Below are 143060 nucleotides of genomic sequence, written 5' to 3'. Positions count from 1 at the left end.
GTTTCCCTTTGGATGTTAGGGCCCTTTTCTCCCTAGCTGCTTTCAAAATTCTCTCTTTGTCCTTGTATTTGGCCAGTTTCACTATGATATGCCATGCAGAAGATCGATTCAAGTTATGTGTGAGGGGAGTCCTCTGAGCCTCTTGTATTTCAGCATTTACTTTTTCCCCAGGTTGGGGAAGTTCCCTGCTATAATTTGTTCCAGGACTCCTTCAGCACCTTTCCCTCTCTCTTCCTCTTCTGGGATTCCTATGATACGGATATTGTTGCGTTTGACCATATTGCTGAGCTCTCGAACTCTTCTTTCCTGTTCCTGGATCAGTTTGTCTCTTTTTTTGTCAGCTTCTTGTTTTTCTATAATGGTGTCTTCTAAATCACTTATTCTCCTTTCTGCCTCTTCGATCCGTGCATTGGAGGCCTCTAATTTATTATGTATCTCATTTATCGCATTTTTAAATTCTTCATGCCTATTTTTATTTTCCATTCTGTCTGTAGCCATAGTTTCTTTGATGTCCCCTATGTTTTTTTCAAGCCCAGCTATTAATTTTACCATTATTATTCTAAAATCTTGTTCAGTTATGCTGCTGATATCTGTTTTGAGCAGTTCATTACCTGTCATTTCTTCTTGGAGTTTCTTTGGAGGAGAGCTCTTTCGTTTCGTCATTTTAGTTAGCTTTCCAACTCTTGTTAGTTTTAAGGACATGTTATGCTCTCTGCACCTATGAGCGCTGCTGTATCCAAGAAGACTCTGACTGTCCAGAACCTATCCTTTCAGAGAGTGTTTTTTGAATGGTATCTCTTGGTCTCTCTTGTTGGGACCTTGGTTATTTTATTTTCCTATTCATAATGATATTTGGGACTCTCCACCTTGTGTACTCTGGCTTGTTTCTTGAGGTAGCCCTCTCCTGCAGGTAAAGATGTTTCTTCTCTGCTGTGTTTCCTCCTGTCTCTGAGAGATTGGGAGAAAAAGGGCGCAGAATCCACTCATAAAGCCGTCTAACATGAGTGCGAACTGGGAAAGATAAAATCGGGCCGGGATTGGAGACTCCAGGGTCGGAGGCATTCCCCCTCTGTGGGGAGTGAGAGGGGAAAAAGAGAGAGTCCAAAACAGAAAAACCCCTGCTTGGGGAAAAACCTCTGCTCCAGACATACAAAGACCCTGCGTGCCAAATATCTGCATGCCAGGTCCCCTCGCACCAACTGGTCCCGGAGGGGCTGAGCGCTGACTGCTCCTTTGTGCTTGCTCCTGGCGGGCTGGACTTCTAGAGTAGCAGCGCGCCTGCCGCCATTGTCCTCCCTGCGGGCTTGGGCCCTTGGAAGAGCCGCGCGCGGGCACCGGGCGTCCGCGCTCCTGGCTGGCTGGAACTCTAGAGGGAAGGCAAGGAGCTAAAAACTGGGAGATTTGCCCGCGAGTTCGTGTTTTGGGTGATGAGACATAAACCTGGTTTTTCTCACTCCAGCGGGCTTGGCGCACCTGGTAGGCAAGCCCCCGCCCATGCTCGCCAGCCCGACCCCTCTATCATCACATTCTAATGTGTACGGATTTTCTTTTCAGCTATATCTAAGATAATTTGTATTTTTTAAAGTTTATTTATTTTGAGAGGGAGGAAGGAGTTGAAAGAGAGGGGGAGAAAGAGAGAGAGAATCCCAAGCAAGATCTGCACTGTCAGGGCAGAGCCCCACGTGGGGCTTGATCTCAGGAACAATGAGATCATGACCTGAGTGGAAATCAAGAGTTGGTGGGTCGCTTAACTGAGTCACCCAGGCACCCAAAGATCATCTGTTTTATACAACATCTTTTTTGTCTTCAGTGAGAAGGTGAGTCCAAAGAACACAGATCACCATTACTGGAGATTGAAGGTCTTCTGTTAAATTTTTTTAGTATGATTCTTAGTTTATTATTTGGTTTATTCAGTCCAGGGACACAAGTTATATAAAGTACAAAATTCTTCCATCTTCCACATGTCCCTCATACATTTCTCTAGAATCCTTTCTACTTTATGTCATTTCCATTTAATTTTTTTTACTTTTCACTACTTTTATTTTCTTTTTAGATGCTTCCAGCTTAGACTTAATATTTTCTATTTTATCTATATTTTTGTATTTTTACTCCACCAGGTTATATTTATTTATTTATTTAAAAATAAATTTACTAAATTTAAATTTATTTATTTACTTTATTCATTTCTTAAATTTATTTAAATTCAATTTGAAACTAATTAACATACAGTGTAGAAGGTGCTGTGGCCAAGGTCAAAGAGGTTGCTGCTTGTCTTATCCTGTAAGATTTTTATGTTTTCCCGTCTCACATTTAGTTCTTTCATACATTTTGAATTATTTTGTGTATAGTATAAGAAAGTGGCCCAGATTCATTCTTCTGCATGTTGCTGTCCTGTTTTCCCAGCACCATTTGCTGAAAAGACTGTCTTTATTCCATTGTATACTGCTTTCTGCTTTGTAAAAGATTAGTTGACCATATATTTTTAGGTCCATTTCTGGGTTCTCTATTCTATTCCATTGATCTTTGTGTCTGTTTTTGTGCCAATACCATACTGTCTTGATGATCACAGCTCTGTAATTTAGTCCAGAGCCTGTCTTCTCCTGAAGCATTTCTGAGGATAGAGTTGGCCGGAATGTTGAGGACTCTCCTTTTTTTTTTTTTTTTTTTTTTTTTTTTTTTTTTTTTTTTTTTTTTTTTTTTTTTTTTTTTTTTTTTTTTTTTTGGTCTCTGAAACACTATATAAAATAGATTTTAATAAATTTCTGCTTTAACAACAACAAAAAAAACCCTCTGGAATTGTGATGCCTCCAGCTTTGGTTTTCTTTTTCTTTTCTTTTTACAATTTTTTAACATTTATTTATTTTTGAGAGAGAGAGAGAGAGAACAGGAGAGTGACAGTGAGAGGGAGACAGAGGATCCAAGGCAGGCTCCATGCTGTGAGGGCAGAGCCTGATGTGGGGCTCCAACTGAAGACCATGAGATCATGATCTGAGCCTAAATCAAGAGTTGTCTACTTAACCAACTGAGTTACGCAGGTGTCCCTGGCTTTTTTTTTTTTTTCAACATTACTTTGACTATTCAGGGTCTTATGGTTCTATACACATTTTAGGATTGTTCTAGCTTTGTGAGGAATGCTGGTGTTATTTTGATAAGGAGTTGCATTGAATGAGTAGATTGCTTTGGTAGTATCAACATCTTAATATTATTTGTTCTTATAATCCATGAACATGGAATGTTTGCCCATTTCTTTGTGTTTTCTTCAATTTCTTTCATAGACTTCCTATAGTTTTCAGCATACAAATCTTTCATCTCTTTGGTTAGGTTTATCCTAGGTATCTTATCGCTTTTGGTGCGATTGTAAACGGGATTAATTCCTTGATATCTCTTTCTGCCTCTTCATTATTGGTGTATAGAAATGCAACCAATTTCTGTACGTTGGTTTTATATCCTGCAACTTTACTGAATTAATGTACCAGTTCTAGCAGTTTTTTTGGTGAATTTTTTCGGGTTTTCCATGTAGAATATCATGTCATCTGCAAAGAGTGAAAGTTTTACTTCTTCCTTGCTGATTTGGATGCCTTTTTTTGTTGTTGTTTGGTTGCTGAGGCTAGAACTTCCAATACGATGTTGAACAACAGCGATGAGAGTGGACATCCCTGTTGTGTTTCTGACCTTAGGGGGAAAGCTCTCAGTTTCCCCCATTGAGTATGATACTAGCTGTGGGCCTCTCATATATGGCTTTTATGATGCTAAGCTATGTTTCTTCTATCCCTGCTTTCTTGAGGGCTTTTATCAAGAAAGGATACTGTATCTTGTCAAATGCTTTTTCTGCATCTATAGAAAGGCACCAGGTTAATATTTTAGCTTCTTATGTTTTCTTATTCTGTCTTCCTTGAGCACTTTTAGTTTTGCTTAATGCCTGAATTTATAGAGGTAATTGTTTCATTGAGATTCTTAACTTCACAACAATATTTTTGGGCCACAATTTTGACCTGTCCCATGGCAAGTGTTTTGATGTTTCTCCTTTGTAATTTCTTTCCTTGGTTTTTCCTCCTACTTTTTATGGTAATTAGAAAAACAGATTCTGTTCTTATTCCTTTTTCATAATTACTCTTTAATTAAGATCAGTTTTTATTGGTTCAAGAACTTAAGTGACGTTCCTATGAAATAGAGTACATGACTATATTTCAGGCTAACAATCTTAATGGCACATTGTTTTATTCAGGGATGAATTCTTTTCTTTACCTACCTCCTTTTCCCGTTCTTGGCTCTCCAAGGGAGGCAGTTGAAATTTTAAGACTGCTCTCAGATGCCTCATAAGCAGACTTCTTTCTACTAATAGTTTTTATCTGTGATTCTGTAATAATTGCTTTCTTTCAAGCTTCTGATACATTTTATTATGCAAAATTTACTCCTTTTGTCAGCTCATGTGCCCTATTTGTAATTCCAAATAAGACATTTTGGATATTTTACTTTTTATTTGGAAGAAATTTATGCTGGTCCCTTTCCTAAAATCACCAACAAAAAGCATCCTTTCTACATTTGTTTAATACCTGATAGAACTTCAGTACTTTGACACTTTTTCTTTTTCATTTATATTGTGACTTTTCAGATGTCTGTTAAATTCATGGAAGATGTTGTTTGTGTTTCTATTTCTCATTCTTCGTTTTGGTTTTGAGGATATCCAAGAGGAGAATATCAAATGCACCAATAGCACAGTACCACTTGAATACCAGAAATCAGTCTCCCCTCTGTAATACAAATGGTATTTATACAATAAAAGTTTCCAATGAAAAAATGATTAAACTACCAAAAAAGAAGAAAATGGAAGCCAGGGAATATGGAGTTAATTCAATAAACGGAATATAATATAAAAATACTTATTTTTTTAAATTTTTTTTTAATGTTTTATTTATTTCTAGGAGAGAGAGAGAGACAGCGTGAACAGGGGAGGGTCAGAGAGAGAGGGAGTTACAGACCAAAACAGGCTCCAGGCTCTGAGCTGGCAGTCAGCACAGAGCCCGACGCGGGGCTCGAACCCACGAACCGCGAGATCATGACCTGAGCGAAAGTCGGACGCTTAACCGACTAAGCCACCCGGGCGCCCCTAAAAATACTTATTAATATGCATAAATATATGGATAAGATTATTTATACATGAGACAAGAGTAAGATATTAAGAAAATGGGATACTCAGAGAACCAAAAGAACCCTTTGAAATAATTTTATTATTTATTGTGTTGACCACTTGAGGGGTATTTTCAACCTAGAGATACATATCTTTCAGTTAGGAAGTTTTCTTATGTTGGTTATTTGTAATTTCCTTTCCTCTGTATTCTTTGTCCTCTTTTCATAACGATTATTAGTACGGTGTTGGGCATCCTAAATTGATCTTATAAGATATTTAGGTTGTCTCATGTTTTATATCCTATTGACTTGTACTATTTCTAGGAAATTGCCTCAACTTTACCTCCAACTCATTTTTAACTTTTAATTTAAATATTAGATTTTATCTTTATTCAATTTTTCTGATTTTCTTTTTATATAGTCTCAGACTTGTTATTTGATTTTGTTTGTTTCTAGAGGAATAAGCCCATTATGGTCATGGAATTCTGGGTTGGCTGGTTTGACACATGGGGAAGTGAACATATGGTTAAAGATGCTGAAGGTAAGTGTTTTGCAGTGTTTGACCCCAAGTAGAGGTGGCCCTGAGTCATGAATCATTCACATATTTCTTTGCTAATTAATTAGCTCATTCAACCACAAGTATTCATTCAACACCTATTAGGTACAGGGACTTGGGTAGGCTTGAGGGTGCATTGATGAATAAAAATGACCTGGTTCCTACCCTCTGGGTACAGTTGAGAGATAATTAAGAGTTTAGTAGAGTTAACAGATAATTAAGAAATGATCAAAAGTTCCACATCTGACAAGTGCTTTGAAGCAAACAAACAGGTACAGTGATAGAAAAGATAGGGACAGGCCTGCAGAGGTAAGGCAAGGTGGTCATAGAAAGGGTCTTGGAAAGATGACATCTCTGAAGAAGGGGATGCATTTGCTAAAAGTCTTAATAATCTCTGGTAAGTTCACAGGCCATTGCTATGGTGTTGTCAACGACATGGTAGTCATTATCAGAAGACAACATGCAATGATAGTTGAAAGAATGGATCTTGGAACCAAAGAGATCAGGATTTTCCATCTCAACTCTGCTAGTCTGCATAACTAGCTGCATGGCCCAAGGCAGCTTTCCTTGTCTGCTAAATCTCAATGTCCTCACCTGAAACAGGAATTATCAAGTAACCTACCCATAGGGTTGTTGTGAGGATTAAATGAGATAAACCACTCAGAAAAGTGCCTGGCAGATGTTGTTGACTTAATAAAAGTATTTTGCTGCTAAGATATTTTGCTGTCGATATGAAAACAAGCTCACTCGTACCAGAAGTAAAGCAAACAAATACAAAATACCAGGTAACTGAGGAAAGCCCACTTGGGCTAAAACAAATCAAATCGAGCAGTTTCAAGCCGCTTCCCCACTGAGGATCTAGCCAAGCTGAGCCAAGCCAGAAGAGCAGCAGAGCGGTTTCAGGCCTTGCTGCTTCTCCTCCGGATGGAGCTGGAGAGCAGAGGAGCACTTTCTCCTGGTGCCGCCTGGGACCGGGGTGTCCAGCTCAAAGTCAGCTCCACAGCTGTAAATTGGATCACTCTGTGTCCTGAGCCGAGGTTTTTCTCTTCTCCTGGGACAGAGACAGTTTCTTGAGCAGTTTCAGCCGCTCTTTCTTTTCCACTCCACTCACTGCAGCTTTCCGCGAGGGGGGCTCCCTCCCCTCCCTCTGTGTCTCTGGTCCCAGCCCATTTTTATCTTCCCCAGTTCGTACTCATGCACCTGTAAGGTTGTTTTCTCAGTGGACTCTCTCCTTTTCCTCCCAAACTCCTGCAATTCTGTAAGGGTTCCTATGGCTTCAGCCTTCTCCATTTGAGATGGGGGTGGGTGAATTGTAGGAGCTCCCTACTCCTCTGCCATCTTGCCTCTCCTGAAACAAATCAAACATCTCCCCCGCCCCCCACCAACAAACACATTTTCTGATCACTTTTATGTCAGGCACTATGCCATGTTTCTTATGTATATTCTCTCATCAATACTATGAAGTAGTAGGAATTAGAACTTTCATTTAAAAGATAAAGAAGCAGAGGCTCTGAGAGATGAGTAGGCTGTCTAATTCATGCAAATAAGTAAAGAGCACAGCCAGGATTGAGTTCCACTTGTTCCCCCATCATGGCCAGTAGAAAGATGATCATACCTGTTAAATTATGGTGACAAAATAAGAGTTTCTGTGGCTACATTTTGGGAATGACCACTTGTGGACTATTGCAGTGGTTTTAAATGAGTGTTTCAAGAGACATTAACTCTGGAATTGAATAATGAGGTTATACTAACTTATTTGTACAATTTCAAAAAATTTAATGAACACTAGATACTTAAGTGACATAAAGGTTCTTAGGCCATTATTAAATAGATATAACATGGAACCAAATTATGTCCATACTCTGAGAAAAATAATTTTTAAAATGTCTCTTGGTATTGATAAGACTTGGTTTTCTGGAATAGTTGTGGGCAATTCCACCTTTTTCTGGTTAGAATCGTAGCAGAGGTTGGAGGATAAAACAATTAAGTTGATTGTGTGTGGGGGTTGAGAATGGTAAGATTTTATCAGAGACTTCTGACTTAATCTTTAATTTTCCCTGTGTTCTTGTCTTCTTCCTCTACAGATGTTGAGGATACTGTGTCTAAATTTATCACATCTGAAATATCCTTCAATGTATATATGTTCCATGGTGGAACCAACTTCGGTTTCATGAATGGGGCCACATATTTTGGGAAACACAGAGGTGTTGTCACTAGTTATGGCAAGTGCTCACTGGTATGGTCACCTTTTGGCATAATGGTGCTGGAGCTCTACAAAGTAGGTTCCAAAAGCATGCCCTGAGCATCAGTGAATTCTTGACCTATAATCTATGCTGAGCAGTCAGGATTTTCCTATCTATTTTCCTTTCTTCCGTGATGTTCATAATGCCCCCAACAGGCTGTCATTGCAGTAGATGGGGTACCTCAGACTGAGAGCCTTGCTTCACTCATCATATACTGGTCCCTTGACTTGGACATTCTAAATCTCATAGAATACATATGTGATTGTTGTGATTGCTGTGTGGGCGCACATCAAGGCAATCCAGATTGAGGGAAGAAGAGACTGTGCATTAGAAAGTAAAACAGAAGGAGGAGTCCAGTGTCTTGACAGCGTCAGATCTTCAGGAAGGGTTGTGTGGAATGTTCCCAAAGTGGCATTACTTGCCCCTTTCCACCCTGCCCCAGCCTGGAATGGACTGATTCAGGGGGTGGGGAAGATGTATCTTCTGTCTCCCTCTGGTAGCCCTGGCCTATCTCACAAGAGAAGTGCTGAAACAGGGTCTATTGTGAAGGATTGCCTGCCAAAGACAATCTCCTGGTGTCTTGCAGACTATGATGCTGTGCTGACAGAGGCTGGGGATTACACAGAAAAATATTTTAAGCTTCGAAAACTCTTTGGATCTCTTGTAGGTACTCAGCAACATTTTTAATTTGAGGGAGGTCCTCCTGATGAAGTGTAAATGTAAGGAAAGGGAAGGTTCCCCCATGGGCAGAAGTTTGGGTCTTAAAAGCTAGGGCAAACTTAAGTTCAAATATAGGTTTTCCCATTTAAAAGATAAGTGACTTTGCATGAGTGTTTTAAGCTGATAAGCCTCAGTTTCCTCATTGAAACATGAAGATAATGATATTTGTCCCCTATAGTGACTGTGAAAATTAAGTTACTATTTGTAGAGTTCTTAGTATGATGACATAGTACCCTCACATACAACAGCAAAAGCTATCTTACTTCATTTTACTTGTTTAAACAAAGTTAATCACCTATGTTCTAGAAAGTAAGTGAGCAGTGGCATTGCCAGAAGGCATAAAGCAGAGGTCTTGTTCCCTGAGAGCCCTTAGTCTATATGACCAACATTACCCTGTAGAGGTCTGTATCTATCAGCAACTTTACGTAGCAAATAGTTCCAACGTAATTATTTCCAGTTTCTCATCACTCTTGGAGAAGTATCACATGTGCTAGGATAGGATCCATTTCTCTTGTTGGCTCTGGGATATAAGAGTTCATGGGTAGGGCTGAGGAGGTCTGGAGAAGGCAATAGTTATTTCAGGCACTGCTTGCCCCATGGCTCACTTTCATTTCAGCAATGCATCTGCCCCCTTTACCCAAGCTCTCTCCCAAGGCTGAGTATCCTGCTGTGAAACCATCCCTTTACTTGCCACTGTGGGATGTTCTACAGTACTTAAATAAAGTGAGTACTGCCTGGCACTGGAATGGGGAGTTGGCCGTTGGGGACATGGGGACAAGGCCTTAGGCCAGAGTAGAAAATCCTTTAAGAACTTTTTATTGGGAAGCGTGAAGATAAATCCTTTGGATTTTGCCCATATTTAGAATTATGGAGCAAGAACCACAACCTTTTTTTTTTTTTTTTTTTTAATTTTTGTTTATTTCTAGGAGAGAGAGAGAGAGACAGCATGAGCAGGGGAGGGTCAGACACAGACTCTGAAACAGGCTCCAGGCTCTGAGCTGGCAGTCAGCACAGAGCCCGGCGTGGGGCTCGAACCCACGAACCACGAGATCATGACCTAAGCAGCAGTCGGACGCTTAACCGACTAAGCCACCCAGGCGCCCCAAACCACAACCTTTCTGGGTAGACTGTGAAGGGGTTTCAACCTGAAGAATGAATGGGGGTGGGGGAGAAGCAGGATATTAGAGGATCTTGTTTGCCAGTTCAGATGAACCCATCTGGTAGATGCTCTTGTGTGGGACTACATGATCCCTATGGGAAAGACAGAGCCAGGAACCCATGAAACTGAGTTTGGCTCTACCATCAAATAGGCCAAATCAGTGAACTTTTATGGGTTCATACACTCCCTTTAAAATTACACAACCTGGACTATTTTCAAGAAAAGGTGAACATTATTTGAAAATTTTTAACTCTTGAGTTCATATTAGTTTCACCTTGGCTATCACTGTTTTAGATAAAAAGTCATGATCGGCACATTGTAGATAGATGCTAACTAAATGTTTGCTTTAGTGCATAATTCTTTACTTGACTTTGTTTATGGTAAAATACAACTTATTCACTCCACTAATTTCATGATTGCAGCAATTATTCCCTCTACCATGTTCTCACCATTCCCAGAGTTTCCTGGTCAGTGGAGATGTGGAGATGATGCAAAAGAGCATCATCACATCACATTGGTTTTAGTATTTTCCATCCAAATAACTGTTGGGGACCATTAGGAGATACAACAAAAAATGACAAGAGCCTATGGGAGAAGGATCCCAACTTCTCATCACCCTGGTTTCGATTTCTGCCATGTCTCTCTCACAGCCTGTTATATCTCATACACCGGTCAACATGGAGAGCCTCCCTATAAACAATGGGAATGGCCAGTCCTATGGATTCGTGCTTTATGAGACTTCCATCTGCTCTGGAGGTTCTCTCCATGCTAATGTTCAAGATACAGCACAGGTAGGGGTCTGCAGTCTGTCTATGGAGGTAAGCAGAACTTTTAGCCTGACTTACAGGGAAGAATTGTCACTGGTCAACTTTACTGTTAGATAGTATTTTCAAGCACTTACCATGTGTGAGACATAGGGAATATAAAGTCAAACCAAAGAGATTTGCTTTCTGCTTTATCACAACTTAACGTTTATGAAGGCCTCCTGGTCAGCTTCTAGCCATCTGTGATCACCAAGGCTAGTCCCTACCTTCATAATGACCTGTTCCCTAAATCAGAGCCTCCCTTTTCCTTTCTTCATATACACCTATCAGTCTCATGCTGGTTCTTCTTTTGCAGGTGTTTTTGAATGAGAAAAATATAGGACTTCTGGGTGATGATATTAAGAAGTTGAACATTCCTGAAATCAAGGTATGTGATTCAAGAGTCTGGGTGCTTCTTTAGGTCTCTGACTCAACTGTAATCATAACCTGGTCCTAAGATAGACTACTTCCTTTCTATGCCACTGCCCTTTGGTATTATTCCTCATTTGGAGTTCCAGCAGCAAGTTCTTAGGGCTATAAGCATAAATGCATCTCCGAGGTCCAAGTGTAGCAGAGCTGCAGCATACATGCTTCAGTGTGAATGGAACTTCCCCATTAGGCCCCGAGTCAATCATCAGCCCCTGGTTGGGTGCCTGATCAAAGATACACAGTTGAGTCACTCTGTCTTTCCTAAGGCAAGTCAGGAGAGAAAAGGGAAGATTGAATTTGGAACAGGAACACAAAGGGTCCTCATGAGAGAGGAGGACTGTTGGGCTCTGGAGTCCCTTTTTCTCCCATTTGCTTGTCTTTCCATCTGGGACTCAGGGAAAAGAATGGGTTCTCGAGTAAAAACTCTACGTGTCCATGTAGTCTCTGTGAACTGTATCCCAAGCAGGAATACCAGCTACTTCTCTTCCTCCTTCTCTCCCTCCTCCTTTTCCTCCTCCTCCTTCTTCTCCTTCTCCTCCTTTTCTTTCCTTCTCCTCACCCTCACCTTCTCCCTCTCCTTTCTCTTAGGAATGTCAACTTCTAAGGATCCTGGTGGAGAATCAAGGACGAGTCAATTTTTCATGGAAAATTCAAGACCAGCGGAAAGGTGGGAAACAGGCTGTAATCTCTCTTCGTGATTAATTGGATCCTAAGACTGGAGCAATATTGTACTTGGGAGGAAAAAAAATAAGACCCTTGAGCAATGGGATACCTAGGTCCCAGAACCAAAGGCTCAACTTCCTTCACTCTCCCTGGTAGCCTTCTGGTAGGAAAGCAAAGCAGTTAGATTGGGTCTTGGCCTATTGTGGAGCAGGGCCCAGTCTCTCACTGGAAATTTCAGATAAAGTCCTGATACTAAGTGAGAAGCTTTATTGGCAATATAGAAACATACAAGAAACTTTTAGTTATAGCAGGTCAGACAAGTGTTTGCCCTCCTGGCTGAGCCATTATCACAGGCATATACAGACTGCATTTCTTTCCCCAGACACTGAAGAATGTCTAGTCCCCATCCATATTCTTTCCTACCCCCACCTGCAGGCTTAACTGGACCTGTCACCATTGATAACATTCCCTTGAATGGTTTCATTATCTACTCTCTGGAAATGACAATGAGCTTCTTTGAAAGGTATGTTCCTACTTATGCCCAAAATGCACTTGGATGGATCAGGGGCCTTACAGATGTCAAGCTCTTCACTTTGCAGATGATGAGCCAATATTCAGAAAAGTGAAGTGATTTACCCCTGATTATAGAGTGCTTTGGGGTCAGGACTAGACCTCCAGAACTGGTCTCTTGACTCCTGATTTAATGCTTCTAATATGTCTCCTGATATCAGAATTCTGGGCCCTGAATGGGGAAATGTTGGCACTAGAAAGGGGAAGGGAGTCTTTTCCAAGGTTCTGCTCTTTCTCTAGGCTCCGCTCTGCCAGCTGGAGGCCTGTCCCAAAGAGCTATTCGGGCCCTGCCTTCTATCTTGGTACCTTGAAGGCTGGCTCTTCACCCAAGGACACCTTCCTGAGACTGCTTGTAAGTGAGTTGCCCTCATCTCTTCTGTTACCCCAACCACCTATTCTTTTCAAAAGAGTTTTGAAGCAAAGCCATAGTGTTCCTGGCAGGAATACCTCCCTGTTCTCTTTGTTTTTCTCTTTCTCATTTGTAACAAGCCTTCCGACATTTCTCAATCTTCCTAATTTATCATTATTTAAAACAATAATAAATCAGAGCACAATGGAAAATTTGAAATAATGAGAAGATATAGAGTGCAAATGATGGAATTTCTTCTCCTAACCTATCCCTATTCTAATTCCTTTCTACTTCTCAAAACTAAGCATTACCCATGTCACTGGACCAAAATGGGCCACTCCTTGGTGAGTTATAGACAGAGACTATACCAGGTGGAGTTGCCTACAAGGAGATCACGGGGAATAATTTCCAAAGCCCTATCCACATAAAGATGGGAAAGCAGACTCCTTTTATTAGGGCTTGGGATGAATATTCATAAGGGGATTTTAGCATTATCATGAGGCTGAGGTCACTTCTGACACTTTTTAGTTTGTTTGCAGAGGCATGGTCCTCAAATGTTTCTTTTTCTATTCCAGCAGTCCCTTAGTTTCATTCCAAAAGGTAAGATTGCCAGCTAGGAGAAGCTTCTAGGAATTTAGTTCCTAAAAGGTAATATCTACAGGCAGAAACTTCTACAATTAATTTCCTGAGTTCAGGGGATCAGGCTGGTGACACCAACAGTTTGTGGCATTTTATATATAACTTTGCCAAAACGTATACCCAATTACTTATTACACTAATGGGATCATTCCCTAAATTCCCTAAAGAGTATAGCTTTTTATATGTAAACACACATAGTGACCTAAATGTATGAAATATTATGCACATAATAAATGCACAGTTCAATAAATTATCACAAAGTGAACACCATGTAATTTGTTTGAGATAAAAAAAATAAATAAAATATTGTCAGCACCCCTTCCAGTCACTGTCTCTCCTCTCTATTATCTTGACTTCTTACATTCCAGTTCAGTGGTTCTTCTTTTGACTTCATGTAAATTTAATTGCTTTGTGTGTGTGTGTGTGGCTTCTTTTGTTGCTGAGATTCAACCATTAAATGATGTTATGATTATTTATTCATTGTTGTATGGGATTCCATTTTATAAAATACCATACTGTATTTAATCATTCTACTGATTTCTATTATATTATTTATATTATTTAATTATATATATTATTTATATTATTTCTAGTGTTTGACTACTATAAATATCAAGACTACTTTTGTGTTTATATTTATGACTGAAATATCTTTGTCATACTTTGGTACCAAGTTTTAAGATCCCCTATAAATGATTTGGGAAGTAGAGTTTGTATAAGCCTGTTATTATTTCTTACATGTTTGGTAGATTTCATTAGTTGAACCATGTAGGGTCAACATTTTTTTTCCTGGGAAGGTTTGTAAGTGTGAATTAAAATCTTTCAAGATTAAAGTACTATTCAGATTTTGGTTCTTTAAAAGTTTGTTTTCGGGGCGCCTGGGTGGCTTAGTCGGTTAAGCGTCCGACTTTCACTTAGGTCATGATCTCGCGGTTCGTGGGTTCGAGCCCAGCGTCAGGCTCTGTGCTGACTGCCGGCTCAGAGCCTGGAGCCTGTTTCAATCTGTGACTTCCTCTCTCTCTGACCCTCCCCTGCTCACGCTGTCTCTCTCTCTCTCCTAGAAATAAAACATTAAAAAAAAAAAATTAAAAAAAAAAAAAGTTTGTTTTCAGGGTGCCTGGGTGGCTCAGTTGGTTAAGCGTCTGACTTTGGCTCAGGTCATGATCTCGCGGTTTGTGGGTTTGAGCCCCGCATCAGGTTCTGTGCTGACAGCTCAGAGCCTGGAGGAGCCTGTATCTCCCTCTCTCTCCACCCCTCCCCCACTCATGCTCTGTCTCAAAAATAAATAAACATTAAAAATAAAATAAAATAAAAGTTAGTTTTCATAAAATTTGTTTTACTGGGAATTTTTCCATTTCAGATTCCATTTCATCACCATTCCATTCCATTTCCAATTCAATACATTCGATGTATTGTGTTTAATTTCTCCTTTTTAAGGTTCACCAGAACATTACCAATTTATTAATCTTTCAAATAATCAATGGTTGGTTGTGACTTTTACTGTATTATATAGTTCTTTTCTGTTTCATTGCTGCCATTACCTTTATTATTATTATTGTGTTCTTTTGTGAAATCCTGTACTATCTTTGCAAATTTTTTATAGATCTGAAACTATTTTATTTTTTTAAACATTTATTTATTTTTGAGAGACACAGAGTGCGAGCAGGGGAGGGGTAGAGAGAGAGACACACACACAGAATCCAAAGCAGGCTCCAAGCTCTGAGCTGTCAGCACAGAGCCCAATGCAGGGCTCGAACTCATAGACAGCAAGATCATGACCTTAGCTGAAGTGTGATGCTCAAACGACTGAGCCACCCAGACACCCCCTGAAACTATTTTAAAATAAAAATATATTGGGACACCTAGATGGCTCAGTCAGTTGAACATCCGACTTTGGCTCAGGTCACTATCTCGCAGTTCATGGGTTCAAGCCCTGTGCCAGGATGTCTGCTGTCAACACAGAGCCCACTTTGGATCCTCTGTTCCCCTCTCTCTCTGTCCCTCCCCCACTCACATAATAAAGTTAACATTAAAAATAAAATTAAAAAATATGTTAAGCATTTAAAATATTTTTCTAACATATATTATTTTAATTGTCCAACTTCTAAATACCAATAATTTCCCCTATCACCTAGTTCTATTGTTTTGCTTTTTAAAGTTTTTTTATTCAAGTATAATTAATATCCAGTGTTATTAGTTTCACATGTACAATATAATGATGTCAGAGGGTTTACATCCACCTCTGGATTGATTAGGTCCACCAGTAATCACCATACTGCAATTATGAGGACTGAAATGATTTGAATCAAGGCTTCCATCCAGTGGCTGGACTATTTCTGGTTCACTCTTCTCCTTAGGTATAGCTCCTCAGGGTCACAATCCAGAGTGTAAATTACTTAGTAAGGTTCCATGTTATCCACCTTTGTTCCCCTAAACTTGTGAGGATATGAAAGGTTCTGTTCAGCTTTCAGCCACCTCTTCCTGAATAAGCAGATGTTTCTAGTGGAAAATTGTCTCAATATCTTCTTGTCTCTCAGTTTTCTTTTCCTAGATGTTGGTTCTGTCATTCATCACTGTACTGCAAGCATATTTTTAAAAATGTGTAGTTTTTATAACTGTTCTTAGCATTAGTGTTCATCTTTATGACCTAGTACTTATCTCTGAAACAGAACAACTGCTTTTTTAAAAACAGCAGCATTATATACCATGGGGTAGGAAAACAGTCACATTAAAGGGTTGGTTCGTGCTTTTCTCTGTCATCCCTAAACTAGCTATAGCTTGGTAGAACATTCTAAGCTCACTTCCACTTTCAGTACATAAAGCATTGAGGCTTGATCTCACTCCCAAAAGTGCCTTAGGTTATACCTTGCCAATGTGAATCTATTCCCATGTCTCAAGACTCCATCCTTTCCAGAACTGGAATTATGGATTTGTGTTCATCAATGGACGTAACCTTGGGCGATATTCAATTATTGGACCTCAGGAAACACTTTACCTCCCTGGTACTTGGCTTCATCCAAAAGACAATGAGGTGAGTCGCCCCCACCCGTGTTTTATATTTTATAAGCATTCAAATCTGCTTTCATCCGCAGAATGCAATTCAACGTTTTTCTCATCCTGTACTGAATAGGCTTACCCTTTCTTACTGTCAATGTTTCTTTTTTTCCTAGATCATCCTGTTTGAGAAAAGGAAGAGTGGCTCATATATCCAAACTATAGATGAACCCAAGCTGTAAGACTGTGTTATGACACATTTCATAGATTGTTGGAACTCACCTACAAGCAGTTTTTTAGTAGGAAGATACATGCTGTGAAAATCAGTGTTGCCTACAATAGCAGAAATGTAAACCTAAAAAAATCAACAGGGAAATTGTTATGATTTTATAGTATATCCATGGCATGCCTATTTTTAAGCTTTAACAAATCTTCAGAATCTTTAATAACTGATTTACCCAGTTAGATGCCTAATCCTTAGCATATTCTTATTCTGTAATCAAATGTGCCTTTAGGCATATATGAATAAAATAATACCAAATTTTATTTCTGTTTGTTCCTACTCAGGTGTGAGTACTCTCTCTGGCTTAAGAGAGAGTAAGGATTACAGTTCTCTCTGTCAGAGAAAGTACTATATATGCTGATGGGCAAATTCCTGGTGTGTGTGTGTGTGTGTGTGTGTGCGCGCGCGCATGCGTGCAGGATGGAGAATTACAAGGCACCAGGAACAATGTCTTCAGGCATTTCCCTATACCCTGTGTGTCTCCAAGATGATCTGCTGGATCACATCCAACCAGAGAAGGTACAGTAATTTGGTTGCTTGGTTCTGACCGCTAGGACAGCAAAGCCTGGCATACAGTATTTTGTGTCTTATTATTCCTCAGCTATATGTATATAGTCAAACCTTCAATATAGTTAAAAAATATTAGTTCAATGATTTCCTCAAATGATACCATTGGAAACTAATCACATTTTTTATAATCAACTTATAGCACATGATCTAAATTCAAACCATTGCACTATAATAAAATCTGATCACCTAGTTAGATATGATGCCTAGGGGCTTCAAAAATTCAGCAAATAATCTCATGTCAAAAGGAAGAAAGGAGCCTGCATATATGGGATGAGGACAAGGATTCAGATGATCTTTCTCACTAATCTGAATGGTTGGCTCACTGATGGATAATTCTATCATGCACCCGCATAATTTCTACATAAAACTTTATTCTCGGGGCTGTCAACTCAAACCCCTAAAATTTATGGATATACTGTAGACTAAGGGAGTAAAACAGAAATAACAATCATGAAGATCATAAGTACGTGTTACATTTCAGATGTAATATATACATTATTTCTAATCTTAGCAACCATGTAGCTTTTCCACTTTGTAGATGGAGAAACCAAGGTTCAAAGGAGTGTTTGAATACAGGTCTCTCCAGTTTACACCTGTTCTGTTATTATACCTAAGGCTCATACCTACATCAGACTTTTCCAAATATGAATGCAACAATACTGTCCAGAAGACGTAATGTTTTCAGTGTGCTTACAGAAAAGTGCTCACAGCATAGAACTCTTTACCCAACAAAACTGTGCTTTAAGAAAAACAAAACACAATTTAGACCTTTTAGACAAAACAAGTGCCAAAAGGTTTCATCATCAAAATATCCATTAGGGCGCCTGGGTGGCTCAGTCAGTTAAACGTCCGGCTTAGGTCATGATCTCAGGGTTTGTGAGTTTGAGCTCTGCATCAGGCTCTGTGCTGACAGCTCAGAGCTTGGAGCCTCTCTAGATTCTGTGTGTGTCTTTCTCTCTCTCTGCCCCTCTCCTGCTCTGTCTCTCTCTCTCACTCAAGAATAAATAAATAAACATTAAACATTTTTAAAAAGAGAAAGATCCATGTGCTAAAGGGAATTCTGAGACAGACTTTCTCAAATGGGGTTCCATGAGATAATACCATATAGAAAATGTCTTCAGTGGTTAGTTTCTTACTGTAACATTATAGATGCATATTAGGAAAGTTAGTTCTTTACAGACTGTTAATTCTTTCTACAGAAAGTTAATTCTTTAATGCCTTAGGGCATTACAGCTTACGTCTCTCAGGGAACCTCAGTTGAGAAAAGATATTCTCAAGAATGTACTGTCAGCAGAAAGAAAATGACCCCAGTGGAAAGGTCTGAGATTCAAGAAAAAATGTGAAGCAAAGGAAGAATGCTGACAAATATGCAAATACATGTAAACAAACATTAATTTAATAAAAAATATACTAATGTCTAATTTGAGGGCAAAATCTATATAAAATTCTAAGACCAGGGGAAAATATCTAAGGTGAGAGGGCTGTGATCGCACAAAGAGAGAGAAAGAGAGAGAGGGAGAGAGATCTAAGATTTCTCTAATGTTAAGATATTAACTTTAGACTTTGTTGAATATGCATGTTAATAAATTTAGCTTAACTGTTGAATGTACATAATGCTTGTAACTTTCAAAAAAAAGCTATGGGGTTCCTGGCTGACTTAGTCAGTAAAGCATGTGACTCTTGGTCTCAGAGTCATGAGTTCAAGGCCCATATTGGGCATGGACCCTACTTAAAAAAAAACAAACAAACCCTAAAGAGTATAAATAGAATGAGGGGGGGAAAAAACAACTAAAAATTTAACCAATAAAAGGTAAAAAAGAGTGAAAAATAAAGTCAAAACTGAGTACAAGTAGAGGGGCACCTGGGTGGCTCAGTCGGTTAAACATCCAACTTCAGCTCAGGTCATGATCTCATGGTTTGTAAGCCCCACACTAGGCTCTCTGCTGTCAGTGCAGAGCCTGCTTAGGATCTTCTGTCCCCTTCTCACTCTGCCCCTGCCCCACCTGTATGATCTCTCTCTCTCTCAAAAATAAACAAACATTAAGAAAATAGATACAAGCAGAAAGTACATTTTAAGATAGTAGAAATAAATACAAATATATTAGCAATGACAGCAAATTTTGTAAATGTACTAAATCCTCTAATTAAAAGGTAAAAGTTGTAAGACACAATAAAAATGAAATAAATAAGATTTATAAGAGATATATCTTTAACCTAGTACACAAAATGATAGAAAGTTAAGATAAAAATATACCATGCATGAATTAGCAGAAAGAAAAATTAAATGATCCCATTTACAATAACATCAAAAATAATAAAATATGAAGAATAAGTTTAACCATGGAAGCAAAAAACCTGTACTTTGAAAACTATAAGACATTGATGAAAGAAATTCAAGACAACCCAAATAAATGGAAGAATATACCATGCTCATAAATTGGAAGAATTAATATTAAATGTCCCTACTTCCCAAAGCAATCTACAAATTCAATGCAATCACTATCAAAATACCAGTAGCATTTTTCAGAGAACTAGAACAAAGAATTCTAAAATTTGTGTGGAACCACAATGACCCCAACTAGCCAAAGCAATCTTGAGAAAGAGCAAAGAGAAAGATATCACAATCCAAGATTTCAAACTATATTACAAAGCTATAGTAATCCGTAGGGAACTGGCACAAAAATAAGCACAGAGATCAATAGAATAAAATAGAAATCCAAGAAATAAACTCACACTTATATGGTCAATTAATTTATAACAAAGGTAACAAATATATACAATGGGGGAAAAGACGGTCCCTTCAATAAATGATATTGGAAAAGCTGGACAGCTTCCTGAAAAAGAATGAAACTGGACCACTGTCTTACTCCACATACAAAAGTAAAATGAATTAAAAGCAAAATGGATTAAAGACTTAAATGTAAGACCTGAAATCATAAAACTCCTAAAAGAAAACATAGGTTGTAAATTTTTGGAAATCAGCCTTAGCAATATTTTTCTTGATATGTCTACCCTGGTGACGGAAACAAAAGCAAACATAAACAACTGCAACTTTTCCAAACTAAAAACTTTTGCACAACACAGGAAAAAAACAAACAAACAAAAAACAGACAAAAAAACAGAAAGGCAACCTACTAAATGGGAGAAAGTATTTGCAAATGATATAGCTGATAAGGAGTTAATTTGCAAAATAGATAAAGAATTTACACAACTTAACACCAAGAAACCAAATGATCTGATTTAAAACTGGGCAGAGGACCATAAGTAGGTGTTTTGCCAAAGAAAGAAATACAGATGAGCAATAGATACATGAAAAGATGCTCAATATCACTAATCACAAGGGAAATGCAAATCAAAACCATGATTAGTCATCAATTTACACCAGTTGGAATGGCTAGTATCAAAACAAACAAACAAGCAAAAACAAGAAATACCAAGGGTCAGTAAGGATGTGGAGAAAAGGGAACCTTTATGCATTTTTGGTGGGAAGGTAAATTTCTTGCAGTCACTATGGAAAACAGTATGGAGGTTCCTTTAAAAAATTAAAATAGAAGTACCATATGTTCCAGTAATTCCACAACTTGGTATTTACCTGAAGAAAGCAAAAACACTTATTTGAAAAAATATGTGCACCTCTGTGTTTATTGCAGGATTATTTACAATAGCTAGGATATGGAAGCAACTCATGTCCATCAATAGATAAATGGATAAAGAAGAAGTGGTGTAAATATACAATGGAGTCCTACGCAGCCGTAAAAGGTTGAAATCTTGCCAGTCACGATGACATAGATAGACCTAGAAGGTGTTATGCTAAGTGAAATAAGACAAAGAAAGACAAATACCATACGATTTCTCTTACATATGGAATCTAAAAAACAAAACAACTGCACAACAGAAACAGACTCATAAATGCAGAGAACAAACTGGAAGTTGCTAGAGGGGAGGGGGCTGAAGGTATAGGGTAAAATAAGTGAAAGGAAGTAAGAGGTACAAACTTCTAGTCACAAAATAAATAAAACGTAGGGATGAAAAGCACAGCATAGGGAGTATAGTCAATGATATTATTAAAACTTTGTATGGTAATGGATGGTAACTATACTTATTGTGGTGAGCATTTTGTAATGTATAAAATTGTTGGATTGTAAATGAATTGTTGAATTTTGAGTGTTGTCCACTTGAAACTATTATAAAATATGTCAACTACACTTCAGTTAAAAATAAAAATATACACATACCATGCAAATTCTTATTAAAAAACTGGAGTAACCATGTTAATATCAGGCAAGCAGACTGAATGACAATAGGTGTTACTAGCTATAGAGGATTACTAATAGTAATAAAAGAGTCAATTTATGAGAAAGATATGTTTCTAGAGTTGTATGTTTCCAAAAATTTAGCCACAGAATATATAAAGCAAATATTTCTCGTTCTATACATTAAAAAAAGACAAATATAAGTACTTTACACTTGAGAAAATTTTTGAAATTAAGATATGGTTCATATACTAGAATATCCACCCTTTTAAAATTTACAGTTCCATCATCTGAATCCAGAACATTTTCATCACTCTGAAAATAATCCTGTACCCATTAACAGTCACCCCCTGCCCTCATCCCCAGCTCCTAGCATTACTAACCTACTTTCTATCTCTGTGTGTTCACCTATTCTGAACGTTTCATGTACATGGAATCATACAATATGTGGCTCCCTGTGACTGGCTTCTTCACTTGGCATAAGGTTTGTAAAATTCATTCCTGTTGTAGCATGTATCAGTACTTCATTCCTTTTTAGGAATTAATTAAAATTTTGTTATATGGATGCTACATTTTGTTTAACCATTCATCAGTGGGTGGATATTGAGTTATTTCCACTCATTTGGCTATTGTGAGTAATGCTATGAACATGCCCACACAAGTTTATGTGTGAACATATCTTTTCAGTGGGATTGCTGGGACGCATGGTAACTCTATGTTTAATTTTTAAAGGGAACACCAAACTGTTTTCCTAAGTGGCCACACCACTTTACATTCCCACCAACAATGTATGAGAGTTCTAAGTTGTCCACATCCCCATTTTTAGTCTCTTTTTTCTCATATTACTACAGCCATACTAGTAGGTGCATTGGGATCTCACTGAGGTTTTGATTTGCATTTTCTTAAAAATGCGTACTCTTAAATGCTGAATGTAAAAATGTAGCAATGGAGTAATGCAACCGTACTTTAGGATAACAAAACTAATCTGCAACTTCATGGGGATCTCAGCTTTTGTTTTCACAGGATACTAGTATTCTCAGCAAGTGTCATAGTAGTGTAACTCTCTCTTGGAAGGCAATCAACATGTTCTTTCTTCAGCAGGTTCAAACAAAAAAAAAATCATTCACTGTTTGTACGCCCTCCTATGTTGCTGTTATTTTCTGTAAAGTATAGTACTAAGGCTTTCTTTTGCTAAAGCTTAAAAAATATTTAAAAACATGCATTAGCTGCTATTCAAGCTTTCTGAACACCTTGCATAAAGTAAAGGGGCAAGGGTTTCAAAATATCTTGTATGTCATGGAATTTGGTTTTGGTTGAAAAAAATGCTCACTTTAGAACATCTGAGAGAGGAGTTAAGATAGCAGAGAAGTATGGAGACCCTGGGCTTGTCTTGTGCCTGAAATGCAGTTAGATCAGCACCAAACCATTTTGAACATGTAGGAAATTGATCTGAGGATTGACACAACAATCTGCATAACCCGAGCCATAGAACTTGGCAGGTACGTGGTGTGGAGAGGTGAACTGGGGGAGAGAAAAGCCAAGGAGGACACGGAACTGTTTTTGCGGAGAGACAACACAGAAAGAGAAACAGGGAGAGAGCAGCACATTGGGATCATGCAAGAAAAGCACTCCCCCAAAAGTAGCTGGAGGAAAAGAGAGAGAAGTGAAAACCATCACAGGAGACTGAACAACAAATCTGTTTCCCAAAACCACTGACAGGAAGAAAGGAGAGGTCTTCAATACTACCAAGATTCTATAAATAGTGGGGTGCAGAGTCTGAAGTTTCAGAGCTCAGTGCCTGGCAGTGCTCTAGTGAGGAAGCAGGGTGAATCCCCAGGAGCAGGCAGAGGGGTCTGAAGGGTCCATGTACCACATGGGGAGAAGCAGTTCCCCTGCTTGAACTGCATTTGGTAGAGGCCATACGGCCTCCCCACAGGCAAAAAGTCCCAGCGGACCTCAGAGAGCAGCCATGTTTGCTAGTATTCGGACAAAGATGTCTTAGTGTGGTGAAACCTGGCACTAGCTGTGTTTTGTGGTTTGTCATAATCTCTGAACCTCTGACGCTGTGGGATCACACAAACATTTTCTGTGGCAAGCTGGCATCTGGCCATTGTTCAGTGAGACCCTTTCCCCAGAGAGCTGGCATGGGTCCAAGCTCCAGGGGTCTCTGAAGCATGGGGTTTTGAAACACAGCCCTACCTGAGATAAAACTCTGGAGGGAGGTGCCACCTGGCAGGCAGTCAGGTTGGACACCAACAAGGTGGTGTAGAGAGTAGATGGAGGCCTGAGACAAAGGAGGGGTGCTTGATTGTGGGTCAGGGAGATTTCCTGTGCCAGAGACTAGGGAGCTGGGTGAAGTCAGTTCCATCTCTACTGCACATGTGCATGTGTGCACATGCACACCACACTGAACCACCACCCCAGTAAGCTAGGCAGTGCCACATAGTGGAGAACGGGGCCATTACGCCAAGCCCCGCCCAACCCTGCCCTCCAAGTACGCCCCCAGAAGATCAGCACAAATCATTCCAGCTGCTTAGTGTACATATTATTGAGGGCTTCATAATATCTAGGGGAAACCGGATGTAACTTCATTTTGGTTCCATTCTGTTAGCTGGTTCATTTATTTGTTTTCTTTGCTTCTGTTTTTGCTTAAATTATATTCTTCTTTCTTTCTTTTCTTCCTCTTTGGATACAGAAACAGAAAAGTATTTTTATTTCATATTTTTTACTTTATTTTTGATTTAAAAATGTTTATTCTATTTTTTATTTTATTCTATAAATTTTTATAATTTAAAATTTTTCTTAACTTTTTCTTTTCTTTCTCTTTTTTCCTGTATTCTAGCAAGCTTCTTTCTTTTTTAATTTTTTAATGTTTATTTATTTACTTATTTTTGAGAGAGTGCAAGCAGAGGAGGGGCTGACAGGAGGGAGAGAAAGAATTCCAAGCAAACTTTGTATTGTCAGTGCAGAGCCTGATGCAAAGCTTGAACTCATGAACTGTGAGATCATAACATGAGCTGAAATGAAGAGTCAGACACTTAACCGACTGAGCCATCCAGGCATCCCTTGCAAGCTTCTTTCAACAAGCAGACCAAAGCACACCTAAGGTATAACTTCCTTTATTTGATCTTTTGTTTTGGTTTTAAATTTTTTAGTTTTAATTTTTTATTTATTAATTTTTTCTTCCTTCAAAATGCCTAAACAAAGGAATTCACACGCCCCCCCCCCCCCTATAAAGAACAGGAAGAAATTACAGCCAGGGACTTAATCAACACAGATATAAGCAGGATGTTTGAACTAGAATTTATAACCACAATAATAAGAATATTAGCTGGGGTTGGAAAAAAAGCATAGAATCCTTTCAGTAGAGATAAAAGAAATAAAATCTAGTCAATATGAAATTAAAAATGCTATAACCAAGATGCAATATTGAATGGATGCCACTATAGCATAAATTGATGAAGCAAGAGTAGCGAATCAGTGATATAGAAGATAAAATTATGGAGACTAATGAAGCAGAGAAAAGGAGGGAAACAAAGGCAAAAGGACATGATAAAAGACTTAGAGAACTCCGTGACTTGTTAAAAAGGAATAAAAAGGAATAACAGGGACACCTGGGTGGCTTAGTCACTTAAGCGTCTGATTTCAGCTCAGGTCATGATCTCACGGTTTGTGAGTTTGAGCCCCACGTCAAGCTCTGTGCTGATAGCTCAGAGCCTGGAGTCTGCTTCAAATTCTGTGTCTCCCCCACTCTCTGTCCCTCCCCAGCTCATGCTTGCTCTCTCGCTCGCTCTTTCTCTGTTAAAAATAAAAAATAAAAACTTTTTAAAAAAACTTAAGAAAAAAAGGAATAACATCTGAATCATAGGAGTTCCAAAAGATGAAGGGAGAGAAAAAGGAGCAGAAGGTTTGTGTGAGTGAATTAGAGTGGAAAACTTTCCAAATCTGGGGAAGGACACAGACATCAAAATTCCAGAAGTGCAAAGAACTCCCATTAGATTCAACAAAAACCAACCGTAACCAAAATATATCACAGTCAATTTCATAATGTGCACAAACAAGGAAATAATTATGAAAGCAGCAAGGAGAAAAACGTCCTTAACCTATATGAGAAGACAGATCAGGTTCGCAGCAGACTTATCTACAGAAACTTGGCAGGCCAAAAAGGAGTGGCAGGATATATTAAATGTGCTACATCAGAAAAATATGCAGCCAAGAATTCTTTATCCATCAAGGCTGTCATTCAAAATAGAAGGAGAGATAAAGAGTTTCCCAGACAGGGGCACCAGGGTGGCTCAGTCAGTTAAGCATCTAAGCATTGGACTTTGGCTCAGGTCACGATCTCGTGGTTTGTGGGTTTTAGCCCCACATCAAGTTCTGTGCTCACAGCTCAGAGCCTGAAGCCTGCTTGAGATTCTGTGTCTCCCTCTCTCTCTGCCCCTCTCCTGCTCATACTCTATCTCTCTCTCTCAAAAATAAATAATAAACATTAAAAAAAAAAGAGTTTCTGATACAAACAAAAACTAAAGGAGTTTGTGACCACTAAACCAACCCTGCAAGAAATTTTAAGGGGGACTCTTTGAGTGAAGAAATGACAAAACAAAGCAAAAAAGACCAAAAGTCTAGAAAAGACCAGACAACATCACTCACCAGACACACCAACTCTACAGGCAACACAATGGCACTAAATTTGTATCTTTCAGTACTCACTGTAAATGTTAATGGACTAAATGCACCCAAAAGACATAGATTATCAGAATGGATAAGAAAACAAGATCCATCTATCTGCTGCTTACAAGAAATTCATTTTAGAATTAAGATTGAAAGTAAGGAGATGGAGAACCATCTATCATGCTAATGGTCATCAAAAGAAAACTGGACTAGCCTTACTTATAACAGACAATCTAGATTTTAAAATAAAGACGGTAGCAAGAGATGAAGAAAGGCATTATATCATAATTAAGGGGTCTATTCACCAAGAAGATCTAACAATTATAAATATTTATGCCCCATTGTGGAGCATGCAAATATATAAGTCAATTAATCACAAACAAAGAAACTCATTGATAGTAATACCACAATAGTAGGGGACTTCAACATCCCAGTTACAGCAATGGACAGATCATCTAAGCAGAAAATCAGCAAAGAAACAATGCTTTGAATGACACTGGACCAGTTGGACTTAACAGATATATTCAGAATATTTCATCATAAAGCATCAGAATACATATTTTTCTCGAGTGCACATGGAGCATTCTCCAGAATAGATCACCTACTGGGTCACAAGTCAGCCCTCAACAAGCACAAAAAGATCGAGATCATACCTCGCATATTTTCAGACTACAATGTTATGAAACTCAAAATCAACCACAAGAAAAAATTGGGAAAGACCATGAATACTTGGAGATTAAAGAGCATCCTACTAAAGAATGAATGGGTTAACCAAGAAATCAAAGAGGAAGTGAAAAAGTATATGGAAGCCAATGAAAGTGAAAATATGACATCCCCAAACCTCTGGGATGTAGCAAAGGTGGTCATAAGAGGGACATATATAGCAATCCAAGTCTTCCTAAAGAAGAAAGAAAGGTCTCAAATATACAACCTAACCTTACACTCAAAAGAGCTGTAAAAAGAACAGCAAATAAAGCCCCAAAACAGCAGAAGAAGGGAAATAATAAAGATTGGAGCAGAAATCAATAATATATATTATATATACATATATATAAATATTTATATAAAGCAATAGAACAGAACTACGAAACCAGAAGCTGGTTCTTTTAAAGAATTAACAAAATTGATAACCCCCTAGCCATATTGATCAAAAAGTAAAAGGAAAGGACACAAATAAATAAAGTCACGAATGAAAGAGGAGAGAACACAACCAACACCACAGAAATACAAACAATAATAAGAGGATATTATGAGCAATTATATGCCAATGAATGGACAATCTGGAAGACATGGACAAATTCCTAACAATATATAGACTAACAAAAGTGAAACAAGAAGAAACAGAAACTTTGAATAGGCCTTTAACCAGTGGAGAAATGGAATCAGTAATCAAAAATCTCCCAAAAAACAAGAGTCCAGGCCTGGATAGGTTTCCAGGGGAATTCTACCAAACATTTAAAGAAGAGTTAACATCTATTCTTTTGAAGCTGTTCCAAAAATAGAAATGGGCAGAAAACTTCCAAACTCATTCTACAAGGCCAGAATTACCTTGATTCCAAAACCAGACCAAGACCTCACTAAAAAGGAGAACTACAGACCAATTTCCCTGATGAACATGGATGCAAAAATTCTCAACAAGATACTAGCCAACCATATCCAGCAAAACATTAATAGAATTATTCACCATTTTCCAGTGAGATTTATTCCTGTGATGCAGGACTGGTTCAATGTCCACAAATCAATCAATTTCATACATTACATTAATAAAAGAACCATCTGATCCTTTCAATAGATGCAGAAAAAGCATTTGACAAAATATCATATCCTTTCTTGATAAAAACCATCAAGAACATAGGAATAGGGGGATCATACCTCAAGATCATAAAGGCCATATATGAAAGGCCGAATGCGAATATCATCCTCAATGGGGAAAAACTGAGAGCTTTCCCTCTAAGATCAGGAACACAGCAAGGTTGTCCACTCTCACCCCTGTTGTTCAACAGAGTGTTGGAAGTCCTAGCCTCAGCATTCAGACCACAAAAAGAAATAAAAGGTATCCAAATCAGCAATGAGAAAGCAAAACTTTCACTCTTCATAGATGATATGATACTCTATGTGGAAAACCCAAAACACTCCACCAAAAAACCCCACAAAACAAAAAAACCCAACATGCTAGAACTGATAAATGAATTCAGTAAAGTCACAGGACATAAAATCAATTGTATTTCTATATACCAATAATGAAGCAGCAGAAAGAGAAATCAAGGAATCGATCCCATTTACAATTGCACCAAAACCCATAAAATACTTAGGAATAAAGTATTTTCACTTCTTTCCAAAGAAGTGAAAAATCTATACACTAAAAACTCTAGGAAGCTTATGAAAGAAATTGAATAAGACACCAAAAAAAAAAAAAAAAAAAAAAAAAAGGAAAAACATTCCATGCTCGTGGATTGGAAGAACACATGTTAAAATGTCAATACTATCCAAAGCAATTTACATATTCAATGCAATCCTTATCAAAATAACGCCAGAATTCCTCACAGAGCTAGAACAAACAATCCTAAAATTTGTATGGAACTGGAAAAAGACCCCGAAAAACCAAAGCAATCCTGAAAAAGGAAACCAAAGCTAGAGGCACCACGTTTTGACTTCAATCTGTATTACAAAGCTATAATCATCAGGACAGTATGACACTGGCACAAAGGTCAATGAAACAGAATAGAGAACCCAGAAATTGACCCAAAAACATATGGCCAAGTAATCTTTGACAAAGCAGGAGAGAATATCTAATGGAAAAAAAGACAGTGTCTTCAGAAAATGGTGTTGGGAAAACTGGATAGCGACATGCAGAAGAATGAATCTGGACCACTTTCTTAAACCACACACAAAAACAAACTCAAAATTGATGAAAGACCTAAATGTGAGACAGAAAACCATCAAAATCCTGGAAGAGAAAACAGGCAACAACCTCTTTGACCTTGGCTGCAGCAACTTCTTACTTGACCTGTCTTACTTGAAAAAGGAAACAAAAGCAAATATGAACTATTGGGACCTCATCAAGACAAAAACCCTCTGCACAATGAAGGAAACAAACAGCAAAACTAAAAGGCAACTGACAGAATGGGAAAATACATTTACAAATGACATATTGAATAAATTGTTAGTATCCAAAATCTATAAAGAACTTCTCAAACTCAACACTCAGAAAACAAATAATTCAGTGAAGAAATGAGCAGAAGACATGGATGGACACTTTTCCAAAGAAGACATCCAGATGACTAACAGACACATGAAAAGGTGCTCAACATCACTTATCATCAGGGAAATACAAATCAAAACCACGATGAGATACCACCTCACACCTATCAGAATGACTAAAATGAACAACTCAGGAAACACCAGATGTTGGTGAGGATGTGGAGAAAGAAGAACCCTTTTGCACTGCTGGTAGGAATGCAAACTGGTGCAGTAAGTCTGAAAAACAGTATGGAGTTTCCTCAAAAACTTAAGAATAGGACTACCCTACAACCCAGCAATTGTACTACTAGGTATTTATCCAAAGAATACAGGAGTGCTGATTCAAAGAGGTACACGCACCCCAATGTTTATAGCAATATTATCGACAATAGCCAAAGTATGGAAAGAGCCCAAATGTCCATCAACTGATTAATGGATAACGAAGATATGGTGTGTGTGTGTGTGTGTGTGTGTGTATATGTAAAATATATAATGGAATATTACTTGACGATCAAAAAGAATGAAATCTTGCCATTTTCAACAACATGGATGGAATTAAAGTCAGTCAGAGAAAGACAAATATCATATGATTTAATTCATATGTGGAAGTTAAGAAACAAAACATATGAACATAAGGGAAGGGAAGGAAAAATAAGATAAAAACAAAGAGAGAAGCAAACCATAAGAGACTCTTAAGCACTGAGAACAAACTGAGGGTTGCTGGAGGGGTGTGTGTGGGGGGATGGGCTAAATTGGTGAGGGGCATTAAGGAGGACACTTGTCGGGATGAGCACTGGATGTTATATGTAACTGATGAGTCATTAAATTCTATTCCTGAAATCATTATTACAGTGTATGTTAACTAACTTGGACTTACATTTTTAAAAATAGTAGCTAAAAATAATATCTGAAAAAATGCTTACTTTATAATATGTCAAAATTGCTTTCTAAATATGGATCTGAAGGTCATGAATGAAACCATACATTTGTAATTCCTAAATCATTTATGGTCTTAGCCATGTTTGCCCTTTGCCAATGACAAATACATGACGCTTTTATTTCCTAGTTTTTCATTTTATAAATATTTCTTAGTTTGCGGCATTAGACTAAGAAATCATGGTAACAAAATAAAGGAGAAGCATAGCTAAATCCATCATTGGTTTATTATGCTGTCAAGTTTTAAGGAAATTACTATTTGTTTCTGTATGTCCAGATATCTGATATACAAAATATGGATATTTCATATCACTAACTGGTGCATAGCAAAATATAATTTGTGGAAACGATTTTCAGTAACATATTTTGTAGAAGAAAATTTGCACCTGAGAATCATAAGCTGGACAGATTTTTAAAAATCCTTTTGCAGCCTACCACCCTGCAATTGCACTACTGGTAATTTATCTAAAGGATACACAAATGCTGATTCGAGATGGCACATACATCCTAATGTTTAGAGCTGTGCTATCACTAATAGCCAAATTATGGAAAGAGCGCAAATGCCCATCAATTGATGAATGGATTAAGAATATGGTGATATATATATGCAATGGAATACCACTTGGTGATGAAAAGAATGAAATCTTGCCATTTGCAACAACGTGGACGGAAATGGAGGGTATTATGTTAAGCTGAATAAGTCAGTCAGAGAAAAACATACCACATTATTTCACTCATATGTGGAATTTGAGAATCTTAAAAGATGACCATAGGGGAAGGGGAGGAAAAATATGAAAAAAAAAAAAAAAAACCCCAGAGAGGGAGACAAACTCATAACAGACTCTTAAATACAGAGAACAAACTGAGGGTTGATGTAGATGGGGTCAGTGGATGAGCCTTAAGAAGGGCAATTGTTGGGATGAGCACTGGGCATTATATGTAAGTGATGAATCACTCTGGAAGCCAAGACTACACTGTATGTATGTTACTTGAGGAAAAAAAATTAGCGCGCGCGCGCACACACACACACACAATCCTTTGTCAGTTGAAAACAAACTGAAAGTAGCAAGATAGAGCAATTATTTTGAGGAACTTTTTAAAATCCTCATTGACTCAAATCTTTAAGAAGTTGTCTTTTTAAAAAATGTTTATTTTTGAGAGAGAGAGAGAGAGAGAGAAAGAGCGCACACGTGAGCAAGAGGGGGAGGGTCAGAGAGAGAGGGAGACACAGAATCCAATGCAGGCTCCAGGCTCTGAGCTGTGAGCACAGAGCCCAACGCGGGGCTCAAACCCATGAACCATGAGGTCATGACCTGAGCCGAAGTTGGATGCTTAACTAACTGAGCCACCCAAGTGCCCCCAAGAAATTGTCTTTCTAGCGTATTATTATAAGTGTGTCTTTTTGAAGTTTGGTAGTGAGAACAAAGTGTGCCTTGTTTTTATTTTATGCTTTCATCTTTTCTTCATGTGTTCTTCATTCTTCATTCTTTATTCCATCTGGATCGAACATGATTTATCATAGATGTAGTTGCACATCATGTTGTAGCGTTTCCTCCTTATGAAATTTTAAGGTGTCAAGAACTCCCAAAGACAACTTTTTTTCCAAGACTCATGGCTGCAATGAAATTGTTATACAATTAAATTCAGTTTATAAAAAGTATGTTGTTTAATGTTATGAATGGTAGACATCAAACAATTCTAAAATGATAAAAGTTGTGATATAACAATATTGATATTTCTTAATTATTTATATTTTTAAATTTATATACTGTATAAATATATTGTCTATCTTTTTTTATTTTTAAAGGTCATCTATTTACATACATTTGTTGGCTTCAAAAAGATATCATATCCTTCCTTAGAACTTATAAAGCTAATGTACTCTCTCAATATTCTTAGTGACTATCAATGTATTTCTCTATGTTCTTAAGGATTTGTAAATTCTGAATAATTACTTCTGTACATTATGGTAATAATTTTCACAGTAATCATTAATCATTGCTTTATTTTACTTTAACTGATCAATAAAATTTTAAGGTTTCACTTCATGTCACATCTCAAATGTATCCTTGTATCTGAAAATGAATATTCAACTATTAACAACAAATTCAAATGACAAGCCCAGTTCTCATTTCTGACAGTGTTGCACTGTCTGTATTTGAAATTAACCTAAGCGATCATTTTATTACAGAGAATGCAGTGATGCCTTAAACGATCCTATATGTTCACACCTAAATGATCCTACATTTAGGATCGCTAGTCCCCATCCATTTCAGCTACTCAAGGGTATTGCTCCAGAGATTTTGCACAGGCTCTCCTACTTCATGTTTTTCACTCTGTTTTGATCATGATCACTATCCACATACAAGCATGTGGTAGTTTCCATCTAAAATAGAAATGAAAATAGAACACAAGCTCTGATTCAGAGTCAAGAACCACCAGCTCCTGTCCCATTTAGTGATTTCCCTTTCAGTCTTAGAGTCCTCTTCACCCTTTCCAAACCTATCCAGTCAGCTCCCCCAACCCTACCCCCAACTCCACCTAAACTGCTCGTGTCCTAGTTGCCAAAACCCTCCATGTACTGAATCCATTGATTCCTTCTCAGTCTTTCCTTAGCTTGACCTGTCAGCAACACGTAACGCAGGTCATCACTGCTTCCTCCTTGGGAACTTCTCTCTGCTGGCGTTCAGGATGCCACCTATTCTGAGTTTTCTTTCTGCCTCGCTGACTGCTCCTTCTACTTCAACTTTGCTCCTCCTTCTCTTTTCTAAGGGCCAAGTGCCCTAGGGCTCATCCTTGGTCCCCTTTCTCTCCATTTACTTAATTGGTGCTCTCACCCAGGTTCATGCCTTTAAATACCAACTCTCTGCCAATGTCTACATTTATATCCCCATCCTAGACCTCTCTCCCAAACTTCAGCCTTGTGCATTCAATAACTTACATGGTTATTAGCATGTCTCATAGATATCTCAAACTCAACCAGCCCAAGCTGTGCTTCTGATATTCATACAGCCCTCTCCATCTTGGGCAGGGGCAACTCCAGTTCTTCCGGTTTCTTAGGCCCAACACGCTGAAGTCATTCTTGAATCCTCTTTATCTCTCTCACCCCACAAACGATCCTGGAATCACAATTCTCCTGTCTCTGCTTTCAAACTATTTCCAGAAATCCAACACTTCCCACCACCTCCATTCGAATCATCTTTGTGTGAGCCAGCATCATCTCTCCCTGGGATTGCTGCCTCCTGGCTGGTCTCCTTTCTTCTGCTCTTGCCCACTCCTGGTGAGTCTCAACACAGCAGCCAGAGTCTTTTAAAGCATAATTGATGTCATGTCCAAAGCCTGCGGTGGGTCCCATTTCATTCAGAATCAGAGCCCTGCTCTGAAAGGCCTTCTTTTGTTAGGCCCCTGTGCTTCTCTGACCTCATTACCTGCAGTTCTCCACACCATCCCCCGACCCCCTTCCCACCGCAAAACTTCACTTCCCACGAGGACTTGCAGTTCCCGGAACACACTGTCATGCTCCTGTCTGAGAGCCTTTGCACTGTGAGTTCTCTCTGCTTGCATAGCCCTTCCTCCAGATATCTGCATGCATGGCTAACTATCACCTCTTTCAGATCTTTGCTTCGTTAACATCATCTCAATAAGGCCTCTGCGCACACTCCTCCCCATCACGCACACAGTCTCCTTCTTTTATCTTGTTTCTTTCTGCTGTGAAATGTACTGCCTTTGGACACATTCTATGGTTTATTTATTTATTTGTTAATTTTTGGTGTCTTTATTCCTCAGCTAGAATATAAATTTCAAAGGGAAGAATCCTCATCTATATTGTCCACTGATATACGTTAAGCATCTAAAACAGTGTTCAGCAGATAGTAGTCATTAAACATGTTGTTTACTGCTTAGTGAATGAAATGTTGAATTAGGTCTTTGGCTTTCCTGCCAAAGGCTGAGGCTGAAAACTGATATTTTTAGACTACAAAGGCCAACGATAAAATTCAGTGCATCCTTTCCCAAATGTACACAAGTCTCTTCCAGTCCCACTGACCTATCTCCTGAGGTGAGAAGCCTTGGCCACTTATCTTAACTTGGATCTGTTTTCTTCTTTTTCCAAGGCCAAAATGGCCTTCCTGAGACTTTCTTTTCTTTTTCTTTTTTTTTCTTTTTGTCTATGGTTGAAATTGCCCTCCTCTATTCCCAGAGATTCCCCCATGTTCTTAATTTCTTTGCTCAAGGCTCTTTGTTAACTTGACAGCATAGCTGTTCTTGTCATGTAACCTGAAGCAAAAGACCTGGAGAGGATGGGTGGCAATGACTGGTAGACGGTGTTTGTTTAAAGGAGGAAAGTGAATTGAGGTTGTTATATCATATTCCATGGGCCCAAATAGCTGCACTATCACAGAAGCCACATTTTGCATCTTGTTCTCATGACCTTAAGAAAGATTTTGTCAAGTGTTTTTCTAAAATTCGGATACTCTATATTTAAGGCCTTAGAACAGTGCACTCAAAAATAAGATATGTGAATAAATGAATAATTGATCTATTCAGCTGTTTGTTATACCTATTACAAATATAAATAAACTGCCAGTGAGATTAGTTTGATATGATTATTTTTATTGAGAGCCTCCACTGTACTGATTCTGATTATAGCTTTTACTCCCACCATGCTTCTTTGTGTACATTTCTTTCCCACTGGCTGGGATAGGTGAATTCTCAAGGAAGGAACCATGCTCTCTGAGTCTGGTGGATCTCTTAACAGCTGAGCTGCGGGCTGAGGATATCAACAGGACTTCACTAAAAAATTTTTTTGTATATTTTTTAAAGCAAAACCCTTGACACCAGAAATGTGGCCTGTGACGATTATGATTCCTGAGCATCAGGGATTTGTTTCCACCCCATGCATCTTGCCCAGAACACTTTGTTTTCATCTCCACAAGGCCAGTTCATTTAACCGTAGCTTACATTCCCAGGGATTTGAGTATTTCATTGTCTGGCTTGGGTTAAACTCATTAAACATTTTAGAAAGAGTATTTTGAAGGAGTATATTGTTAATATTTTAAAACCCAAAATTCTTGGCTCCTCAGCAAAATATCTCTCAGATTAGTGCTATCTTTGTAACACTCTCTGTGGTATCATTAAACCCAGATAAAGTAAAATTGCTCTTAAAGTGTAAGTAGCTGTGTCTATGGTTCTGTCCTTCCCAGGGGGTTAAAGGGTAATGATTTTTTTTTTAAATTTAATTATGTATGTTTTTTTCCATAAGTAAAAACAAGGGAAATAGGGATGGGCTAAGAATTTCAGTTTTTACTGATACCTGAAAAAATATGGAGCTGCTGGTTTTGTTTAAGTAACTTCAGAATACTCTGATGTGTAATAGATTGTATTCTGCGCAGCAATATCACAAGGAGTGAGGAGTGAGTGTTGGGTATGTGCCAGGAATGGGCCTCCAAAGGTAAAAAGGGGGCTAACCTTTAACACTTTCTCTATGTTTCATGGGCCACCTTTTATCCCAATTATACCAAAATATTTTCATCATACTCCTAGTAAGTATCAAGCAATTACATGCCTTTAAAAATGGAGCAAAGGCATTGATTTTGTAAGTGTGCTAAGGGGTAGCTACTTCTCTCTAAATGACTCCAGGAATGCTTCTGGCCCAGCTACCCTCCGCTCTTATTTGTTTGTTTTTGCTTCTTCTTGGTTTAACTTTTGCTACCTAACTAAATATTTGCCTAATGCTTGAACAAGGACTCTTCACACCAAACTCTGCATGTCTTTGTGCTTAGAAGTAAAATCTCATTTTGTTCCTATCAGGTTTACAGTTTCAAAACTCTGTACAAGTGAAGGAAGTGGTTTTGAAACATGAAACGGGATATTTTCTAGAAGCGTGGATGCTTCTAGAAACATTAGCCTTCCTAGAAAATGTTTCAGATTTTCTTTCAGTAATATCTAAATTTTGTTCTTAGGATGAATTAGGTGTGTGATTGTTAGAAAGCATAAGTTTGCCCAAATCTTACACAATATTCTTTGTGAAACAATTCTGTACCAGAATAAGAATTTTATTTGTCCTTTCATGTGAAGGTTTTATCTGGATTTTTTTTTTTTAAGATTAAAAACTGAATGTGCTGGGAGTCAGGACCAGAGCAAGACTTGCGGAGACTAAGGGCAAAAAATATTTTGCTGCTCCTTTTTCTGTGCCCCACCATCCCCAAGCAATGCAAACATGAACCACACTAAGCCATAAAATTCTAAAGAAAGTCCTACAACATTCTGACTTTTCACATGATACAGCACCTCAAAATTTTCTTTTTTTTTTTTTTTTGAAGGATTAATAGTATTTACTGATTTTTGATTCAGGTAACTTTTATTTTCCTTTTTAATATTTTTAATATAATTTATTGTCAAATTGGTTTCCACGTAACACCCAAGTGCTCATCCCAAGTGTCCTCCTTAATGCCCATCACCCACTTTCCCCTCTCCACCACCCCCCCATCAAAATCTGAATTGTTTTAGGATACTGCGTTAGCTTTGCAGGTGCCTTTAATCTTTGCTTGCCAATGTAGCGTGGGCGTCGGGGGTGGAGTGGGCTCTACGAGTGTGCAAGGACTGGGCTACACGCGCCGGGTATTTCTGCACCCGTTTGCAGAACATGTGCAGGTAACTATCCGCCGAACAGTCAGTGCCTCTCAGAGACTTGGGAATGGAGTAGATGGGCGGGGCAGACCCGGAGAGCCACACCGAGCGCCTGCTGGTGCCGCTTCCAGACCCCGCCCCCGCCTACGCTAGGCCCGCGGCGCGAGGGGCGGGGCCGAGCGCTTCAGCGAATGAGCACCTGCGGGCCTGGCTGGCCGCGGGCCGGTCGCCCGGGCGACCGGAGTGCGGCCCCGCCCCCCCCCGCCTAGCCTCCCGCGCGCGGCTGAGTGCAGGCTAGAGTGCTACCTGCGGTCCCTGCGCGCCGCGCGATGAGCAAGTGGAGCGTCGGGCGAAAGCCCAGCCGCACACTCGGACTCCTGCTGCTGGTGATCTTGAGTTACTTGGTGCTCCGCAGGTGAGAGAGCCCCGCCCGGCACCTGCCTGACTCCAGACACCTCAGCCTTCCTCACCGGTAGTTCTCGCCTCTACTTTCACCTGATGCAGGCGGCCCCAGGAGTATGCCTCCCGCGAAACCCGAGTCCCCGCAGGGAAGGGCTCTCTAGCCTTTTCTTTGGGTCTGGCGTCCCTCTGCACCACTAGATAACTCTGCTTCTGCCTGGAGATCCAGGCCTCTGGGTCACAGTAGGCGCTACCCTCTCAGTCTCCAGGAGTCTGTGTCCTAGAGCTTCCCCATTCTTTGTCTGTGCTTGTGATGCCTGGGCTCTGCTTTTCTCGTGGATACTCCCAGCTCTCTGGGAAGGCTAACATAACCAGCTTTCAGGTCTTTTTCAGATGTCCCCCATCACTGCTCCGCCCCTAGTCCTCCGTGGGTAACCGGCTTCTGCTGTTCTCTGGGTCCCTACGTTTCCTACCAATCCTGCTGGGAGGCTTCACTCTTCAGCAGAGGCTAGACCTCCAGGACTCCCAACTATGATCGATCTTGCCTTCCCAGCGCAGTCAGGAGAATGCTGTCCCATAGGTCCTACAAGATCATCAGCCCTGGATTTATTTGCCCCACTCGAGGATTGATACAGCTTCTGTCTCCATTTTTCAGTCACCAGCCCTTCCCAATCCCCTTTTGCAAAGTGCTGTCTGTGGCAAATGGTTGTGTTAATGATAGAATAACTTACCCACAGCCTTCATGCGTGCCCTAGCCCAGAATTTTTGTTAACTTGTATCTGTATGTAGTATTCTATAACCCTGACCAGGTCTTTCAGGTCGATGGCTGGCACTTTCCATATTCAAAACCTCCAGTGTTGCTGGGAACACACACCAGCAGTATCAAATGCTTTGGCTGAAAGTTAATGTTGAAGCTGAGTGGGGGCATACATACACCCCTTAGCTTTTGTTTCTTCTCTATCCATTTGTTGGTTTCTCTGAGATTCCTCTGGGAGATAAGGAAGTTTTTGATGGAGGTGAATATCTGAATGTATTTTGCTGCCACAAGAACACCTTCAGAAACTCTTCCCATTTCCACCTTCTCAAGACTTAAATGTCTTGTTTTACCTCTTGTTGGCTTTTCTGTTGGGAAGGATGTCATAATATTGTTTGAGAGAAAGAAATGGCGCTCTTCTCACTCTGGGGCTCAGAAAACTAAAGAGGCATTTTGTTTCCCCAGTTGTTCTCAAGACTTTTTTTCCATCTTGTTAGTTATCTCTAACCCATTCCTCCTTGAAGATTGGTTCTGGCTCTTGTAGGATGCTCAGCCTTCCTCCTGATGCAAGGCTGATGCAAACCCCAGAAGGATTGCTCAAAGCAGAGGCAGCAGGAGCCTCTGGCATGCAGCAGGGTATCAGGAGCTCATATCCAGAACGAAAGGCCATAGGTGTGCAAGTAGCATGTTGTTTGTCTATTGTTGGAGGTCAAGGATATGGCAGTCCCATGCAGGGGACCCAGCCAGGTCATTATGAGGAGCAGCTCTGAGGGGCTTGAGTTGGGCCAGATAGTGCACCCTAATAGTGTGGGAAGGAGGCTGGGTGTTTGTTGGTGTCTGGCAGGAAAGAAAATGAGGTGTTAGGTAGCCGACTGGCTGTGAAGAAGCCTGCGCTTCTCACAGATGAGTTAACCTTGTCCCTACCTGGGTTACGGTGGCTGCAGCAGGAGTCAGTCAGGGGCTTATCGAGGTGCCTGGGAATGGCTGTGACTCAAGCCTGAGGAAATAGTTTGAAATGATTAGTAAAGTCATTGTTTTCCTTGTTATCCCTTCTTTCATACTAGGTGAGACAGAGAAGCTCGGACTCCAATTCAAAGCTGTCTCTTAGGGTCCTTCACAATATGTGTCTTTTGGGCCTCTTTTTGATTGTATCACCCTTATGGTATTAGGCTTTCTGACCAATTCCTCCTGTCTGGCATGAGTTGGACACCAAGAATTATCTCTGGAGGTCAGAGGAGAACACACTCTTTGTTGCTTCCTCTTCTTGCTTTGCTCTAGCTTTGATTGGATCATTAACTGAGTGGGAGGTGGGAACCTCTCCCAGCAGTAGCTGGGAATGTGGATGTGGCCAGTGGAATATAGGTCACATGGGAATTGGCTACTCAGCTGGCAGCTTTGTGGAGCTGAGCTGTCAGGATCAGCCCTTTTCTTATACCTCAGGAGGCAGGTATTTGGGTGGGGGAAGGGAAAGGGCTGCTGGGCTCCAGCTTTTGTTTTTTCCCATGAACTTTACCTTATGCTGGTTCATAGCCAATTATAACTGTTTGATTATATCACATCCAAGAAATAGGAGGACAAAGATGACTTTTGAGGATGACTTTGTTTTTTTTTTTTTTTTTTAGCTTTAACACTGATCTGAAGTTACCTTTATTATAGTATAATTGTCAAGCAATAAGCTGTGCATGTTTAGCTTGTACAGTCTGGAAATTTTTCATATATCTTTATCTATCTATATGTATGAAAATACCACCACAATTAAGACAGTGAAAATATCCATCAACTCCAGAGATTCCTTACACTCCTTTGCATCTCTCTCTCCTACCCCTCTCTGCTTCCTCAGCCCCAGTCACACTGATTTGTTGCTTTCTGCCACCATATATTTGTTTGCATTTTCTAGAGTTTTATAGAAATGTAATCCTAAAGTATGTACTCTGTTTTGATCTGGCTTCTTTCACTCAGCATATCATTTGGAGATCTTTGATGCGTATCAAGGTGAACCTTGTCTAAGCCAGCTGCCTTTCCTTCTCTTTCCTCCTCCCACTCCATGAATGCAAGAATGCCTGCTTGATATGATCGTTCCCACTTATGACTTTTTTCCTTACTATAAATGGGTCACTGAGCAATAATTCAATTAGCTCTGCATCTTGTATACCTGATATTTTAGTTGGCAAAAGTTAGGAGGGAGGAGAGTGGCCGGTAGGCAGCTTGCATCATGCTTCTGTAAAGGTAAGTTCATCTCTTTGCCCAGCTCTGCCTCACTCAGTGCTCCTTCACTGGCATTGCCTGGATTCCAGACCCAAAACTCTTCTTGAAGGAAAGAAGAGGAGAACCCTATCAGTCTTCGCCTAGAGAAGGTGGATAACTTGGCAACATGACCTGGTCACCTTCTTTCATCCAAATCACGGCCAGTGCTGTCTCCCAAGGGTGTGTGGGCAAATTGTGCCTCTCTTCCTGGACTTCTGTGAGGTCACTGATTTTATGAGCTTTGCTTGTTTTAGGTCTCTACCCTGCTTGAGGCCTGAGTCATATTCCCTGGAATGTTCAAACTCTTTGAACAGTGTTCCTTTCATCTTCTAGTAGTGAAGTTTTCAGCATCTGGGAAATGTCTCTTTCAGCAGGTAGTCATTTCTCTGACGTAAGTGGGGGAACATGGCTACCTGGGCCTTGGCTCAGGCAGAGAGAGGTAGGATGTCTGAGCTGCCCTGTGCCTGGAAGATAGAGTTGGCACTGGGATTCTTACAATGTTGTACTAGCCAACTGAAGGGGACCAGATTGTTTTAGAGCAAGAACATGGAGATTATTGGTGTATTTTTGATAAAGGGACTGAGATACCCAGGAGAATTCAGGGCAAAAGCTGCACAGCCTGGGAAGCAGAAGTATTGGAAGGTTGGCCAAAGAGTTCTCTATGCCTTAGGTCAAGGAAGTAGCAAGTGAAATAAAAGTGCTTAATCTTTGATGCAATGACTCAGAGTTCCATTATACTGCCTTGAATGCTCTTCTAATGAAGATTCAGAAGATGCTGGAGTTTAGAGTAGTCTTTTCAGAACATTTAGCACATGAGAAGGATTCAGGAACTCCTGGTTCCTCCCCTATCATCCAGCAGAATTCTTTTGGTATAGGGATATTTTCTGCTTCTTCTCCACTCAGGTTTATTTCTTGCTTAAATCAATTGCTCTAGGTATTAAAGGCCACACATGTTGTGTGAGACTTCTCCTGGGATACCAGGGAAGGGGTATTTTTAGAGGCTAATGGTAATGAAGCAAATAACTCTTGACTGGGGTCTACTGGGTAGACACTCTTAGGTGATGATCCTTACTGATTTTGTACACCGATACACAGCAAGACAGCTTGTGGCATTGTTCCCTTCAAGACCATGCTGCTTTTCCTGCAAAGTTTACTCTGTGAGTAGGTAATTTATGTGAAGGATAAAATATTCAAATAATATAAAGAGGAAAATAAAGCCTCCACTCCAGGCCCTAAGGCACCCCTCACCCCTCTATCAGAGGTGATTACTAATAATGGTTTCTCTCGGGGGAATTCTGTGCATATACGACAAAACAGCTCTATGTATTATTACCCCATTTGTCCATTAGGGACATAATTTATTCAAACAATCCCCTATTGATGGACATTGACTGTTGGCATTCTTTTAGCTACTGCAAACAAAGTTGCAATGTATGTTAACTATGCTGGGATTGAAGTAAAATAATATAAAGTAAAAACAAGAAAACTCCCAAAATTTCAATGAATATCTGTTGGGTATATTTCTGTCTCTAGAGTTGCTGGCCATATGAGATATTCATTTTAAATCCTGATAGACATTTAAAATAAGTAAATAAAAATAAGTTAAAATAAGTAAGTAAAATAGCACATTCTGTTTCTGTTTGATCAATATGAGGGAAATTCTGAGCTCTAAAGTCCGAGGGGGAAATTCTGTTCACTCTGTGTGTGCATGTGTTCTTTGTGTCTTTAAGAACTAGTCAGTCTCTTATATGTCTAAGTAGATAAATCTCCTGCAGTGGTGGTTGATTTAACAAAATTGTTGAGCATATTTATGTTGCTCCTGTTTTATTAAATCATTTTATTCTGATTCCACAAGCACTCTAAGAGGGGAGTCTTGTTATCAGTAGAGTCCTCTGGGTCAGTTAACAGAATTTTCACCCCTCTCTAGGTTGAGATATAACCTCTTGTCTATGTATGATGCTATCAATGGAATATTTTCCCAAAATGAAAAATTTCTGTTACATAACATCAGGACACTTTTTATTGTTAATATGTGGTTGATTACTACTGAGCAGTTTTGTTGCTTCACTGTTGGATCTCAACGTTTTGGTCTAGTAAATGTTTATTCACAAACAAACTTCCTACAGCATATAGAAAATGTTGCCCTCTGAACCAACAGCATGTTCCTGGATCATGTAGGCTGCCACTTGGCCTGGCTTGCTGGAGCCTGGGTCCTAGGCCCGTTCCTGGCTCACTAAGAAGACTTTTCAGAGGAAGGACAGAGGTGCTAAGATCACAGTAGTGCCATCGACCTGCAGTATGCTGCAAAATGACCTCGCATTTCTGCAAAATGAGTATACTAGCTTTTGGAATGGAAGGTTCAAGCCCTTTGGAAATATTTAATGCTGTTCTAGCAAAGCAGGAGCCTAAAGCTTTGGATGCAGGCCAAGGATCACATCCAGGAAGCTGGATCAGCTACAAGGATAGAGTTCCATTTCCCTGGGATTGAAGTTTATGGAGTTCCAGGATTGATCCAAGAGCCATTATTCTGGATTAGAGGCATTAAAGACACTGGTCTGTGTCAAAGAGTGGGCAGCTCCTTCTTTAGGCCCTCAAGATTCCCTGCTGAGGGAGGAGTCCACAGCCTTAAAGCTGGTAAGGCTGAAATATCCCCAAATGGGCAGTTGAGGAGAATGGCATGCCCAAGGAAATAGGGCCTCATGGGAGCCTGTAATCACATCAGAATCTTGAGAGTGTTGACTAGAAATTTGTATTTTAAATCCAGGTGAGATTTCTGTGCATGATGATGATGTGTTTTGGGCAGTTTAACATGGCTTCTAGCATGACCACTTGGATGAATGAAGATGTGAGTGGTCATCATCTTTAATGTAATGCTTTGGACCCAGATTGAACTTCTGCTTAGGGTGGCCCTGATGGGGTTACAGTGCACCTGGAAATTGGATTTGTAAGTTGTCATCTCTCAAGTATACATTACGTATAGTGCCCAAATAACCTGTCCTTAGGAGTAGTGAGGATTTATGTTCTATGAATTGGAGGACTATTTCTGCAGATTCCTACTTCATGTCCTGAGCTTGTCCATACCCTTGGAGAGCCTAAAATTGCACAGGAATTGCCTGGTCTCTGCTGGAGGCCAACGTGCTCCAGAAGTTGATAATGCTGCCTCTGCCACATCTGGTTGGGTGGATACTGGCTTGTCTGAATCTGGTCAGATCGTGTGGTATGACAGAAGGCTGCAGGAGATGGTGTGACTCCAAGCGAAGCTTCCCAGTCATTGCCCCAGTTACTGATCCATATATTTGCAGGATTTACAGGTGCCGTAGGGATGCCTTCTGGCATGGAGAGAGCCATTTCAGACCTGCCTTGATGAGCACACTTCATTCAAGGAGATCATTCAAGTAGGTGACCAGATCTGGCTCTTCTCCTGCCCCACCCTGGAGGACTCTGTCTGAGATCTGAGAATCAGTTCATGGACCCATTTCACATGAAAGAGATTGTAAGCTTGCCACTTGCTCATCTGCCCTTTCTAATTCAAGCACATTAACCCAGCACTTTTGACCATGTCTGGTGACGTCTGGCCTGTGTGGAGCCTGCACTGTGTCCCTTGTCCTCATGATCCACTACTATGATAAAGTATAAGAAGGATTCATCCCTCTACCCCTCTACACTCCCAGGTTCTGCCTGATGCAACTCCTCACTGTGGGGAACTCAGGCCCCAAGTCCTCTGCCTAATGTTTCTGCTATAACCTGTTATTGCGTCTATGGCTCGCACAACATAATATCACCTGCCAAAAGGGATGGTAGTGACCAGAATGTAGAGGTCTTATTACATTGTGTGAGTCTCCACCAGAAATCCTGACATGTGTGGTACCTTCCAGGAACCTCACCGTAGACGTGAACAGAGTATGACTCTGAGCAGAGGAAACCTGAGAACACGTCAGGACAGTGGCCAAGGCCTGCTCTTCAGTTTATTCTAGGGCTAAAAATTTATTTATCCTACAATGAAGCTGTGATACAAGGCAACAAAAATTCCAGGAGAAAGTAAAATACACTTCAGCTAGAAAGAAGGCAGATGCCCTGGTATCAATAAATAAATAAATAAATAAATAAATAAATAAATAAATAAATAAAAAGTTTCAACACTGACACATGGCTTGGCTCAGTCGGTAGAGCATGGAACGCCTGATCTTGGGGTTTTGAGTTTGAGCCCTGTGTTGGGTGCAGAGATTACTTAAAAAAAAATAAAAATAAAAAGAAGCTTTCCACAGTCTGAAACAAAAAGTTTCAACACAAATGACTTGCTCACTGGGAAAAGCAACAGAAACAAGAGAAACAAGGGTTTCCTAAGGGTTTGGTTAACTCTGTGGGAGCAGGTTAGAAGGAAAGTCTCTCCAACCTGATGTAACTATAGTTTCCATTTTCTTTATTTTGTTATTACTGAGCTAATTACTCAGGAAGCATAGCGGTTATTATTAACTTTTAATAACTAGTACTAATGATCATTATCAGTATTAATAACCATTTGCATGGTGCTTTCTCATTTATGACATTCTAATATTATATTATCTCATTCTTCACTGTGGATCCCTTGGAGAAATCCCACATTTTTTAAAAAAATATTTTTATTTATTTCTAGGAGAGAGAGAGAGAGAGAGAGAGAGACAGCGTGAGCAGGGAAGGGTCAGAGAGAGAGGGAGATACAGACTCTGAAATAGGCTCCAGGCTCTGAGCTGGCAGTCAGCACAGAGCCCGACGCCGGGCTCGAACCCACGAACCGCGAGATCATGACCTAAGCGAAAGTTGGACGCTTAATCGACTAAGCCACTCAGGTGCCCCGAAATCCCACATTAAAAAAAAAAACATTTTATTTTTTGAGAGAGAGAGAGAGAGAGAGAGACAGAACATGAACAGGGAAGGGGCAGAGAAAGAGGGAGGCGCAGAATCTGAAGGAGGCTCCAGGCTCTGAGCTGTCAACACAGAGCCTGACGCTGGGCTCGAACCCACAACAGTGAGATCATGACCTGATCCGAAGTCGGACGCTCAACCGACTGAGCCACCCAGGCACCCCGAGAAATCCCACATTTATCATCCTCGTTTTCTCAGTGAATTCATCCCTTTCATTAATGCATTAAAAATTCACCTAGTAACCTACCAGAAAATTTTCAGAGAGGAAACAGTTGACTTCTCCAGAATTTGGAGTTTGTTATTATCTAGTTTTTGTTATTTGCAGTTTTGTTTCATGCCTCTTAATAAGCATTGAGAGGAAATCATTTTTTAAAAAATCTAGAAAATGATAGCACATAAAGACATTAGCAAATAGAAGCTCTATCCAGGAAGAGATTTTATATACATATATCAAAGGGCAAAATATAGATTAGTGCTTCTCAAACTTTACTGTGGGGTCTGGTCAAAATGCAGGTTCTGATTCAGGTCTCAGGTAAGGCCTGAATTTCTGCATTTGTATCAGACTCCAGATAAAATTACCATGCAGGTGCAGTGCACACCTGGAGATGTAAATCCAGAAGGAGGGGACAGGCTAGGGAGAGTGCGTAACTAGCAGGAAGTCTTTTGGAATGAAGGGCATAGAGAGTGCTTCCAATCCCATCAACACCTCTGCACTGAGAGGGTGGAAAGAAGGAAGCTCTCACAGCATTTGGGAGTCACAGTCATAAATAAAAGTTGGGGTCATTGATGTGAACTTGGTGAGCTGGAGATTGTTCTTTTGACGTTCTGGCCAGTGGATAAGGATTGCTGCCTGGTGGCATGATTGCTGAATTGTATTTTCACGGTCTTTAAAAATAATGAGATTTTGTGTGTGTGTGTGTGTGTGTATTTTCACTACTGGACTGTCAGTATACCTATGTGTTTAAGAAGAGAATCTGTCCATCAGTTCTTCTTCACTCTAGGCTGGGGCAAGCCTGAAGGGTGAGGGACCTACGGGGATGTCTGGAGGGATCAGGTGGAGAGAGTACAGAAAGCCTAGAGAGTAGATGAGGCATGAAGGCAGAGTGTGTTCTTTGGAGCAGATATGAGGAAAACTAAGAGAGACCAATCTCTCCTGTGTGTGTGGTATGAGAAACTTCAGACGCAGTCAGAATACTCAGGAGCTGTGGTCAAAGGGAAGAGCTGAGGGAAAGAGCCAAAGCAAGGAGGTCGGTAGGAGGCTCAGACAGTGGCTGTGGAGGGCCTGAAGCCTCCTTTCAGTCTCCATGGCCTCATTCTCCAGGGAAGGGTCGACAGAGTTTCCTGTAAAGGGCCAGGTAGCAAATGTGTTCAGCTTTGCAGACTACACAATGTCTTTTGCAGCAACGTTACTGTGTCCCAAAGCAGCCACAGACAGCATGTCAATGAATGGACATGTGGGGTGCCAGTAAAACTATTTATGGACATTGAAATGTGAAGTGATATAACTTTTTTGTGTCCCCATGTCTTGTTCTTTTTTTTCCCCCAACCACTTATAAATGTGGAAGATATTTGTAGCTTGCTGGCTGTACAAAGACAGGAGGCATAGTGGCTTTGGCCCACACCTGGGGATTGCTGACTGCTAGTCAAGGGGCTGGGTTGGTTTGACAGGATCCCACTGGACAGACTTTTGTTGTAAAATTTTAGAAACTGTAATAAGATGGCTTGGTACAACATCTTGCACATAAAATATGGTTAGATAGTAAATTAAATGCTTAAGAATGGAAAGATTGGGATTATTCCCTATAAGGTCATAAAAAAAAAAAACCCCACTGAGGCTCTTCTAATATGCAAAGCATGCAAAAATAAACTTATTTCAAATAGCCACAAAACTCTTTTATAGCACATTACAGAGTATTTCATTTATATCTGAACTTCACAGGGCCTTTGTGAACAGTTAGGCATTCACCCATATACAGAAGAAGAAACTCATGTCCACAGAGCTAGTATCAGTGACCCAAGGGGACGGTGTTATAAGTGTAGGGCCAGGACTCATGTCCATATCCTCCTTCTGCAGATATTCTTGTTTTTCTACCCCATACAGGTGGTCCTCTGGAAGAACTATATTCTGAAATATCATTTACAAGTCACTTGGAACATGGAACTTTTCTATTTAGAGAAAGAAAAAAGTGATTAGGTCCCCAGGTTATCCACAAATGACTGTTTCAACTATATTATAGCATAACTGCAGTCCTTCAGCAGCATCATGAGTTCTGGGTCCTGGGGGCTGTGACAAGTAGGAAGGACGAGGTCGAAATAATTTTCTTTGCCCATGAGTGGCCATCAACAAAACTGCCAAGTGATCAGTGATGTCTGTGTCACCTCTGTCTTCTTGGCCTCCTGTTCTCTTGTCTCTGGCCATCAGGGTCCCTGATTTGCCCCAGACCCTCCTGTAAAACTCACCCTAGACCAGTGGCTGCGCCTTGCTCCAATCTGTGGAGGAGCTTTTAAAAACTACCAATACCTGTGTCCTGCCTCCAGGGTCATTAAGTGGTCAGGGGCGGGGCCTGGGCATTCATTGTTTTAAGTTTTCCAGGTGATTCAGATATGGGCCCAGCTTTAAGAGCCACTGTGGCTAAATCCAAATCTCTTTTTGTGGTGTAGCCAACTTTAGCGAAGTGCTAGGAGGCTGCTGCTGAAGTGTTTTCACACTGTTTTGGTCTCATACGTCCTGCATCCGTTTGGTTACTAATCCTGGTAAACTGAACCGGTCAATATATTTGTCCTCCCAGCTCTGATCACAACTGCCCAAAGCCAGACTGTTGTTTCTGGTCTAGAGCAATACTTCTCAATCTGTCTCTGATGAAGAATCCATTTTCTTCTTTAAAAAAAAAATTCAAATTTGTTCCTTGATAAAATACATCCAAAACATATTATTAGAAAAAGGAAATGAACAGAAAAGATATACAAAGTACCTGCCCCAGGTCTGTGATGAGCTTCAACAGACATAAAATTACCCTCATTGCTATAAAGGTACCTCAGTTTCTGTACCAATCCCAGACTGTAGCAGACAGTTGTGAGCAGTGAGTGCCAGCTCCAGGCCCACACTGCTGAGGGGCTCCAGGGTGGCATACATGCTCATATAATCTCCTTGCCAGTCTACTTGCTATTCTTGGAGTAGATACGCATTCACTTTTTAAAATACTTTTGCCCTTAGTTTCCTTTGTTTTCTTATATTCTCTGCCTTCAAGATCCGTGAAAAAGTTATCGTCTACACAAAGCCTTCTGACTCCACCTGGATGCTTTAGATAATTTCTTCATTCAGCAATTACCTATATATATATATTTCAGCTACTGTCCTCTGCCACCGCTAGGCCAGGCTACCTAAGTTGTGGGGCCCAGTGCATAATGAAAATGTGGGGCCTTTGTTTAGAAAACATTAAGAATTTCAGAATGAAGATAGTATGTCTGAAACCATGTGTACAGTGTGTGCTTTGCTATATTTATATATTGTCATATGATTACCACTGTAGCAATATTTATCACATGACATAACTATAGTACACTATTATCTATATTCATTGTACTGTGGATTAGATCTCTATGGCTTATTTAACTACTTGTTGCAAGGGAGCCTTCTGAGCTTGGGGCCCGGTGTGGACTGCATGACTTAACATGCCCTGGGGGGCCAGCCTTGGCCTTATCTTTGTGTTTGGCTTACAGCAGCACTCATGACACCGATTTGTAATGATCTGAGTGTGCAGTGACGTGGAGAAGACTATACATGTCAGAAGCATCTGGTTTGGGGGAACTTTGGTAGTAGGACGGGAGATACCTTCCTGAGGAGCGTGTGCAATTGAATTTTTCCCATTAATAGTAAGGCTCCAACTGCTTTACAACGTAGGGTATGCAAGTTTATGTTCAGAGCTGAAGCACTTGGCATTGTAGATGGAGGAGAAGCTGGCTGGCATGTAGGAAAAGGACCCAGAAGGAGGACAGGGCTGTGGCAGAGATGAAGAGAGAGCAGAACGGATGGCTCATCCAATGAGCACATTGGGAGAGTCAGCGATGGGGTGTGTGACATGCACGTGCCCTCTGCCCCCATGTCCTCCACCGTTGGTCCCCGTGGCTGGCCAGAGCTCTGTGAAGGAGCTGTCCCTTTGAAGGGCACAGAGAATGGCTGAATCCAGAATCAAGATGGAAGCTGTCAGCCCATTTTTGTTCGTGCATCTCTGTTTCTTCTAACCAATGACAGTCCCCAGTCAGTGTGTATCAATATCTATTGAATGAAGTAATTTGGGCCTGAAGCAGTGGCACAGTTTTAGCCAGTGTTACAAAGGGAATGGAAAGACGAGCAGCATTTTAGGGAGCTCTTTTATGCAGAAGAGCCCTGCAGGGCAATACACCCTCTAATGTCAGGAACTGTAATGAAAAGTAGGCACGAAAGAGGCACCAATGGAAATATGCTTTTGCCCCAGCCTCACTCACTCTGTTGTTTTCTGTCCCCAACTCTCTTAAATGTCCTGGTTCCCTCAGCGTTTCTTGCTGGGTTTGTCTCGTGGCCTTTGAAGACTGTGGAGAAAAGAGAGAGAGGGAAATCTAGTCATGGGGATCAATTTGAAGGGGCTCCCTTAGGCAAGAGGTACTTTTCCAGGGACTAACACTTCCCAACAGCCCTCCCAGGTGGGGCTCTCTGTTGTGCTAGATTATCACTTGAACTTGATCTTTAGATAAGAATTGAGACTTGGAATTTGGTCAATGAATAAATGCTGTTGCTAACCCCAGATACTCCTTCCAGGTACTTGCACCTTGAGCCGGGCAGCTGTGACCACAAGGTGGCTCAGAGGTACTATTTGAAGTAGCCGCTCCTTTGATGTTTAGTCAAGTGGCCTAGAAGAGCTGGCCATTGTAGGAACCTGTGTGACACACCTTCTCTGGGCACCCTGCAACCCCTGGGCATATCCTTTCCCTGTCGTGTGCCCCCACCTCATCCTTTCTCCCTGTAGTACAGTCTTCATGTTGACCGTTGTGTTTGTCTCATTCCTAACTACAGCCTCAGCTTGTTCTTCCCTTGCAGTGGGGTGCGGAGGAGTGTGCTGAAGAAAGACCCCGCCCAAGGCTTGGCTAGGTCAGAGGGTGGGGAGTCTTTTCTGAAGGCCTCAGAGCAGGCCTGTGGAGGAGAAGAAGCCTGTCTCCTAAGACTGTGCCCCTGCTCACTGCTGAAGATAAGCCAACCTCGCCAGCTGCCTTTTCTCTTTGCAGGTTGGACTGGTATAATCTGGTCCCTGCATGGCTAAGACACCGAAAGTCAGGGCTGCAGGCCAACGGCCAACACTTCATGCTGGAGGACTCCACCTTCTGGATCTTTGGGGGGTCTGTGCACTATTTCCGGGTGCCCAAGGAATACTGGAGGGACCGCTTGCTGAAGATGAAAGCCTGTGGCTTGAATACCCTCACCACGTGAGTGCTACCCCACCCCACCACCAGGCTTTGTCATCTGTGGCATCTGTGTCCTGGGCTTCTTCCAGGCAGCCCAGCCTGCAGGTCTCCATCGTGTCAGGATGGGGGAGCCCTGCCATATCTTGCCCTTGAGCAGCCCCGGAAGAGAATCTTTGGGCTGAGCTTTGTGAGGAAAAATATAGGAGGAGCAATTTGCCCACAGCCCTGCTTAGGTCTGCCAGCTATGACAACCTCCTTTTTCTCACCTGCACAGCCCTCCCCCTTAGTGCAGATGAGGAGACAGGATGGATGTTAAGGTTTAGAGGCACAGAAAGAGCAATGGTATATATAGAAAGGAATATAGTGAAGGAGGGGAGTAGGGGTGGGGATGATTAAATTATCAAATAGTTATTATTTTTTTTAACAAGCACTCCATCCCCCAATTTATTTAGCAGATGAGTGCGGTGTTTTTCACAATAGGTTCCTAAGGAAGTTCTCATCACTTTTTAGCATTCCTGTTTAGAATTATCTTCAGAGCACTGTGGCTTCCATTCTAGCACTGACCACAGTGACAGGCACATGATAGGCACTCAGTAAAATGTTGAGTATGTGAATCAGTTAAAAAATGTGCTCAGTTGTGAAGGATCTTATTTTTCTGTGGATTTATTTTTCAAAATTGCCAACAGATAGTTGGATCCAGGTCTATGAAATAAAGTGGGTTATCAGGCTAAGCTATTCTGTTTTCAGGCAACAATATGATTACAAATCAAGGATGTGGATTTTCTTGGGTGGTTTGTGAAGCAGCTTTGAAGATAATTTCTAGAAAGAATTATAGGAATATTCTGGGCTATAATAGCACAGTTGAAACACATGTATATAGTTTTCCAGAAGGATTACTTAAAAGGATCCACTTATATGCATATATAAGTTCTGATCCTGAAGGTACATTTGCAAATCTGAAGCTGGTGGGAACATTGTAGGCTAAGCATCTTGCCTTATAAAAGCTGAGTGATCTGTATTTCCTTAAACATGGAACTCCTGCATCTGAATTGGAAGCAAGCAGACCTTTTCCTTTACCTGTGCACCTTCCTTGCAGCTGGAAAGGGCTCCACTAGAAGCCAGGGATGGGTGGGAGTCCAGGAGAAGAGCAGCTCTGTTACTATTTTCATACATCCTCCAAACCTCTGCCTCTTGAGTTGGGCCCCTTAAAGAACTTACTTTATTTCCTTATCTTCTAAAGAGAAGATAAGGAAAGAATTATTTGAAATTCTGGTTGCTTCAGTAAAAATAGGACGATCAGAGGCTTCTTCTTACCTTACTTTTAACTTACACTCTTAGAAAGTTACTTTTTTTTCTCTGATAAAGAGAGAGCAGGAGAGATGGGGAGGGAGGGAGGAAGGTGGGGGAGTGCATGCTCAAGCTGACCTGTGGTCACATCTCATGCTTCACTCAATTCTTATTGGCCTTCTCTCCCTTCTCCTAAGGAGATGAGTTGTTAGCACCCCAGGGACTGGCCCTGGATACTCTAAGGTCCTTAGATCTCCTTAATTAGTTCTTGTTTCCAGTCCTGATACCATTAAAACAATGTACCTAAGAAATACATCTTCAACCATCATGATGGGTTTTAGGGATAAAGAAGGTAATCTGGAAGATGAAGTGGAATAAATGAAAAGCTCATTCCTATAATTATCTTCTATTTCAGCTATGTTCCATGGAACCTCCATGAGCCAGAAAGAGGCAAATTTGACTTCTCTGGGAACCTGGACCTGGAGTAAGTGCTGTCATTGCTTCTGTGGCTTGGCCTGGGGCGGGGAGGCAGAGAGGTGGTCTCGGGTTGGTCAGGGATCAAAGGGCCATCTCCATTCTTCATTGAGAACCAGAGACAGGCTGGGTTCTGGACCCTTGTTCTCAGGACCCAGATGCTCTCCATATAGCAACCTGTTACTCTCAGGGGTCTGGGTTTGCCTCCTCTGAGCTCAGACCTTTTCACTGCAGCTCAGAGGTGCTTAATCCCCAGTGTCTGCCCTATTCTGCAGTATGGTCCAGCCACCTAGGCTGAGACAGGGTTTACCCATCTAGGGTAGCAAGACTGTTGGGGTCAGATTCACTCTTAGGACCCTCCACCCCACCCTGTATCTTGTCTGATGCCCTTGGTCCATCATGCCCCCAGGGGGGCTGTGCAGAAGGTCCTGGGCTGGGAGCAGGAGAGAACCCAGCTCCCAGGGTCTCTGAAGGGAGGGAGGGGAGGAGCCAGGCAGATCCAACACCTTGCGATGTGTGCCAGGCTCATCCCCACCCTACCCCCTGATGTTCTGAGAGCTGCTGACACTGACCTCCCTAGGGCCTTTGTGCTGATGGCTGCGGAGATCGGGTTGTGGGTGATTCTGCGTCCAGGCCCCTACATCTGCAGTGAGATCGACCTTGGGGGCTTGCCCAGGTGAGCGGGGCTGTGAGGGGTTCCAGCTGTGGCTTGAGCTGCCCTGTGAGCTTGTGCAAAACACTAATCAAAAAGGTAGGTTTAATTTTGCTATTAAGTATATGTTTTATTCTCTACTGAAATACCTTCCCAGAAAAAGTGGGACCTAAAGGGGGCCATTTTAAATGATATCACTTTATCTTAATAAAGTATTAGAGAAACAAATTATTGTTTTTTTTGTTTTGTTTTTTGGGTTTTTTTTGGTCTTCAAATTGCAGGCTTTAATTAGTTATGTTGGGATGTGTAGTCTCCACTGAGGTCAGTAGAGTGCTCTGTGGCTGGAGTAGAAATCTGGGCAGTAATCACCTGGTACCACATTCATTCCTTGTCCTCATCATTGCCATTAATTTTCAGCAAAAAGACTTTCTTGTTAATAGGGGGAAGCAGTGTTCCAGATGGTTAGATCCACTCTCTCCCTACCTCAAGAGGGAAGAAGGCTGGTTCTGTTTGCCTCATGGTCTCCTTTGGGAATGGCCTTTCTCTGCAACACAGCCACCAGCCTGGGCTTTGTTTTCTCTTGTCTCCAGCTCCACCCAGCCCTTCCCTAGGGATGCCAGGCAGGCTGTCTCCATCTCCTTTGTTCTCCAGGATCACTTTTCTGTCTCTGTGCTGTTCAGCTTGGCAAGAGTGCCCTTGACAAGGCTGTGCACACAGCCAGAGCGCCCTCCCCCCACACCTGGGGATTAGAAATCTGTGTGTCAGCGATGTCCTCAGGCTCAGCTGAGGAGCTGTCCAGGAGGAGGACAGGATTTAAGTGTTAGCTAAGAAACAGCAGGGGCTCCATCCAGCACTCAGCCCTCCTCCTGGACAGCACCGTTCACTCAGGTCCTGGCATTGAGGATGGGCATGTGGACACACCCCAGGGAGGCCCAAACAGGCAGTGACCCGGTGGCAATGAGAAACTAGACCATCTTAGGTGAGATGGAGGGTGGAGGTATCAGTCTAAAGGAAGCTGCTCTCTCCTCCTCCATTTTTACCTAACATAAGTTGATCATTTTCTGACTCTGTTCAGGACTTCCAAATTAGGATGTGAAGCATCAGACCCTTAGTGAGAAAATGTAAATATTTTACTCAGAATTTCCACTGAGAAGGAAGAGTTCCTGGCTCCAGCTCTGGAATGGATGATCTGTGTTCACCTGGGAAATGTGATCACAAGGGACAGGTTGTGGGAAGAATTCACCTTGCTCTGCAGCTCCTCCTCTGAGCTGAGCTCTGAAAAGCTGCAGAGGCTGATGCTAATGAGTTGCAGCGTCAGTCTGGAGAGCAGCGGATGGACGGATGGACAGGAATGAGGAGAAGTGGATTAGCCTCTCATGACCTCCATGTCAGGCTTAGTTTTCTGGGAGACTCTAGAGGGTTGCATCTGGTCCCAGGGATTCCTTAACCCCTTTGGTTTCACCCCTTTGTAATGAGATTTTAGACTAAATGCTTCCACACTGAGCCTTGAGTTCAGTGAGCTTTCCTCACTGGCAGCCAGACCTATAGCCACAAAGCCGGAAATAAAATCCCTAGCATTGCTGGTGTCTTTAATAGGGAAACAGTGAAGAGTGCAGGGCTTGAGCTTGGCAGTGTTTGCCCCTGAATCTGTTCGCACAGTCTCTTGCCTTCCTGGCTGAGTGGAGGTGGTGGTGGGGGAATGGTCTCGCTCACCCCCAGCACTCTGAAGCCACTGCTTTTCTCCCCACCATCTCTTGCCCAGAGAAACCCACAAACAGTGCAACTAATTCCACCCCCCCCCCTTTTATTCAAGCTGGTTACTCCAAGACTCTGGCATGAGGCTGAGAACAACTTACAAGGGCTTCACCGAAGCAGTGGACCTTTATTTTGATCACCTGATGTCCAGGGTGGTGCCACTCCAGGTAAAAGCGAGGAGACTCTTCTTGGAACGTCACCTATTTTCCTACTGGGAGTAAACAGACTAGGTTAGCTCTCAGACAAGGGGCTCCTCGTTCCTTTCAACACAGAACACATTCTTTCCCACCGCCCGAGATCTATAATTGGGGGAGGGGGTTGCAATAGTTGTCTTTTAAGAGATATATTTCAGTGTTGTCTTAGGGGTTCCGTGCTGAAGGGATAGACAGGCACAAGGGTGTAGGTTGCTCCACACAGTGTCAGCTGTGATGTCTTATTAACTGAAAAACCCACTGACTGGCATCCCAATAGTGTACTGGCTCAGTTCTATGTGGAAAAGAGCATAAATGGATAGGCCCTGACCTGTAATACACAGGGCTTTTTGTAGTTATAAAATTACAATTAACAATTTTTCAAGGTGCATCTTTCTACTATCAAAAAGGTGTGGTGGATATTTCATTCAAAACATAGGTGATAAAAATGAATTTTGGGGAGAAATTATCTTACCATTGCATGTAATATTTGGAAACAATAAAAAAACAGAAATGGGAATAGTCCAATAGCTTATGTAAAAATAAGAGTCATGTTGAGGAATTAGTACATTAATAAAAAATTAGCACATCAATAAAAATTGCTCTTGAGTCAATTCTTTGTAATATTCACAGCACACATAGATCAAAGGAACTACTTGATCATCTGTAAGAGAGGCAAATAAAACACAGGGTACTAAGTTAAATTTGAATTTCAGATAAACAAGGATATTTTTTAAGTATAAATATAATCTTCAATATTACATGGGACATACATTAAAAATATTCATAATTTATATAAAAGTTTATTCATTGTAAATTCAAGTATAACTGGCTATCTTGTATTTTTATTTATTAAATCCGGAAGCCCTAATCATGAAAGAATCAAGAAGCCACGAAGTTATTAGCCTAGATTTTTGTAAGGAAGATGGAATTACTGAGATGATTCAGCAGGTTATAGTAGATTGGTGGAGATAGAGGTGGTGGTTTTAGGGAAGATCAAGCCATGAGTATGGCTTAGAAGCATTCTTAAGTATGGAAATGGTGTACTAGACCTTTTTTTAAAAAAGCATTTTCTGAGTATAACATAATTATTTATTTTTTATTATGATAAAATATACATAACATAGAAATTACCATTCTAACCATTTTTAAGTGCTTTTAAGTTCACTGGTATTAAGTACATTCACATTGTTGTGCAAACATGACCACCATCACCATTCACCATTTCCTGAACTTTTTTCAGCTTCCCAAACTGAAACTTTGTATCTATTAAACATTACCTTTCTATATCTCCCTCATAACCACTGCCAACCACCATTCTACTTTCTCTTGTTATGAAATTGACCATTCTAGGTACCTCATATAAGTAGAATCCTGTAGTACTCGTTCTGTTATGTCTGGCTTTCTAAATTTAGCATAATGTCTTCAAGGTTCATCTTTGTTGTAGCAGGTATCAGAATTTCCTTCCTTTTTAAGACTGAATAATAATAATATGTTGTATCTTTATACCACATTTTGTTCATCCATTCATTCATCAGTGGACACCTTGGTTGCTTTTGCCTATTGTGAATAATGCAGTTTTGTTAGTTAATCTCACTAAAACTGTGTCAATTTCGTTAATCTTTTCAAAGCACTAACTCTTGGTTTTCATAATTTTTCTCCATTTTTAAATCTCTTTTTATCTCTATTCTAATCTTTATTATTTTCTTCCTTCTGCTACCTTTGAGTTTAGCTTGTTTCTCTTTTCTAGTTCCTTAAGGTGAAAAGTTAGGTGTTGACTTAAGACTTTTCTTCCTTTTTTGACTTGTTTATACCTATAAATTTCCCTCTTAGCACTGCTTTTGCTGCATCCCATAAGTTTTTGTTGAATTTTTATTTTCATTTATCTCAAGATATATCCTGATTTTCCTATTATTTCTTCTTTGGGTCACTGGTTGTTTTTTAAGAGTGTGTTGTTTAATTTCCACATATCTGTGGAATTTGAAATTTGAATTTTCAGTGTTCTTTTTGCTGTTGGTTTCTAGTTTCATTCTACTATGACTGGAAAAATACTTTGTATGGTTTCAATCTTTTAAAATTATTAAATAAATCTTTGAAAATAATTAAAATTATTAAAGCTTCTGTTGTGGCCTAAAATATGATGTGTCCTGGAGAATGTTCCATGTGTACTTCAGAAAAATGTGTATTGTGTCATTGGATGGAGTGTGATATATATGTATGTATACACACATATATATACATACATATACACACACACACACACACACACACACACACACACACACACACACACATATATATGAGCTGTCAGCACAGAGCCTGACATGGGGCTCGAACCCACGAACCGTGAGATCATGAGCTGAGACGAAGTTGGACTTTCAACTGACTGAGCCACCCAGGCGCCCTGTGATTTTTATATTATTTTATATTTTATATTGATGTCAATGAAACTTTAGTCGCACACACAGTCACAACAAGTACTCCTTTACAGTTCCACCTCGCTGTATGTTATTGATGTTACAAGTCACATCTTTATATGTTGTGTACTCATTAATATAGATTAATAATTATTTTTATACATTTGTCTTTTAAGTTCCAGTTAAAAAAAAGAAGTAGATTTGTAAAGTAAAATTAGAATAATACTGGTTTTTACATTTTTTAATACATATACCTCTACAGGAGGACTTTATATTTTCCTGGGGCTTCAAATCACTGTCTAATATCTTTTCATTACAACTTGAGGGACTCTATGTAGCATTTCTCATAAGTCAAGTCTAGTGGTATCAAATTCCCTCAACTTGTATTTGTTTTAGAATGTCTTAATTTCTCCCTCATTACTGAAGGACAGTTTTGCTGGATATAGAATTCTCAGTTGATAGTTTTTTTCCTTCAACACTTTGAATATATTATCCTTCTGTCACTACCCTGCATGATTTCTGGTGAGATATCCACTGATAGTCTTATTGGGGATCCTTTGTATGTGTTAAGTTGCTTTCCTCTTGCTTGCTTCAAGAATCTCTTTTTGTCTTTGGCCTTGACAGTTTGATTATAATGTCCCTTGGTGAGGTCTCTTGCTTAATGCTCCTTGGAGTTCACTGAAGCTTCTTGGATTTGTATATCCATGTTTTCTCAAATTTGAGAGGTTTTAAGCCATTAATTTTTTCAAATAACCTCTCTACTCCTTTTCTTTCTTCTTTTTTGGGATTTCCACAATGAGTATTTTTGTCTGCCTACTGATGTTGCATAAGTCCCTCAGGTTTTGTTCTCTTTTCTTCATTCTCTCTCTTTTTTGCTCTACAGACTGAATAATTTCAAATGACTTGTCTTCAAGTTAGCCCATTTTTTCCTCTTCCTGTTTTAATTACTATTGAATTTCTGTGGTGAATTTTTTCAAGTCAGATTTCTTTTTCAGCTCCAGAAATCTTGTTTAGTATATTTTATCATTTCTTTCTCTGTATTGATAGTCTCACTTTGCTGATATAGCATCTTCCTGATTTCTTTGTCCATGTTTTTCCTTAGCTCATTGAGCATATTTATGGCAGTTGTTTTAAAATCGTTGCCCATTAAGTCCAGTGTGTGTGTTTCTTTAGAGTGTGTGTATTTCTAGAGATTTACCTCATTCCTTTTAATGAGCTGTATTATCTTGTTTCTTTTCCTTGTGTTTTTGTTGTTGTTGATAATTGGACATTTAAACAACTCTCACCTCTCATAGTCTTTGCATACTGGTGGGGAACATCTTCACTATTTTGTGGGCTCTTACACATTAAGATCAGCATGGGGTGATGGCTTTAGATCTTTGCATATATTTCCTGGGAATGTGTCTAGTCTGGCTTGTGTGTGTGTCTCCCCACCAATTTTCCCTGGCTGCTTTTACATGTCTTAATTTCCCAAAGAGTTTCACCCATCTTCATTTGTGGCCTTAGATGTTCTATCATATTCCTCTTTCTATAATCCCTTGCACAGGCATACAGGAGTCTGTAGACTCATAAATTTTCACATATTGTGACCTTCACTGCTTTGTGTTGCTTTCAACCTGAGGTCCAAACTATGCCAACATTTCCTGTCTGATCTCCAAATCAGATGAGACAGAAACTAGTCTACTGGGCAGCCCACAGATAGCCTAGAATGTTACACACAAGTTCCATTTTGCTCCGTCTGTCCTGAAGGAAGGAACCGGGAACTGGGTTGCTTTTTTTGGACTATGCCATGCTATGCCAGGGAGGGAGTGGAGCAAGGATGAGTTGAAACACCATGAAATTTCCTATCATTGTAAACACATGTTTTTCTTGATTTGCTTAAACATTTAACTGGTTTCCAGGCTAGTTAGTAAAATAAGGTTGTTTTACTTAGTTTGTAATTGCTTGATGTTTCTATAGGAAACAAAGGCCTGGAACTCCCTACCTACTCTGTATCTTATTGACATCACTCTCAATTATATACTCAAATCCTTTGAGACTTTTGCTTTCAAATGGAATATTTTGCTAGTAATTGGTTACAAGTGTGATGAAATTAGATAGTACAGTTTCCACTAAAAACTTAGTTTCTGATTGTTTATTTCTTTCCCCAGTACAAGCATGGAGGCCCCATCATTGCTGTACAGGTGGAGAATGAATATGGTTCCTATAACAGAGACCCTGCCTATATGCCTTACATCAAGAAGGTAAGAATCAACTCTCTTTCTTCATGTTTCTTCCTCTGGATATAGTATGGACTGTGGTGTGACATGTTGGTCTAGTACTTTTCACATATTAATACCACATCTCCTAGCACTATTTATTATTAGTGAATCCTTTCACCATACTTTTATTGCAGTGAAGTCATCACTTATTTAGTTTTTATTGATTGAATCTAATTGGGGGATGCAGTACACACACAGTATTGCAGTGGATGAGAATAAAGAGATGGACGTAATTGAGTGTGAGGATTAGTGAAGTCTCCCTGTAAAGGCTGCCTTCATTCCAGCATCTAAAGCAAGAGTTCCCGGCTTCATCTGTACATTCACTTCAAAAATCCATATGCCCAAGCCATATACTATACCAATGAAATAACAATATCTGGGGTGGTCCTCATCTGATTCCGATGTGTGTGAGAGTTTGAGAACCACTGATTTAATGTATGGCAGATCAGTGAAGGGCTGAGATAGATGACACTTTAAAGAATAGGCCTATACTCAGATCTGGTTTCTATCACTTTGTAGCTGACACCTTGAGGAAAGGCCTTCATTTTTATAAATCTCCATTATCTCTTCTTTGAAGTGGGGCTAATGAGAGAATTTGCCTCCATGAATTGTGTGTGTGTGTGTGTGTGTGTGTGTGTGTGTGTGTGTGTGTGTGATCACTTGGCTCAGGACTGTTCTAGGACTGTTCTCAGTAAGTCAGTAATTTATTGGCTCAGTCAATAAATAAGACTTTGATAGATCATTGGCAGTGGTTTTAAAGTACTTAGAAGGACTGGCCATGGTGTGGATTGAGGAAATGTTAAGTGGCCTCAGGGAATCCACCTAATTAAAGCTGCTTTAGCTTTGGCCCATGATGTCAGCATCTCTTCTGCTGTCATAGGCAGATTCATTTTCTATCTGGAAACTACTTCAGTCCCTGCATGTAGGCGGACCGAGCTCAAGCACTCCTGGTTGTAGAATTTCATCTACTTTTGCCCCCTTCTTGTCACTTGCAGAAAGCCCTGTGTAGGGAGCAAGGCTGTCTCCAGAAAGAAACATTCCCAAAACCAGGAAGGGGAGAGGTCCATCCTGATAGTCAAACCCAACTGCAGACTTGATTAGACCATACCTCCAGCTTCCTCTGCCTTTGAATTAGCTAGAAAGATCCCAGCCAGGGCACAGGACAGGAGATCTTCTCCCATTATAACTCTTCCCCTTGGAATGTCTCTTGAATGCCGGAGCTTCTCCAGCAGGTGTTTACTGAGTCCTGAGCAACAGAGAAGAGCTCTGCTAATGGTCTGGAGAGGAGAATGCAGTTGTTAAGGGGCTTCTCCTGCTCAGTCAACACCTCCCTGGTGTCTGGGGGAAGGTATCCATGTGTAAGGCAAATGGACAAAAAGAAGCTGCAGCACCCACCGCTGTCATCCCAAGCTCTTGGGGGGATCCCCTCCTGAGCTGCCATGCAGCTTCTCCTGGGTGTTACGGACATGTGGACACCATCAGCATAGGATGTTCTTAGGTAAGTCACCTCACCTTTCTGAGCCTTAGCTTCATCACATGTTCAATGGAGACAAGAATACTTTCTCTAAGGCTGTTCTGGGAATGAAGTGAGATTATAGATACAAGACCCCTAATTCTTCTTGGTAGATCACTGGTGCTCAGGAAACAGTAATAATAATTACCCCTTACAGTGTGCAGTCAATGGATTAATGGCCATGAAAAGTCAAGTGCAAAGAGTACATCTGTAAAAGATGGTTACACCCCCTCAACCCACATGATGCTACATGCATAAGCTAAGAACCAAGGCAAAGCTTGTTAGATAATAGCAAATGACTGGCTAGAGAGTTGCAGGGTGCTATGTCCAGGTCTTTTAATAAACATCTTACCTTAGCTAATGGATTGGACTTCTTTCTCTTCTCCTACTGGGTTTGGGGTGCTCCTGTTGCTCTCCCTCTAGTTCCTTTAGGTGCGCTGTTAGATTTTGCACTTGTGCTTTTTCTAATTTCTTGAAATAGGCCTGGAGTGCAATGTACTTTCCTCTTAGGACTGCCTTTGCTGCATCCCATAGAGTTTGGATTGTTGTATTTTCATTTTCATTTGTTTCCATATAGTTTTTAATTTCCTCTCTAATTGCCTGATTGGCCCATTCATTCTTTAGTAGGGTGTTCCTTAACCTCCATGTTTTTGGAGGTTTTCCAGACTTCTTCCTGTGATTGATTTCAAGTTTCATAGCACTGGGATCTGAAAGTGTGCATGGTATGATCTCAATTCTTTTATATTTATTGAGGGCTGCTTTATGTCCCAGTATGTGATCTATCTTGGAGAATGTGCCATGGGCTCTTGAGAAGGAAGTGAATTCCATGGCCTCAGGATGTAGAGTTCTAAATATATCTGTCAGATCCATCTGGTCCAATGTGTCATTCATGTCCATTGTTTCTTTAGTGACTTTCTCTCTAGTTAATCTATACATTGCTGTAAGTGGAGTATTAAAGTCCCCTGCTATTAGCACATTCTTATCCATAAGATTGTTTCTGTTTGTGATTAATTGTTTTATATATTTAGGTGCTCCCATATTTGGTGCGTAGACATTTATAATTGTTAGCTCTTCCTGATGGTTAGACCCTGTAATTATTATATAATGCCTTTCTTCATCCCTTGTTACTGTCTTTACTTTAAAGTCCAGTTTGTCTGATATAAGTATAGCAACTCTAGCTTTCTTTTGACTTCCAGTTGCATGATAGATATTTCTCCATCCCCTTACTTTCAATCTGAAGGTGTCCTCCAGTCTAAAATGAGTTTCTTGTAGACAGCAAATAGATGAATTTTGTTTTTTAATCCACTCTGCTACCCTGTGTCTTTTGATTGAGGCATTTAGTCCATTTACGTTCAGTGTTATTATTGAAAAATATGGGTTTAGAGTCATCGTGTCCTTTGTGGGATTCATGCTTGTGGTGGTGTCTCTGGTACCTTGCGTTCCTTGCAACATTTCCCTCAGAGAGTCCCCTTCAGGATTTCTTGTAGGGCTCGTTTAGTAGTGATGAATTTTTTCAATTTTTGTTTATTTGGAAAGACTTTTACCTCCCCTAATGGATTGAACTTCTGTGTCTTCTGTTATCCGTCAGAATTAGGGCCCCCTCTGCTCTTTTTTAATTGGCATTAGGTTTAGATATGAACATTATGCATCCCCTGGATCATCTCTTTGCATCACCTGTTTCCCAAAGAATTTGGTTGAAATAAGCAGTCTCGTAAAAATATCTGCAGGTAAAATCATAGGAAAGTCCCCTTTCTGGGGTTTCTAATCCAAAAGAGTCCATAGCCCCAAAGCAGAGCCTTTCAACGTGGGCAGACTCTGGATTGAAGTCCATATTGGCTCATTTGCTCTGTATCCCTTAACACTTTATCCAACCTCTCTGAGACTCTTTATCCATACAGTTATTAAATGTGAGGACTGAATAGGCCAGTTTATATAAAGTATTTAGCAGAAGGCCTGGCGTGACTGTAAGTGGTCCATAAATGGTAGCAGTTATTTGGAGTGGTAAAATGGTTATTGCCTCTCAACACAGTGTGTGTTCCTTCTGGTTTCTCATTTGATTTACAACCTGCAAGGAGTGCTTCCTGTTCGACTGGGTGTATGCAGCATGTCATGGGCATGTGGCTGTGGCATGGCAGTTGAACAGAGCCCACCCTGGCCCAGTGTGGGGAAGCGATGGGCTGCCTGCTTCTGGTATCGGGAAGTCCTGACCCACTCACGGAGCCCTATGGTCAGCTGCCAGGTGACAGCACAGCAGCTGGCCCTTCTGAGCTGGCCTCTGAGTAGGCCCATCTAGGAACAGGGCACCAACCACACCTGCACCTTGCCAGATCTGGGGCAGTCAAGGGTTACCAGAGTCTGACGGCCCTGCCCCTGCCTCGGCTGGACTTCAGCTGATAGGAGTTTTTTTGAACATGGCGGGCACAGACAGGAGGGTTTCTGTCCATTTTCTGTGGAGAAGTAAATGCTTTATTTTGAACCTTTCCCCCTTTCTCTTCTGGCAGCCACCTTCCCAGCTGTGTGACATGGCAGGAGCTCTGAGGAGTGACAGATTGACTTGTCTTCTTTCCCCCCACAGGCCTTGGAAGACCGAGGTATTGTGGAATTGCTTTTGACTTCAGACAACAAGGATGGCCTGCAAAAGGGAGTCATGGATGGAGGTGCCTGCCTGGAGGCTGTGCGGGGGTAGGGTGGGGTGGGGAGTCAGCACCCTGGGCTCACTGTGCACACCCCTCCCCCCTAAACGGCCTGAACCACAAGTGGAGTTTCCCTCCTATCTGTGCTTCTCCTGTTTGCACGGCACTGGGCCTGAAGCTCTGGGCCTCCGAGGGTTGGAGGATCCTTGTCAGATGGATCTCTCTGGTCTCCCACTTCTGCTGAGCACGCACTCACAGTGCTCTGCAGACTACAAGCTGGGAATGGTGAATTGGTCATACTGGAAGGTCTCTGCATGTCTGCAGAGAGGGCCAAGCAGATGAAGCATTGGGTGTCCTGTGAGGATGGCTTACTTAACCCCTGCCAAAGTCATGGAGATGGCTGACCACTGCCCAGGGGATATGTAGCCCTTGCTGTGATGGCAGCTGGCTGAGCAGTGAGTGTAGATGACTGTGGCAGCACTCCATCCAGCAGCATCCATTTCCCTGCCTCTAACCTCTCTTCTTGTTAACTGTAGATATACTGGCCCAGCTCCACCCTCATGCAGTGAGCCCTTTCTCCCTCAGCCACTCAAGGGTATTGCTCCAGCAGCTCCAGGCTTCTGCCCTGGGTCATCAGATTTTCTCTTTCTACTGGATCATTACCACCTGCATATAAACATGGTGTTCTTTTTCTCTTCTTTATTTTTTAAAATTTGTTTATTTATTTATTTATTTTTTGTTGAGAGAGAGAGTGAGCATCTGTGTCCATGGGAGGGGCAGAGAGAGAAGAGAGTGGGCTCCATGCTCACAGCAGGGAGCTCAATGAGGGGCTCAAACTCATGAACCCCAGATCATCACCTGAGCCCAAACCAAGAGTCAGATGTTTAACCAACAGAGTCACCCATGCACCCCTATTTCTCTCTTTTAAAACAAATCTCTTGACTCATTTCTCTATCCAAAGGCTGTTGTGATTCTCTGCTCCCCTTGCAAGAGATCTCCCCATGTTCATGCTCACTGGGTCCCCCAAGCCCTTTCCCCTCCATCTCTCTTAAGCCATGGGGACAACATTACCACCCTTACCATTCCACTGCCGCTGCTCTTTTTGAGGTCACCAGTGACCTCCGTATCATAAATTTAAGGGTTCATCCTTGTTGCCTCTGATCTCTCTGACTTTATTTATCAGCAACCATCAATCTCTTTCCCTTGAAATGTTTTCCTCCCTTGGTGTCTGAGACCCAATTTCCTACTTTGTTCCTATGAACTCCCAGGCTGCTCCTTCTTGGTATCTCCTGCCGGTCACGTCTCTGTCCCCAAATTCTGATGTTTAAATTCTTTACTTCTCACTCTTTGGAATGAATTCTCCCCTCTGCACACTCAGTGCCCTGGTGACGTCATCCAGGTGACTTTAAATCTGATGTGTGTGTTGATAACTGTGAGATGCTAGGCTCTTTGAGTGACCTTCCCTGAACTCCTGCCTCATGTGTATCTGCGTGCTGGGCAGAGCACCCAGGAAGGCTGTGGGTCTCAGTGGAACTGGCAGGGCACTGAACTTGTCTGTTTTCTTCTCAGAGCCTGCCACACTTTTAGTCTTCTTTATCTTGGTAAATGGCACCTCCATTCCCCCTAGTTGCCCTGGCCCTAAACTTGGTAGGCACTCTCAGACCTCTCCCTCTGTGTGCCTGACACGCAACCATCAGCAAATCCTTTTTGTCTTTAGCTTTATCTTCAAATTTATCCAGATCCAAGCAAGTTTTAGCACCTGAACTATTACCACCGTTCTCATGTGTGTTATTGCCGCAGCACTGGACTGATCTTCCTTTTTACTCTTGACTCCTGCACAAATTTCCTGAACGTAGCAGTATTTGAAAATGTCATTTGGATCACCTCATGTCTCACCTGAACTTCAGGTACATTCTGCTTTGCTCAGAGTGAAGCATGAGCTATGAGGAAAACCTCCAAGGGCATCCTTTGACCTGTGACCTCTGTGACCTGGCCAGGTGTCTCCTGCTCCACCCTTTTCTGGCCTCCTACCTGTTCCTGGAACATACTGGACACCCTCAGCCTTCCTGCAGATGGCTGTTCCATCTCCTCCCGCTTTTGTCTGAGGTCACCTCCAAGTGAGGCTTCCTCCAAACACCCAAGCTCCTCCTGGAGCTCACCTGGCCCTTCGAGCCTGCGTTATTTTGGCCTTCTAACATTCTGAGTGGCTGTTTTATTTACCTGTTTCACTGCAGCGGTAAGTACCACCAGGGCCTGAGCTCCCTCTGGTTAGGCTGTGCTCCTGTGCCTGGACACAGTTCAGTTCGTGCTCTGCATAGATGATGGTGGTTGAAGGGCCTCCTATGAGCTGCTAGGTGCATCCTGTGGGCTCCCACAACCTGCTTTCGCCTGCTGCAGCGCATGCAGGTTTCCGTACTTTCTGCGTCGTCCACCCCTCCCTCCACTAGACTGAACAGATAGGGCCTTTCATCTTTGCAGCCCTAGCCAGCGCCGGCCAGCAGGGGGCGCTCAGGGCGCGACTGCTGGATGAATGGACAGAAGGCCCTTTCCCCAGACCATTGAGTTCCTCAAGGACCAGCAGTGATTCCCGCCATTTCCACGCGGTGGCACTGTCTCCTGTGACTGCTTCCAAGGCTTCCAGGGCCCGTGCCGTTCTGTGGGGCCCAGGAGGGGCCTAGGAGGGGCTATGGCCGCTGCTGGGCAGGCAAGGCCCTTTGAAGGCTGGTGCACATTTTTAGCGTGTCGGCACTGTGTTGAACAAGGCCTCCGGTGCACTAGGGAGTCTCCGAGGCCGGCCGCTGGACACCCTGCCCTCTCCACGGCGCGCTCCACCCCTCGCCACCCCGCCCCGCCGCGGTGCCCCCTCCTACCCCCGCCCCCGCCCCCGCCCCCACCCCCACCCCCGCTCCGCCCCTGCCACGCCCCCCCTGCCCCATCCCCGCTCCGCAGCTGCCAACCCCTTCCTGGTTCTCCCTAACTCGCTCGAACTCCAGAGCCCGGCTTGCTGCCCAGGAGGACTTTTTTCAATTACTTAAAAATGTAATAAAAGTAAGGCATTCACCAGGTGTAAAAGTAAAACCACAGAGACGCGGCCTACTCTTCTTCGCGCTCCGCGTAAGTGACCCGGGCCCGCGGCGTTCCCGGCGGTGTGGCTAAGTCAGTTCCGACGGGTGTCTTGGTGCCTGCGGTACCCACGTGGAAATGCCCTTCCTGCCCGTAGCGGTGCGGGCGATGCGCTGGGCAGTACTTGTGACCGGCTCGCTTTCCGTGTGATCGGTTTTCACTCCCGTTCATTTCTCTTTTCCTTTCAATCCTTTTTTCCTTCTCCTTTCTCCCATTTTTCTCTTTTTTTTTTTTTGTTAGTTTTTAAAATTTAAGTCGACACACACATAGTTGATACACAATAGTACATTAGTTTTAGGTGTACCCCCCCCCCCTTTCTCTTTTAAACATACCTTTACCAAAGGTCTTCCAAATTCCTGTCACGCTGTGTTTCAGATGCCTCTGTATATCACATTCTGTGTCAGGTCCAATGGGTCTGAGACCCCACTGCCCCTGACCTGATTGGGCTCCACCTGAGGCCGACCTCTGGGTTTCCTGCCCCATCTCTTTTCTGGAACTGTGAAGGCACCGTTCTCTGGTTTTCTAGCACCTGCTGTCCCTGCTGAGATACAGGGACATTATGGCTCCTGATCCTTTTATATATTCTGTGTGTGTGTGTGTGTGTGTTATTTCTGGAAAATTACAGGATTTTCCTTTATTCTTGGTATTCTGGTATTTCACAGTGATGTTTGGTGTGAGATTTTTTCCTTTTGTGGCACTTTTGTGAGTATTTTGAATCGAAACAGTTGTGGTCATTGTCAATGGGACTTCCAGTCAGTACTTTTTTTTTTTTTTTTTTAATGTTTCCCTTCTTTTTTTCTGATCTTTTGGTCACTCCTGTTATTTGTAGATTGGACTCTTACAACAATTCTTTAAGTTGCTTATCTTTTTTATTTATCTCTACCCTTTAGTTCCACTTTCTGGGTGACGTCCTCAATTTCTGTCTTGTAATCTGTCTCTTTTTTCCTGGATCTTATTTTCTTGAATATATTTCTTTTCTCAAGGCATGCTTTTTAAATGGACGCTATCTTTCTTACCTCGCTTTGAGGATGTGTGACTTTTTTAAAAAAAAATATTTACCAGTTCTGCTCAATCTTCCATATGAGGGGACTTTTCTAAATTGTCTGGCTCTTGTCTGAGCAGTTTAAGGAGGAGGCACTTACCAGCCACCTGGCAATGAGTGCCAGGAGAAGCTGGGGCAGGTGTTGGCACGGGTGTGCTATTTAAAGGATGGAAGCCCAAATGTCAGTGTTTGGGGAGATAGTGTTTCCAGAGAAGAATCCTTTGATCTGTTGCTAGAGGCAGGCAGGAGGAATGGGCAAGAATCCCCTGGCTGAGATGGCCCTTACTGCCCCGCTGCAAATTTCTCCATACTCTGTTGTGCAGATCCCTCCAAGCCTGGAGATGCTTGGGCTCAGCTTTCCCAGAGTGTGTGTGGCCCCAGGGGTGGGGCACCAGTGGGGAAGAGGCTGGGGAAGAGCCTTGAGGAGTGTGTGAGGCAGGGGACGGAGGTGTCCTCCCACTGCATGGGTGCCTGGGAGGTAAGGCAAGGCCTTAGGCTGGAAGTGGTGTGTAGTCAAAACTTCTTCAACTCTCCTAGGCTGGTTACTGACCGTTGCCCTTTGCAGTCTCCTGAGATTTTCTTGAAACTTGCTCTCTGCTTTGTCTTCTCTTTAGGTCTTGTTCTTTACAACCTTCCACTTTTACATTCCTATATTTTTATTTTAGTGGTGTGTGAGGAACTAGGAATAGTTGCTGTGTCAATGATAGTTGCTCTGTTAGCCATGCTAATCCTGTTCGTGTCTGAGATTTTTGCCTGCTCAGTTTCAAATAGGCCTCTTGTCTTCAAGGTTTCTCCTTAAAGTGAGGAGGGGTCTCGATGTAGAGTCTTATCCAGTAGATTGCTAGAGGATGGTGACATCCAAGGACAATGGGTCCATGTCAGATGGGCCTAGGGTTGTAGACCTACTCTGCTGCTCTGCAATTGTGTGACCTTGAAACAAGTTTTTTTTAACCTCCTAGAGCTTCAGCTATTGTTTATTTTTAATCATTGGTATATCAGTGGCGTATGTCCAACAGGAGAGTATCAGGGTGGCCAGCTTGGTAGGCTGGCCCGGTCTCTGTCATGTATTCCCAGACCCACTGGAGCTAAGACCAAGCCGAGTGCCTCTGAGTCCCACTGTCCAGGCAGACAACAGGCAGGCAAGGAGCCTCAGAGCCAAGTTCTGCAGCTGAGGTAGGCCAAGGGATCCATGGCCACAGGCCAAATATAGCATATATTTCTCTGGCATACCTTTCACTGGTGCCATTTATTATTATTTTTAAATGTTTATTTGTTTGTAGAGAGAGAATCCCAAGCAGGCTCTGCACTCTCAGTGCAGAGCCCGATCCAGGGCTCAAATCCATGAACCATGAGATTATGATCTGAGCCAAAAATCAAGAGTTGGACACTTAACCAACTAAACCACCCACACACCCCTCACTGGTATCATTTAAAAAATAATTTTAAATTATAAAATGGACACATTATGGAATGGAATCCAAAATTAGTCCTCATCTAAGGAATAAAAGGAGAGTTTTCATTTAGATTGTTACCTTGCACTAGATACTTGAGGTGCAAAATAAACATTTTGTAGGACTCTGGGCTCCTACAAAAGAATAACTAACAGAAATGCACACTCTCATTGTAAAAATTATGTTAATTAAGAACAGATGCCTAGTGAGTGACTGCCCTGTAAGCTCTATGCTGAATGGTAGAGTGTCCAAGACGAATAAGATAAATTTCCTGACATCAGAGGAACTTAACTCTGATTGGAGGTGGGAAGCAAGGTCAAGATTGGTTAATTTATTTTGCTGATGAATTGGGAAAGGTCTTGGTTAATTCAGAAGGTCTCCCTGGCTTTAAGACCATGGTTTCTCTTTTTTGCTTTCTGTTCACAGTGCTGGCCACCATCAACTTGCAATCACAGCATGAGCTGGAGTTATTAACCAACTTTCTCTTAAGTGTCCAGGTAAGTCTGGCCCAGGGACAGCTGCCTGTTCTCCTTGGTGTGAGTGTAGGAAGTTCTAGAGTCAAGTGGAATCTCTGTCAGAAAGTGGGTGGTGTTTTGGGGTACCTGCAGCTATGCCCAAGGCTCTGGATCAGGAAGAGAAGGACTCAGGACTTGCTCAGTCTTTCATCTCATAGCCATCCTTTTGCACTGTGGCTCCCAACCCCTGTGGTCTCCATGTTGCTGTTCCCCCAATCAGAAGAGCAGCATAGAAGCAGAGAAATTTCTCTTGAGTTGTTGCTATATAGACTGATGCATGGATGTGGTTTCCTGCCTCTTGAGAAAGGGGCCCTTTTTGGAATTCTAGGCTCAGTATGCTCATAGAGGCATTGGACTAGAATTTTGTGGACTCCACAAAAATGCTTTTCTGTCCTGTCCTGTGTGTCTGACCTTAACCTGTAAGACCCCTGTAGGACTAGAACGATTATTGTCAAGAGTAAAATGGGAAACCTGAGCCATTTCAGGTCAGAGGAGAGAGGAGTTTCTGAGTATAAGTCCACATATCTCAAGTTGATGGGAGTTTACAGTTAAATCCTATTCTGATTGATTTCTCTTCTCTAGAGTTCATGTGCCTGTCTTTCCTAAGGAGGCAGATGGAATCTGGCCACAGCCCATTCACAGATCTGAGGGCCCATCTTTCACCATGTCTTACTGAAGGGTGTGCTCCAAACTGTTACCACCTATTAGATGTAGGGATTGATCCCTGTTGGATCAATGAGCTGTTGGAGTGATCATATCACTCATGAATAGATGCCCACAGATATGCTGGGACTGTTCTATATCCCACCTTTTCCTTTTGTAGAGCAGAAGTAGCGTCTGAAGGCACATCCATCTGAAGTCACCGTGGCAGTGTGAAGCCATGGAGGATGAGGGCAGCCAATGTGTATGATGTGGCTACTTCTTGAGTTTAGAGGGATAAGCGGAATGAGAAGAGATAGGGCAGGATAGGAACTGACCCCAGGCAGATTTTGTTAGGCTGATCAGGGGGAGAAATAGTAGCTCTGGGTGGGCCCAGGTCTTCTTTCCTTCCTTTCTCCAGTGAAGGCACTGCGTGTGGAGTGTGGCCTGCAGTGACAAAGGCAGTAGGGTCTGTGTCCTCATGGGATGTGTGACCTACCTGTGGAGAGACGTGTCAAATAAACAGTTGCCCAACAACTGAGTAGGATTATGCTTGAGTGGGGTCCAAGGCAGGTATAGGATTTTGTGAGCTGCCCCTCTACCCACTCTATAGTGTGACTTCTCTGTGCTTCTCTTTCCTGTGAAGTGTGAATGATGACAGTACCTACTCATGGGGTTGAGGATCAAATGAGATAATATTTGGAAAGTACCTGGGACAGCAAGGCTTCATGATGGCTCCTTTATAATCATCCTTAGAGAGGGGCCCCATGCCTGTGCACGCAGTCCAGGTCATCCTGCTGACAGACTGATACTGCCAATGGCCTTTCTGTCCACAGTTCAGTGATGTCTGTTTTCCTCAAGGAATTGGACTTAGATCAAAGCTGCTTTGAATGCTCAAATAGAATAGGTCCAGCTCTGTTTAACTCTGGGATGTCCAAACCTCACTGGGTCCTTCATGTCCATGTCCAGTGATAGTTTCTTGAGCAATTCCCAAGTGGTAGGCACCATGTGCTAAAGGCTTTACATGTATTATTTCATTTAATTCTCCCAGCAACCAGGTGAGCTGTCTACTCATTGTACAGTTAAGGACACAGATTTGTAGAACAAATAGAGCACCCAGTAAGTGGCTGGTGAGGGAGTACATCACAGTCTGATTGAGGCAGAGCTCTGGCTCTTCACCACATTCTGTGGGGCAGTGACCTGGGCCACTGGTAGACACCCTCATACCTTGGCCCTGGCATCCTCAAGTCAGGGAGCTCCCTCCTGGCACTGGAGACTAATTGACATGTGACATTTAGAATCTACTTCTCCCTTAGTGACTTAAACATGGTACAGTGTATCCCCTTCTTGGGAGGGAGATGGGTGTAAAGACAACCAAGCTACCAGTCTTGCTAAAAAAATTGTTGTGACTACTTTGGCCTTTATTCTGGTGAAGATGGTATCTTCTACTCGATGGATAATAAATCTACCCCATCACTCTGGACCAGATTTTATTGCTCTGTATGTGTTACCCTCTAAATGTAAGGCCATTGCTAACAGAGAAAGTACTTGATAAATGAGGAAGGCTCTCTGGTGCGGAAACTGAAATATCAGCAAATTACTCCTTACACCTCCCCCAGATGCTCTGGTTCTTCTGCAAACATGGCAGAATAGAGCATGGCTGTGGGAATGATTTCTGCATCCCAGGGGCAATCCCATGCCAAAGTCAGTATTCTGAGGTAATAGTAAAGACTTAATTGTTATTGAACATCCTAGCCAAGGTGTGAAACCACATATTGTGGCTGCAGCGCCTGAAGTGTGAATAGATGTGCTATATGATGCCCTGATTTTCTTATCCAGTTTTGAAGACTTTTGTATAGCTAGACCTCAAGAAAGGGCCCACTCTATAGCCCTCTGACTTTTATAGCACCTGAGGGGTCTGCATACTTGGCGTGCCCTTCAGAAATGGAATTATCCTGATAGAACACTCTCCTTCCCTTTCTTGGCTTGACCCAGAAAGCAAACCAATGTAGGAAAAGATTCTCAGAGCACATGCTGAATTCTAATGCAGACTTACTTTGAACACACATCCCTGTATTTTCTCACTATCACCGTATGCAACATTAAAACCACATTATGGCAGCAGGGATTCCTTTATCAGCTGTGGTAGTTTGTTCCACTTTTCACCTGTAGCATGGATGTCACATGTGGAGATTAAGCTGGTACCGGTGCATTTGGCTCTTACCTGTGCTTTGCTTTTGATAAGCCCTTAAGTCAAGGAGTGGGTGGCTAGGGAAGAGTTGGGAGGGTAGAGGGGCTGGGATTTCCCTGAAGAAAGAGCTCCTTTCTGCATCTTTTGGCCAGCTAACTTCTCATTTTGTGGTACCCAGAGGGTTCAGCCCAAGATGGTGATGGAGTACTGGACAGGGTGGTTTGACTCATGGGGAGGCCCACACAACATCCTGGATTCTTCTGGTGAGTGCTTTGCTGTACCTACATCCACCATGTGTATTGACCTACATGTTAAAAATCAGTTCCAAATAACCTGCTAATTGATGTAAATGAGTTGTAGGGTGCAAGGCTCTTGGGATTATCTTCATGTTATATTCAGCTCTTGATATTCTAGAGTCATTTGTCTTGACATTTGAAGTGAATGGTAAGATTTTTAGCAGTGCTTTATTATGTTTATGTATTAGATAAGTAATGCATGCCTATTGCAAACTCCTAGCAAATACAGAAAATATAGAAAGAAGAAATAAAAATCCCAGAGCCCAGAGAAAACACATACGGTTGGCTGTTGAACAATGTGGAGGTTAGGGGTGCTGACCCCTTGCACAGTTGAATTCTGTGCATAACTTTTGACTCACCCCAAATGGAACTAACAGCCTGCTCTTGACCCAAAGCTTACCGAAAACATGAACAATTGATTAACACATATTTTGTACATTGTATGTATCATATACTGTATTACTACAATAAAGCGAGCTAGAGAGAAGACAATGCTATTAGGAAAATCATATGGAAGAGAAAATACTTCACAGCACTGCACTGTAAAAAAGCATATATAAGTGGAGCTGCACAGCTCAAACCATGTTGTTCAAGGGTCAGCTGTAGAGTGTGCTGGTAGTTTACTATCTATGTCTGCAGCCATGTACGCATACACAGATAAAGACATGGACACATGCAGTTGCATCAGCTCTGTGTTACCTACTTGTGCTAGTGACTGACACAAATGGAGAGCCTTTCCATACTATTAGAGATTCCATCACTGATTTAAAGAATGCAAAGAACCCTGTGGTATTGGTGATTAAAACACAATTTATTTAGCCATTCTCTTATTGATGAATACTTAGGCTGTTTCCAGTGATTTTCATTTTGTTTTTAGTTTATTTTTAGTTAATGTATTTTTTTTAGAGAGTGCAAGCATGAGTGGGGGAGGGGCAGAAGGAGGGAGGGAGGGAGAGAGAGAGAGAGAGAGAGAATCTTAAGCAGGTTCCAGTGCTCAGTGTGGGGGCCCCCGATGCAGGAAGGACTTGATCTCATGACCCCAGGATCATGACCTGAGCCAAATTCAAGGGTTGGATGCTCAACTCCTGAGCTCAATGCCTGACCCCCCCCAGGTGCCCCCCAGTGGTTTTTGTTAATTGAACACCATTGCAGTGGACATTCTTGAACATCCAGTTTTGCATACATGGCATATTATTTCCCTAGGGTAAGTTCCTAGCAGTAGAATTGCTACATGAATGAAATTTTGATATACATGTACTAAACTGCCCTCTGGCAAGATGTTAGCAATTCTTACTATTATTAAATGAGAATACTTATTTCCCACAGATTCATTAATACTGAGTATTAAACATTTTTAATATTTTCCAGTCTGATTGCCAATACGTGTGTGTGTGTGTGTGTGTGTGTGTGTGTGTGTGTGTGTGTGTATAAAAGTAGTTGATATTTCTGGAAGGCTGCAGCTTGGTGGCTGTGGTGCTGGCCCATTTCTCTTTGTACCCCTCATGTTCTGTGATTGCAGTTCTAGTGGAAGCTGAAGGGCAGAGCTCTGGAGTTGAATTTGATAGGGTTGGGGGATCAGGAAAACTGAGATGCTTGTTCCAATCTCTGACTCACTCTGCACATCCCCTCTCTCCCCTCCTGCTGCAGAGGTTTTAAAAACAGTGTCTGCCATCCTCGATGCCGGGTCCTCTATCAACCTCTACATGTTCCATGGAGGCACCAACTTTGGCTTCATAAATGGAGCCATGCATTTTCATGAATATAAGTCTGATGTTACCAGCTATGGTAAGTAGTCCCTGACACCAACCCTCCCTGGAACACCCCACATTTGAATGTCTGGGGCTTTTTATGGAGAATCCTTTGGGGCAGCATCTGGTGCCTTTAATGCATTTGGCTCTAGAGTGCATGGGGAAGGGATGGTTTTGCCCGGATTGTCACTTTTAAATTTATCGACCAGTATGAGACTGAAGCCCATGGTCATCCCTGTGAGTCTCTGGAAGTGAGGGGCATAGCCAGAGTGAGGGCAGGTCCTTTGATGAGTGCAGCCTCTTTGGGCCTTTGAGATGTGTGACTTCTGACCCCCCTTAGTCTGAGAGTCTGCAGAAGGTAGGCAAAATGCAGGAAATTGAGGGCCATGCTATGGCCATGGCACTTTTGGTGGCACTTTACAGCATTTAGTATTTATTGTACTAAAATCAGACTGATGGCTCACACCAAAAGTGTTTTGCCTCCAATTGCTGAGATGAGTACCCTGCCTCTATACGCCAGCTTCTCCTTTCTCTCTCTTTTTTTTTTTCTGCTGTGGACACTGTCCTGTGACACAGGTGACAAGTGACAGAGTCCTGGTGTCTTGCAGACTACGACGCCGTGCTGACAGAAGCGGGGGATTACACAGCTAAGTACTTCAAGCTCCGAAGTTTCTTTGGCTCCATCTCAGGTACCTGGCAGTCAGCAGACTTGAGCACTGATTTGGGCCCTTACTTTTGCTCTGAGACCCCTAAAGAGTTACTTCTTCACTATCCCACCTCAACCTCAGTTGACCTGTGTGCAAGAACATTCCTAGACAAGGACAGGCAAGTTTGAGAGACTGTTTTCATCATAGTTTGTGTGTTTGCAGCTTCATCTTTCTCTGGGTGGTAAGACTCCTGAGGGTATGAGAAAGTCCCCTGCATCCCAACCCCATGTTGCCTTCCCAGTGGGGATCAGGCAGTCTAAGACTGTTTACATCTTGGCTCCAGAAAAAAGGGTCACACTGGGATGTGGACAGGCGTGAGTCGGGGGCTAGGGAGGCTGGAGGAGGCGATGACTTTTTGGGTCCTTTGGGATGGCCCTCTCGTCTGTGTTGCAGGTGTTCCTCTCCCTCCCCAGCCTGACCTTCTTCCCAAGATTTCATATGAGCCCTTGAGACCGAATTTGTACCTGTCACTGTGGGATGCCCTGCAGTACATGGAGGAGGTGAGTGTGGCAGCGTGGGGAAGCCAGGGCAGTTGCTAGGCAGCCAAGCAGGGCTGTGGAGAGGGAAAAACAATGCTTGATAGCTTTGAGGTCTACTTTCTGACTTTAGAGCTCAGAGTTAAGAGAAAAGACTTGTGCTAGAGTATGAAGTGGGAAGGAGCAAAAAGAACTTGAAGAAAAACTGGGTAACACAGTAGGAAGTCCTTTTCTCCAGCCTGGGTGCACAGAGAGGAGGCTGAGGAGGCCCGTGAGTGGGCTTTATCCCCATCTGAGAAGAGGGTGTACCCTGGAGCTGACTCAGAGGGTGTGCTTTGATACAGAAGTGGTGGTGGATTGAAAGGCCACAGTTCTGGTACATTGCTGGGCTTCATTCCATTGCCTTCACACACCCCTGAGTCCCTGGATAGCCATGGGTTAATGTGATGAGAAGTCAAAATCAGAACTTTGGAGCTTGGAGAGCCAGTTGGCAGGATTAGCTCCCCATGTTTGTGTAATGAGAAGTCAAACTAGTAGAAAAGGTTAGAAGGCTCCCCGCCCTGCCCCCAGCCCCAGGTGGGGATTTGTCTGCTACTCCACACTCCCTGAGAAGGCTCAAGATGAAGTTGCTGCCTCTTTCTCCTCTGCCTAGCCTCCATCTCTCTCGACTTTTCTCTCTACAGCCAGTCAATTCTGAAAAGCCGGTCAATATGGAGAACCTGCCAATAAACAATGGAAATGGACAGTCCTTTGGGTACACTCTGTATGAGACTACCATTGCTTCATCCGGTGTCCTTAGTGGTCTTGTGCGTGACCGGGGACAGGTCGGAACATCTTCTTTTAATTCCTGTGACCTTGTAGTCATCCAGTCCTACCATATACATCTGACTCTCTCTCCTGAGTGCTCACATATCTGCCTGGTACCATTGTGTAGAAGTGGCCCATTGTTGTCAACCCTGCTGTCTTTTTCAGCTACAATCATGGGCATTCATTTTTCTCTATGCCTGACTAACCTCCATATTAACCACACACACATAATGTTACCCCTTCCTTTGCTTATCAGAGATTCCTCTTGTTCTCTCCTGTGGACCCATGAATGCTTTCTGTCCATCCATTTGGCAGGTATTTGTGAACACAGTGTCTATAGGATTCTTGGACTATGAAAAGAAGAAGATTGTTATTCCTTTGATCCAGGTTTGTTATTCTGGGGAGCTGGGTGATGGCTAGCACCAGCTGCTTTGTGAGCAGATTTGGTGGGAGTCAGAGAGGAAGACCTGGAATACAGGAGCCTTATTAACCACAGAGATGCTGATGGAAAGAGGGGCAGAGCATTAGTGTCTGATCAGTGGGTACTCTTTCACCCTCATCCTCAGAGTTCAGGGAAGAACTGGGGTTCCACAAAGAAACTCTGAGGTACAGCTTATGGCTGGGTAATCAGGCAGTCATCGTCGACCACTATGTTCCTGGCAGGGTTACACCAGGCTGAGGATCTTGGTGGAGAATCGTGGGCGAGTCAACTACGGGGATAATATTGATGACCAGCGCAAAGGTGGGTCATAGCATGTGCTGAGAGAAGATCTTCTAGTGCTTAGCAGTGCCTGGCTATTTTTTCTTCATACCAGCATCCCTGCAGGTCATGGAGGCTGACTCTAGTGAGGTGGAGTCATTATAGCCCATTGGAGGGAATTGGGTTATGGAAACCCATCGAACGGAGATGGGTCATGGAGGCCCATTGGAAGGAAGTGGTTTGTAGAGGCCTATTGGAGACAAATGAGTTGCAGAGAGCCATTGGGGGGAGCTGAACCATGGAAGTGCATTAGAGGGAGGTGGAAGTGGGCCTGAAAGTCCCACCTGGGTTCTGACCTCTTTCCTGTGCGTGTTGCCCACATGTCCACGGTGAACACATAGGAAACACTGAGTCAACCTTTCCAGATCTCTCTGGGCTGCAGTCTGCTTTAGCAGGGGACTATCTGCTTGGGTTGGGGTGGGGGTGGTGAGACTTAAGGAAGGGGATTCACAGAAATCCAAAAATGGCATAGGAGCCTTGCCTTCTTGGATCTCTACCCTCAATTTATTTTCCTGATCCACCTTGGAAATTCATTGATAGTCTCATTTGTGGTGGGGAGGAGGAGGTAGTACATACAGTAAACAAATGGTCTTGATGGTATGCTCCCCTAGGAATATTTTACCAACTCATTTTATTTTTTCCTGGGTTTTGTTTGTTTGTTGAGAGAGACAGATTGAGAGAGAGAGAGAGAGAGACAGAGAGAGACAGAGAGACAGAGAGAGACAGAGAGAGGTGGGGGAGGGGCAGAGAAGAGAGAATCCCAAGCAGGCTCCATGCCCGGTGTGGAACCTGACATGGGGCTCGATCTCATAACTGTGCGATCATGACCTGAGCCAAAATCAAGAATTGGATGCTCAACAAACTGAACCACCCAAGTGCCCCTATTTTTCCTGGTCTTCAAAATCTTCTCTGCTTAAATTTGCGTCTTCCTTTTCATCAGTCAAAATATGGGTGGTTTCATGTAAGTTTTGACATAAGAATTTAGACAAATAAATCCTACCAATGTAAGGGACACTGGTGACCTCCCAACTCTCATGGGTGTTTGCCTTTGTAATGAGGAAGTCTGTGGATCCCTTCCCTGCCTGCTAGGGAAACACTGTGGCCCAGTCATTGGGGGCTTCTTGGGTCCTGGGGATTGGCTCTCTCCAGTTGGGCCTCACAGTTGCTTTTAGCACTGTCCAGGCTTATCTTCCTTTTCCCCTAAGCAACCCCCCAGTGTTCCTCTCTAGATTTCGTCTTCTTCCTCCAAAGAGCTCCATCTCTAGGCCTCTCTTCACTTCCTTTGCTCTCCTGGGGGCAGGAAGGGACTACCAGCCTGACCCTGTTCCCAGTCTTTGCTTCTCAGATCCCTGATTAAGATGTGACCTGGACTCTCACTGTGGAGTACTTACCCCTGTAACAGTTCAGTGTTTATAAGTCATAGACCTCCCACCATACACACCTGTTCCTGCCATTTAAGAGTCCACAGGCTCTATGAAACCTGTTTGCGGTCTCCACCCTATTTGCAATCCCTCTTCAGCAACTTAGCAGCTCCATGATTGTGAGGACCATGGGAGCTGCTCCAGGATGAACATCGATGGCCCCTCCCCCGAGGCACTAATCACTATGCAAGTGTGCATGAGTTCTGAGAGTCAGATGCCCAAATCATATTGCCATCTGTTCACAATTCAAATACTTAAACAATGTATCCTTATTCTTAGGCCATGTAGAAGATTTCTGGCTGAGTTATTAGGTCTGTTTAGTTTGGGACCCCACTGAATCTGACCTTGAAGCTAAGTTAGAACTGCTGTGACCTCTTGATCGTTTGTCCATTGGGCCTTATTTGATTGTGTTGGAATTCTCATCCCTAAAAGGGAGTTTCCTCTTCAGAGAGAGGCCAGAGACTGTTCTCACCCAATGACATTCTCAGCCTTGTCATTGCCCTTAGATGTATTCTTCCATGCAAATCTTAGGGAAGGCCTGGCAGATATTGCCATTACTCACTCTTCTCTCCTTTGGGATTACTAGAGAAGGTTTTATACCATGTGAAGATCTCTGTAGGCAGTATATACTTCTGGAGGAATTTTCACTTGAACTTTCCAGAAACTCTCCATGTATGTGCCAGGCTGTCACTGGGTCAGCTGTGCCCCTGCCTTTAGCCTTACTCATGTTTCCTTGGCTTCTTCCCACAGGTTTAATTGGAAATATCTATCTGAATGATTCTCCCCTGAAAAAATTCAGAATCTACAGCCTGGATATGAAAAAGAGCTTCTTTCAGAGGTGGGTCCCCACCCCATGAAATGTGTGTACCCGTGGATAACATGCAGTAAGAGCCAGGAAGGCCCTGCTCTGGCCTAGCTCCTCCCACTCAAGTGTAAACAGACTCAGAGCCCAGAGCAGCTTGCCCAAGTAGGAGCAGTACCACTGCTAGAGACTAGGGAATTTCCGTGATACCGTGGTTAACACGTGGGGGGAATTTGGGATACCTTTGCGACTGAGTGTGGGACAGGGTCCTGATATGAGAAAGTCCCCTCCTTCTTTCTTGTCTTCTGTTCTGTTCACAGGTTCAGCATCGACAAATGGAGCCCCATTCCTGCAGTACCTACGTTCCCTGCTTTCTTTTTGGGTGCCTTGTCAATTTCCCTTTCCCCTTTTGACACCTTCATGAAGCTGGAGGTTTGTAGTCCCCTCCCTGCCTGGGTTCTCCAGTCTTCCCTCTGAGGGCTCTGAGACCAAGCCCCTGTACTTGCCCTTGCTGGAGCCTTCTCTATCACCTGCACCCTGAGAGTCTCTGTCTTGGTGTTGCCCTCTCTGAAGGGTCCCTGGGGCCTCCCTGGGGTAAGGGAGTGGACTCAAAGCAGAATAACCACCTGGTGATACTTCTCAGGGTCCAGGGGTGAGCTTGGGTGCCTTGCTAGGGAGACTCAGAGCTAGTGGAAACAGGAGATAGAATACCCCATGTGTTAACCTCATGGCTGTCAAAATATCCATTCACACTGATATCTTGGAAGCTGAGGGAAGAACACAAGGCATGTGTCTGTCTGTCTTTCCATGTGACTTTATATTCAGTGCCTTTCATAGTCAACTAACCCCTTTCCCACTCTGCTTAAAGGGCTGGGAGAAAGGGGTTGTATTCATCAATGGCCAAAACCTTGGACGCTACTGGAACATTGGACCCCAGGAGACCCTCTACCTCCCAGGTGCCTGGTTGGATCAAGGTATCAACCAGGTGGGAATACTTGCAAGTCTTTCCCTCGTCCCAGCCCTCCCCTGTATCACAGTGTTTCCCTGGGGGCCCTGGGTCACAGTCTATTAAGGCTGGTTAGGGCAGGAGAGGGGGCAGAAGGTTTAGCCAGCCCCTTCTGTGTTCCTCCTTGGCACTGATGAGTCCCCGTTCCTTCCAGCCTGGTTCTCAATCCCTTCCCCTGAGGTACCCTCATCTGGCTCCAAGACACATCTCGGCTGCTGTCATACACCAGCCCTTTTCTCCCCCAGGTCATTGTTTTCGAGGAGAAGATGGCAAGCCCTGTGATACAGTTCACTGAAACACCCCATCTAGGCAGGAACCAGTACCTTGATTGAACAGCACCGCTCCGCACCCCCTGGTGGTGGGAAGCAGGAGAGCACCACTGTCCTCCGGGCTGAGGAAGGCCTGGTGCTCTGCTCCCTGACACCCTCCCATGCGGGAGAGTTTCCTTAAGTAGCATTCTCAGGCAGACAGGGAGCTACAGCTCTGCCCCCTACTTGAATTCAAGACCCTAAACTTGGAAGAACTGAAGAAGTGGGATAGGAGGAAGGGACCCCCTTCTTACCTAAATGGCTTCTTGACTGGGCTTTGTTGATGGCATTTTTCCTTCTTGCCTGCTTTTCTGGGAGAGGACAGAGGGATGTCTCTCTGGGGGTGGGAATGTCTCATGAGATCTGCACGTGATGAGGTTTGCTCCCGTGATGTTCTTGCCTGCACTCAGCCATGGCCCTCATGGCCCCTTTTCATTTCTGAAATAGAAGCTTTGTCACCATTTGTTGAGGATGGGGAAGGGGGTGGATGTCTCACCTCTCTCTGGGATTCTGGAAGAAGCTCCATTTGAGAGACACATACATCGTCTCCTTTTCCTTTCCACTTTAACTGCATCTGATAGGATGACAAGCCAAGCTTAGGAGAAACAGAAATACTCAGTCTAGATTAGAGAGTATTTCCAGTTTTGCTTGATGAGAAGGAACATCAGCTGAGGAGGGAATGTAGGTCCTAGTAGGAACCACACCCTGATCTGAGGCTCCAGCTCCAGTGTTTTGGGCAGGGAGCCTCCCCGCTCTGTTGGTGTAGCCACAGGGCCTACAGGCCTAGCCCAGACCTTGCTTCCAGCTTGTTCTCTCTCTCCTTCAGTCCTTGTAACTAAGCAGGAGGGAGGAGAGGCAGCCTTCCTTTGCAATTATCTGTCCAAATTTGAGGTGGTTGTTCTAGGGATCAAGTTCACTTGATTCACTTGATCAAGTTCAGGGGCTCAGGTTCACTGTCCTGAATTGCAATAAAGCAAGAATTGAATCAAACCCTTTTAAGTGATATTTCTGATCTCATCTGTGCCCCTGTTTACCACAGGCAAAGGCATTGTGGGGTCAGGCACCCATTTAGTCCATCTGGCACTGAGAATCTAGACACTGGCTTTACCCAGTTAGGGGATGATCTAGCTTCTGGCTCTTTACCACCTTCCTCCTGACCTTCATTCTGCCTGAAATGTCATTGTGGATCAGAAGTCCTTGGACTTGGAGAGGAGGAGAAGTCAAGTATAGATTCACTCTGGTGCTGGTGGATAGTTCTAAGAATCTGCTAGATAGCCAAGAGCTCGACATGTGACTTAGCTACAGAGGGTGACTTTTCCTTACAAATAACATCTGGATTGTACTTCCACAAGATAATTATTGCCAGTAATAATCAAACTTAAGTAGCCAACACCTCTCCAGGACCGTGCCTATGCCACAAGTCCATGAAGACGTGGGGAATAGCAGGCTCCCAGCCACCCCATGGCTTACATCTTGGGCTTGGCTAAGGAAAGGACTCTGCAGTAGGGCATTTGTGGTAGGTAGCCACTGGGCCCATGAGCTGAGCCTGGGTCAAGGACAGACAGTTACAAGCGCTGGGCCCAAAGGTCCTGCTATTTGGGGATGACCAGCACTGGGAGCAGTACCACTGCACCTTACTTTATACCTGACCATGTTTTTACAAAGGTGTATGTACAAGTTGGCTTTGTTGGAAGATGTGATAGGGAACTGGTATTTAAATGAATATTACAGTGAATCCTTTTATAAAGTGCAGCATTCCCCTTGAATTGCTTTTATCCAAATCTGTGCAAGGATTCATTGGTCCTCATGTACCAACTTACTGTTCTTGACCTTCTTATCTGCCATCTAACCTTGAAGCTTCTCTTTGTCAAAGCCCCTTGGCAGAGCTCATCTTCCAGAGTTTATTCATGTTTGTCCAGACCTTCCCTACTGGACGGCCTCATCAAAGAATCTTTAGAAGACTCCTCATGACCCCCACATCTCCAGGCTCGCTCCTTGGGCCTCTTCTTCCCTCTGCCCACACTCACTGTGGGTGGCATCACTAACCAGGGTTTGTAAACAGCCTCGACATTCATGCTCTCCAATGTTTATCTCCATCTGAGCTCCAGACCTACCGGCTCTGCACTCAACTTTGCTCCTACATGTGATGACAAAGTCCAGTTACACCCCATGATTCCTCCTGCAGGAAATGGCCGTTTTATTCTGTGTCTCAGATTGGTTTTAGCTTCTTCTCCATTTCGTATTGCACAACCACTCCACCACTCCACTCTCCTGGCCGTACCTCAGACACATCCAGAACCTGACCACTTCTCTCTGCCCCAAGCCTTGCTCTTCTTATTCACCATCATCTCTTGCCTGGATCATGGCAGGAGCCACCTCCACTAGCCTGGCCTGCCCTCTGTTTATGGTCAGCACAGAAAGGGGAGTGATTCCTTTACAGGTCAGTTTGGTTCTTTGCTCCAGACCCTCCAATGGCTCCAGTTCCATTTTCACTTGCAGGAGAAGCCAAAGGCTTTGCCCTGGTTCTCAGGGCCAATGTATTCTGTGCACCCCACCGACTGTATCCATCTTACCTCCCACCCTAACCCCTCCCATCTTGCCAGTCAGTTGTAGGCACACTGGCCTTTTTGCTGATCTTTAAACATGCTAAGTAAGTACTCTCCACATAGGAGTGAGTTCCCTTTTCTGGAGTGGTCTGATCCAGGTAACTGTGTGTGTGTACTCTGCTGCTCTGCTGGGTCCCCTTGTCAGGGAGGCCTTTCTGACCACCCTAGAGAAGGGATCAGCTCCCCTCAGCTACACTCTGACACCCCCCTCTGGCCTCATACTTCTCGTTAGACCAGATCAAATCTGAACTACTGTAGATATGCCTGGTGCCCATCTGTCTCCTCCCCCAAGGAGGGAAGCTCCATGAAGACAAGTGCTCTGTGCTAGCTCCTAGAATAATGCCTGCTTAAAGTAGGCACCTGCCAAGTAAATACTTGCTGGATAACTAAAGCAGTAAATGAGAATGAAGTAAGGCAGGGCTGCAGAGGATTAGGGCTGTTAAAAACCATGTTTGACTTTTAATTTTGGAAACAAATTTAATACAGTTAAAACAGACCAGATGGTGTAGCTGCACAGGCTCCACCCTCACCCCAGGCTCTGTTCTGGTGGCTCCTAGACCCCAGCCTCACTCCTTTGTGGTGGGGAGCAGGAACACACTGGGTTTGGGAAACAAATCGTAGTCATGGACCCAACTCTGATTGGTCACAAACTCATTCCCAACAAAGATGAAAGCTGCAGTCCACCAGGGTTATAATTATAAATAAATACACATGCAGCTAAGAGAGGCTATTAGGTGAAAACAACGGAAATAGCATCCGCCAAAAAAACAAAAGTAAAAACAGAGAGAGAATATCCCATTTTGTTGTTCATTATCAATTTCCTGAAAAATGAGCCCTGGGTTTTTGGCTAAGAAGGTGGCCTAAGACCAGCCAGGCTGACCTGAGCATTCAGGGCTGGTTTCTGTGAGTGAGGCAGTGCCATGCCTGGGCATGAATTCACTCATTTGGTGGGTGCCCTGTGCACACCTCCTCCCTCGCCTCCCATGCCAACCCACTTGATTCCGAGTGGTTGATTCTAGAGCCACCATTGAAAGTGTAAGAGGCTGGGAATGTCCTGCAAGGTGGCTCAGGGTTCTCAGGGATATGATCCCATTGGATACTTTCACGAATGCTGTGGGAAGTTAAATCCATTTCAAAATAGGCAGCCAATGCTATTTTTTCAGTGTTAGGTTGCTGGACTGAATCCTACCCACTCACCCAAGAGTGGGTTCTCAACGGTCCTCAGACTGGTCCTGTGAGTTTAAATGGAGTGGGGGCTGTTAGCGTTAAAAAATAAACACCTCTTCAGTAGGCTCAGGCCTTTCCTTTTCCTCCAGTCGGGAGGAAAATTGTGCTTCCAACTTTCAGGAGCGTGAGTGATGGCCAGCAGAGGGCTGTCCCTGTCATTAGCCTCCAGGTGCAGGGAAGTAGCACATGCACACTGTTCGTCCTCAGGAGTGGGGGTGGGGGTGGGGAGAAGGAACAAGCAGGAGGCTTGTTCTCATGCTCCCAGCTCAGGGAGAAGGGGAAGTTTTGTTCCCACTATGCGTTTACAATAGAATGATTTCCAGACTAGAGTGTGCTCAGGTCTCCTTTCCCCTTGGGTCCAAATGATCTCTGCCTCTTTTCCACAAGTCCCTCTGCTAACCCAAAGCCCCTGCCTCCCCCAAACAGGGCAGGAAGGAGTATGGAATGGCCCCTGCCTCCCTCCCTTTTCTGCCTTGCCCACTCCTGGCTCACTTCAGCCCCTGAGGTCTATGATTCTCAAGAGCTCCTGCCCTCCCCAGTCCCAGCCCAGGCAAGGGACCCTTGAGCCCAGAGGGCAGTGGGGAGGCAGTGTCTAGGCAGAGGCCCACATGATCTTAGTCCGGGTCAGTCCATGACCTGTACTGGCTCGAGGGCCCACCTCCTTCCCTCTGCTGGAAGGAGCAGGCTTGAGGGATGTGGGGCCAGAGTAAGGGACTCCACTCCCACCACAGCCTGAGGTATGGGGGAACCTGATGGCAGGCCCAGGCTCCCCTCATGCAAGGTGTTGCCTGTTGGGTTCAAAGACAGCCTTATGCTCTGGAAATAGGAACCAGAGGAAAGCCAGAGAGGTATGTCTATTGAGAGTAGCTCTCCAAGGAGGGTGGTGGTGGTGGTGGTGGTGTTCCTGATGCCTGGGCAGGGGGTTGCTCTTCTGTCTTTAGAATTCCCTGGCCAGGTGGCCTGTGCAGTCGTGCTGTGCCCCAGGAGCAGGAAGCCAAGCAAGACCACACTACACTTGACAGCCGGGGTCTTTTCACCTCTCTCCCAGCCTGGCATCACCCCAGGGCTTAGGTGCCCACCTCACCTGCTCCCTCGGGCCCTGCCAGTGCAGGAAGCTCTGGGGAGGTGTGCCAGGGCCCTGGCTCGCTGGTTGGCATGACTTGGCTAGCAGCTGGGCCCCTGGTCATGTTGGATGGAAGAGAACAACAGGTCTGGGATTTCTGTGCTTTAAATTCTCCGTCCTTTGTTCTGGCATCAGGCTGGGCTCTCTCTGAAGCCCCCAGAATAGAAAGGAGAGTGATGGTGATTCCTTAGGAGTTTGCCTTGGAGGGACCATCAGCCATGGGGAGAGGATGGAAGGCCAGGAACAGGGTTTGAGGAGGAGGCTCCTGTGAAGGGGAGAAGAGGAATATGGGTGAGGCGTTTAAGCAGGGAGGCAGGTGAGGGGCAGCCAGTCTGGCCAAACTGCTCAATCATGAGCCCCCATCGGGGTTCACCCAGGAGCTCCACAGAACCCAACCCCTAGGGTCCTCTGTAAATCCGTTATTGAGAGGTGGGTGGAGAGTGACCAGTGACAAGGTGAGGAGGCAGGGAATGGGGCTCTGTACGGATGCATTTTCAGTGGCACTGTTCAAGTTGATATTTTGGTTCAAGGCACAAAACGGGCGAGACTGACACTCCATGGTCTCCTGTGGGCAGGGCAGCTGCAAACATGATACAGAAGTTAAGCTTAACTCTGGGGCCAGAAGACAGATGTGTATCCCACCGTCTGTGCTCCCACCTCTGGGATGAGATTATAGAAAAGTCCATAAATTCCTGACTTGGACAAACAGGTGGCACAATTTACTTCATTTAGCTTCTCTGAACACCATTTCTTTACCTCTAAAATGTAGATAGATCCTGTGGCCTACTTCAATAGAAATTTTTAAAGAATCAAATAAAAGTACAACACTTATATACGACTCTTTATGTACCAAAGCTTGTTCTTGGCTCCCCTAACAACCCATTTTACAGATCAAGAAACTGGGGCCTAGGGGCGCCTGGGTGGCTCAGTCAGTTAAGCATCTGACTTCGGTTCAGGTCATGATCTCACGGTTCATGGGTTCGAGTCCCGTGCCTCTTCCACTATTGCTGCATTTGCCCTGTCCTCCCACAATTAAAAACCAAGAGGAAAAGCCTTGGCAGATTTATTCCACTCCACACTTGGGGTGCCCCTGCCCAGTGTGTTGTCTGTCTACCCTTGTCACTGCCATACCTGTATCCTGGGGCTCAGATCTCCACAGTGGGGTCAGTGAAGCCTTTTTTCCCCTCGTTCACCAGCACCGGCTTCTCTGTCCGTGTGTGCCAGACCAGGATCTGTGTGTCCAGAGACACGGAACAACATGGGGCAGGCCCCCCTAACCTCACCCTGCCCCCTCCCGGGTCCCTCCCACACTCCACAGGTACTTCTGCTGCCCCTCCATCCTGTCCTTGTTCTTTATTTCTACCTGCCCCCTCAATCTTGCTGTTTGTACATATGGTGCATTCAAATTCTCTGTTGGAAATATGAAGTGTGCAGCTACAGAAAATAGACAAATAAGTCCCAAGATTTCCTCTTCTCATCTTCCCCTGTGTTTCTTGATGGGTCTCTCTACAAAGGGAGACATTTCTTCAGGAGGCTTCAGCTCAGCCAAGTGATAGTCCTGGCCCTAGCTGGAGCAGTCCAAATTAGAAGCTGTGTGTATGTGTACATGTGCATGCAAGCATGTGTGTGCCCGTGTGCATGCACCCAGGTATGCACACATTCATGCATATGTGGGCACATGTGTCTAGAGCCTAGCTGTTTTGAGGTTTGGGAGGGGATGTTACCCTTGGTCTTCCTCACTGCCTGCCACCCTCTCCATTTCCGTGCTTTAGCATGATGGCCTGACTAGGGATAAGCTACCTTCCTGGGAGGGTGTTCTAGGAGGCATGGTTCTAGGCTGGTCCTTTGCAAGGCAGTTTTGAGGTCTTTATTTCCTTCCCTCTGATCTGTAGGGAGCGTTTGGATGGGCTGGGAAAAGCTTGCATTGTACCTGTCAGTTCTGCTGAGGATTTACCTTGGTGCAATTGGCTGCCTTGGGCTCCAGGTCATTGAGGGTAACAAGTTCTCGGAGGAGGCTGCTTTCCTGGTAGCCTCCCTTCACGCCACGCAGCTTGAAGTAGGCCTGGCTACGCTGTAGAATGAGCCTCAGGTTGACTGCAAATCCAGCCATGTCTATTGCAAATGGTCTATGCGGGTCGAACACTGTCTTCCAGCCGACCACCTTCCCAGCTCCGTTGACCCGTGGGGCCTCGTACCGAAGGCCACCAACGAAAGCAACGGGCCACACAGACACCCTCCTGGTGCTGCGCATCTACAAGAGGGGATCCAGAGTCAGGACACATGGGACTGATGATAGGGTGTGGTGCCTGTCCCCAGAGAAGGGGAAATCAATTAACTCTATGCCCAGCCCTGTTTCCAGATGCATTCTCTATAGTGGGCATCTGCAGAGGAACCTGCCTTGCCATAAGCAAGGCCTGACCTGTCACCCCTGCTGAAATGCTTTTTCATAAGACTTGCAGTCTAGCTTTTTCTCTTGCCGCAAAACCTCTGTCTACCCAATGTAGAGTCTGAAATGACTCATTCCCCTGGCCCAGACTCCCACCACTCCCAAGCTCCAAGGACAAACTGTTGCACATAGAATGACACCACTTGAGGCCATGCTTCTAAGGCTTTGTTCTAAGCCCTCCATCCCCTACTTTCTTCCCTGGAAGCAGGGATGGCTGCAGAAGTTTGCAGCGAGTTTTTCCATCCCTTCTTGGGTTGCCTGCAGTCTACACTGACCCCAGGAGCACTGCTAGCTCCACCCCATGGTTTCCCTCCTTGCCCATTCCAAAGGGCCCCCACACCAGTGGCCCCCCACCGGCCTCCTCCCACCCCCTCCCAGCCTTCTGCCCCACCCCACACCTCCTCAAAGAGCTCCAGGCTGTAGGTATTGTCGTCGTCAGCGAAGTACACCACACCCGGTTGGCTGGAGTTGCGCGGGAAGGTCTCACGCAGCCAGCGCAGGGCCAGGTTGCGCTGCATGGTGCCCCGCGGGATGCGCGGGTCACGGGCGTCGCCACGCAACTTGTAGTTGCGGGGCGTCTCCACGTGCAGATGCGTGTAGTTGAGGCCCGTGTCGCGTAGCAGGCGCGCGGTCAGTGGCGTCCGGCGCGGTGCGTCCTCCACCACCAGCCAGTGCAGGTTGGGCACGTGCAGCAGCGTGTTGGCCATGCGCGTCAGCTCGGCCTTCTGAACCGGGCGGCTGTAGGTGGGCGTCACCACGTGGATGGTGGGCAGCGTGTCGGACCATGGCGGGGGCCGCGTGTACACATACTCGGTGCGCACCACCTCCACGATGTCGCGGTCAGACATGCAGTACTCCCTGGGGTCGGCGCCAGGCGGTGCGTCGCGCCGGGGGTCACTACCATCATCTGTGGGGTTGGGAGACACACGGTGTGGGGACGGGCCGCGCAGGCCCGGCTCTGACCTCAGATCCTGGGCAGGATGCCACGCACCCTGCTAAGACACACCTCCCCTCTGCTCCTCCTGCAGGAATATCATCGGAAACCTGCCTGGGCTCTAGCTTTTACAGGTAACGGAGAAAGCTGCATCCCTGGAATTCTCTTGGGCATTTTCCCAGTTCTGACTCCTGAAATGACACAGAAATAACCTCTTCTTCCTTCTCACATTTGACAGCTCTGTAGCCATTTGAATGTGGCTGGCCAAATTCCAAGACTGCTTTCTCACTTCTTAAATGTGTTGGGTTTTATATGACAAAGTGTCCTGACTCTTCCCACCCTAGTGCCCTCCCCACAAGGCCAGAGCTGATTGCACTTGCCTCCTCTGTTCCCCCCCCCCCCATTCAGGTTGCACAGCATGGTGACACTGCCACCCACAGTGGTGAGAATGCCACAATGCCCCAGTGTTAGTGCCTTCCAAGCCACAGCGCACTGTGGATCTCACAGAGTGATGTTAGCTCCGCCCAATTTTCCAAAAACCCTCTTCTCAAGTGGGGCCTCTCCCTTTCTGGTCTTACGAATCTTGGTACAGAATTTCATCCTTAACTACCATATTTTCTTCCAGGGTTATGCCTATAGTTGCCAAGATAATTTTGAATCCTGAGCCCATTGTTTGTGCTTTTAGATGTTCTTAAATTTTGACCTATACAGAAAAACCAGAATGGACACTTGTTTTAGCTCTTCTGCTGCTTGATGTCAACTTCCTGATCTGCACTTTCTAGACACTCAATCAAACATCTGGGAGACTAACCATACCACTGACCCTAACTATGCTAGCATCCAGTTAGTGTTTATACATATCTCCCCAAGAACACCATGAGGGTCAGTGTGTGAAACCTTGTGGAGGCCTGGCCTCTGGTAAAACACTCACAGGCATGGGGAAGCCATTCCTTCCTGAAGGCAACCTGTTTTGGTTGGGGCAGCTCTAATTACCAAGCTTTTTCTTACATCCTGGACATTTTCCTGATTAGTGATGCTAGCAGTCCTGCCAAGAGGACAAATCAGGGTCATTGGTATTGATTTTAATGAGCCCCTCCTCCCCTCCTCTCCAAGTTACGTCTTTCTGTGTGAACAACTGTGTGGCCCTCACTGCTCTACATGATCTCAGCAGGAAGTGGCAATGGTCAGAGGATGACATTTGGATACCTAGGAATCCAAATGCTGGGCTCAGACCCTGTCCAGTTTTTGCACTATTGCCCTTGAGCAGGTTACTTAACTCCTGGTGCCTCAATTTTAGCAACTACAATATGGAGCTAATAATAACATCTATTTTATTGAGTTACTATGTGGATTAATAAGTCGATATATGTAAAGGACTCCAAATACTGCTAGGCAGTTGTTATCATTTCCTCGTGTTTAAAAGGAGGGCAGTTGCCAGCCCTACTTCTGCATGGCTTCCTGCACCTAGAGAAAGGATGAAATAAGCATTCTCGTGATCGGGTTGAAGTATGGTTCCAGGGAGGATCCTGGAAATCAGCCATTCTGTCACCTCCCCTCCTTCCCATCACTGTCACATAGAGTGTGTGCAGTTCATGTATTAGGTCTGATGCTGGACCCTGAGAGGAGGTACAGATGCACCCAGAAGAAGACCAGCTCCAGGCTATTAGGGAGTTCACATAGGCCAAGGGCACAAGACATACAGTGGGGAACACCACACCCCCTGGTGTGTGAATGCAGGGGTAGGAAGACTAGCTCAGCCTCTGTTGATCAAAGGTGATTTTCTGGAGGAGTTTCAGATCAAACTGGGAAAACAGACCAAGGTTGAGGAGAGATGGGTGATGAGGATTATGACCAAGATTGATATAAGGGTTAATTTATCCTATAGTCAGTGAAGTTTTGGAAACTGACTTACTGGAAAGGAAGATTTAGAGCCATCTCCCCCACCCTTTTTCCATTCAAATCATCCTAAACAGGCGGGTTTGGGCCCTGGGAAATTTCTCCATGCATTCTGACCTGGCCACAGTGCTGGCTTCATGGCTGCTGTAATCTGAGTCACAAAGGCCTCCCAGCACCCTTGACATTATTTCATTGCAGCTTTCAGTCATCCCTTCTTGGCATACTCTGAGGACACAGAATGCCAGCTCCCCATTCTCAGGCAGCAGCATTGGTGCTTAGCAAAACATCCTGACACCTCTGACCCCAGAAGCTCTGCCAAGAATGGAATCCACATGATAGTATGTCACTTGGTGTATGGTAACTTTAAACCTTCTGGAATGACGCAGTTGTAGGATAACAATTCCAAATGATGAGCATCAAAGAGAGATGTTGGAGGGTAAATGTCAGGAGAGGCTCTAAGTGCCCAGCATGGGGCAGTGAGAATTATGCAGTCTTCAGCCTGTAAAGCCTTCCTTATGGAAGCTTCAGGAACTGCTGGGGCTGAGCAGCCACACTGTGTAATTGTAGGGCAGCCTGGCTTCAGACTATGATTCTTGGCTACTGCCTGCATCCAAATCATTCAAGGTTATGAGCTACACATGGATTTACAGGCCCTAACCCAGAGCCATCCTCTCTTTCTCTGGGATGGGCCTGAGTCCTTGTGTATGTTATCATGTCTACCATGTAATATAATGCGCATTTCAATAGAATTGCTGCCCTACAGTATTGAGTCTGTACATGCATGCAGTGGGTGGGAAAGAAGAGCGTTGAGATGAAAGACTGAGGAATGAGGGGGCAGGCCAGAAGTGGGGTACATGGAAGGGGGGAGGGTCAAGGGAGCCCAGTGTGAGAAGGAAAGGCAACCTGGTTGGAGGGAAAGCTCTGGACTCAGAGCCAGGAGAATCTGGTTCCAGTCTGTTCATCCATGAGTGCTTTGTGGGACTTTTTCTCTTTCCAGGTCTATTTTCACTAGGTGGGACTAGATCAGGGTTGTCCAAGCAGGAAAAGAAGAGCAAACAATATGCTCCTCCTGAATAGTTTTAAAACACGGGCCAGAAACTCTGTCCATCCATCCCTCCGTATTCATAGCTGAGAGCAACCAGTCCTTACACGTCCTGAGACTAGATGCAGAGTTGTGCATGTGTGCCTTTGTGCATGTGTCTCTTTGTATGTGTGTCTCTGTGCATGCATGTGTGTGCTGGCACTCATCAGATTCCTAAAGGGACCAAGACCCCCCAAAAGGTAAGGTCATTGGCCTGGATCATCCTATGACTCTTCCCAGCTTCCTAGTAAATGTAAATATGAACTACATCTCTGTCAGCTGTGGTCATTCTTATTACAGAAGCCTGGCTGGGGCCAAGGCAAGAGGTTGGGGGGCTCACCCTTGTGTGCGGTGAGCAGAGGCGCGATGGTGCTCTGGTGCCACACGGTGACAAGCAGTGTCCAGGGCAGTACAATGAGGACAATCGCAAGGATGTCCCGTCTTTTCGGCATCTCCAAGGCTGGCTGGGCCCACAGCTCCTCGTTACCTGGGCAGCGGCAAGGTCAGGAGAAGGGTGGCCCCAGTGGCGACGGCAGCAGACAGTGGCAAGCACAGGGGAGAAAAGAACAGGAATGGGCCGCGCAGGCCAGGCACAGGGAGAGCAGAGAAGCCGAATGTTGGCTAGCAGGTCTTACCAGCGCTCACAACCCACCCATTGCGGAAGCAGGTTTGCAGAGTCCAGCCAGACTGGATACTGCGAAGGGGTGGCTGTCCAGGGGCACGATCAGGAACCCTGTGAAGTGGACACCTGCAAGAGAGAGCAGAACAGGATGGCCAGAGACCTGGCGGTGGGGGGGAGAGATGCCCAGAAGGGCAGGGCCTGGCTGCAGGGCTCACAGCATTGGGGTTTTCATAGTGGAGCCTGCACTGCCTTCTCCCTGAGGACTGCTTTGCCTTGCCTGCCTGGATGAGGCCAGCCTCTGTCACCCACAAGCATGGGGACATGGTGCTGCCCAGTTACATGATTCAGCAGGCCACAGAGGTTAAGGGCATGGCTTTCAGACACACTAGTCTTGGTTTCAACCCCAACTCTGACACCGACAAGCCATATGCCCTTTATCAAGTTATGGCAACCATTTCTGCCTCTGTTTTCTCATCTATGAAATGGGGTACTATCATTACCTATGTCACAAGTCTCAGAATTAAATGAGTTAGTCCCACAAAAGCCACAGAATAGTGCCTGCTGTATTTATATCTAGTGCGTGCTAAAGATGCGTTGGCTACTCTGGTGTCCACCTGTGTACCCAGATGGTTTCTTCATAGCCTAGATAAAGGGGTAGGCGTTGGGGTGATGGCCAACAAGAGATGTTTTGGGGACAGGCCCTGGGAGGACATGCGGCAAGTGCCTTCTCTTTGTTGATGTTGATAGGAAATTCTTGTGGATTCTGCATAGCTTGAGTATCAGCAAGGTGAAGAGATGGGCCCTGTGGGGGCTGCCATATCCTCGGGAGACAACACTCAAAATGGCAGCAAGAGGAGCCCTGGGAGAAACACCCTTTCTGTGAGTAGGGTGACCCTGCCTGACTCTCTTCTCAGTTCTGCAGAGGGTCTGCCAGCAGCGTCCTTCTCTGGGCCTCTGCTCTGTGACAAAGAGCAGGCACAGAGCCCCACAACCACCATGGAAACTGTCACATCCTATTCTCTGCCTTCCTCGTCCCTTCTCTGCTGAGCCCTGTGTAAGATGCAGGTGGGATCTGCAAAGGGGGAGGGGAGATGTCAGCCATGGGCAGCCCCTGGCTTGTCCTTGCATGTCGCCCCCTCTAGTGTCCAGCACTGTGCAGTGATATGCTTCAGAGGGGCCAACTGCTCAATCCAGCCCCAGGCAGCACATGCTTTCCATCTCTGGCAGCATCAGGAGCCATGGCCAAGGAGAATTTTGCCTCCCAACCCTCCCCAACCCCAGATTTGGAAACAGTGTGTCTTCTTCTCCTTGTCTGGTCCTCTCTCCAAATAGTTTTGTAACCTTGTGGAAGAACCAGGTATGTCATCTAGTAAAGAGCACTATGGTTTCTCGGGTCAATCAGCATGTTCCAACCAGCCACGTACCACCAGGAGCCTGCTCTGCCTCCGCTGTCTCCATGGGCAGGAGATAAGCAGGCTACACCAACTTCCTCAGGGAAATGGAAGATCCACTGAGGTTAAATGTTACTGGCAGGGACAAACAATGTGGACACAGAGCTGGGAGAATAATTCTGGGGTATGTGCTGTGTCTCCTACAAACTCCTCTTTCATGGCCCCTCTAGGTGGCAGAGCCTTGTGTCCATCCCAGGAGGCCTGTCTGGATCCCATGTGCTAAGTATGATGAAGTGGAGTAACCTCATGCCATCCCCAACCCCAGCCCGATCCCCCCACTCCAAGGTCACTGACAAGGCTGCAAAGGGCTGAGTCGGGGCCTTGGTTTGGCTGGGCAATCTTAGGCCACATTCGATGGAAGACAGGGGAGCTTCTAATAGGCCTGGCTGGAAGATTTCCTTTGGGTTCTTAGTGACTCCAAATGTTCTTCATCTTGGGGAGAGTTCTAATTCCAGGATGGAGAAAGGAGAAAGCAATGGAGAGGCAAGCTCCATGCCAATTTGTTGCATGTACATCCAGCCTGCTCATAGTGCAGGTGCCTGCTTTTACACCTTTTTTCACTGGGCAGCCTCTTTATCCCAAGTCTCTTTCCTCTGGCACCTGCTTCACCTCCTGCTTGTCTGTTTGGGCCGTCATTAGTAATAACAAGCTGTTATGTAGCACTTGGTGGTGTCCAGAAATGACACTCAATATTTTACGTTCAATCCTCATGGACCACTTGCCATAGGTGCTGTTGTAACCTTATTTCACAAGGAAATCATTGAGGCCCAGTGAGGATCAGTGACTTGTCTGAAGTTGCAATCAATAAGGTCATAGTGGACCCCAACATAAGTCCAGGCCCTTTGCTTCTATGCTGTTGGCAGGAGTGTGGGAAAAGAGGTTCCAGGCCCCAGATCCTTGAACCCAGCTCAGGTGCAAGGTCAGCACAGGTCCACACACAGGCCCTGGCTGAGAACTGCTTCAGAGCCACCCTCCTTCATGACAGTTGTCTCCACTGTGGGGTCCCAGAAGCTCCCTAGCGGTGGGAGCAGGAAGCAGGTTCAGGGTGAGGAAGGATGCAGGCAAGTGTACAAGAGGGCTCTGGAGAGACAGTTCTGATCCCATCCAGTCTTTTTGGTCAAAACATCTATGAAAGGAAAGGGAGGAGTGGATGAGGGAGAAAAGCTCTAAAAATAAACTTAGCAATAAACCCAGTTGTGCATTAATTACTCTGGAAGCCATTACGGCTTGAAAACCCCATAACTTTAATGGAGGCTATTATAAGCATAGTAGCAAAATCGTGGAGCTAATTACCAGGCAGTTATTAAGCAGCACAGAGAGAGCCCCCACCCTTGGAGAAAGCCAGCTAGCCAGCAGGGGGCAGGTTTGTGGGAGATGGGGCTTGGGGCAGGGGAGGTGGCTGGGGCTGCACTTACCCCTACTCCAGATCTGTGAGATGGGACTGCAAGGGTGGCCTCCTCACCACAGCCTGCTGCTTCTGCATGGTGGAAGGGCAGTAGCTAGCCTGTAGTCACAGGCTCCGACCCCAGAATTGCTCTGGGCCCTTAGAAGAATCAGCACAAAGATGGAGGAGGGGCTTGGCCACATTTAGAGGCCAGCAGAGAGGATGTGGCAAGGGCGGGAGAATGGGATGTTGAGGGAGGGTTGGGTGGAGGCTTCGAGGGGTGACTGACAGGAAACTGCAGAGACCTGCTGGGGCTATGAATCCCCGTCTGATACTTGTCACTAGTGTCTGTGACCAGCCACAATTGTCATTTGTCCTGCAGTAAGTGCAGATATGAGGAGGCCCTTCCACCCTCCTGGTGCCCTCAGAAGCCTTCACTGGACACAAAGGCTGTGCTGTGGGTGGAGGATATAGGACTGAGTGGGGGATGGTCATTTGGTGACAAGAGCAGAACGCCTGGAGGCAGGGGTAGGGAGATGGGGCAGCAGTGGCCTGGGCAGTGTTCTGGGTAGTGGACAGTGTCCCCCTTTATTGGACAATGGGGGTCCCATTGCTTGCTCTCCTTGGCCTCCACCTTCGTTTTAAAATACAGAGGCTAGATTGGGAGAGTTCTAATAAAATTTTTAGTTTTGTCATTTTGGCACTGTGAGGTTAAAACAGGCCTCTGTGAGGATAAAGAAATGTTCTATGTGAGAACAGTGGGGGTCAGGTGGGCATTCAAGGCTGGAAGTCAACCTAACAACTTTCCACGGAACTTAGTCATGATTTAAGGACTAATTAGCTATGATGATTGGCCATGTCTGGGAAGACATAGGAATTTGTCTATGGGTTTTAGGGTGTCATAGGCTGTGTGTGAGAACTAGGGGGATATAGGAACCCAGGTGGAAGTGCCTAAGACTGGGGCACAGCCAGTCAGGCTGGACAGGAGATGCTGAGCCTGGGGTGGCATAGCTAGATTCACGATGGTTCCAAGGCTGGATGATTCCAAATGCATGGAAAGGTTTCCTTCTGAGCCTACAGGTGTTCAAATGAAAACCTCATCAATGCCCCTAGTCGCTGAAGAGGAGGCTTATTTAATTAGATTCAACAAATATTAACTCAGCATCTGTAGTAGGCAGGCACTGTGTTAGGTTCTATGGGAAATGCAAAAGCATGAAGGAGGGAAGTGAGGGTTTCCTTCCAGCATCTCATAGCCCAGAGGGAAGGAGGGACTTTACACAGGTGTCTGTGAAGCTCCCACAACATCATTCAGGGTGATTTGTGATGAGTTCTAATGCTGCAGAGAGCGTGTGCGTGTGCGTGTGATGGAGACCAGTCACAAAGAAGCTCAGAAACCATCCAAGCCACTTGTCTCTGGAGGATGATAAAGCTACGTTACCCAATAAGATTGACAATAGTAGTCAGCTGGTCAAAAGAATCCATTAAAGCAGAGTCCTTCAAAATGCACACATAGGATACACATTTCAACTTAAGACAAGTAACTTTTAAACAGCCAGGAGCTCAATAAGTTATGTTTTCCCACTACTGCACAATAATGTGCTCATTTTCCACAAATCCAAACCACTCAGCACTGGCTAGCTTGCAGTACTTCTACTTTTTTACACAGAGTCGAGGCTGTCTCTTGGGCCAAGGGACAGCTGAGGTGAGTCCCATGTTGCTTTTCTGACGTCATCCACACCATAGTGTACTGCCTGTGACCTACGGTGTGGGTTTCTTTGAATTGGTCTGAGACCTTAAGGACACTTGGTGAACAATTCAAGTGTAGTATCCCTTGAGTTTTTATGACTTTTCCCACCAATCTTCACCTAATTTCGAGAATTTCAACTTAAGTTTTCATAGAAACAGCACATTTATTTCTTTCCAGTTCATGTTTCATGGTTCGTATAATATCCCATGATGGTGACAGCAAGCATGCCCATTGTAAACTGTTTGGGAACAAATACTATAGACTCTCAGCAAGTATGAAGCTCAGCTAGTGTAAGCACAGGCTGCGGGGGACGCCAGAGGGGAGGTCCAGCATTATGCTTGCACATGCATCTGTTATTGTGCTTTAGAGATGGAATGGAGAGCATCGGTAGTATGCTGAGCCAATTGAGGAAAAGCTTGGTTAAGAGAGCTTCTGCTGTATGTGTGAAGCTGTCCTCTGTTAGCCTGAGTCCCACTGGGGCTGACGAGGCAGATGCTGAAGCCTCCTCATGCAGAAGCATAACCAGATCCACTGGTTGGGGCCCAGAAGGAGGTTGGGGTAGTCAGAGGGGGATGGGGAAGCTAGGATGGCTGGGGAAGGCACCAGACCTTTGAGCATACGAGCAGGGATGTGGCAACAGGAGGCAGAAAGAGGGGAAGTTTTAAAAGAAGATAGTGGGAAGGATGCTGGTCAAGGCTCCAGCTTTACCTTCTAGCCCCAGACAGTGCCTCTCTCAGAGAGGCACCGACTTTGTCCCAGAGACCCGCAGGAGCCCCTAATGGGATCAAGGGATTAGTATTGATTCTGCTGCCACTGCTCAGGAAAAGCCCAATGCCAGAGCTAATCAGCGCCTGGACCAGTCAATCCATACTTCATTAACCCAGCCCCAGTCTTCTGCCACCCCTGACCACCGCCATGCTCCATCCCCCAACCTGGCCCTGGCTTCCAGCCACCAGCTCCAGTTGGGGAACAGGACACAGGCAATGTGTCCTCTCTCCACCCACCATCCCCCAGAACACTCATGGTGGGGTGTCCAAGTAGTGGCTCTGCCCAGGTCTCCTGCTCCTCTTCCTCCTCCCTTGCCCCCATGACTCGGAGGGAGGGGGGCGTTCCACCAGTCATTCCACTCAGAAGAAGTGAAGGTACTGTGGGACACCTGGTTGGAAATGCAAGCCTTCCCAGTAACTGCCCTATGCTGGGCCAACCAGATTTATTTTCCTTTGATCTTCACAAAAGCTCTATGAGGCAGGCAGGAAAACTGTATCCCCACTTTACATGTGAGGGAATTGAGACTTAGATGGGCTGTGTGATTGGCCGAAGGTCCCAGCTAGAGTCAGCCTCTGGCAGAGCTCACACTCAGGCCTTTGGACTCCGAATCAGCGTGCCCCCATGCCCATGCTGCCTTCCTTCCCGCAGGCCTGGTTCTCACCTTCTGGCTTACTTATCTGGCACTTCTGTCCCAGGGACAGAGCTTCCTGAGCCCAGTCCTGGCCTGTCCCCTTGGTGGTCAGGCCCAGTGCTCGAGGAAGGACCTCTCTCACCCTGCTTTCATGGTGTGGCACTGAGGAGAGGAAGACGCAGGCTCTGGGGAGGTCTGCGTCCTGCCTCGGGGCCTGGTCACTGCTGGCTCTCACTCCTAGACACTTCTGATAGGAAGAGTGGCATACATTCCAGATCTTGCACCATTTTGCTCCTTTCTAGCTAGGAAAACTGAGCCAAGGGCTTGGGCAGGAGGAAGTATTAGTTCAGTTCAGGCTTGGCATAAAGCATACTTTTATGCTTTGGTTTTCTTCCAGCCCAACAGTGTCAGAAAATGCAACTCATGGTTTGTTTGTTTTAGGTAGCTCCTTTGTTTCTCTTTTTGGTTTTTCCAAAACAGCCTTTGGACTCAATTTGGATTATGAATCAGTAAAAAATGAAAATTGGGGTTTGGTTTTGCATGGTATTCTGCAAGGCAAAGTCCATTCTGGTTCACTGCAGGAATTTAAACAGAACAAGAGATCGGCCCCAGCTGGTTTCATTGAAGTTCCCTGAATCATGTAGCTTGCAGGCTTCAGGCGGAGAGGCATCCACTTATCCCAGAGCCTCTAGGCAGGAGGCCCTTAGAGGAAAAAAAAAAATCGAATGGTTCATTTTGTGGGGGACATCAGTTGCTACTCTCAGTGGGGCCTGCCTAGGCTGGGGCCCAAGCACACAGATGACCCCAGCTTGGTCCTTCAAGAGTGGGGACAACAGAGGGGGTGCAGTGGCCAGGGAGACAGCTATTTGGAGGACACGGGTCTGATGGAGGGTGGTGGAGAGTTGGGCAGTGGCTGGCCAGGCCCATGGGCATCCCGCCAAAAAGAGCTAGCCTGCAGTACGTTGTGAGGGCTGATGTGGAGGGCTGAGTGGGCAAGGCATTCAGCAGACTTGTGCTGATCACTGGCAGGACAATGGAGAGTCGCAGTCAGGAAAACTGCAGCACATGGCCACAGAACCCTTACCTGCATGCTGGGGAAAGCAGTGAGAGTCACACCTAGCGTTGGAGTTTGTGGGACTGGGGAGCAGTCCAAAGAGCCCTGCAGCCCAGCTTCCACCATAGTATTCTGCATTTGGATGGGACTATTGGGCCCATAGAGGGCTCTGGGTCTTCAAAGTGCCACCGCCCTCACTTCCTTTGCCCTCCCTTCCTTGCCATCTTTCCAACCTTGCCCCAGGCCTGTTCTGGCAACCATACCAGCTTTTTGAAGGCAAGGTCTACTGCTGCCTAACAAGTCATCGCACACTTAGCCGCTTAAAATGACACATGTCTACTCTCTTCAGTTTCTGCAGCTTAGGAGCACAGGCATGGCTCAGGGGCTCATAGGGTTGCCATGTACTGGCTGAGCTGTGCTCTCCTTGGGGGGCTTTCCTTGGAGGGCTTACTGGGAAGGAACCTGCTTCCAGGCTCAGGCTATTGGCAGAGTCCTTTGCCTTTCGGGCATAGGACTGAGGGCCACTCTTCCCGCTGGCTGTTGTCTGGGGCTGCCCTCAGTGCCTAGAGGCTGCTCAAAGTTCTTGCCACATAGATTTCTCCAAAAAAGCTACTTACTCCACCAGGCCAGTAAGGGGGAATCTAGATCAAGTCTGCCAACGAGACAGAGTCCTACATAACAAAATCATGGGAGTGACAGCCCATCACTTCTGCCATGTCCTACTGGTTAGAGGCCTGCCATAGGTGCCATCCAGACCAAAGGGAAGGAAGTTACACAAAGGATAAACAGCAGCAGTCAGGAGACGTGGTGGGGAAGGACCCCAAAACAGGAAGGCTTGGTCTCCACCCTGGACCATCAGCTTCTGTTTGGCCCCCATAGCTCCTGAGAGTAACAGCAGGTTCTAACCATAGTCAGAGCCTTCTGTTGCCTCCTTCCCATCTTTCTTTGCTCTCCTCTGCCCAGAAGAGTGGCACACGGACAGATAGTCAAGTAGTGGAGCGCCTGTGCCTTGGAGCCCAACAGCCCTGGGCGCAATACTAGAGGCTTTCGTCCTTTGCTATGTGGCTTGGGCAAGGTAACCTCTCTGGGCCTTGGTTTTCCATCTGTAAAAGGGGAATAAATATAGTGCTTCCCTCACTAGGGTTGTTAGCATACTTAGGCAAAATAAGTTTAAACTGTCTGACACATGATTGGTGTCAATAAAAGCGGCTATTTGCAACTGCCAAACTTGCAGCCCAGGAGGGGGCCTGAGATGGGTCTACTTGGCCTTGCTTCTCTCTTCTCGGCCTTGCTTCTCTGCTGAACTTCTGGCTGCTGGAAGGCAGGGTGGGAGCCACAGATCCTGAAAGCCCCATATCACCCCTGAAGGAGTAGGCAGTGAGGAAGGGTGGCCGGGATAGTCAGAAGGGACACCTCCCTTCCTCAAGGACTAACACTGGCCTTACGCAGTGTGAGGACACTGACAACTACCTTTGATTTCTCTTAGCCTCAGTCTCCCCATCTCCCGTGTGGAGCTGTTATGCCTCTTTTATTGTCCAACATACTCCACTGTGACTTTAAATACAACATGACTACGATTCAAGTATCAGCTTTCTTCCTAGAGCAGCTCCCCATATCCCTTTCCTTCTTTTTGTCATCCATCTTCAGCCAATATGAAAATCCCAGGAATGCCCTGGATACCTCCCCCTCTTCACATAAGCTGGGCTTCAGCTCCTTTGGCCTGGCCTGCCCCTAGACCTTGGGATGTATTCCTCCAATACAAGTCCAGGTCATATTTTTGCTCCCACAGTCACCCATTGTGATCTTTCTTCAGATTCCAGCCCACTGCCTGACCTCCACCCCCTTACTGCCTTGCTCACACTCAAAACCTTTTGTATCTCCTGCTGACTGCAACTTACTTAGCTTGGCATTCAAGGCTCTTTGTCATGTGGCCCTTCCCACTGCTCTAGCTGCACCCTCTTCTGTTTCCTATCCACCTTCTGTTTCCTATCCACAGCAGTCTCTGACCTCTGTCATTCAGAGCCTTCTCCTCTCCCTGCACTGCTTGGGGAAGTTCTGGTAGCTAGAAGACCCGCTTGGTTCATTCAGATGGTAACTGCCCATTCCCACCTGGGGCCAGTGTCTGAGCCAGCCCCAAGAGAAGAGGTCTCAATTTAGGGTCAAGATGCCCAAAGGGCAAGCAAGGCCTGGCTCTCACAAGCTAGCCTGCCCCTTATTCCCTTCCACCTGCAACTTTGTTTCTTCACTTTGGCCTCTATCCCATATTGTTCCTCCTTGCCAGACCTCTACCATCACCCAGCATGGTGCATGTGTACCTGAGCCTGCTGAGGGCCACAGCTCCTTACCCTGTGACAGTCTGAGTATCAGTTTGGTGTTTGTGACCTCTCACCTCTTACCACCCTCTGTAAGATGACTGGGGAAGATGTCAGCCTGATAAATGTGACTGAGGCACCCTGCTCCCCACCCTCCTGTATTTGTAATTTCACTCAGGAGAATGGCTGGACTGAGTCTTCTATTCTGACAATTCATCAAGGCTGTGCCAGATAACTACAGAGCACCCCTTCAGAGTGATTTAACGGGGCAGCAGCTTACTTCACACACACGTGAATGCAGATCTGTGCTCATGGCCAGCACATCATCTGAATGTGCATGTGTTCATGGGCACATGAATGCACACCCTTGGCTGGGTTTGGTTATTGCTTCTGAATCCTGCTGGAGAATCCCATGATTGGGTCTCTGTTCAAATGAAGGATTACCTCATGTGCCCTTGGCATCCAATGGCCTCAGATCCTAGAACACAGATGTGGACAGGCCAATTTACCTTCTCTGTGGTGCTGTGGGTAGGGGGCAGCCTCCCCTAAAAACTAATGATAACACGACTCATACTCAATAGTGAGTTGTAACATCTCAAATGATTTCACACTGGTCATCTCATTTAATCAATAAACCCTTGTAATTCCAAAGTTTTACTGATGGTTTACAGATGAAGAAACTGAGGCACAGGGCGTTGAGTGTCTAGGCATCCTGGGGCCAGTCAGACAGCGACTCAGCCTCACGTCTGTCTGAGACTTGCTCCCTGGGTGGCAGTGACCCTCGCAGGGGCCCTGGCAGTGCAGTCGTCACACCTCTCCTGGTCCAAGCTCACTGCTGGCTGCCTCCCAGGGGAGGCTTGGTGGAAGCCCCTCCTGGTCCAGGCTCTTGGCTTGGTGGGAATTAGGGCTCCTCCTCCTGGTCTGTATGCCCATACTGACATCTGTGCTTAAGTCACCTCCCTTGGCCCTGTCCATCAGAATGGGAGTGACCATGTATCCAAAACAGGGCCCTCCAGACTGTGCTGATAAAACAAGAGGAGTCAATGCATCAGCAACAGACATGGTCAGGGACTGTTCTGGGCACCGCGGGCAGTGGTCCCCTTAACCAGAGCCCACTGCCACTCAGTATACGGTGCCCAGCTATGCGAATGGGTGCCAGGTGTGCACCCAGTACTTCTCCCTCCTGCCAACTCCCAGAATCGGATCTTTGCTCCTGCATGAAGGCTGCATAAAGCACAAATCAACATACTTGGTTTGTGCTGTAAGCAAATCCAGAACAGCTCCTCTGTCCTCCACATCATGAACTCTGGGAGCACTGGAGTTCTCACTCACTGTTGCTAAGACAGCTCCCTATATCCTCTGCCTTGGAGACAGGGGTGCAGAATCGGCAATGCGTATCACGCTGGCACAGGTTGAGTCTGCACTAGGATACCGTCCTGATTTGGATCGCATGTATGGTTACGGAAACATGCTCGTGAGCCTTTCCTGCCCAGCTTGCTGCAATACTTAGTGTTCTGTGAGGGGTGTGGAGAAGCTCAGGACACGTGGTGGGGCCCGGTGGGGCCTGAGTGGGGGTGAAGGGAATAGGAGTGGAGGGCTCAGCAGATTCCAATACAAGACGAACAGTAGGGGCTAGTGGGACAAGACAAGCAAATCATCAGTTGCTAGTGGAACAGCGGAGCCAAGAGCCATGCAGGTACGACACTCCATTTTTTCCAGCCGAGCAGCAGCAGTGGGGGTGGCTTGCTCCCTGCAGAGGCTGAGGTTAGAGAACAGTCCAGAACCCAGAAAGACCATGGTACCCTAGCATCCTGGGCTATGGGAGGTGGGAGGGCACAGCCCTCATCTCATTGGCCCTCAATTACAGAGGAGGCCCAGGGAGGAGATATTAGCCTAATGCTGGCCTCAGTGAGTGCCAAGCACTGGTTGCAATGAGGGTCCATATTATGGAGCAGGGTGCAGGTAATGGTGACTTATCTGACACCGATTAGACCCCTGAAGACCAGCAGGCAGGGCATGTGACCAGGGCCTGGGGACTGGAACCCAGCAGCCCAGGTAACCTGGGGGTTGATGGTGAGGGCAGACTGGGATAGCCATGTGGAGATTGTGGGTGATGCTGGCATTAAGACACCTTCCAGGGAGGGTGTAAGCAGCCAATGCTAGTCTATCCCCATAGTACCATCTTTCCCACCCTCATGTTGTCCAGGCTGCTCTCTGCCTCAGTTTCCCTTGGAGCTGATGTCTCTGCAGTTCTGGGTGAGCGTGTTGACTAGGTGAGGCCATACTGAGCTCTATTCCCTCAGCCTGGGCTTTCTTCTTCAAAGCCTTCCGCACCCATGCTCTTCCCCAGGCCTAAGCACTCAGTGTCCATGCAGTGAAGGTCCAGCCCTGTAACCTTCTATGCGTTGGTTTTCATGTTTTTCTCCAGCTCCTAGGCCATGGGTTCCCCTGGGGGCACCAGGTCTTACTTAAGTACCTCTGGATCCCACCACGGGGTCCAAGCCCTGGCACAAAGCAGAAGCTGCACCAATACCCCTGTGACTCAGTTTGCTTATCTGTAATTCTTACTGGGCTAGTTTTGGGATCAAACGAGGGAATCCATGGAAAACATCTAGCACAGGGCTTGCATACAATTAGCACTAAAAATGCTAGATAATGTAAAGTAAAATAGTAATTATAACCATCACCACCACCACCTTGTTTTAAGATTCAGCTGAATCCAAGAGACTGAAAAAGAAGGGGAAGAGAGAGGTCAGCACTGACCAGCCTCTGGGGCAACTTTTCTAGCAGATTCCTCCCTCCAAGGATGAGGCTGTGCTGAGACTGGACTCCACAATAAACAGGCTCATTGCAATGCAGCAGTGTGATCAACAGAGGTGCATGTGTGCAGTAGCCTGGAGAAGGCAGACTTGCCACACATGGGTAGGCCATGCCCCAGAAACCTGGCGCTCTGGCCTGGGGTCCTCTAGCTCTGCACTGACATCCAAACACTTCATAGTTTACAGATCTCTTTCACATACAGTTGCCCATGGCTGCCTCTCTACACAGCTCCCTTGGGAAGGCACTGCTTTCCTTGCTTGCCTTTTACTGATTTGGAAGCTGAGCCCAGAACTGAAAGGCTATGCTCTGGGTAGATGGCTGGGGCCTGCCCTGATGTAGGGACACCTCCTGGTGCTGCCCCTCAACATCAGTGCCATGTTTCTGCCCAATCACCTAAGACACAAACTCAGGGAAAGACTGGGGATGTTGGAAGGTCAGGTGTCCCCTCTGCTCTTCTCCTGCCTCTGGAACTCTCAGAGCATGGAGACTCTTGCAGCCTTGGGGCTGACAGTTGGCCATCAGCAGGTGTTGAGGGCTATGGACCCCTGGTCCCCCTCATTCCCTGGAAGCAGTCCAGGTGCCTGGAATGCTTCATCTTCCACCTTGGAGGCTGCCCAACTTCCTCAGTTACTTCTGCCTTATCCCTTAGATCCTAACTCAGAGCTAACCCTATTGCCTGGATGAGGAATAGTTAAAGGAAAGTGATGAAGGTAGGTGGGTATGGGGAGCCCAGCTTCAGAAGGCCTGGGAGTCCAGAGTGGGCCATGTGCGCTCCCCCCCGTAAGCAGGCAGGTGTGAATGTGATGAATGGAAGATCCCTAAATCTCAGTTCCCCAGACGGTAGATTATGCTGACACTATCTATATGTTTTACAGGCTATGTATTATACAGCTAGCAGCAGGGTGGCTGTGGATCATAAAGATGGAGCCTTAACAGTGCAAAGGCATGTGCTAAGGTAGGCTTACCACATGCATAGGAGCTCTCTGGGGTCACCAAGGGCTCCGGCTCCCAGGGAAGAGCTCTAGGAGTACAGGGCAGATATCTCTCTCAGGGTCCTGAGAAGGTGGCATGCAGGGAGGGGTTTGAGACAGGATGTTGGCATCCCTTCACCAGCAGGTACCTCTGCCTAGAATGTTTTTTCTCCTCACTGTTCCTCAATGTGCTGAGCTCCTGCTTGACCTTCAAGGACTGGGCCAGGTGCACTTCCCCTGGGGAATGCCACACAGCAGTGGGCACTGAGGATGCTCAGTCATCACTGGGCAGTGAAGGGAGCAACCAGAGATCCACAAAGACACCATTCTCTTCAAATAAAATGGGGTTCCTTCTTCTCTGTGCTTCTATGCTGCCTGACATGTAGGTTAACTCAGAGCATAGAGGTCTCTGCTGGACGCTTATACTGAGACACCCCTGAATGAGAAAGGTCAAGTTGGGAGAATCACCATCACCGAGCACTTTTTGCTCCATGGCCTGGCATCAAAGAACCTGCCAAATGGATGACTGGATAAATAAAATGCAGTAGACATATACAATGGAATATTATTCAGCCTGAGAAAGGAAGGTAATCCTGACCCACGCTTCAATATAGATGAATCTTGAGGACATTATGCTAAGTGAAAGATGCCAGGCACAGAAGGACAAATACTATATGATAGCACGGAGTAGTCGAACTCAGAAAAAGAAGGTAGAACAGTGGTTACCTGGAGCTGAGGGAAGGAGAAGTGGAGAGCTATTGTTTAATGAATATAGTTTCCAATTTGCAAGATGGAAAAATTCTGAAGATTGACGGTTGCATGACAATATGAATGTACTTAATAACACTGAACACTGAGAAATGGTTAAGATGGCAGATTTTATGGTGTGTGTGTGTGTGTGTGTGTGTGTGTGTGTGTGTGTTTACTTCATCCAGAAGGTCTGGTTAGATCTGTCAACAATGACACATCCCTTAGGGCCTGCACACTAGGCAGGGTGAGGGAATGCGGGGCAGAGGCTTTCGTGGCAGCAGGACTGGAATGGGCACCTGTGTGTGTAGTCCCAAGAGGGGGTGCTGGGTACACCTTTCTGCTGGCTGTCACTGGGGAGAGCTGCTGTGTGGAAACACACACAGGGCACCCCCCAAGAAGTTCCAGATGTGCTGCTAGGAGTGAGCAAGATGTGGTGGAAGAATGTGTGCATATATACCTGGACACACATGAATGCACACACATGCTCACACATGCATCCTCATATGTGCACACACACGGCAGCCTGCTCTGTCACCCAGTCATGGGGCTTGGAAAGGGACAGAGACAGAGCAGTGGGGACATTTGTTTCCAGAGAGAGAGATTTATGAGTGGGAGAAGTAGTTAGTATCGACAAGTGATGAGTTAGGCTGGTAATACTTCAGCTTAAGTTCAGAAACTCTGGTGGAAAAAGAAAATAACATGCCCAGAGGCTGTACATCAACCTAAGCAGTCTGGTGGCATGGACAACTCAGGAATGAGGCTCCTGGAGCCTGGTATGAGTGCCAGCCAGTCACGCCTTTGGGACAAGGGGTTGTCTTTTCTGATCTGTGCTCCATGCACTAAGAGGGCAGAGAAGAGAGCACAGGGTACTGAGTAGGGGAAAGAAATATACACCCAGGATGGCCAAAGGGAGAGGCACCTCCTTGAAGTCCATCATGTGGCCTATTTGCCCTGGATGCATTATTCCATTAACTGTGTCTCCCAGGGGACAGGGTGCTAACATCTCTAGGAGTCTGCACTTACCTACCTCCAAGGGCATCAGGATGCTGGTGATGGGGGAGGTGGGCTGAGGAGGATGCCTAGATCTCCTTAATCTTCAGAAGACATTCCCGAGGAAACCCTCAATCAGCCATTGGGGACCCAGAGGGCTTTAGGTCTGGGCTGAGACAACCTCACTCTCAAGCTATCGAGGGCCCCTGGTGGCTTACTCAGCCCGATGATTTCCAGGCTAACCTTATTCCTTTGGTCAGAGTGTGCATGGACACACAATACCAGGCTAATGATTCACTGATTTAATTAAAGTTTTGTATGTATTTTTAATGTGCTGCCTGTGGTCTGGAAGATCTGACCTTCCCTGGGGTCTGTCAGAGATAGCTTGGTTGGTCCTCCTGGACCATTTGTCAGAGGAGGAGAGAGAAGACTTGTCCCAGCCTGTGTGAAAGGGACCCTGGGGTCTCAAGTGTTGCTTCCTACCCCCAGCCTGAGTGAGGGCAAGAAGCAGCCTGTTCCTGCTGCCCTGATGTGCATCTCTGCCTTCACAAGAGGACAGGCAGCTGACAGAGAGGGAGAAGCAGGGAGCTGGGAGCCTTAGGTAATGGTCTAGGATAAGGCACTACAGTGCTGTGTGACCTGAGATAAGCCTGGAACCTCTCTGGGCATCAGTTTCCTTATCTATAAAAAGAAAGAAGGAACCCAGAATCACAGAATCCAAATTCCGGGTAAAGCCCTACAGGCCAGATAGTTTTTAATGTTCATCTGATACTTTGTGGGTATGGATGGCAAATTCCTTTTTTTTTTTTTTTTTTTTTTTTTTTTTTTTTTTTTTTTTTTTTTTTTTTTTTTTTTTTTTTTTTTTACAAATAGTTTATTGTCAAATTAGTTTCCACATAACACCCAGTGCTCATCCCCACAAGTGCCCTCCTCCATGCCCGTCCCTCCTCCCCCCCACATCCATCAGTCCTCAGTTTTTGTCAGCATTCAAGAGTCTCTCATGGTTTGCCTCTCTCCCTTTCCCCCACCATTTCCCCCCTTCTTCTCCCGGTTGGTCCTCTGTTCAGTTCCTCCTAGTCCTCCTATACGTGCACACATATGATATTTGTCCTTCTCTGCCTGACTTATTTCGCTCAGCATAACACCCTCAAGGTCCATCCATGTTGCTACACATGGCCAGATTTCATTGTTTCTCATTGCCATGTAGTATTCCATGGTATAGATAAACCACATCTTCTTGATCCATTCATCTGTTGATGGACACTTAGGCTCTTTCCATGTTTTAGCTATTGTGGAGAGTGCTGCTATGAACATTGGGGTACACGTGCTCCTATTGGATGGCAAATTCTTGCTTCTCAGACCCATTTCCTTTACCAAGGTAAGTGGCATAATTCAGGTGGGGCAATGTTCATATGGCTCACACTCTTCCCATTTTAGATGAGAAAGATGAGGCTCCATGAGATTCTGTTACACAGTGAGCCGCTGATGCAGCTGTGACTAGTCCCTGGGTCAGCCAGGTGATTGCCACATCCTGTCAGGTCAAGGGCCCTTCTCCCTCCTGGTGGCTTCCCTCTGCTGAGCTCAGTACAGTGGCCTCCTAGCTTTCTTTCCCTCAGGACCAGGATGAGCCCAGTCAAGAGCCCCTCAAGCCTCCTGCTCCATCCCCACTCAGCAAGATGCTGAAAGCAGCTGGGAACTCATTTGCTCCTTTTATTTTGAACTTCTAGGGGCTTAGGAAATGCTTTTTGGTGAGCGTGGTTCCAATAAAGAGAGAATTTCAGGTGCATCCACTTCCAAAAATGTTAGCTCTTGTTTATCTGGAAGTGTCACGGACAAAGGATATATTCCTCATCTCATTGGATCTCACCCGGGGCGTGGTGCAGGGGCTATTTATCAGGCCACATTCCCATCACAGGCGAGGAGACTGAGGCTCAAGAAGCAAGGTCACATGCTGATGACTGACAGACCCTGCATCTGGCATCATGCCAGGCATAAAGTACTCTGTTCAGTGTTTATTAAGTGAATTATTAAATAAATGAATAATAAAAATTGCTAGGCAAAGCACTTACTATTGCATGTTCTGGGTGATTACCATGATTAACAGTAATGACTTGTTCTGTCCTCATAAACATTCTAATATTATCCGCATTTTAGAAATGAGAAATCTGAGACACAGAGAGGTTAAGTAACATCCCAAGGCTACACAGTTATTAAGTAGCAGAGCCATATTTGAATTTAGCTAGTCAGGCTCCAGAGCCCATGTTCTTAGCCACCTTACTAAGACACCTATGTCAAGTCTAGAATGGCACTTTCAGTAGAACTTTGTGATGCTGGGAATGTTCTGTATCTGTACTGTCCAGTATGGTAGCCAATAGCCACATGTGGCTACTGAGCTCTTGAAATGTGGCTGCTGTGAATGAGGAACTGCCCACCATGGGAGTGAAAGCAGCCCGCCCTACATCCAGTGTTGGGCCATGCAGGTTTTTGAATGATGGTCAAATGAATAGTCCAGAATTTTGAGCCTAAAAAGAGATGCATGGCATGAGGCCAGGTTGCCCACCTGCCTCATAAGGAAGGAAGCAAGATAGAGAGAAGTGAAGGAGGGAGAAGGTAGGAGGCCAGTCACACACAGCCAGTCAGGGAGGACTGGCAGAATCAGGTCCCCAACCTCAGGTACTATAGTTCCACTCCTAATACCCAATATGGCTTTCTTGTCTCTGCTCCCTCCATGCTTCTTCCCTTCATAAAGAGATAATAAGAGCTCACATTTCCCACATACAAGAAGAAAGAAGCCCTGCCCATGGCTCTAATACTTAGCTGTGAGACCCGCAGCCCTGTGGGCAAGGTTTATCCTTAAATCCAGTCAACTCTTGGTGATCCAGACTGAGACCCTCCACTTTTGGGCTTATCGGTGGCAAAGCCCTAATCCCTGCCAGGCACTTGGCTGGGAGGCTGCCTGCTGTCAGCTGGTGCGCACAGGGAGCACAGACTCATTTTAATATTGGCTGGAGCTGAACCTCATTAGAAAAGTAAATTTGCTGTAGCTGCAAAAAAAAAAAAAAAAAAAAAAAAAAAAAAAAAAAAAAAAAAAAAAAAAAAAAAAAAAAAGCAACCCACATAACCCTTCCAAAAGCTAAATAAAAACCCCTGATTTTGTATTATTTGATGCCTTATGTTCTCAGCACTGGCCCAGAGCCTGGAACACAGTAGGTGCTCAGTCAACGTGTGTGGAAGTGAACGGAATTTTGCGTGATCGCTGTCCACTTTGCCATCTTTCAGCACTGATAATAGGAGGTCCCTGAGCTGGAGTTCTTGTAAGTTGCACAAATTGTTTTAGGCAAGCATTGGCTGACAAAGTGGAACAATTACACTGACCACTAATGAGACATCGAAACATTGTTGATGCTATTGTTCCAAGGAGACAACTAGAATGTTATTGCAACAGAGGCATGCCCCAGGTGGGCCAGGGAAGGCCCAGAGTCTGGAGGTGTGGCAAGGCAGATGGGGTGGAATGGCATGGGAGATGGAGAGACTGCAGCCATTCCAATGTGATTGGTTTCAGCATTGGCCAGAGTTCCTACTCCAGATTCTAGAGCCATCCAGATCCTGGAAGAATGTGGCGGAGGTTATATAAAATAAGTACAGAAATTAATATCCACCTAGCACTTCACTTAAAAATAACCTGGTGAGATGAGACTTCCTCAATTTACAGGTCTTTAGGAAACCAGGGCTTAGAGGGCTCAGTGTTTCCCAAAGTCCACTCAACTAGTCATGGAGGGAACAGAGCTGTCCCCCACCCCCACCTCCCACCCCCAGGCCTGGCTGAGAGGCTGTGCACTGTACTACTTCCATTCCCCCCAAGGACCCTGCTCTTCAGCAGGGTCTCCAAAGGTCTCGTCTGCCAGCCTGGGGGGTCATGAAAGAGGTTTTTCTTTTTCCTTCTGCCCAGAGCCAGTTTCCCCACAGCCTACACCCTTCTCCACTGCACTGCATCCCAGGACCAGGAGGGGTGGTGGGACAGGGGCCAGAAGATGGGAGAAACCCTCAGCACTGAGGAATGGGCTTCCAGAAGACTCCTGATCCAACAGCCAGTCCCCTTTCTGCCTTTGGGCCTCCCTCTGAACCATCCCTGGCATTCATCAGAGCCACGGAAAAGAGCGTTCCTCAGGAGATCATCCGCCTGGTCCCCCGAGGAGCCCTCTGCCCAGGCAGATGAGTGCTGACACCTTGGGGCTTGGGAGGGCACTGGACTAACCCTAACTGCACTGCTGGGCAAGCCAGACCTCTGACTCTGGGCCCCCCGCCCTGTTGTTCTGTGAGCATGCTTCTGTGTCTTTGTTGTCTCAGGCTGGCTCCTCTGCCTGCCTCAGACTCTGATTCCTTCTCTTCCTGGGCCCTGCCTTTGCTTCTCTCCCAGTGTCAGCAGACAGGAGCTCTCAGGCATCTCTATTCATCTTTTCTAGCCAAACTGAACAAACCTACTCCACTATCCTTAAGCCTGACTTCCAGTCAGCTCACTCTCCTGCCTTTCTCACACAACTTGCAAAGCTCCTGCCCTGTCTCCTCACCCTATGCTTCACAACAAGAAGTAAAGCTGACTTGTTTCCCTCATCCCTCAAAAACTACTGTGGGGAAATCCAGGTCTATCCAGAGGCCTGAGGCAGCGGACTGGCCTAGCCCCACAGGCATCTTTCTCTGGAGCTCCTGGTCTCTGCTGCAGGCTCCAATCGTGTCATTAGAGCTGTCCCACCTCGGTGATTTACCTGCTCCGTGCTTCAGGTAGACTAGTTAGTGCCTGCTCATCCAGAAACCTATGTGCACGTATTCAATCCAGCACATGTGAGCTTCCAACACGCCTAAAAATAGAGTAATTTCCAAGCACCTAGGATCAGGTAGAGAAATGGGCACAGTAAGCCACTTGGCTCCTGTGCTGAATGGGGCACACATTCATTAACCCTCCCTCTTCCATTTATCCTGGCAAGCCAGCTTGTTCCCACCAAAAGGGGCAGAGGGAGATGGCCTATAACTCCAGAACCTTTGGGGGTGCTGGGGATGGACTCGGCAGAGCGGGCAGTCTCTTTGAGGGTCTTACGGGAAGGGTCTTCATTTCATATGAAGAAAGGGGGCCTTGTTGTTTGGTCCAGTGAGGGCAATAATGGTCACCAGTTAAGCAGGCTCTGGGAGCAAATGTCTCAATCTCTGTGGTGGCAACTGGCAGAGATAGGGAGACGTGAGGCACAGAAGACAAATCTTAGAAAACTCTATAGTGTCAGACCTGTGAAGCCACTTACCCCATAACCCCCAATAACTTAAGAAGCTATGCACCTCACATTTTCACACAAACACATAATAACTTCACAGTGCTATGCACTAGGACACACATCTGATCCTTTTACAGGGCATGCCACAGAACCCAACCAGGTACCAACGGGTCCTCCATCCAGACTGGTACCCATGCAAGTAAGGCTGCCCCACCATTATGGGGCTAGCAGCTGTCAGCAGATGTCCCTTTTGGAGTCCTGCGAATTGGAAATCCCTGGAATCCCTTAGCTCCAGCTTCTACTAGGGTTCATCTAAATAGTGCATGGCTGACACTAGGCCTGGCTGGGTGGAGGCAGGGGAAGGGGAGGCTAGGCAGGACTGTTTGTTTATATATTCACACGTGTGGGGGAGAAGGGGGTGTCTCTTGACCCTAGCTGGTTGGTACAGGCTGTCACCTCCTTTCCCTGGCACTGTTGGATCTTGTGTCTTCCTCCTTTCTTCTTTCCTGCCTCACCTCTCAGCCTCCTTTTCAGAAGTTGCATGCTCTGACTTTGGAGGGATCAGGACCTCAGGCCTAAGCCCAGGTGCAGAGAGGTGGGTAGTGAACTTAGTCATGCCTCCATCCTCGCGGCTAAACTGAGGGCCCCAAGGACCCTTTGTCACCCTTGCCACCTCACAACCTCTCAATCTCCCCAGCAGAGTTGCAGAGACTAGGTCCCCTGAAGAGAGTTAACTTGCCACTGCCTGCAGCCTCAGAGCGACTGGGGATGGCTTTGGGGAACAGGGGTGCGGCAGGCGTGCTGGCCCCTGACTCCTCCGGGCCACCAGGAACCACCTGCTGAGGTGGAAAGGTACCCAAAAGCTAAAAGCCTGGGCCGGTTATAAGAAGCTGCTTAGAACCAACTCTCCCCTTAAGGCCGACCGGAGGAGGGCAGGCATCGCCCGGGTTTTGTTTCGCAGCCCCCTGGGCAGCAGTGCCTCCCAGCCCCAGCCCGGTTCCCGGCCGCTTTCCAGCTGCCCCCGCTGCGCGCGCGCGCGCACGCACACACACACACACACACACACACACACACACACACACACAATACACAGACACACACTTGCACCCGGGAGGACATGGCGTGGATACTGATGGGGGCGCATAAAGGGGCTCTGTGCGCGGCGGCGGCTCTCGGGTGGCGCGGGGGCACTGACCTGCGTCGGCGAGTCCGGATCGTCCCCGGCGCTGTCCATGGCGGGCGGCGGCCCCTAAGCGCCAGTCCCGGCGCCCCTCGGCTGCTGCCCTGGGCCGCGCGCACCTCCCTCCCCGGGGGCTCTCGGGCTCCGGGCCCCCGGGGGCCACTTCATAGCCGCGGGGTCCGCGTGCCCGCCCGCCGCCCCGGCCCGGCTCCTTCTGGGCTCAGCGAGGCGGCGGCCGGAGCCTGGGAACGCGCGGGAGGGCGCAGGCAGGGAGACAGGGGGCGGGGGAGCCGGGGAGCGGGAGGCACAGGGTACCGGTGGGGGAGTGAAGCGAGGGAGCCAGGCCCTGGGGGCGGCGAGGGGGAGGCGCGGAGCGGCCCGAGCCGAGCCGACCGGGCCGGCGCGGAGTCCCCTCGGCTGCAGCTGATGCGCCGGTGCAGCCGCGGCTCTGACAGCGCCTGCCGCCCCGCCCCCACACTCTCGTTCCCCACCCCCACTTCCCCCGCCCCCGCCCCCGAGCGCGCGCTTACAGCCGGCGGGACCCGCGCCGCTAATGGGAGGTACCAACCTCGCCAGCTGAGGCGGGGGGCGCGAGGAGGAGGCGGCGAGCCCCCCCTCCGGGATTGGTATCACCCCTCGCCCCCTTCACACATGCCCTCCCCAGCCTCGGCAGCTCCGGCTTGAAAAGCTGCTGCAGGGGCTGCGGGCGGGAGCGGAGACAAGCCCGGCCTCGGCTCTCTAGAGTTAAAGCTCGCCCGGCCCGCTGCTTGCACCCCCATCCCACCCCGCCTCCATCCTGGCTGTTCCTGGCGCCCAGCTTGGCAGCCTTTCTCAAAGGGTGATTGTTTCCGGGCTGGGCAGTTGGGGGGCGGTTCTCAGGGACTGGGAGGCAAAGCTGGGGAGCGGGGAGGGTGCGGTCCCTCCTTGGTTTCAGGCACCCCGGATTGAGAAATAGCTGGTGGGGGTGGATGGTACCTGCCGGGATACGGGGCTGCCTATGTGGGGTGAAGATGGGGGTCCCCGGGCGCCGGCCGACAGAGCGGCCCCACCTGTGGGTACTGCTGCCTTGTCGAAAGGCATATCCAGCTGCCGTGTCAGCTTCAACTCCCTCTCCCACAGTGCCCTGGACATTCCAAAGAGAAAGCAGGGAGGCAATGCATGGGGTAGAGATAGAGCTGGGAAGGAACAAGGAGGGGCAGAGATGGAGCGGGGGGGGGGGGCGGGGGGGCAGCAGGCTATCTAGTAATATCCTAGGCTCCTTGGGCAAAGAAGCCCCAGTATGTTTCCTGCCTGTGTGTGCCCGGAAGGCGGGGGTGGGGGGGACGGACGGAAGGTGCTGACCAGGGAGTCCTTGTGTATGCATATGTGTGTGTGCACGTATGTATGGGGTGCAGATATAGCCATGGCATAGCTATCTATGGAAATACTTCCAAATGCTCTTGTGTCAAGTTGCCAGAGACTTAGAAGCTATCCTTATACATGTTTTAAGGTTTGTACCACAGGCTGGTCCTTCCCCTGGACACCTGTAGTCAAGGCCACCCTGTGTCCTCTTCACAGCCCCAAGAGAGGCCAACTGCTGTAGCTGGGGTTCTAGCCAGAGCAGGGCCAGAGAATGCCAGTGTTTTGTAGAAGCTCAAACTTCTTCCCTCCACCAACTCTAGACCTACTGTCAGGCATTGCTGAATTAAAGTTGTACCACCAGTCAACGTGTTTCTTTGTACGTTGGGCTGACTCTGAGAAGCAGGGGACCTCTTTCCCTACCACCTTCCCTCCCCTGGTCAGTACCCAGCCAGGCTCTGCCCTGCTCCTTCCCTGAATACGTGTGCTGGGTCGAGGGTGGGGTAGGGGTAGGGTCAGAGGCTTCAGAATCAGTTACTTTGCTCAAGATCTTGAGATATGGAAAGGGCCTTATCATCCATACCATCTCACAGATATTTGAAAATATAATTAATTACTGCCTCGGGGACAGGGGTCCCTCCCTCTCATTTCCTCTTCCTTTCCTGTATTTAACAGCCCTCTTTGCCAGCAAGAAAGTTCATTGAAATCTAACCTGAGTACCTTCTGCTGTGGCACAGCATCATTCCCTCATTCTCTTTATTAAGCATGAATTACAGCAATTCCTATACTCGGCTTTTTCCTTCCCTGTTGAATAACCCTTGCTCCTTATACTTTGCTAAGAGAATCTTTCTGGAGACCATGTTTTCCTTGTCTCTACATTCTGGTCCCCGCTCCACCCCAGCTGGAATGGGGGAAGGGCAGGTGTGGGAACAAGAGAGGGCAGATCAGGAGAGCACAGTGGAGGGGCCAGGCCATGAGTTTGCATGGAATACAAACTTCCTCTCTGCCCAACTAAACCAGCCGGTCCTGATCACAACAATCACCAAATGGTAGACTAGAAATGGCCTACAAGAGTTGTTAGTTCTGAGCCCTCATTTTATGAACAAGGGAACTGGAGCCACAAAGGATGCCATCATCAGCAATGTGTGAACTATATCCGTGAGGGTTTGCTGGGGATTACACTCATTATCCATCAATTCTCGCAGAACAGTACACAACCTTCATGTGGTAAGCTCAGGCAACGAAGAGCTTCAGGCTGATTCTGAAGATACGACCTGCGTGACTAGATAGTCTTTTCACAGACAGTGTTTTCAATAAGAAAACCAGGGGTTAGACTAAATGGTCACCAGTTGGTGTGGTCCTGACAGCCTATGGCCAGTTGGATACTTTCTGCAGGTGTTCTCTGGTGCTTTGCCTTTCGCTAATGGGAAACTAACCGGATGGAACGAGAAGGGTGACAAGCTTTATCCTCAACGTTCTTATAAGAACAATAGTGATAATAAAACCCCTTTCTAGGGACCTGTCTTGCAATTTGGCCCCAGGCTCTGTTTACAGAATTTTTTAATATTAATTTTTAGAGCCAACTTAAAACAATAATGTGGGATTAAAATTAGCATGATAAGCCTCAGTGAGGAAAGAACAGCCTGCCATTAGTCTCGGTGGAAAGTTTTGGCAACACCCCAAGTGCGTGAAATACACAAACAGCTATATAGACACAAAATGTGCACACAAAGGCAGATACACATGCAAACACACACAACTCTTCTATTCCTCCAGTGCACTCATGCATGCATGCATGCACCTAAGCATACCTGAACCCACCCATGCATAGAAATGTATATGTGGGCACGCACACACACCAGTCCCCACAAGGTCGTTAGGCCATAACGATTGCCTTGTATTCCTTTCTCTGTTTTCCTGCTTGGACCCTTCAGATCTGTGGAAATCCTTCTTTTCCCCTATAATTTAGTCCTTGCTTCAAACATCTGGAGCAGTTCCTGAATCTCCTTGAATGATTCATCTTCCTGTTCCCCCTCTTCCTTGCCAAGAGTGAGCCCCTCTTCTCAGAGGTCCCCAAAGCCTACCACCAAAATGTTTAGTATGCAAAGCCTGGATCTGTCTTCTGGGACAAGCCATTATGTGTTTGTTGTGTAGTTAAATAGGAAGGGAGCCCTGTCCCTGCTCTGGTCCTGGCCCAGCTCTAACAATCTGACTCCCAGAAGGGCTCCATAAAGCCATCATCTGCAATGCAAAACCCCTAAAAACATCTGGGAGGGTCTGTAGGTTTTCCTCAAATCACCTTTGCCCTAATTTAATATGAATAACAATCAGTTTACTCTTATCAGTTAATTGTTCCCCTTGTGAGTTCCCTCTGTCTCTGCTGGCCTCTCTTTCAACTTGAGCTTTGGCCTTCTCCTGATTTGTAATGAAGCTTCCTTTTTTGACCACTCTTCCTCCTCAGCTAACCAAAACCCCCAGAAAGGTAACAGAAAGCAGCTGAGCTGCTCTCTGCCTATCTGGGATCCAGTGCTAGTCTTTGCTGTCTAATTGTTGAGGCCCCCGTTTCTAGGGAGCCATCCCCACCCTGGAATCTGTAGCAGTGATTTTGCTGATGTGAATATACTGGTCCAGGAAGACTCCGCCTCCCCTTCCCCCTCCATTGCATTTGCTCACCCATTTTTGCAGCCCCTCCATCACCAGAGTGGTGGGAGCTGAGAGGAAGAAGAGCTGCACTCAGGCTGGGCAGGGCAGTCAGGGTGAGTTCCCCAGGGTCCTGGCACACCTCACAGCGTCTGGCAGGCATGCATGACCTGCTCCTCCGTGGCTCTCACTGGATGTGTATGCATGTGTTGTTTTGGGTGATAGAGCTCCTGGCCCAGAGAGAGAATGGAGAGGAAACCTTTTCACTGTTCTCTTTCATCAGGAGTTCTCTGGTCAGAGCTTTGGATTTTGAACATTCTTGTTTCCCCATAACAAATTAGAAATGGTCCTTGGGTCCTCAGGAATCTCAACCCTCCCACTCTCTCCCTTCCTCCCTCTTTAGCAGGCATAGGATCCTTCCTAAACTACAGCAAGGAGGCTAAACCTACCCTTCCCAAATCCCTGCATCCATGGGGAGGGTGCAGTTGCATAGATTTAGACCCCTAAAATGATCTCAATTTTTAAAATTCCAGTATAGTTAACATACAGCGTTATATTAATTTCAGGTGTATAATAAAGTGATTCAACAATTCTATGCATTACTCAGGGTTTATCATGATAAATGTACTCTTAATCCCCTTCACCTATTTCAGCCTCCTGCCCACCCACCTCCCCTCTGGCAAGCATCAGTTTCTTCTCTGTCTGTTAAGAATCTGTTACTTGGTTTGTCTCTTTTTTTCTTTGTTTTCTTAATTTTCACACATGAGTGAAATCATGGTATTTATCTCTCTCCGGTTGACTTATGTCACTTACCATTATAGTCTCTAGATCGATCCATGTTGCAAATGGCAAGATTTCATTCTTTTTATGGGCAAGTAATATTCCACTATATATATATATATATATATATATATATATATATATCCCACATCTTCTTTATCCATTCATCAATAGATGGACACTTGAGCTGCGTCCGTAGTTTGGCTATTGGAAATAATGTTGCAATAGACATAGAGGTGTATAAGTCTTTTTGAATTAGTGTTTTCATGTTCTTTGGGTAAATACCCATTAGTGCGGTTACTGGATTATGGGGTAATTTAATTTGTAATTTTTTGAGGAGACTCCGTACCGTTTTCCAGAGCGGCTGCACCAGCTTGCATTCTCATGACAGTGCACAAGGGTTCCTTTTTCTCCACATCCTCACCAACATAAAATGACCTCATTTTTGTTTTACTTTGTTTTTCCTGTGGCTGAAGGAGGCATGAGAGGCTATGGGCTGAGAGCCCTGTAAGTTGGGGGTGCATCTCTCTGAGGCAAACTTGGGACTAGTCTCTGTCTTCTTGGGGCAGTGAAAACCACCCTAGTTGCCTTTTGACCTCTATAACTACTCCCTAACTATTCTCCAGAACCCATTCCTCCCAAGTCCCTCTGGAACTCCTTCTGGCCCAGGCCTGGGTCAGTCACAGTGTGAGCCCTAGGGACTCCCTCAGTTTCTCCAAGAGCCTTCTTTGGCCCTGCTGCCCTCCCCCTGCAGCCTCCCCTGACTGTGGCACCTCAGGAAGTAAACTGCCTTCCTCCCAGTGCCATCACACCTTCTCTGGGCTTTTCTGGAGGCTCTTATTCATGTATGCATGCTTTCACCTATTCAGCTGATATTCTGTGCCTATTATAAGATCCTCTTCTGCCAGACTCTGTGCTAGGCACCCAGATAGAGGTATAATAACAGATGTAGTAGTAAATAACAGCAATGAGCAAAGTTAACTTCGTGAGTCCCTTTATATGTACCAGTTCTAAGTCTTCACATGCATTAACAAATTTCATGATGTTTGTTTATGAGGCACTGTTTATGACAAGGTTCTATTATAAATTCCATTTTATAGGTCAGGAATCCAGGGCATAGTATTTAGGTAATATAATCAAGGTCACATGTTTAGTAAGTGACCAAATTGGCATTTCATACAGGCAGTCTAATTCTAGAACTCATGCTGTTCCTCATCCCAGTATACCTCAGGAGTTTATATGCTAGGGGTATAATAGACAAGCAAACACGCTGAATAAACACAGATGTTGAATGAGATATAAGAAGGAAATCACAGGATGAAGAGCTAGGGAGAATCCTGAGAGGGGCTTTTTACATGGGAGGATAAGGGAAAGCCTCCGTCAAGAGGTCACAGTTGAGCTGCATCTTGCAAGTTGTATGCAGAGCTGGAGAACAGGGGCCCAGCCCTAGAGAACAGCAATAGGCAAAGTCAGGAGGCAGGGAAAGGCTCGGTGTGTTTGCGAAATGAAACCAAGGCAAGTGAGGTTGGAGTGTGGAGAGCAAGGACAAAGCAGTGTGAAGTGAGAAGAACATTCTCTTTCAGAGTTTGAGGATTCATGCGCATGACTGACCTCCTGCACAAGTGTCTTCTAGAGAAGAGCTATTCAATAAATATGATGGATGTAGTTGCTTAATTTCCTGCCTAGACTCCAGGGTGATGGTCAGACATATTAAACCTCCAGTGTGAGCAGAGCTTCTGCAGAAGCTACTCCCTTCTCCTGAGCCTCTCTCACCTTCTTTCTGACTTTGGAAGACATAAATAAGAAATAAGAGTCTTCCCTTATGGGTGCTTTGATTTCATTCATTCATTCATTCATGCACCCAACTTCTGGGGGGCTTCTCTGTGCCAGGACCTCTACTACGTACCGAAAATAGAGAAATGAAAGATATGGCTTCTGCTTTCAGTCTGGCAGTCCTCTCAAGCCTGAGGTTTCTGTGTTTCAGTTTGCCATCTGCTTTTCCCCATGTGCCCTACCACTAGATTCTTCTGAAGACCAGAAGAGGAATGAGTTGTCTGGGAGGCAGGTTGAGACCTGGGTAAGTCTGCTGCCGAGGGCAAAATGTAAGAGGGGAGGAGAGGGGAAGCACCGGGCAATTACCTCCAAACTTTTCCTTATTGCCCAGGATGTTGGGTATCATGACTTCTTTTGGATAGGGGAGGAATAAAAGGAGGCTAGAAGAGTTGCAGGTAAATTTTAGACTTAAAGTAGTGATTTTTAAAAATTTTTATTTATTTAAATTTGTTAACATTTATCCATTTAAAAAATTTTTAATGTTTTTATTTATTTTTGAGACAGAGAGACAGAGCATGAGAGGGGGAGGGCAGAGAGAGAGGGAGACACAGAATCCGAAGCAGGCTCCAGGCTCTGAGCTATCAGCACAGAGCCCAATGCGGGGCTTGAACCCATGAATGTGAGGTCATGACCTGAGCTGAAGTCAGAGGCTTAACCGACTGAGCCACCCAGGCACCCTCATTTATTCATTTTCTGAGAGAAAGACAGAGACAGAGACTGAGTAGGGGAGGAGAGAGAGAGAGAGAGAGAGAGAGAGAATCTGAAGTAGGCTTCAAACTGTCAGCACAGAGCTAGATGCGGGACTTGAAATCATGAACCACAAGACCATGACTTGAGCCCAAGTTGGATGCTTAACTGACTAAGCTACCCAGGTGCCCCTTAAAGTATTAATTTTTGATCAAGCATATTCTGAAAGGAAAGTTTGGCGTTAAAAGGTTTGAGAAATCTTTTTGTGCTCAGTGTATTGGAAGCAAACCTCTTTCCTCCCTCTCAAGATTCCTTTGGCCTGTGAATTTCCTTCCTTCCTTCCTTCCTTCCTTCCTTCCTTCCTTCCTTCCTTCCTTCCTTCCTTCCTTCCTTCCTTCTTCTTTTTTTCCCTGGAACCATGAGAATGGCAGAAGTGAAGAGGGAATACTCAGAATCAGTGAACATTGCTGCTCTTTGCCAAACCTGCATGTGGCCTGATCTATGTGTTATGGAAGACAGGAAAAGAGAGAACTCACACTAAATGCTCTCTGACAGCCTCATTGATCATGGGATGTTGAGGGGACTGAGGAACACATCCCTTCTGGCTCTGTGAAACAAGCAAGAGTCTGTCACAATTTCTGGGCAGCAAGGAGGACATATGAATGGAAAAGGTGCTGAATATTGAGAATCAAGATTTTCCTCAGACTTTGGGAAGAAATGATAGAGGCAAAGTCTCTTGAAAGCCTGAAAACTATTCAGCAGTGGACTGCTCAGTGGGATCCCAAAGATCGCAGTCTCAAATCTCTCTTTCAGACAATTAGCCCTCAGGCCACTGTGGCTGCTTACCAGGTAGCCCACCCACAGATGGCTGCAGCCAGGCCTTTAGCTAGGAAACCTGGCCTTCACCTGATGGCTACTTCCTGGCTGTGTGGATTCAGGGTCTGTGTAGGGGAGCTAGTGATCTGTCCTCACATAACCTACTGATGGATAAAGGGGCTAAGGCGTTAGGGAGAGCTCTAATAGGGCCCCTGGGTTAGAGCACACATCTGATAGTTCTAATTCTCCAGCTCCGTTTTCTGCAAATGGATGGTCATTTTGGGCTTTCTGGTCTCTAATTCCTCATTCAACAAAGCAAACACCCTAAATCCTCAATAATGTAGGTTTTACTGTCTCATATATACATATCTATGTTTCAGCACCGAGGCCAGCGCCACTCATGCGCGGCATATGTTCTTACATCTGGACATAAGCAATATTAGGACTCTGAAAGCCCAACTTGGGCTTGGCAGGAGGGCATCATATTGTGGAAGCCAGGCTGACATCCACATAGAGCCCTGTTTCCAGGCCCTGTAGCTGTGTTTCTTTAAAAAAGACAGAATCTTCTTTAAAATGACAGCTAGATTAGGCATAGAATAGAAACAACATATTCAGGAAAGGATTGGAAAAGGTTAAGAGGGCCTATGTTTCAGATGAGGGGGCTGACCTAGATCATAGATTGCAAATCAATTTTATTTTGCATGCCAAGTTCAGTGAATTGACTGTAGACGTGTGAAGTGTTGTGTGAAGTGTTGTCTGAAGCTACATCTGTGGTGAGCAGGACAGAGTGCCATGCATGACCCATTAGTAATTTTGCACTGAGTGGGTGGTAGGACAGGGATGGCCACTTCTGCTAACTAGGTGATATCTAAAATCGTTTTAACTTATATGTTTTTAAAAATCAGTTTCTCTGTGTTCTCTTCTTTCGGTTCTTCCTTTAAAAAATCCACCCATTTGTTCACCCATTTAACTTTTGTTAAGAGCCTGCTAGGTGCTAGTAATTGGCCAGTACATTTTACTTACCTTCAATGAGCTTGCAGTCTAATGGGGAAAAAAAAAAAACAAATAAGGAGATGCAATGCAGTGGGAAAAGCCAATGCTGTATGGAATTGATGACATGCATTTGATGTAGTGAAGGTAGGAGAAGTCCTAGCAAAATGGGTCCCCGAATTCAAATTACAACTCCCAGCACATTGGTGGCCCAACTGGCAGAACTTGAAAGCAGGCTTCCTGTTACTTAGCTCTGAGGCTGAGAAAAGAGTTCCCAAACTCTGGGATATCAGTTTGCGGTAGACTCACCCTTATTAAGTGACATTTGCCTATTGATGTAGTTAGGACAATCAGAGAGTCCTCTCCTAGGCCTAGCTTAGCTATGTTCACCCACAGACTACCAAGTAGAACTCCACATTTGCTATACAAGAAGGCTCAGCATATCCCCAATTTGAAACCACCTTTAAAGCTTCTAAATTTTAGGAGGGGAGATACTGGAATGTATTTTTTGAGGATTAAGGGGAAAGATGTAGTATCTTGGCATTGAGAGGAATTAGGAAGACTACCAGGGATGCTAATGCAGGCCATTTCTAACGAACTTTCACCTTGTTCTCTGGTAAACTACAATCATCTTTGTGAGTTTCAGCAGATTTATCTGTGATCAATCAGGCTTAAGAAAATATAAGCAATGGGAAAGTGGACATCGTAGCTTTACAACTGGGCACACTGAAGCCTAGCAATGAATGAAAGCTGCCCAGTCCACATTGCATGGCCACCAGTCCCCCTGTGTGCTCAGAGTCCCAGCAGGCCTGCAGAACAAAGACATTACAATGGTCAGGGGCCCTCCTAAGACCTAAAGCTAAAACCCAATCCATTCATCTCAGTGGTGAATAGTGCATCTCTCTGCCTCTCTTCAAGATCCCACAATTAAACAGGCAGAGAAATGTATTTCATAAAATATGTATATTGTTTTCTTTGTATAAAAGCATTTTAATCTCTCTTAGCTCATAGCCAAGATGAGCAATGGAAGGAACAATCTTCAGTGTATATTAAAATCGGGCACTGGTTAGCAGTATTTTCTGGAGTGAATTCTTAATCATCATTGTCATCGTCATCATCGTCATCATCATCATCATCACCACCACCACCATTATCATCACCATGATCCCTACTATTTATTAGGTAAGTGTATAATTTCACATGAGTTCCATGAAGTTAGAATTGTGACTTATTCATTAAATCAGATCTTTTACCTAGCAGTGTTTGGTACATGCTAGAGGCCTAATAAATATCAGATGTTCTAAATGTTTATTAAAAATGAATGAATGAATAAATGAGATTTCATATAAATTATGTTGTTTATTCCTAAATATAATCCCATGAGGTATATAGGGTAAGTCTCATTATCCTCCAATTAGATATAAGGAAACGGAGGCACAGATGGGTGCCTTGTCTTGACCTGGCCCTGTCTTGAGATCTGACCTCACAGAGGTAGTTGTCCAGCTGTGCTCAAGTTTTCTTCCTCGGGTAGAATATGATCATTAGCCTCCCTGCCCCAGCTTCCCTTCTGGCCCTGGCTGAGAGCTTATGTTGGGGAAGAAGGCCCATTTGGCTCCTGTGTTCTATCAGACTAACCTCACTTCTATGGATAATGGCTCACTGTCAGCCTTAGAGCCTGAGGAGCAAATTCTTCATTATTGGATGGAGCTGACATACAAGAACAATTGAACTAAATTGATTGTATTTTCCAAATCATCACCAAGCTTCTAATTCTATCTACGAGATGGACTAATTTGAACAAGAATCAGCTTTCAGCTTCTAAATTGGGAATCCAAGCCCTTGACCAGGAAGGGAGAAAAGGGTCTTATGCAGTTCAGGCAATAAAGGTATTTTTAGGCTGGTGATAGACCCAGTAACATCCCAAGAAAGGGCTTCTGGGAGGGAATGAAATGATGTACAATCAGGTGAGCCCTTGTCACTTTCCTCTGCCACATTCTCCTGTCTTCTACCATTATATCTGCGTTTACTAATGGTATCTCAAAACCAATTAAGTAGAATAGAGAGCTTGAGTTCAGGCTCAACTGGCCTTCTGGATAGAATCAAGGCAATGGGCAAAGGTTGAATTTAAAAACCTTACACCTCAGAGTTAGAAGAAATCACAGGCCATCCATTCAAACCTCTAAAGGATATTCCATTCCCCTGTACAACATTCCAGATAGGTGCCTTTACCATTTCTGTGTTAGCCCAATGCTAGAGGCCCCATTGCCTTTTAAGACATCCTATTCCAACTTCAGTCTGGTTCCTAAATTAGAAATTTCTTCCTATTGAAACTGAAATCTGCCTTTTTTCCCCTCCTTGGTCCATTTTCTTTAGGGCGCTGCCTCTCAGAGTTTAAAATAGATAGGAATCTCATGATTCTGATTAGAATCTTATTAAAATATAGATTCTGATTCAGATATTGGTATTGATGCCATGGTTCCACTAATCTCACTTTGAGTAGTGAAGGCTCATGGATACAAGACAGGATAAAAGTTTGAAGGTAGTGATAGTGTTCATATTTTGATTTCTTTTCACCAAGATAAAAGTCCTATATTCCATTAAATTCACTGTAAACAAGTTTTATAAACTCATAGGATGTCGAGTCTAGAAGAGACCTTGTCCTCCAAAACATATATTGTCTAATTTTTTTCATTTTACAAATGAGGAAACTGAGGCCCAGAAGGTCCAGAGATTTGCCTAAAACCATAAGACTTGGCAGAGTCAAGAATAGCTAGAAGTAAATTTTTCTGAGCCAAGATCTTTTTAAAAAAAATATATATATATAATTTATTTATTTTGAGAGAGAGCAAGATAGCACATGTGAGCCTAAATACATTTTTGTTTTGAATGCATAGTGCTAGAATAACAAACTGGAAGCAGGAGGTCAAAATCTAGGACTGTATGTCCTAAAAAAAGAAAATCTGATTACTTTAGACACGTGAAAAATATCTTGATACGACAATGTGGTAATTAGACCTAGGATAACCAAGAAGACTTGATAGGTTTTGAAAATGTATGATGAAGGAAATGGAGAAATTAAGGATAACTCCTACGTTTGTGGATCAAAGGGCAGCAATCAGATTTCCTAAGAAAAACCAAGAGCTCTGTTTTGGCCATCAAGTTTGAAATGAATATTAAATACTTTAAAGAGAATTCTGAGTAGTCCTTTAGATACCGCTAGTATCCCTGGGTCCAGAGAAGCTGCTGAAGGTCTAGGGGTGGTCTGAATCCCTTCCCAGCCATGAAGGGGTGAGAGTGCTACCCCAGCTTCTATGGGGGTAGAAGCAGAGAGCCTTCCTTCTGGATCCTCTGTGGAGGACAGACAGCTTACCACAGCTGAATCACATGAATCCTGGTTTGCAGCAGCTCAGGGAACCTCAGTTGGCTGGGAAGGGCCCACAAGGTAAATATGGAGTAGCAATGGAAAATTGAAGCACATTGAGGGGAACCTTTCAGCCTGGGATAGAACAATCAGAATGCCCAGAGTAGGTGGTTCTACTAGAGAACACAGAAGAACTCTAGCAATGTTAACTATAAAACCAGAGTAATGAGTGAGATTACACTGTAGCATAATGGACACTTTCTGAAACTAAAACTCATGTTTTTCAAGTAGGGAAATGCAGTAGCTAAGTTAAAGAAGGTGGCAACTACTGAGAGGTAAATTAGTGGTTTAGAAGATCAAGTGGAAGAAATATTTCACATATGAAACAAAAAATAAAGAGTTGGAAAATATGAGGAGAAAATTAAAAAGATATTTGGAGGACAGATTCTAGAGACTTCACATGAAAATAGCAGGAGTTCCAGAAGGAGAGAAAGGAACAGATGGAAAAGCGATAAATAAAGAAATAATACAGTAAAATTTTCTTGGTTTGTCAAAACACTTGTGTGTGGAGACTGAAAAACTCACTGAGTTCTAGGTGAGACTGACAAAAATCTCCCACTCAGGCATCTACTGGGAAAAGTGTAAATCTTGTGTCTTCATCTTCACAATATCTCCTTCAGTTCTAGGGAGATGAAATGTTGATGTCCTTAACATTGACCCTGAGAGGAGCTTTGGGAGAGATTCAACAGGTCCCATATTCCGACACTCCAGTGAAGGGATGAGGTGAAAGGGAGTGGCTTTAGGCCACATTCCCGCTGCAATATTCATGAATCCATGGAAAAACACATAAGGAGCCAAATCCTAGATGCATGATAAAGAAGCTGGGCTAGGAACTAGAGTCTGGGTTCAAGCCTACACTTGATGGCCTGAGTGTCCCAAATGGTGGCTTCCTGTTGTGTTCCTTACTATGCAGAGAGCATGACAGCAGGCAGGGGGAATAGATGAATGAATGCTGTACGACCAGCCTCATGGCATAAATTTGGAGAATCTGCAGGACATAGAAGTCGTCTTGTGTGCCACTCTGCTCCCCCTTTCTGGACTCATGGTTAGCAGTAATAGTCATGTTAGATAATGTACACATCATCTCACTCAGTAGAAATCACTGTGAGATATGTTACCTCCTTACTATGATTATGTTGTATCTTTGTGGGATAGGGTAGAGGCAGGGATTACCATGTACTCATTTTACAGACAGAATAATTGAGAATGGAGGTTCTTTTGTAGATGAAGAAAATAAGAAACTGTGAGGGTCACTTGGCCCCAATTCTTCAGCCATTGCTGAATCTATACCTTTGTCATAGACTTTATTGTTGGCAGTGAGTAGTTTCTTATTTGACTCTGGGCCTGTCCATATAACTTAATCCAGACATTGGAATGGTGTGTTAGTGACAGTGAGCCATTCTGAGGCCAGTCCTTAAGAAGTCTTATAGATCTTTGCCTTTTTTTCACCTTAGCTGTGGCTATGAGAGGAGTTGCTTCCCCCTCAGCCTCGCTCCAGAATAACTGCATGTGGAACAGAACCTATAGCACTTGCAAACCTATAGCTCAAAGCTAAATTGCCTCTGTTTGCCTGCTAACCTGTGAGGACAAATGACTCTTATTTTAAGTTGCTGAGGTTTTATAGTTTTGTTTAGACTAGGCAGAATTGTTATTATTATTATTATTATTATTATATGTTTATTCATTTCTGAGAGAGAGATAGAGACAGACCGTGAGTAGGGGAGGGACAGAGAGAGGGAGACATAGAATCTGAAGCAGGCTCCTGGCTCTGAGCTGTCTGTGCACAGAGCCTGATGTGGGGCTTGAACCTACAAACCATGAGATCATGATCTGAGCTGAAGTCAGAGGCTTAACTGACTGAGCCACCCAGGTGACTTTGTTTTCACTATGCGGAATATTGCAGCAGTAGCTAACGGATGCTCTTAAGAGACAATATGTCACTGAGTATGCCTTCAACTTTGGTGTACAAAAGAATCACTGAGATTCCTGCGAAAACCGACTCATAGGACCCTAGGAAATTCTGATTTACTAATTTAGGAGGCGGCTCAGGAATCTGCCTCTTAAGCTGGGTGCTTTGTGGGTCTGTGACAGGCTGCCTCATACACACTGAGTGTGTAAAGTGATGCTGTTTGTCTCAGTTCACCAGTGGCTGGGGGTAGCGGTGTTGGAGTGCATTTTCAGGACCAGGACGGCTGGTTTTCAGACTCCAGATATTGCCCCTTCTAGCCCAAATATGGTAGGGGGTCATGTGTGTGCATGTGTCTGGTGGGGGCACATATGTCAGTGTACCCCACTAGTACTGCAACCTGGGACTCTACTTGCTGTGCTGTGAATGCGGTCGTTCTAATCTAGCAAATTGTTCCAGGAACTTGGTTAATGCTGTGCTCTGAACTGCTCACAGCTGCAGCTTCTTGAAGAGAGCTGCCCCTCCCTACACACATACACACACGCGCGCACACACACGCAAGATGGCACTTTTCTTTCTGCAAAGATCAAATTGGCCTCCTTGTAGCAGGCTCAAAGCAGCTGTTTATTTGTTGTTTTCATGTTTTCAACTGTTGTGATGAGGTTTGCTTCCTTCTCCTTTAACTGAATTACGTGTCATTTAGCTCTTGAGTGCAAGCTGCAAAGTGAGCTGGATCCTTCTGCATGTGGGGCTGCAAATTCCTACTCTGTCCTACAACCCATTTAGGCCAACACAGCCATAAGGCACTCAGGCCCTGAGACTCCTCTCACACACACACACACACACACACACACACACACACACACACACAAGCAGTTCCTTTGGTCAAGCCAGATGTTCTCCCTCATCTTACCTCCCTGCAGTTCTAGATGCAAGGCCCAGGTAGAAAGCTGAGGTCACCCAGAGGAGTGTATTCTGTCTCCCACATTTGTCCTGATGGCCACATTCTATGAGTATTCAGGAATGCAGGAACCTAGATCTGATTTACCTTTGTTTATGGGTCTATTGGGTGCAATTCGTTGGCCCATGTTAGCTGAGTTGAGTGCAAGGGAAAGAGAATGGAAACAAATTTGCTTGCAAGAGAGCCTGTGAGCACACAGAGATGGCCGGGGGCAGTGGCATTGGACTAAATGTTTTTCAGAACCTTTCTTTTATCACTTGGGACTCAAGTTCTGTCAACACTGACCTTGAAGGGGCCAGAGAAGCTTACCATTAGGCAAATGTCACTTCTGTTTTCCTGCCGGTAAGCCCTGGCTTTCACCCCTGCCATTTAGTCTTGCTGCTGTTTCCAAGCAAGAGACACTTAACCCATCCCCATCGTGCTGCTGTGTCCAGAGGAATCGTTATTACCTTTATAAGTGATTGGCTTGCTGTGTGACTTCCTGCAGTCACTTCCCCTCTCGGAGCTTGAGTCTTTTTAACCCTGAAATGAAGTGGTTGAGCCAGATGAGCTGGGTCTAAGATTCTTGTTAAATTCTAAATGTCTTTAATTTGCATGTATGGTTATGTCTAAACTTAGTTACTTAGTTAATTCTGCAGTGAATTAGTCTAGCATAGTCAGTTTAGCATCACAGTGATAAAGAACCTTGATTCTCAGGTAAATTAAGCATGGTGATGAGCTTGGCAACATTCAATAAGAACGGGGCAGACTCTGGAACTGAGGTGTCCTGGTCCTGAGGCTTTTACTTGGCAGCAAGTACATCTGGAGATGGCGAGGTCAAGAGATGATGCAGCACAGGGCAGGCCAGGGCAGCCAATAGAGCCGATTTTAGCAGCAGGGAAGCCAGCCAGAGGGATCAGAGAGGTCATGCAAAGTTGAGTTAGGCTAAAAGCCTGGTAGGCTTTTAATAAAGCGCTGATGCAGAAAAGCCTAGTGGCTATAGAAGGAGACTTCCTGGATAGACTGATGTTTCTAGTCTATGCACAGGTTGGGGTACCAGCTCCAGAGAAAAGCAAGTGCTGAGCAGGGAACAGACAGGGACACACCTAGGAAGCTGAGGCTTGAACTGAGTATACAAGGCACAGGGCCCACAGGTACTAACATAATCCCACCCAAGCTCGCTTGTGGAGTATAAATGTCTTTAGCTGCAGGACCTCACACACTCTAAGTGAGGGTTGGACCAAGCTTACTTTACCTTTCCTGGATGTCTTCAGTCCTGCTGAGAGAAGCAGGGTGGGGTCATATTCCTCCCTGCCCTCCCCGGTACCTCACATATCAGTAGAGACAGTGGAGTGCCCAGCTAGACACCAGTTGCCTGGAGGGCTTGTAAACCAGTGATGGCTCTGTTCCAGAGGACTCGCTGTTCCTCAGCCGCTCCCAAGTAAATTGCAGCTCTTCACAGCAGGATTAACTGATGCTTTTAATAATAATGTGCGAATATTATATATATATATATATTTCCCAATTAAGCCTCTATAAACAAATACACCAAAAACAGAATTCTGAAAAAAAGAATGCTATTTCCTTGCATTCTTAGCCAGCAAACTTCTCTCCTGTCCTTCCACGTGTCAGGCTGACCTTTTAGGGGGGTATTTTCTTATTATTTAACAGACGAGGAAACCAATTATCAGAGAAGCTGAAATATTTGCTCTAGGGTGCACAGCTATATTAGTAGGTATCTGGGGTCTGCGTCTTTCTGGCGCAAACTGTCGGGCTCATGGGGAAAACATTACCTCACATCCTGGGCCTTTCATTCCACCTCTTCCTGCAAAGATGTCCCCTCATGGGGCTGTGCGGGATACTGACTTTGGCCAGGCTCTGCTCTGTTCTGCAGTTCCACTGAGGAGACCAGACCCAGAACAAGAGCCAGAAAGATCCTTAGAGATCATCCAGTCCAGTAGTTTGCATATTTGAGTTTTCAAAATAAAATTGTATAATATGCTCCAGTATTTAAGACAGGTAAAAGAGTTGCTGTTTCTTCTTTGGGGAGGTGCTGCCAAGATTGCTGGGGCAGTGAGGTGGGTGGGGTGGGTGTGGGGCATGGACAACCCCCGCATGGTGCTCCAAGTACCTCAGGGAAGCTGCAGAAGATGTTGAAAACCATCAATTGGCCCAAAGCCCCCTTTTGCAGATTTGGAAGCCGAGAATCCAGGTGATTTCTCCCAGATCTCATAATGTCTGAGAACTCTGAATAGAACCCAGGTTTATCTGTCCTTCAGTGGGGTCAAACTAATATGTCTGGCCAACTGAGATGAGATCTGAGGAAATTTCTTCTCTCTGCAGGGAAATGTCTTCTTGGGAGTTTGAAGGTGAGTCTGTAGCCCTCCACGACCCCTGTGGCAGGGTTGCCTGGGAGCCAGAACCAGCTGTCACTGCAGTAACCTGCCAAGTACTTTATCGGATTTACTTAGGATTGGTTCTTCACTATCCAACCCAAAGTACAATGAAGTTCATTCACCCCTCCCTTAGGAAGTTTTCCCTGGTAGTTCTGGGTACTAGGTTTTATAACTGTTGCTTCTAATGATTATATTCATTTCTGTAAATGGGCTCCTTAAATGGGTCACCATTTACTATTTAATTTTTATCTTAATTTTCTAATTTTGGTTTAGAAAATATGGTCACTGTGGGTGGAACTCAAAATTTAGGAATCTCCTGGCAAAAGCAGGCTCTCTGCTTCCACTGAAGGACAGTATTCCCAGGTCAGGATATTGTCTGTGAAAGCACCCACTTTCCTGCCTGTCCATCTCCTTATTAGCATCCATGATTTTCACTCCTGCCCACAGCTCCCTGTACCCCTGAAGTTAACCCTTGGGCAGCTCTAGGTCCTCAGTACATGGATCTTTGGTGGAGTTCAAGACTATTTAAAATTTGTCTTTTGCTGAGTGCCTATTATGAGCCAGGCACTGGAGACATAAACATGAAGAAGATACAGTCTGCCCTGGAGAAGCTTACACTCCTGGGAATGAGAACAGGTAGACAGTATGGTGTGAGACGTTCTGGGCACTTCAAACTGAGCTTTCAATGGGGATGAAGGACTGTAGGGTAGATGGACCAAGAGTAGGCATCCCACACATGGAGAGCTGCTGTCGCACAGAGACCTGAGGGACATGTCATCTACATTAATTTTTTCTCAGAGAGTCATGGAGTGTATCTGAATCCTCTGATCCTATTTTCTTGGAAAATAACATTGCAGTGAAGGAAAACCACTATAGGAGAGTCCCGTGGTTCCAGCCCAGAGGTGGCTGTCCTGCTGTGAGAGCAAAGCTAAGCCAGAAAATAGCTCATCTTCTGGCTGCCCAGCGATGGAGAACACCCCCGAGGAAGGTTAACACGGCAACATCATCATTAGCTTCAGCAGGCAGAAGGCTCCTCTCCGAGATGCCAGCTGCCTGTTGGATCTGTCTAATGATGGGAATTGGGCACTAATTACCATAAAGCGACCCTGCATGTAGCCACATAGTGACTGCACACTCCATGGGGTCATCAAAAAGGTGTCCTTCTACATTCTTTGAATTCCAAATTCTTACCTTATCTTTTGGTGGCACTTTTTGGTGGATAAAGAACGTTCACATCTATCTACTGCTTTCCTGTCTTCTGTGTGCACCATGTTACTGGTGAGGAAAGGAAGGTTGAAGAGAGGGTCCAATTTACATTGTTAATGGATGGGGAGCTGGGATTTGACATAGTTTTGGCCATATGTCTTTCTAATTTTTTCTGCTTCTGGGTTGGGGAAGGGGAAAGGAAGAGAGTAACATTTATTGATTACCTTTCATGTGTGAGGCCCTTTACCAATGCTAACTCATTTAATGAATAATACCCATTTTATAGGTGAAGACACAGAGGGTCAAAGAAGTTAAACAATGCACCCAGTGCTGCACAGTTGCTGAGGGGTTAGCTGGGATTTGGCTTCAGATCCAACTTCACCATGTCTTTCCTTTTCCTATGATGTCCCCAGATTCTTCTGGCCCTGGGACAAGGCTGTATTCCTTATCCGTTGCACCTGTGTGGGATTTGGGCACTATGAATACTGTGGGTTCAGGCGTTGTTAGCTCACTTAGGTCTGTACAATAGAGCCTTGCAGGGGAGTCAGCTCTTCATCTATTTATTTATTTTAACCAGGGCTACACTTGGTGTGCCCTCTGTCTCTTTGGATTAAAGGGTATTTCAGAATTGCTACTCACCTCTGAGGTAGCAAAGACCTGGGGAATGGGTTCTTCTCTTAGAAGTCACTAGAAGTCACTAGAGATCTCACTGTAGCCTTTATTGGGGTACAGAGGCTTACCCTGAGGACCTCAAGCCCACTGACAGTGTCCACAGCACTCAGGAGTATCTACCTACTGCTGTCCTACAGCAGTAAGCTGTCCCATGTGACAGAACCTCCCAAGCCCTGTCACTTTGGCTGTAGCCTCCATGCTGGTCCTATTACATCAGTCCTGGAGGAAAGGAAATTGACAGATTGGATCATTGTTTTCCAGTCTTGATCCTAAAGAGCAGAGAGTAACAGGAAAACCATTTGACTCCTGTCCCCATGTCCTGTATGCCCTAGGAATCTGGTCCAATGCCTTGTAGGTGTCTTAGGTTTGACTATAAAGGCCATGGATAACAATGCTAAAGTTAAACTATGTTTTGTATAATTGGAGTTAGGGACCAATGAATGGGATCTTCGAAATTTTGCTAATCAGTAAGCAAATGTAGCCACAATAGTTTATAAGTTGGCTGGTAGAAACTCAGAGAAGAAAAAATTTTGACACTATCTAATCCAACCTATTCACTTCACAGATGCAAAAACCAAGGCCCAGAGAGGGGAAATGATATCTTTGGTTATGCAGCTGGTAAGCAGCAGAGCTAAGAATAGGATTCATGTTTACGAGTGCTTTTTAAAAAAATTTTTTGTAATTATGCCATGATGTTGCTACTTTATGCAGCCTATTTCTCATCCTCATTTTGGCCCAAATTACCAAATTATTTCAGATCAAAATGTTCATTTGGGCTGTAAATTAGCTGAATAATTGCTGTATGGATCTCATACCGACAGCTCTTCCAGACAGCCTTCCATGCAGCTCTGCCCTATGCCCTCTACCTCCAGGGGAGAAAGCCCTGCCAGAAAGGTCAAGAGCTCCCCAGAGTCCTGGCGCACCCCACTGCCTGCCCTCATGTCCTACCCAAACAAAGCACAGCACATGCAAGAAGAGCCTCAATAAGAAAGGAAAATGGGAAGCCTGGATATCATAAATATATCGATTCTTCCCATTTTAACTCATAGGTTTAATCTTTCCTCAAACTCTGATGTTTTTGATGAAGAGGGAAAGACTTGACAAAATAATTTTTAAATTCTTTTGAAAAAATATGCAGGTGAAAATAGCTAAGAATTATGACAGAGAAGTTGAATGAGAGGGTTTGTTTCGCCATGTATTTGAAAATATAAATCATCACTAAACAAGACAGTGTAGTAGTTAAGGAAGAGGAGAGAGATTTACAGCACAGGATAACCTAGGTAAGAGCCCTTCATATGATATAGGAGGTATGGCATCTCTGTGTGAAAAAGAGCGTGTGATCAAACACTGTTAGGAAAAATGGCTTGTTCTTTGGGAAAAATAGGAAGTTAAGGATTTCACTTTATACTGCATATCAAAAGAGATCTGTGTTAATAGGGAAAAGTCAAACCATATTGAAATTAGAAGAAAATTTAAGTCCATACTTGCCTCTAAATGAAAAAGGGTATTCTAGGCATAAAAGTGATGAAATAAATAACAATGGATTTGATTACATTTTAAAACTCTATGCATCAAAATATTTGGCAATGAAAAGGCAAATGTAATGGAAAAAGTTAAGCTATAAAACACAAAGAATAGATGATCTGAAGAACTCATGACTACATTGGTAAGAAAAATACCAAGACCCTTGCTAGGAAGATAGACAAAAATCATACATGGGCAGGTCAAGATAGCAATGCTTAAGAAACATTTTAAAAATGTTAACTCTTCTTAGGAATCAAATAAATGCAACCTGACATAAAAGAGATAATGTTTTCACCTACCACATTTGCAGAGATTTAAAAGGTAGACTTTGGATGTGCTTCAGTGCATTGAGGACATGCTAGCATCATTCTTTTGTGCTGCCTGCTGATAGGAGCATAGAAGGTACTACCTTACCTGACATAGTGTGGACACATGCATTAGAAGCCTTTATATATATCCAAACAATCTGAGTAAATAATTCTCCTTTGTGTTTGAGACTCTTGCACAAGGATATTCATCCCAGTATTCTTTATTACATTTGCAACCTGTGTGTCCATTTCTTCTTTAAGTCATTTATTCAATAAATTTCAAGACTGATGATATTTTAAATACTGTATTCAATGTTTCGGGGCAGTTGGTAAATAGACAGGGCACAGTTTCTGGACTTTGTGGAGCTTACTATTTAATGGGGGGAAGCAAGAAACAAATGAGACAATTAAGAATGTTTATCATCACAAGAAAAAGATTGTAACATGTAAGGTGATAGATGTTGGTTAAACTTACTGTGGTGATCATAACATAATATACCCATATACCAAATTGCTAGGTAGTACACTTAAAACTGGTATAGTTTATGTATCAATTATATCTCAATAAAACTGCCAGAAAATAAAAAATTGCCTAACAATTATGGTATATTCTTGCAAAAAAAATATTATGTGACCATTAAAGATGAAGAATGACATCCATCCATCCATCCAACAAATAAATATTGAATTCCTAATATGCATCAGGAACTATGCTAGGCATAGATGATACAGTTATCAAACAACTTTTTCTGCCCCCATGGCCCTCACATAACAAGGAAATTCTAATACTGTTGATAAGGAGTCTGGTAGAAGTCAGGACTAAGGTAGCCTACAAGAGAGACTATTACCTGAGGTGAGAGTGGTCAGAGAAGTCTTCCTGGAAGAAATGCCATCTAAGTTGGGATTCCAAGAGTGAGTGAGGTCGAAAGATCTGAAAACATTAGTGTTACAAAGAGATGCTGGGAAGTGCTTAAGAAAATGGATATACAACTGGACATATAACATGACATCAGCAGTATAAAATCTATAAAAATACTCTAGGAGAAATTTTACTAAACTGTTAGCAGTGGCTGGTGAGATTATAGACATTCCTTTCTGTGAAAGTCAGGCTTCAGAGTTTTAAAACCTGCTTTTTCCTCCCAGGTTCCCCCCAGTAACTGCTGGTGAGTCCTCAGGCTTGGCCACTGGGCAGTTGGCTGCCATAGCACACAGGATAACAGGTGGCCATCTGGGTTGCCAAGGCTTCAAAAGAAATGGCATATCTTGTTAGGAAAGTGCCCAGAGCAGTAAGGGAAGAAGAAGGGAGCCCTTGCCACCCACAGAGAGAAAGTGGAAAGTTGTATTTTCAAGATAAGTTGTGTTCAAGAGACCTTGATGTTTCATTTTGCTTTTGATAGAAAAGCCTCTTTCTTGATAAAGAGGAGCAATCGCTCCCGACATAGTGTGAGTGATATTGGAAGAAGGGGGCTTTCTGTCTGAGCAGCTGAGGGGCAAGGGGCACACCTTCACAGGTGGGTCAAGCCGGCCTTGGAGACAGTGGTTGACCTGCCTTCCTTGTGCCTGTCCAAGCTTGCCAGACATCAGCATCATGGCTCTACCATCTGCTGCTTCTGGGAAAACCACTCCTCTCCTCAAGCTACTCCACTGGATTTCATATTTCACTCCTACTACTTCCACGAACAAACTCCTGACTTGGCCAGGGGTTCCAGATGTACTGAAATCTGGCCCTAGTTGATCTTGTCCTCTGTCAGAAGTGCCCTTCTCTCTCTAGCTGCTCAAGTAAAGGCTGCTCGTTTTGTAAGATCCTATTAAAAACTTCACTCTCTGTGTACTCTTTCCTGACCACCCCAATTCAAATGGGTATTTTTCTCTTAACTTGTCTGGCATTTACTGTCAGAAACACTCATTTGACATTTATCACATTCTGCCCTTTATTGCCAGTTATTTGTTACTGTGTTTGTAACTCTCCTCTCCAATGTGTAATTCTATTCTCTTTACTTAGAAGGTGACCATTCTCTTTCCCATCTGCAGAACTCCTACTGAACAGCTCCCAGGCCCAGCTCAAAAGTCATCCTCGCCCTGGGCTTCTGCCTTTGTTTTTTTTTTTTTCTTTTGTGAATCAGAATTCATTTTTATCCACCAGAGTGTATTCCTCGTAGGCCTAGAAAGTGTATCTGACAGGGGCCCAGTTGGTTAAGCGGTTAAGTGTCCAACTTCGGCTCAAGTTATGATCTCATGGTTCATGGGTTTGAGCTCCATGTCGGGCTCTGTGTTGACAGCTCAGAACCTGGAGCTTGTTTCAGATTCTGTGTCTCCCTGTCTCTGTCCTTCCCCTGCTTGCTCTCTGTCTCTCTCTTTCTTTCAAAAAGAAATAAACATTAAAAAAAAACACAGTGTATCTGACTTAGCATTTCCTGAGGTGTCAAGCTGAGTGCTGGGGCCTAATGGGTGATGGCAATTAAATAATGAGACAGTCAGTGAATGAATGGAAATGAGTGAGGACTTCTTGGGGACTGTTTCAATGTGTTAAAGGTTATGGGTTGGCTGTGGTATGCTTTTGTTTATATTGCATAGAAAGTGCTATGCACATTAATAGGAGCTTAATGAATATGAAATGTTTAACTGTGATATATATGTATTGATACCTTTAGTATTAACATCAATCCTGCCATCCCAGAGAGAAGTCTGTCAGAATGAGGTAGGTGCTTGATCTCTTTCCCTCTCATCCTTGAGTAGGAGGACTTCCTTCTGGAACTTTCCTGTTCTTAGAGGAAGATCCTTGTGGTCTACAAATAAGGCAGCTAGATTTAAATCCAGCCTTTGTCCGCATCCGGAAGAGGGTTCTCTGATGAGGGTGCAGCTGCTGTCCACAGGCAAGGTGTTTATACAGAGCTTCCCCACAGGAAATAGGACTTCCATGCAGGTCCATCATGGCCTGTGATGGCCTGAGGTGACAGGAGCAGATGTTTGGTTCTGCTTCCTGTCTGCCTGCTTGCCTATATGACAATTCAACTGGGTGGTAGGGACAAAGCTTGGACAGCGATCAAAATGCCTGAACAATCCTAGGGGGCATAGAACCGCATACCAGCTGGAAATCCCTATTTACCCATTAAGACAGGGGTCTGAGCTCTGGGCATGCTATCAACCCGAGTGGTTTATTAAAATACTTTTCAGAGCCATTAGCTCTTCCCTCCCTTCTCCTGCAAAGCATCTTAGTGAGATGTGCTCCATAGCAGTTCCATGAAGAATCTTAGCAAAGAGAAAAGAAAAATAAAACCCCCAAAACTGCAGCTCAGCAGTCATGCTGTCCGGCTGGCTGTATTTGTTCTGACAATTTCTGTCCCTTGTTTTTTTCCCCCTGAGTAGAGCTGTTCTTTTGGTCCTAACAGCAATCAGAGAGAAGTGTGGCACAGAGATAATTATTTTTTAAAGTTGCTGAAGCATCATAGCCATGAAGAGCCCTGCCTCTTGAAGGAGAAGATCCTGCTGGGAGAGAGTCTCCTAGGCTTTCCCCTCCATCCTTGGTGGTGGGGGGGGTGGTTTGGCTAGGTACCAGGTCATAAGCACAGATGTTCCTGGAGTTGTCCCAGACCCCTGGCCACTGTTCAGACCCCACCCAGCCCTGGGTTTTGGGAAAGCCCTCATGCAATGGATTTGGGTCATTCTGTTCCAGCAGAAATCTTTGTCAGGTGAGTGAGTTGTAGAAGGACCCAGGGGTAGATCCAGGGCCATTCAGAGAAGGAGATAAGGACTGAGGGATGAGGAGAAGGAAGGTAACAACAGTCACGCATTGATGGGAACACACAGAAGAGAGACAGATCCTAATGCTTCAGACTCCTGAAGGAAGCAAAACTGGGTGGGGTGGGAATAGAAATTTGGTTTCTTAACCCACACAATTCCTCCTTCTGTCAAATCTAGCATTGTGGAGAAAGAAATGGATGGCATAATGTCCATTTGGCATCAGCTAAAGTTCTGGGAAGTCCATGGATTCCCCATTCCTTTTTGGGCATGCCATGCTGATTCCTGAGCCAGGTTTATGATAAGGGGACTGATGCTCCCTCATTCCTTCCAGGGACCTGGCTAGAAAGGCCAGCCCACGGTAGACAGAAGTTTGCAAATGTTATCATGTTTCTGAGGCAGTGCTAACTCTTCTGGATCCCTTTGGTTGGAGTCCCCCTCTCTTCATTCCTGAGCCCCTCCCCTGATCATAGTCTTTCAGAGTCACACAGATCTGAGTGAGAACACGGACTTGCCCCTTATTCCTGGGCCACTCATTTAAATCTCTCTGGGCTTCTGTTTCCTTACCCATGAAATGAGAGTGGTTTGAGAGTTTAGTCAGATAACTTGGGTGAAGCCCGTGAGTCTCTGTTCCTGATGGTTATCCTGCCCAGAGGGGTGCAGAGTGTCCTCTCAGAGCACTGAGTGGGTGCCCTCGCACTTGCTGCCCAGCTAGTGGGACGTGGTACCCACTGGTTCTGGGGAAGCTGGTGTGGCATTTGGAGTGGTATGGTATGTCCATCTCAAATGTTCTGAACTATCTTTGTGATTCTAGGAGAGCACAGAACACAGAACCCTACCTTTGGTGGTTTAGACCAGGTGGATTCTGGGCTGTGAGCCTGGATAAGGAGCAGTATCTCCATAGTCATACCCCAGCCAGAGTCAGGGGACTTCCTGGGTGTGTTTGAGTTGGTAGGGCCAGACTCTGCAGTCCCAGGAATTTAAAGTTTTGACAATGTGAGAGCCAGCCCTGTGGGTAACAGTGGCCTCTTAAATCACCCAGAGGTAAGAAAACCTCCATCTAACCTATGCATTTTCCCTGAGGCTTTTGCTGCTCTTTGCTGAAGCACCAAAGCCACCTTAGTGAGCATCAAAGCTCCTTTACAATGGTCAGTGACTTCAGAGGTCTGCTCTCTGCTGGAGCCATCTATTTGGGGGATTGTGAGTGGAAGGGGCATCGTGGAAGCTTTAAGAAAAATTCTTAATGGGACTATATGTGCTTCCGGTCTCTTCACTCCAATCAGATTAGACAGTTCATATTCGTGACCTGAGAACTGAACAATGCAGTTTTGTGGATGGTCCTAACAGCGATGGCCTTTCTATCACCAAAGTCTACACAAACCTGGGTGGATCTTAGGATCCAACTTGTTGGGCGCAGTTAGGAAATATTTGGCCCTAATGATCCAGAAATGAGTGACTGCCCACCAGGTTCATCTCTGGCTGGTTTCAGGTAGAGTGCCCTCCCTTCCCCGCCAATGACTGACAGCATCCCTCCCAGCTCTGTGGTTTGTCACAGGGATTACTCTTGCTTCTCTTAGTAAGTGCTAAGTAGAAGGGGTGATGGTGGATTTGTCTGCCCTAAAGATGAATTTAAGGGAAGAAACAGAGAGAAATAAATAGACTTTGCAGGCTGTCTGTCATATTCTACAAAAGAAAAAAGACCCAGGGTCTGAGAGCCGGTGATAAAGTTGCCCAGAGGGATGCCAGGTACCTGGACTGCTCTAGTTTCTGGGTGGCCTATGGGCCCATTGATGATCTTCCCACTGCTATGCAGAGAATGAATCAATCCTTAAAAGGATCATTTCTATGTGAGTGCATCACCCGGATGGATCACAGATGCAGAGATGATGGGTGGGCAGTGCCCCAGCAGTGGTGGAGTGGCTGGCTTTGTCTTTACAGGGAGCCTATGCCAGCTGGAATGTGTAGCAGACAGGCCATTCTTGGTTCACTTGTTATGCCCCCAAATGATCTCCTGTCTTCTGGGGTGGGGAGCCTGGAGGACTTCTCTTCCCTGCCCTTGTCTTTTCCACGCATATTCCCACAGAGAGCTCATCTCCTTCCCTGCAATTTCAAAGACTCCTTTCCTAGCAGGAAGCCTTGGGAATTGAGAATGCAGAGATGAACAAGGTATGAACTGTGCCCTCCAGCTGAGGGCAGACATAGGCTCTTCCTTCTCTCCCAAGTTCCAGGTTCCAACTCGTCACATTTAAAAGAAAGCCCATTATCTTCTACCATTCCTAGTGGTTTCCGGCATCTCCATTCTCCTGGTCACTTCTCAAACCCTAGAGTCATCAGTGACTCCCTCCCCCCCACCCCCCAGTGCACTTCACCTATGCCCATCCAGTCTCTGTCCTATTGACTCTTCCTTCTTGCTTCTTGTCCCCACAGCCCTGACTCAGGCCCTCTGGCCACACCTCCAGGCCCTGGGCAATAATCTCTGCCTGGGCTCCCTGTAGACTGCAGGCAGATTAATCGTCCCAAGGCTCTGCTTTGATGATATCACTTTTATAGACACATAAAAAGAAGCATTTAGGCAGTCAGTCATGTTAAATCTTAACCATCTTTACAGATTTTTTAAGTGCAGCCCATCAAAATTGTCACCAGCCCTGAAGGTCCCACATTTACAGTGTCCATGATAGTACCTTCTAAGGCAGGAGATAGCAGGCATCTGGAGATGTAGGGCACTGAGCTGGCACTGCAGACGATGTTCTCTCCCGGGTCTGATCTCACACGGCTGCTGCTGGTTTTGACTTACATCTAGGCTCATTTTCTCCTGGGTACCACCTGGAGCCTGAGGTTGCCTCCTGCTTATTTTACTCAAGAGGGATAAGTAATCACTCCCTCTGGACACCATCAGCACTTGCCTGCAAGAGGCAATATATCACAGCAGTTAAAAATGTGTCAGGTATTAATCTTTCATTTGCTGGAGGCGGAAGGCCTGGGGGTCCTAGGGAGGTGCTAGGATGGGCAGAGTGGAAAGTCTTCAGCAGCAGCTCTGAACCAACGGGTATGGGGGCACATCTGCCACTTGGTGACAGGGAGTAGAAGAAAACAGGAAACAAGACCTATAGTTTTAACCTATGGGGTTGAGCTACGGATGATTGTCTCTGTTAAAGTTGACATTGCTACCATGTACATTAATAACTAACAAAGACACCACTTCTGAAGAAATAAAGGCACTGGGAATAAAAACAACTTGATGCGTTCTGGAGCCAGACTCCTTGAGTTCAAAATCTAGTTCCCATACTAACTGGCTTTGTGACTTTGGCTTAGTCACTTACCCTCTCTGGGCCTCAGTTTTCTTATTTGTTAATGGGTGTAAAATGGTATCTAGTACATATGGATGATTTGAATAAGTGACTTACTTATTCACCACTCACGAGTACACAGATTCATTTTAAATTCTGCCCTAACCCTGCAGTGTGCGTGATGCTAAGTACTCCAGGCATTCTGTCTAACTAGGGCTGATTCACTCTCATGGCCTTGTGCTTGCTGCCTGGTGGCCAGTGGAGATTATGGGACCAGGGATG

At 44.7% G+C, this 143060-nt stretch overlaps 3 protein-coding genes across 12 annotated transcripts in view; 2 read left to right on the top strand and 1 right to left on the bottom strand.

The window, feature by feature from the left end:
- Positions 1–16798, top strand: part of GLB1L3 (galactosidase beta 1 like 3) — a 38535-nt gene extending 21737 nt beyond the window's left edge. For 2 of the 5 annotated variants that reach the window (XM_039253791.1, XM_039253795.1), the window contains 11 exons: positions 5584–5668; positions 7768–7905; positions 8513–8593; positions 9263–9369; positions 10456–10596; positions 10925–10996; positions 11626–11704; positions 12136–12223; positions 12511–12622; positions 16173–16289; positions 16429–16798. In XM_039253791.1, the coding sequence (XP_039109722.1) occupies positions 5584–5668; positions 7768–7905; positions 8513–8593; positions 9263–9369; positions 10456–10596; positions 10925–10996; positions 11626–11704; positions 12136–12223; positions 12511–12622; positions 16173–16289; positions 16429–16494 (1086 nt within the window). In that variant the 3' untranslated portion in view covers positions 16495–16798. Of the gene's footprint in view, positions 1–5583; positions 5669–7767; positions 7906–8512; positions 8594–9262; positions 9370–10455; positions 10597–10924; positions 10997–11625; positions 11705–12135; positions 12224–12510; positions 12623–16156; positions 16290–16428 lie in introns of those variants that run through there. The other 3 variants (XM_039253792.1, XM_039253793.1, XM_039253794.1) reach the window with 3 other exon arrangements.
- A 20110-nt stretch (positions 16799–36908) lies between these two features.
- Positions 36909–81091, top strand: GLB1L2 (galactosidase beta 1 like 2). Its single transcript, XM_039253782.1, has 21 exons — positions 36909–37075; positions 37131–37247; positions 49927–49974; positions 50391–50588; positions 52270–52338; positions 52909–53004; positions 54794–54902; positions 59494–59586; positions 63693–63774; positions 69793–69863; positions 72890–72974; positions 74655–74792; positions 75364–75444; positions 75856–75962; positions 76622–76762; positions 77061–77132; positions 77409–77487; positions 79677–79764; positions 80049–80160; positions 80597–80713; positions 80980–81091. The coding sequence occupies exons 1-21, from the start codon at positions 36909–36911 to the stop codon at positions 81064–81066; spliced, it is 2157 nt and encodes a 718-aa protein (XP_039109713.1). The 3' UTR covers positions 81067–81091.
- A 2987-nt stretch (positions 81092–84078) lies between these two features.
- Positions 84079–114438, bottom strand: B3GAT1 (beta-1,3-glucuronyltransferase 1). Of its 6 annotated transcripts, XM_039253800.1 has the most exons (8): positions 114312–114366; positions 95844–95905; positions 93008–93103; positions 92696–92842; positions 88843–89351; positions 87953–88249; positions 87130–87230; positions 84079–86263 (listed from the first exon to the last, which is right to left on the bottom strand). In XM_039253800.1, exons 3-7 carry the CDS (start codon positions 93009–93011, stop codon positions 87144–87146), a joined length of 1044 nt encoding a protein of 347 aa, XP_039109731.1. In that variant the 5' UTR covers positions 93012–93103; positions 95844–95905; positions 114312–114366; the 3' UTR covers positions 84079–86263; positions 87130–87143. The 6 variants fall into 6 exon arrangements, with proteins under 6 accessions (XP_039109731.1, XP_039109732.1, XP_039109733.1 ...); XM_039253801.1 differs by lacking the exon at positions 95844–95905 and having other exon boundaries at positions 92991–93103; positions 114312–114438; XM_039253802.1 differs by lacking the exons at positions 95844–95905; positions 114312–114366 and adding an exon at positions 94723–94849 and having other exon boundaries at positions 92991–93103.
- Positions 114439–143060: the final 28622 nt, after the last annotated feature.

Source organism: Hyaena hyaena, unplaced genomic scaffold (genome assembly GCF_003009895.1).
Source record: "Hyaena hyaena isolate Hyena2069 unplaced genomic scaffold, ASM300989v1 scaffold_465, whole genome shotgun sequence".
NCBI lineage: Eukaryota > Metazoa > Chordata > Mammalia > Carnivora > Hyaenidae > Hyaena > Hyaena hyaena.
Note: the sequence above shows the minus strand (reverse complement) of the source record. Positions and strands in the feature narration are given on the sequence as shown.

What these genes read in the sequence shown, in the direction of transcription:
- GLB1L2 (XM_039253782.1), top strand. Translation starts at nt 36,909, where the DNA reads ATGGGCGGGGCAGACCCGGAGAGCCACACCGAGCGCCTGCTGGTGCCG. An exon ending in AGTTACTTGGTGCTCCGCAG is followed by an intron (nt 37,248 to 49,926) that starts GTGAGAGAGCCC and finishes TACTCCTTCCAG; the next exon opens with GTACTTGCACCTTGAGCCGG. An exon ending in TGGATCAAGGTATCAACCAG is followed by an intron (nt 80,714 to 80,979) that starts GTGGGAATACTT and finishes TTTCTCCCCCAG; the next exon opens with GTCATTGTTTTCGAGGAGAA.
- B3GAT1 (XM_039253798.1), bottom strand. Translation starts at nt 93,300, where the DNA reads ATGTCCCCATGCTTGTGGGTGACAGAGGCTGGCCTCATCCAGGCAGGC. An exon ending in TGGGTGGGTTGTGAGCGCTG is followed by an intron (nt 92,843 to 92,990) that starts GTAAGACCTGCT and finishes GCCGCTGCCCAG; the next exon opens with GTAACGAGGAGCTGTGGGCC. An exon ending in GCCTGGAGCTCTTTGAGGAG is followed by an intron (nt 88,250 to 88,842) that starts GTGTGGGGTGGG and finishes CCCCTCTTGTAG; the next exon opens with ATGCGCAGCACCAGGAGGGT.